The sequence below is a fragment of the Pempheris klunzingeri genome, chromosome 18 (genome assembly GCF_042242105.1).
Source record: "Pempheris klunzingeri isolate RE-2024b chromosome 18, fPemKlu1.hap1, whole genome shotgun sequence".
Classification (NCBI taxonomy): Eukaryota; Metazoa; Chordata; class Actinopteri; order Acropomatiformes; family Pempheridae; genus Pempheris; species Pempheris klunzingeri.
The window spans coordinates 8,397,033-8,537,161 of record NC_092029.1 but is presented as its reverse complement, the minus strand read 5'-3'; the positions used below and the strand labels follow the sequence as shown (position 1 = coordinate 8,537,161).

General features: G+C 40.6%; 6 protein-coding genes across 7 annotated transcripts in view; 5 read left to right on the top strand and 1 right to left on the bottom strand.

Annotated features, from left to right (window-relative positions):
* Positions 1–10,185, top strand: part of LOC139218035 (triadin-like) — a 13,398-nt gene extending 3,213 nt beyond the window's left edge. The window contains exons 2-6 of one of the 2 annotated variants that reach the window (XM_070849571.1): positions 2,447–2,645; positions 4,827–4,868; positions 8,662–8,709; positions 9,103–9,234; positions 9,973–10,185. In XM_070849571.1, the coding sequence (XP_070705672.1) occupies positions 2,459–2,645; positions 4,827–4,868; positions 8,662–8,709; positions 9,103–9,234; positions 9,973–9,995 (432 nt within the window). In that variant the 5' untranslated portion in view covers positions 2,447–2,458 and the 3' untranslated portion in view covers positions 9,996–10,185. Of the gene's footprint in view, positions 1–2,446; positions 2,646–4,826; positions 4,869–8,661; positions 8,710–9,102; positions 9,265–9,972 lie in introns of both variants that reach the window. The other variant, XM_070849570.1, reaches the window with a different exon arrangement.
* A 15,026-nt stretch (positions 10,186–25,211) lies between these two features.
* Positions 25,212–29,764, top strand: LOC139217976 (uncharacterized). Its single transcript, XM_070849492.1, has 9 exons — positions 25,212–25,281; positions 25,393–25,461; positions 25,665–25,786; positions 25,921–25,978; positions 26,113–26,265; positions 27,273–27,344; positions 27,448–27,537; positions 28,042–28,236; positions 28,521–29,764. The coding sequence occupies exons 2-9, from the start codon at positions 25,401–25,403 to the stop codon at positions 28,859–28,861; spliced, it is 1,092 nt and encodes a 363-aa protein (XP_070705593.1). The 5' UTR covers positions 25,212–25,281; positions 25,393–25,400; the 3' UTR covers positions 28,862–29,764.
* A 524-nt stretch (positions 29,765–30,288) lies between these two features.
* Positions 30,289–81,742, top strand: LOC139217913 (A-kinase anchor protein 7-like). Its single transcript, XM_070849414.1, has 11 exons — positions 30,289–30,876; positions 30,959–31,175; positions 32,020–32,178; positions 32,286–32,440; positions 33,454–33,590; positions 34,658–34,818; positions 37,644–37,756; positions 38,475–38,521; positions 39,816–39,916; positions 72,473–72,508; positions 78,561–81,742. The coding sequence occupies exons 1-11, from the start codon at positions 30,700–30,702 to the stop codon at positions 78,779–78,781; spliced, it is 1,524 nt and encodes a 507-aa protein (XP_070705515.1). The 5' UTR covers positions 30,289–30,699; the 3' UTR covers positions 78,782–81,742.
* A 13,127-nt stretch (positions 81,743–94,869) lies between these two features.
* Positions 94,870–111,455, bottom strand: med23 (mediator complex subunit 23). Its single transcript, XM_070849024.1, has 30 exons — positions 111,304–111,455; positions 110,493–110,524; positions 110,205–110,292; positions 109,991–110,115; positions 109,532–109,643; positions 109,226–109,324; positions 109,014–109,115; positions 108,850–108,919; positions 108,377–108,489; positions 108,168–108,263; positions 103,931–104,137; positions 103,434–103,577; positions 103,030–103,175; positions 102,683–102,928; positions 101,855–101,997; positions 100,705–100,879; positions 100,220–100,383; positions 99,989–100,113; positions 99,672–99,877; positions 99,045–99,225; positions 98,790–98,960; positions 98,478–98,694; positions 98,201–98,310; positions 97,902–98,028; positions 97,343–97,508; positions 97,077–97,149; positions 96,779–96,993; positions 96,560–96,680; positions 96,287–96,418; positions 94,870–95,658 (listed from the first exon to the last, which is right to left on the bottom strand). The coding sequence occupies exons 1-30, from the start codon at positions 111,352–111,354 to the stop codon at positions 95,437–95,439; spliced, it is 4,179 nt and encodes a 1,392-aa protein (XP_070705125.1). The 5' UTR covers positions 111,355–111,455; the 3' UTR covers positions 94,870–95,436.
* A 715-nt stretch (positions 111,456–112,170) lies between these two features.
* On the top strand, positions 112,171–117,421 carry il20ra (interleukin 20 receptor, alpha). The gene is made up of 7 exons (XM_070849260.1): positions 112,171–112,298; positions 113,250–113,373; positions 113,769–113,977; positions 114,187–114,362; positions 114,484–114,628; positions 114,950–115,086; positions 115,358–117,421. Exons 1-7 carry the CDS (start codon positions 112,250–112,252, stop codon positions 116,528–116,530), a joined length of 2,013 nt encoding a protein of 670 aa, XP_070705361.1. The 5' UTR covers positions 112,171–112,249; the 3' UTR covers positions 116,531–117,421.
* A 2,762-nt stretch (positions 117,422–120,183) lies between these two features.
* ehd3 (EH-domain containing 3) lies at positions 120,184–134,987 on the top strand. Its single transcript, XM_070849483.1, has 8 exons — positions 120,184–120,723; positions 123,860–124,036; positions 124,757–124,854; positions 129,625–129,766; positions 129,857–129,956; positions 130,343–130,513; positions 131,930–132,094; positions 132,193–134,987. Exons 1-8 carry the CDS (start codon positions 120,497–120,499, stop codon positions 132,718–132,720), a joined length of 1,608 nt encoding a protein of 535 aa, XP_070705584.1. The 5' UTR covers positions 120,184–120,496; the 3' UTR covers positions 132,721–134,987.
* The last annotated feature ends 5,142 nt before the right edge of the window (positions 134,988–140,129 follow it).

Below are 140,129 nucleotides of genomic sequence, written 5' to 3'. Positions count from 1 at the left end.
AGGTTATACCGACCGAGCCGACGTGCTTCTTAGACTTAGACTTTCTTTATTGATCCCCCATAGGGGGAAATTCACATGTTGCAGCAGCAACTGTTGAGTGTTGTAACTCTGCTTTTTGCATCGAGTTACAACACTTGTGGCTGTTCACTGTTGCATTCACTGTTTGGTAGTCTTGCACTCTCAAGTCTGCAGGCGTCATAATAGACTGTAAAATGACCAATTCACTCAAGTGACTGGGTTTAACTTACAAGCAGAGGCGGATATGTTCAGGCGCCTGAAACGCCTTAATTGTGTGTGCCTTGAGGTACATATGATATAATGAGGAGGCAGGGGAACATTGTCACCAATCTACACTCAGCTAATTGACAGTGAACCATTAGAGTCCAAACGGCCACCTAATTGTGTCAGTGAGACTGTTATAATGAATGGTGTTAAATGCTTCAGCTGGACCAGCACAGAGCACACAGGACTCATGGATCTGCATCCTTCAGGGCCTCATTAATAACCTTGAGAAGGGCATATTTCTTCCAGATGAGTCAGTCCTATTTTAATTCAACCCTCCACCACAGTGTAACTATCACTTTATATTTGCAGATAAGCTGTGTGAGAGGCAGGCGGAGAAACTGAAGGAAAAATAAATCATCTCAGGCGTTCATCGCAGCATGCCACATAATGAACACAAACAGCATAACGCAGGCGCGTAATCATGTTATGGCACGCGGCCCCACTGCCATACAATGATGAAAACTTTCTTTAGAGAAGTAATTTGTCTTGTTGAGCAGATTTTTCAGAGTGAGATGGAATTTAATCTCCTCATCGCCTTGGGCGATCTCTGTCTGTCTCTCTCTCCCCGTCTCTCCTGCTCGCTCTCGCTCTCTCTCTACCTCGTTGCTCTCGCCCACTCTTTCACCTCCTATCTGTCATTCTCATCCTCTGATTCACTAACATCCATGGGAATAAACAGCTGCCGTGCGCTTTAATCAAAAGAATTGGTAAGATGAACGCAACAGTGCCTGCTACATGCTGTGCTCATATCAATGACAGATTAAAGTCACACAAATTGGCCTCAGTGATGAATTCATGGTGGGAGGATGTCAATATGATTCCATATGCTTATAATACCAACACACATCATGAGCTGTAACCCTGTGCTGCACTCAACCAAAGGCCTCAAGGCAAACTGGACCTTCCACACCCACAATACTCTGCGGTTTATTTGAAATTTTTGTAACAGGTTTGTTTTCATGCTAATGGTCTCCACAGATGTCCTCATTGTACAGAAATCTGCTACCAAAGCCAGACAATTTGTTGCTGCACCAATGCATCTAGTTTTAATGATTATATTCTAAACCAGAGGCTAACTGAATTGCCCCTTATAAATGTTTATGAATTATTGGAATTTGAATGAGGTTTTAAGAGTACACACTCTCACACACACACCCCACACTTTAAAGATGCTATAATAAATGTTTTATATTAACAAGAGATCAAACAACTATTTGTATGTATAAAAAGTTTTGCTCCTATGGACAAACCCACAGGAAATTATCACCACACTCTGCAGTTACTTTCAGCTCTACAGAGCTTTTTTTTTTTTAAAAAAATGTTCAAATCCTTGTTTGGGGCAACTAAACAGTTTGTTTTGCTCCTGCTGCTGTCATAAGGGTTAAGCAGGCAGCTGTTTTCAGCAAAAAACCCATTGCACTCTACCTGTCCAGCACCAAACAGCAGACAGACACAGTACACCACTAGCAAGTGAACATAGTGGAGCTTTTAGCAGCTAAAGAACCGGATATTTCCCTCAGGAGTTGGTGGGGAAAGACTCCTAAATGTGTAGCTAAGCAACTGCAACTTGTCGTATCAACTTACATAGTGATAATATGCCAATGTTGTGTTTCCACTGCTTGCTTTCACTTCCCCCAAGTGGCCAAAAAAAATCAGTTGCTCCAGGTTTTAAGGGGTATTCCACCAATTTTACACATAAAGCTCAGTTTACTGTCCATTGGGAGTCCTGCCCAGCTTCTAAACACATTTGTGTAATACAAGAGGGTCGAATGAGAAGAGGTTGCCGTTTTTACAGTGGGATTCTTTATGTTTAACAAAAAGCTATAAATATTTCGGCCTCTGCTGCAGCTATTTTTCTCCTGTGAGCCCTTGTGCTTTTAGAGAGTGAACTATTGGATCGCTGGAGTACCACTTTAAACATGCAAATCATCAAACATCAAACCTTCAAAATTACTCAATTCACTTTACTCTAATTTGTTTAAATGAGCTTTTACCAATGTAAGCTAATTGCTAGCTGATTTCAAAGTATACAGTTTTCATCCATCATTCGATAAATGAGCCTCCTCAGCTCTTCTTCCACGATTCTTTTCTTTGCTTTCTTAATTTCCCTCCTTTCCTTTCTGTAATTAACCTCTTTCTCTCCGTTCCTTCCTGTTCTCAGCTTTTTTCACCAATGAGCAGTCAAAGCAACAGCGGGGAGGCGGTCCCTGCGGGTCAGACCAATCAGAGGACTTTTTTGGATGATGTCATTTTGACCTTTACCTCACCAATGGCCTGGTTGCTGGTTGTGGCTCTGATCATTACATGGTCGGGCGTCGCCATTGTCCTCTTTGACCTACTTGACTATAAAACTCTGGCAGGTAACGAGTCATTGTTGATTATTTGTTTTTGTACTTATTTTAATGTTTTAATAGATTTTGACTTTTGATGGTTCTATGTACGAGATTCAGAACCGCTAGTAGTCGCACTAGATCACACTGAATGTCGTATATAGGACCTTTAAGTAAAGCGTTGTTATGAATTTTATCCTTTTTATTATAATTACATCATAAAGTGATTATAATGTGTGTGTGTATTGTGTTATTATACTTTATGACACTTTCCTCCAACTCATTTATACCCATTTATTCACATATCACTTACACATTCATATTTCATCTGAGCATTTTTCAACACCCTTGCAGACATTTTTGAAGCAGACTTCAAAAGTGGACGTGCTCTCATGAAAGGTCATAATTTTCAACATCGTCCATACGTCAAGTGAGGGGACACGCGTCATCTCATTGTCCTTTTCAACTCTTGTTAATGACAACATCAAGTCTCAACATCTGTGCTGGCCTTAACAGTGGTTGTGTTTAAAGCAACACTTGGTGTGTTGTGTCTGTGTTTCCCTTCACTTGACAAACGTATTGAAAATCTTAAGGATTTCACTTTCTCACAGTCACACACTCACTAGACTCTAACATAAATTTGACCAATTTATGTACCAGTGTAATAATACAGCTGTGTACATACTAAGGTCTATCCACTCCCTTTCATTTTCACTCCAGTGTTTGACTCATACACTCGTAGAATGGATTGAAAGGGCACATCCTGATGTTAACATGCACACTAAAAACACAGTCACAGGTGGAAATCTAGTTTAATTTAAAGTATAATGGTTCACTTGTATTTCTTAAAGATTCTATACGTCGGCTGCTGCTACAGCCCTCATACATTTTAATCCCGTCATCTCCAACCAAGATTGTCTTGATCAAATTTCGTTTTCTGTGATTACACTTCACTTACTTCATTGTCATGAGATAACAGAAAATGAATTTCCCTGAGTTCGCCACTATGTCCCTGATTGATTAAAGTAAATGCAGCAGTCAAGATTTTGCCTGCAAACATTTTGAGTTCTGCTTAAGATTGCACACTCACTGGCACTGTGATCAAGCTTTCAAGGCTCTACATGCCTATTAATTTATATCTTGAGATAATGAGAAACATCTGCTTGCAGTGTAACAAGAGAAAAGAAAGAGCAACCAGGCCACACTCAGCCACATGTCGTTTTATTTCTGTAGACATAGAAACTGGGTTGTGAACTAACGCCAAAATCAAAACACTGAACGAAACATCTTAATGTAATTATTAACTTTACATGTGAAGCCTGACACTTTGGTCAGTCTATTAAAGACTACACTAAAGCCAGCAGTTGGTTAGCTTAGCTTAGCATAAGACTGGAAGCAGGGGCAAACAGCTAATTAATTTAGCTGCTGGCTCCAACTTCATATTTGGTGGCGCCATGAAATGCACTCCTCCTACAATCTAATGTGCTGAATCAGTGTTACTTAAATGGCAACATTATCATATGTGGATTGTTTAAAATCGTGTGACAGGATGACAGGTTGTAGTTTCACCTCAGCTCCAAGTAAAAGATAACAATTAAAGTTTTGGAACTACTGAAAAAAAGTTATAGTAAAATTGTGGTAACACTATTTTACATGTCCATAATTGGCATTTTCTAATAATTTCCATAACATTTACACGAGAGAAACTGTATTATTTGGCACTAATTAGAGATAAATAGAGACTGCGTTCAATTGCTCTTTGCACAAATTAATTGTCAGCTTTGTCTACAGGCTAGAAATAATGGATCTGTAAAATAAAGTAAAATTTCCTTGTATGCTCACATAAGCATAATGTTAAAGGATCAGCATGCACTGTAGTGATCTAAACAGAACTGACACACAAAGGTCAAACTACCACTGATCTTTCAACCACACAACAGGAAATCAATCACTTTCACTTTGTCACTGGTGGATTTCAGTGTGCAGTTAATTTACCATGATAATAACCTTTCTATCAATTCTACTCATACGTGCTCCGTATCACGTCCACAACTACTACACATCACCGTGTATTTGGACTATCCTACAGTGGGAGGATAGTCGTGGCTCACTCATCCAAAACACTCATCTTAAAATCCTCTCCTCACTCTCCTCCTTCTGTCACCTCCTCTCCATCCCCATGCTGTCAATCACCTGCCATCCCATCCAAAGAGTACACATCATACTGTGATGACCCCGTGTGTTTACCTACTGGTAAAAACAACAGCAAAAAATACTAATAGTTTGGCTGCATGGCTTGCTTGTACTACAGCGTTGCCTCTGTGACAGACCAGACAAAGTCAAGATAAACGTGATCCCTGTCTGGTACGTGTCCAGTAATTCAAAACATGGTACTGTGTACTCAGACCTTGTGTTTACCACCAGCGGTCAAAAGCTAAACATCAGCTGTGACCCGTGACTAGTTTTCTGCCTTAAGAGGTCACGACATATAATTTGCTGAAGTTTTCAGGTATTTCCCACAGAGACAAGGACAGTTCTTTCCTATTTTGAACTTTTCACTGTAGCGGACTGTACTTTATTTCATTCAAAAAACAAATTAATTGAAGAGTGAACAGAGCTCTGAGAGCCAACAGGCTTCCTAACTTATTGTCCCATTAGCGGCTGTTAGTTAGCAAATGTCTTAGCTCACAGTTCAGTCAATTGAGACGGATTTTGTACCTTTGACTCCTGCCTCATAACTGTGGGTGAAATAAAACTTGGTGGTGCAATAGGTTTTAATTGTATCTGTGACAATTGGATGACCTGAACATTTAATTGACTGTTTTGGGAATGTAGCATGTTAAACTGTTTTGTGTGACTTGACTGAGTCAGGGTTGATTTATCTTTTCAGTGATGTGCAATTCAGTTTTGCAAATGTATTTTGTTGTGACCGCTGACATTGAAAAGTCCGTTCAAGTTGATAGGGCTGAAAATGTAAGTCCCTGAGTGAGACTGTGCCTTTTATCCAAAAAGTTATCGATACAGTTATGAATAAAAGTTTCAAACCTTTCCTCTAAATTGGGGAAATAGTCCTGAGCAGAGGAGGAAATGCACAAGAAAAGCAAGTGCACATAGTTATTTTCCATTTACTGAAGCAAATATTTGCAAGACAAAATGTTGAACAGCATTTTTAATCACAAGGTTTTGCTCCAATTATGACATTTTGATAAAGGCCAGTGTGTATAAATGAAACAGTAACGAGACATTTTTGGATTATAAAGAAGAAATGCAAATCTGTGTGTGTGTGTGCCACATAGTGAGGACCACAACAAGTTTTTAACCGCAGAATGAGGACATGTTTGTGAAGTCAGGACATTGTGGCTGGTCCTCATAACTTTAAGGGACAGTTTTAAGGTTAAGACATGGTTTTGGGGTTGAGGTTAGAATTAGTCTTAGAGTTAATGTAAGGGTTAGGGGTTTTAAACATTCAGTTGTGATGGTTAAGGTTCGGGTAAGGGGCTGAAGAATGCAGTATGTCAATGACAGTCCTCACAAGTACAGAAATACAAGTATGTGTGAGTCTAAATAACACACAGACAAAGTGGCATCAGAAAAGCATCCAGAAAACAGTGAGACACACTTATGCAGACATACTGTATCGAAAAAGGCAAAACAGCATGAAGGATGGAAACGCAAAGAGAAATATGTGAGAACAAGAGAGAAGGTGGTGGAGGAGAGACACAAAAGCAGCTCTGCCAACAGTTTAATCAGTCAAATGATCAATCAGTAATTATTAATGTATGTGATTATTCTTTAAAAGAAAAGCAGAGACAGGTGGAAATTCTACGGGAGAAAGATGGAAGTAGACGGATGGAAACAAGGAAGGAAAAAAGAATCAAACACAGCTCTGTGTCATTTAGTTTTCCTTATCCAGCTCCGTGCCTTCTCCACCTACTTTGTGATCTTTTCATCTAAGAGGTTTTCAGGACCCCATGGGCTGCTTTATTTTATGTCTATGGCACAATGTGTTTTATCATTTTAATGTGTTTGCTAAACCCCACAAACCTGAAAAAAACAAAGGCAGAAACATAAAGAGAGGGCAAGAGGCATGAAAGTAAGACTGAGACACAAAGTAGATTCAAAGAAAGAAGAGAGACGAAGAGAGAGACATGGAATGAATTAAAGAGAGAGGGTAGAAAGGCAAATTGGAAGAGAGACTGAATTAATAAGTGGCCATGAAAGGATGAGATGGAGTTAGCAGGGGGGAAATGCTAGCCTTCTTTTCCCGTTGTCTCGAGTGCCAATCAAAGAAATGTCAGTGCATTAATCAGTTGTTTATGAGGATCCATTATCCGACTCCTCCACACCAGGCGACAAACAGGCAGAAAGCTTCTTCCACCTGGGAGAGAAAAAAATAAAGAGATTAATTAACAAGTAACCAAATATAAAATTTCAAATAATTCTAACAACTTTTTGGAATAATTGATCAGCTGCATTGCCTTAAAATGCCTCCAGTGCCTCATTTGGTACCAAAAGAGCACTTTCGCCAGCTTCATTAGTCGATGAACCCTGACTATTACCTGACTCTTGCAGTGTGTACTTGACACCCGCGGTCACTAATAAGAGCAAATATATGCGCACATATATATGCAAAGAAAAAGAAGAAGTCATCCAAAGAAACAGGAAATAAGAATCAGTTCAATTAGTTAATTTGTTGGTACAAATCTCTAACAGGTTATCTATTTATTAAGGATTTATTACCAAAGTATTTATTAGCGATGTATAGATAAGTCATTAAATATTAATAGGAAGAACTTTGGGGTTGTGAGTTTGTTGAAAAAACTAAAATCCATGCCTGATTAGAGATACATTGTCAACTTAATAAAATCATGAATAAAATTTCTAATAAGCCAACGGTTAGTCAAAAGTGAAAGTCAGTCATTTGTAATTATAAATGTTACAAGTTATTCTATAATTGTTCACTAGTTTTGCAGCTATTTTCCAGAGGGCAGAGGTCAAACTGTCCATTGAATCTGTCTGATTAATTAAAGAGCTGGAGGAGGAAGAACACAAATCTGGCAACCCAAAGCCTGCTGTTATTATGAGCTTATAAGGCATGAGCAGTGATCTATGAAACATTACTGATTGTTTTGATAAGCATTAATAAAGGATTAGAAAGTGATAGCAAAGGAAGGGCTAATTTCAAACCACTGGTGTAGTTTGTGTAGAGAATGAAGGGACAGTGACAAACAATGTCAGCGGTGGAAAAATCTGATCAAACTGTGCTGGGAATGTTGAAACTGTGGTTGTGTTGTTGCTGTTTCTTGCTGTGTTCTCATAATAGACTGTACAAAAGAAGTGGATGTAGCTTCCAGGTTTGAAAAGGCAAGTCAATGCTGAAGTGTCTTAAACCTGCATTCATTTTAAGAGCCAGCAGGGGACGCCTCCACTGGCTCCAAAACATAGTGCAATTATATGGAAGTCTATGACAAAATGACCCTACTTCTCATATGATTCATTACCTCAGTAAGGACTTTTGTTATAAGTTTATAGTCTCAGTGGTTAATTTTAAGTCTTGTTCAACACAGCATGATGTTCTTTTTGTAAATTAAGGTCCCATTTAGATTTAGCAATTGTAAAGCATTGACTAAGCAATCAGAGGTGGTCTTCACAGGATAAACGCCACTTCTGGCTCCAAAAAACTAACATGGTGTCGCTGATAAGGCCAAACTTGAGGCTTCAAAGCGGTTGTTCACAAAGCAACGTCCACTTCTTATATAGTCTGTGGCTTTGATTCAGCACGTCTTCTCCAGCGCTGAGAGATCTGTGTGATGTTATATCTTTTTGGCCAATTCCTTTATGTGGCTGTGAGTGATTGAATACTGGAAATGTGCTGTGCAACAAAGGCCACTTATCATTGTCCTCCTCTGTGACTTTATCTCTGTATGGTTTCTCTCTCTGTTGTCTCTTTGTTCTCGTTGCTCCTCTTCATCCCTTGCTACCTGTATTTTACCCTTCACATCACGGTGTTTTTCATAATACTGTTCCTTGTTTCTCTCCCCATCAGGTCTCCCTCCTCCTCCTGCCATTGCTAAGAGAGTTTTGAAGGCGAGAGGCAAGCAGCCATCATACATATCACATTCCCTCCCTGGCACTAAATTTAAATGTATCTAATATTATACAATACTGCTGTCTCCAGTGACCTGCTGTGACCAAACTGAGACACACAGTATCTGTATAATAAACCATATCTTAGTGTTTGAGCTGCATGGGGTGAAGAAAATAACACCTACACATGCGTTTTATATAAATATATAAATGGTAATGTATATACGTGGCATTTAATACACCACCTATGTTCATTGTCTGTTGAGTTCCTAGTATTTTGTTCCCCTCCTTTGCTTGTTCAAGCTCAGTTTTATTTATTAGACTATCTTAAGTCTAAATATTTCATTATATTTGTTCTGTTCTATTCTATTATTATATTTCTTTGCTCTCTCCTACTTAGGTGGTGTCCGTCCTCTAAGATCAAGCCCTGCCGGAGTCCCTGCAGATGTCACAACTCAGGAGAGCACTGATTGGCTGGAGATGATCTGGTCTTTTGCAGCCAGTTTGGTAGCTCCTGATGATGAGGAGGAAGGTATTCACCAGCTAACTGAAACCCTCACATGTAAGAAAACATCATATCACGCTAATTCAGTATTTAATAACAGATAATTAATAATTCTAACAAATTACTACTATTCAGGACATGATATTTACTTGTGCCAAATCATGAATGAAACATTGCAATAACAATTTATCAACATGTAAATGTGTGGAAAAGCAAAGTACACATCCTGTCTACACGTCCTGCAATGTACGCTCTTCTCATGTAGGCCGTGCAGATAATAGTGATGGTGGAGCTGTCAGAATGCAATCGCTCACTGACTAACAGAGTTATAATGGATATGATGCCCTTTTAACCCACTAAATTGTGGAAATACATTAGGCATGAAATAAACTTACCATCTTATCTTCTTTATTCAATTATCAGAACCAACGGCCCATTAATGATATTGTTAATTAACTGTAGTAAAGAGTTGAACTTGAGCACTCATGTATTTCACAGTACTTCAGTGATACTTAATGGTCTCATTCAGATTGATAGTGAGTGAAGATATTTTAGACACCATTATTATATTTTAAACGTAAGAAGCAGGTGCAAGGCCACACAGAAGATACTTCCTGGTGGCTCACCGGCCTATTTATACCTTTACAGCTAAAAGACATGTCTCCGAGAGAAATAACCAGTATTTTTATTTTTCCTCCCCTCATATTTAAACCTGTAATAAAACTGGGACCGATGAACTTTGTTTTCTCCTCTGCCGTCGTTTAGCTTTCCACTCTGAGGAGCTCTGAAAAAGAGGAGTGTGGAGGGAGGACGAGAAGGGACAAGTATGAAGAGCTGGAGAGAAAAACGAGACGAGTGTTTTATGAAGTGGAGGAAAAGGTGTGGACAAAGAAATGGAGGAGGTTGTACAGTTTATCACAGTTGTGTTTCTGTTTGTCTGTTAACTGGAACTTGATGAATAAAAACTGCAAATTTGAAGCCTTAAATGTGGTTTCCTCTCTGAGTGTGATTAAAACACACACTGTTTCCTGGATTTGCTCTCAAATATTAAATATAGGCGAGGCCATCTGAAAAAAAAATTAAATTAGCAGTGCAATAACAGATTATAATATTCCTCTAAGGTCTTTTCAACAAGATGCCTCCAACATGTACACCTCTATGAAGCCCCAGAACTGACTAAATATAGTAAAAGATTATCAGATGAAAAACGTTAAAACTGTAAATAAATAAATCAGTAAATACATTTGTTAGTGAAACAATTAAAAAGGAAATATAAAGCTATATATTTCTCTTTTTTTTCCTTTATTACCAATTAGTTATTAAAATACATTTAAACTGGATTTAATTTAGTCTTCCTAATTATTTTTCAAAGGCTAGAGACTCCATAAACTAACCACTGACCTTAACAATAATGTTACGATTTATATCAATGTTTCTTTCTGCATTCAAACCATCAAACATGCTTGTTTTTATCACTTTAGGAGGCCTTTGTTGCATCAGTTCATTCACTTGTCCCCTGGAGACTTTCTCTAATATTAGTGAAACTGCAACAACTCCAACCCAAATCACAAATGTATTGTCTTTACACATTATTTAAGACATCATTGTTAGGCACGCCTTTCCATGTCGACCCTTTTTGTAGTAGAAAAACAGTGCCCACCATTAACCAATATGGCAGCCCTTCACTTCCCTTCCTCCCTCTCTCTCTCTCCAGTCTTTCAATCTGTCTGCACAGCAGGTGCTCTGAGTTGGAGATGACCAATGATTAACAAGCTCCTGTGTCGCCACCAGGCAAATGATGAGGTATGGTAACAGTAACAACCTGCCGGGCAGAAAGATGAACAGTTATGCCAGGAGGAAGCCGACATGGAATAGATAAGGATCAACTTCCCTGCAGTGAGCCCCTCCAGTATCAGACTGGGTGAATCCAACTGGGAGCTCGAACAGGAGATGATGATGGGCGAAGAAGAGAAAGCACAACCCTGCAAATTCATAATTCTTCTTGAGATAAAATGTACAGTACGAGGCAAAAGAAAACAGGACTGAAAAAAGGAGGTGAGATAATAAGAAAAATAGACTGAAGGCCTGAGCATGAGATCACTAGCAGGATATATGAATAGCTCATACAGCCTCATTTATATGATCTCAGCTACATGCAACCAGGGCAAAATCAGGCGTTAGAAATACTGAGAAGTCTTCAAATAATGAGAGGTGGAAGTACTGCATTCTGAAACACTACCTGATGAAATATATCATATTTATCATATGAAATATATCAGCCAGCAGCTGTCCATAATGTTGTCAGTCAATCTGAAAAACAAGCTGAGTTTGTCAGTGGCAAAATTAAGTATTAAGTATTACCTTACAGCCATTGTAGCTCGTTTGCAGCCCGCACTTGGCTGCAGGCTGTCACTCTACTGGACCAATTCCAAAGGTTTTTGTACCTGCCAGTCATTTCGAACCAAAAATATGTAAAAATAGGGTCCATATTTAAAAAATACCAGAGTTATCCTTTAAATTGAAATATGAGAGTTAAATATAGATTTTCATATCTATGTTGATAGATAGACACTTCAGACAATTTGCCAGCCAATCGAACACTGTCGCAACACTGGACAATTTAGATTTTCCACAAATTAAGGATGATACAATGAAAATAGTCAAGTGAATTGGAAGCACCTAAAAAATTTAACTGAATGTAATTACAGCACTGGAGTAAATGCACATAGTTACTTTCTACTAATGTACAAAAAATGTAAAAACATGGGTAGCATTTGACAATGTCGACACAGCAGAAAATCAAGAGGAATTGAAAGGTTCAAATCTCTGCCTCCCTTCTAGAGCTCTTCCATGTGAGTGACACAGCAGTCAAACAGCAAAACAGACAGAGACAGTCAAGTTGTCAGGTTGTTTTTCTCTGTACTGTAAATAATGAGGGATGCTAACAGCAATGAACTTTGGAAAAGTTAGGAGTTGAGCTGTCGTCCCTCCAACCAACTCCCTTTCGTGTCATTTCCTAAACAAATATATCTGCATCTGCCTCTTCATTTCTGATAATCGTCATCATTGTCTGCTGCCTCAAATTAAAACATTTGTATAATTTACAAAATGTAAATAGGACACATTAATGTTTAATTAGAATGCTTCGGCTTTCAATCAGTTTTGTGGGAATGTGCTTCTGGCGTAATAAAATTAAAATGAAATTATAATGAAATCATGACTTTATTACAGCTCTAATGGAGCTTTAACCACATTGTAGTGAACAGTGTGGCAGAAAATCTATGTCTGTACAGGGAGTGGATTCTATAAATGACATTATCATCTATACAGAGCAAAATATTTTAATAGAAATCATATCAGGCATGTTTTTTCTTATTCCAGAACATGTTACTTGTCTTATCATAAAATGGCTGACTTACAAAAGGTGAAAGTGACTAATGAAAACAACAGGCTATTTATTTGTATTTTTTGATACAGTTAAAATGGGCAAATAACATGACTGAAAACCTCTTCAAAAAAAACAACAACGCAGATTTTAAGATTGAATCACTTTTACATCATTAAGTTTATTTTTGTCCGTGAGATATTAATGGAAATTACCTTTGGTTTGTTAAAGCAAACCTTTTTACACTGTCTCGTCATGCTTAAAATAAATGGACAGCAAATGAACACACTTTCACTCTGGTGATGGTTTGTTTGAAAGCTGAGCCAGTCGATGATTTAGTAGAATTATGGGTTAAATGATTATTTAGTTTGAATTTAACTGTGTAGTCTGGCATTTCTATGCTGTAAAGATCACTATTCTGTAATTTACCTCGTACCTCTCTCATGTCTGTTCGCTAAAGAAGCTACTGCCAACAGCTGGTTAGTTTAGCAAGCTAATCTTTGGTATTCTAATCTATGGTAATGTATGGTATTGAATAGTTTTGTATAGTTTTTATGACAATCTATGGCATCATGTAATCATAGGCGGCTGAGCAATAGAGCAGGCAGAGCAGCTGCTTGCTACATTTTAATACATTCTAATCAAAATTAGTTATATCTGAATGCTTTATATGGTTATGTATGGTAACGTACAGTAGCGTATGATAATGTACAGTAATGTATGATAATGTACGAGAGCAGCTTTATAGGTGATTATTGAAGGATCTGCATCGTAGGAAAGGACATTTTCAGGTGTTAATTAAATGAAAACTTTCCTGCTATACCTCCCCTTGCCCATCACTAATCATGCTCCCCCACTTTTAACTATAACCAAGCACCTATGTTACAAGGTAAGAAAAATCCATGGATACTTATATTGTTACTAATAGCACTTAGCAAGTGTGATTGCTTGATAGTGGCTGCTTATGCGAAACAAAATTGCTGCGTCAGCTTTTGAATGTTTCTTGCAATAAATTGCAACAAGAATTTCTCAATTTAAAACACAAAGAAACGAGGTTCAGCATTCATTGTTGTGGTTTTCATTTACTCGTATCAAAATGTAAATGATATTCAATTTCATCAACAAGATAATGTGATGGGGTAAGGGTGGTTAATCTTTGAATAATTGACAAAAAAATACAGGCACACACGCACGCACACGCACACGCACATGCACACACACACACACACACACACACACACACCTGCCTTTAGATTCCCGGCAGTAAAAGCGATGAATAATGGATCTTAGTTTTCCCTGGCCTGAGGGAGAAGCTTTTAAACATAATTTGTTGCTTTAATTTATTTACACAACCTGGCAACCTTGGCCCTCAGGCTAGGCGCATTACCCAGAACTGAACCGCACCAGGAGGGTTACAAGCACACATGTATATATACACACACACACACAAAGTGCATGTGACATATACCTGGTGCATCTGCACCAGGTATGACACTTGCATGTCTTTTATGCAAATTTCACCTCAGAGACAATCCGTCTGTTTTACACACTCACAAAGAAACATGTTAGAGTTAAATATTTGATAATGGTGCAGTGATAACAGATGCTACCATCAGTCTGTCTGCATCCCAGAAGTGTAAGGTATCTTTTTTTACTAGTTAATTTCCACTCTTGATGGGTTTCATTTTCAAAAAAAATGTTATCCAACACAACACGACTCATTCGTTTTCATGGAAGCAGTTGACTGAAGTAGATACATGTTGTTGAGTTTCAGGAGTACACACACACACACACACACACACACACACACACACACACACACGCACACTCACACACGCTATAATGACTAAAAATGGACAACATTTGTTAAAATAGAAGGCCAACCTGCCACAAAACACAGAATGATGCCTTATGACAGGATTGTACTTGGCAGGTGACAGAAGAGCGAGTTACAAAACTGTGAAGGAGGCTGTATTAATGATCCAAAAAAGAACAGTACGTCCTCCTCTACTTCTTTTCAGTTGCCAGATTTAGTTCTTAACCCCTCCCCTGTGCCGACAAGATCAGGCAGTGGCAGCTGCTGATGTCAGGTCCAAACTGTTGTTACAGCAGTGTAACATGTGGCAGAGGTTGCCAACTTCTGATGGGCTGTTCAAAGTCAGTTTCAGTTTAAAGTATAAGGAAAACTGTGCGTGTTTAGTTTGAGATTTAAGATTTAGCACTTGCCTCACTTTGTGATATATTATTCATGACTTTTCCATCCACTCATTTACATAAAAGAATAATTTTACATACAGGACATATCATGTAACCCCACAGGTCTCTGGCTCTACTTATGGTTTGATTTGAGACAACAGCCTCTTCTTTACACTCTTTGTAGTCTCACTCTTTCCTATTTTGCACCGCAACTTCTACACAACAATTTCCCTCCGGGGTAAATAAAGTTCTATCTTATCTCATCTCATCCTCTGATATTTCTTTCCCTGGGCATCCTACAAATCCAAAACAGATTTCAGGATCAGCAGTGCCACCGACCTTTGATCACGATCATCCCATGATGAGTTTCGTGTTGCCAAATGTCCAGAGTGTGTTTACAGACAGTGTTTACAGCACTCTGGTTACTCGCCCACGATCCCTCTGAGTAATAATCATAATCACAATAAGCTGTTTACTGTGCATCTATCTTCAGATCTGCATTATTAATAATTCTTGAAATCAGAATATTTGTCAGAGATCAAACACTAAGCACAAAAGCCAACATTAGACTTTGGATTATGAGTTTGCAGGAACCTACACACTGGCCAATGTTACCGTAGCATACTGCTGTTACTGTTATTACTGTCCCACCAGGAATTTGGGGGCTTTTCAAAACTGGATATAGCCACATCCAGGTTATTGCACAAAAATATTAAGGTCGTAAATATGATTCTTGAAAACCAGAATACAATTTTAACATTACTAAAAGTGTGAATGGCCCTTTACCAAGACCTCCCATTATGGTGAAGTTTTTTTTAATGGCATGTGAGGTGAATTAAGGTTGCTCTAATTGCAATTTAAAAGTAGAGGTTATGTAGTAAATTATAAATAACGCTCTTCTCATTTTTTTCTCAATGTGCTACAGCAGCCAGCATTTAAGCAGAACTACTGCAGTGTCGGTTCTAAACGTGACTGCTCAGAACGGGCCGGTTGTTTGTTTGGTCTTTTGTATGTAGGCTTTAATATCTTGCCATTAGTCTGCTGTTTGGGACCAGACTATATCCTGGGACAAATCATTCATTTCAAAAGTTGGATCACTGATGTAATTCTCACTTTCTTCATCTGTTCTGTTCATCTTTCTTCACTCTGTACGAATGTACTGTAGAGAACCACAGAGAGCGAGCTGTACCCAACATTAAACAAACACTGTATAACCTGTGAATTAGTGAGCTTTAGAGGGGCTGACCTTCGGACAGAGTCAGACTAGCTGTTTATGCTAAGCTAAGCTAACCAGCTGCCTGGTCCCAGCTCTATATTTCCAGTACAAACACTAGAGTGGTATCAATGATCTCTTTTAACTCTCTGTTAAAACGCAAATAAGCATATTTCCCAAAATGTCACACTATTTCTTTAACGGGACTGAACTCTTTGATATTTTAAAGGATCCTGACAATGGAGAGGTGATGGGAAGTAACACAGGGGACACTATTATTAAGATGGACAGAACTACTAATGAGTGCATTCATTCAAAATCCAATACTACCATACTTCATACTACATACTCAATTTATTTGTACTGCATACTAAGTGAACATTCAAGTATGCCATTTCCCAGGAGACTGTTCACACTGAAGTATGCTCAAGCAAAACTTCCTCCCTGCATCACATGATTGTATCGATCCCGGCATTACCGGTCTCCACTGAATGAATTTTGTTTATCACAAAATGTAAATCAGCATTACTTCTTCAACTAAATGTAATATTTTACAGTATTAATTTAAGGCAAATTAAAGTTACTAAATATTCTAGTGTAAATATTTATTCTACAGTACATTATGTATGTGAACTTCCACGCTTTTTCCTTTTAACTGTACCTAAACGTCCTTGGTCCCCAGTAGCTCCACATTCATTCACCATCATTCCTGATTATTTTATCCAACCATGACTCTCACCGGCCACAATGTGGTGCTTGAACTATCTGCCTCGCAGTCCACCATCGGACAGTCTGAAGGGCGGGTTTTGTCGGGTCAAGTAAACTCCTGTTGCATATTCTAGTTTACATCCTGGTATGTCTCACATAGACAAAAAATAAACAAAATCAACATACTATGCAGTTGGAATACAGTACATATTTTTCACGTCATACTTGGACTGGTATGCCAGTATCCAATTTTGAACGCAGCCTATGTGTGTGAGAGAGGGTCACATATTTCACCACAGGAAACAACTTTAAAAGTAAAACACAACACTGCATAGGAACACATTGAATATAACTCAGAATTAGCCAAACTAATTATTTCTAAATCCAATAATCTATCAAAGCACAGACAAGCGTAACTGATGCAGTGATTTGACTTAAAGATCCAATATTAAGCAAAATGCACTTTTTAATCTCTTTTGATCATAAATATGTGTCCCTGCTGTACCTACAGGCCGCAAAACTCTGAGTAAAGATCCTCCTCTTTTCTCCTGCGCTATCTTTCAGTAAATGTGTGTGAAAACATGCTGTTTAGATTTAACTTCTCTTCCTTCTCTTCCAGTCACTCAGCAGGCCGACTGAAAACCTCCTGAATCCATGTCAATGTCCACCATTGTTTTTCCTGCCTAAAGCCAGCTCCAGGTAACACAAAGACATCGAAGGCAAGAGTGAAGCAGCAGATTATTTGTATTCTTCTAAAACTGAGCGTTCAGATAGAGGCTGAAAACAGCTGCAGCAGCCACATCTGGCACAAGAAATATAGTGTGTTTTTTGAACATTAAACCATGTAAGCCTGTTCTAGTAGGACCTCAAAATACAACTATGAACTTTAAAATCAGCAGAATGTGAGACCTTTAATCTATTTTATCAGTTTCTGTAGTTCATGCTTTTTTGATTTGAGATTGGCAGTGCTTTGGTAGTACCATATAATCACCAACAATCTTTGTGCTGTATCAATAGATTGGATATCCCTTTTATTCTTATTCAGTCTTTCTAAAAAAGCACAACAACAGCACAGTGCTGTATATTCTATTTTCTAGAAATGGAATAATAAGACAGATATTGTCACTCTATTTAGCATTACATTCACAAACAGATTCAATTGAGCTCCACATAGAACTTGTTGTAGTCCGGTGTTTGTCTGTGAAATGAGAGGGATATTAAATTTGCTAGCAAGGTTTGTCAACCTGAGAGCGCCTTTCTGTCACAGCGGCGCTGAAAGGTAATCTGTTTCTCCATGCTGCTGTCGTGATCAAAGGATTCACACTCCCATGACTATCACACACAACAACCCACACAGACTAGTGCAAAGACACAATGAGGCACACGGATACACCCTGGCACATACGTGTACGCACCACCATACACACCTACAAGGGTGCAAAGGTACACACCGCATTCAAAAACACACAGGCTTACAGTACATGAGCACAAACACTGCGACTTACATTCACACACACAAAGCAGATCTCACTACCGCTTGATGTTGTGTATTTTCTTTAAGAAGCTTGGCTCCTGCTGTGTAGTCAGCAGTCGGAGAATGGACATACGCACACACACACACATAAACACACATTTGAACACACTCACGCACCAATACTCAAAGCAGCTGCACAGCAGAATCCAACAAGAGACTAAATGATCAGTCGATGCTCCCACGCCATTTGAAACTGCAGAGAGAGAGAAATATTATTTTATTTTCCAACATTTTAGATGTTTTTCTAACCATCCCACATTTAATACGTTACCATAAGACATTTAGGGGCAGCCACATAAAAACTCACTCTAATGGTGCTTTTAATTCATTTGACTTGAAATAAATGACAATGTGGCTCATACTGTGGTTCCAATGTGGTTTCAGATATGCAGCTGAAATATCCAGTATTTCTACAAATGCTGGATTTTTGAAGTCGGAAGGATTTTATTCACCAGAGAAGCATCTGAATTTGATCTGAAGGCGGCAGCTAAGCCATAGAAAATATGAGACAAATGCATAAGGTGGATGTATGTCGGTGGTTGTTTCATGGATGTTTTCTTTCTGCACCAGGGCCAATTTTTGTTGTAAAGAAGAACGGCACCACAGTTTGTTGTAGACATGCTGCTGCAGGTTTGCAGTCTACACCATCCACTGTATCAGACCTCCATCCCCCTCCCTCGCAAGGGACTCTACCCAACCCTCCTTTCATGCTTTAGTCATCCCGCCTGGGCTGCAGCAACATCCCTCCTGGCTCGACTCCCAAAGCACTCTTTAGCCCTTACATCCCAAATTCTCCCCCCAACACACACACACACACACATATAAATCCTGCAGTCCCTTCAGTGGCTCCACAAGGCTGTTTGTATCGAATACAAAACTCTGTTGCTCAAACCTCCAGGCCACAGTCTAGTTGCAAACGTCAGCCTGTGATCTGCATTCTGTCGTTAGCTGCCACTTAGCTTTACTCTCCCTGCGGCAGGCTGGTTATCGCTCCCCCTCCCCTCCCCCCTCCTCCTCCATCTCTCTAAAGGTGGAATAACTTCACACTTCACACTCCAGTCAGATCAGCAGAGTCACTCCCTATTTTCCATCATAACCCAAAAACCTGTCTCTTCAATAAATATATCACATCACCTCTGACTTCCATCGCCTTTTTATATATATATATATATATATTTACTTTTCCCCTCGTATTCCTCTCTGCCTTGTATGATGGGACTGTGTTCGGGGTGGTTTATTTGCAAAGGAGAGAAAACTGCACTGACAGGTCAGTCTGAAGTCATTTAACTCTCCATCTTAAAAATGTTCCACTCTGTCCTTTATAGGTGACTTTAATCAAGAGAAAAAACTGTTTCTCTTAACTCATTGTGAGAAAAGGAGTGGGGGAAAGCAAGAGAGAGAGAGAGAGCGAAGGTAATAGGTATGATGAATACTGAACTACAGACTGAACAGTTTGATGTTTCCTGTTACTCCAATCGGGTGCAGAACTAAGTCACTGTCAGCAGGCTTTTACTGTGAAATTTTTCATCACAACTCCAGTGATCTATGTTGCAAATGGAACAAATCTTTTATCTTATGAGATCTCAGTTAAGAAATCAGTTTGTGATCCCTTAATGTTTCCTCTAGTGCCATCATCAGGTCAAACCTTTCATTTCTCCAGTACTTTGGTTTATAATCCGCAAGACTGATGACATTGCCCTCAGCCTCAGCTGCTGTGTATGTTTGGTGCTAGTAAGTAAATGTTTGCACGGCACTATAACATGCTAAAGTGAAATGGTCACAGTGATAACCATTATACCTGATAAAAATTAGGATGTTAGCTCTGTCTTAGTGTGCATGTTAGCATGCTGATGCTAGCGTTTAGCTCAAAGCACACTTTCATTCATTAGTTAGGATCTCAAACAGCCTGTGGTTTGATTTATTCAGATTCAAACCCATTCTATAAACATGGTTAAACATAATTAATAAGTATTGCTGCATTTTGTATTACCCTGTGAATAGATGACAAAAAAATACAGAGTTAGAATGGGCCGCCTCTGTTTTTCTGCTGTTGCCTTATCCCCTTCCCCCTTCAGCCCCAACTCAGTAAGCAAGGGCAGAGGGGGAGGGGGGGCTGTTTAATCAAAAAAAGTGTCACATTAATTCAGACAAATTCAAGCAATCTAGTTTTCTAATAAAGCTGTCATATTTGCATCCGGTGACTTACACTCACCATCGTTTTAGATTAATTCCCGTCACAACCTTTTGATTTATGAATGCATAATAACTGAGGGCAATGTCTGTGACTATGAGCAAGAGTGTGTGTGTGTGTGTGTGTGTGTGTTGTGTGTGTGTGTGTGTGGGTGGGTATGAATGTGTGACTACAAAACCTTGACTTTTAATTTAACATGTTGCTTGAGCTCAGATGAGAGAAAATCACATTTTGCGATAATTGAGCGTGTTAAGAGGGAAAGATCAGACTCCTGGTGTGAAGGAGCGTGAGTTGCATCATTGGGTTAGTGTTTAACAACAGCGTCTCATCTTTCCTTATCTCATTGTCATTTATATCAAAGGACCAAATGCAGAGGAATTTCCTCTTCTGCCCCTGACGTTGTCTTTCTGTATCCATTTCCTGTGTAAAACATCTAAAGATCAACATCAGCTCTTTCCATCATGCATTTTGTCTGTGTGTTATACTGTTGTGTAATATATTTTTTCTTTATTGTTGGCAGCTGTGTCGAAACAATTGCAAGGTAATCTATAATTTACATAACTGTAGAGAATGGCAACGTTATTCATAAAACAAATTTTGATCATCTATTGGGTTTCATTGCAGTAGAATTATAATATCTTCTACATGGATTTTATGCAAAAAATGACAGCAAAACAAACACTATGGCAGCCATGTTTTAATACGTGGCCCACTGTATCCTCTATTCCTTTAATTCCTGTTGTTTTACTCCCTCGCAACTCAATTCCACCTCCCTGAAGGACTATTATAAGGTAAACATTTGTCTTCTCCAATTTGTCATCTCAGTTGCTGTTGCCAAAAGACTGGAGCTGTTGCCTGTATTGAAGGCTGTCACAGAAAAACACCCACACCTGTTACACTATTTGCTTATATACTACTGTTTTCACTTCACGGCTGTTGAGTAAAGTAACTCAAGTGCACACAAGGGGCTCCACAATACATATAATCCTGTTATCATGACTCAATCCAAACTAAACAAGAGGCTGATGCTTCTGATCACGCTGTCGGATTCTAAGCTCATCTACAAACATTTCTGCCAGTGTCAATTTGCTTTGTATTCACCTCTCTGTGACGATGGAGCAGGATGAGGATGTAATATCTATAAACAGTGTCAAACTGGATGTTCTCAGAGCTTCGCTTAAAATGAACTAAGATCGTACTTCTGCTGCCTTTGCTCTGTGAGAACTCTTGGTGCTTTATTTGATGTACGTTTTGAGCAGCACCTCACAAAACTTGTTCATTCATGGGTTTTTTTTTTATCATCTTAGAAGTATTTCTAAAAATTCAATGCTTTTATCTCCTTGATTATAGCAACAATGCTTTCACCAAAAATTTTGGTCATTTGATATATTTTCTTTTTATTATATCTTGCACATCTTCAATTCAGTTTATTTCTTGATTGTTATTTGCTGTCTTGCGCGAAGCAATTTGTAACTTGGGTTTGGAAAACCCTCACTAGTGTTATGTTTGCTTCCATCCTGCCTGCCTGATATTCTGTGCTTATGCTTTTATTGTGAAACGGTCTATGAATTAATATTTTCTCACTTACTCAGCATCAAACGTGTTTGATATAATCTTGATAGCCATAACTGAGACCAGCAAGTGAGACTGAAGCATCTGTTTATGTTAACTGTTGGCTCCATCATTAAATCTGCTGATGCACTGCAGAGTTGGCATGATCTGAAAGTTAGGCTGGAGGCCAAATCAACCCCTGAAAAGTCTCTGTTAAGAATCCTGCATTTGCTGAATCAAGCAATTGGACCTCTGATACCTGATTACCATCTTCTGGCTAAAGTTTGCCACTGCTTGTAAAAATAGTGAAGACCACTGAATCAACAGTTATGAGGGGTGCCAGCTGCTTGTGATGGGGCACCAGCAAACATAAAGTCACACTTTTCACCATTTGTGTGTGATAGAGTGCATTGCCATGTATTCATTCATTAAAGTCAAAAAGGCTAAACATATTTTACTCAGCTGTGCACACTGCAAATAAATAAAGTAATACTAAAGCTGTTATCTGTCTGTTGACATAATTGCTGTTTGTGTTCTGCTCAAAGTTGCCACTGAAGAGGCTTCAAAGGACTTATCTAATATCAAAACCGTCTCAGCTGCTCCTCTTAAGCTGTTGAAGGAGTAGTCACACATTTTCACTGTCTCCAGCAGACTTTACACGCCATTACACAGGGAGCGCAGTGGTACACAGTCAGATCTGCACAAAACTGTCTTTTATTCCACCATCATAGGTGAAGGAGACTAAGCAGAGCCACCGGGAGCTGTCTGGCCCCCCGCAGAAAGGCACACGGCAGTCTGACACAGGAGAGAAAAACACTTCACCCACTGTCAGTGTCTGCCAACGGGGCTCCGAGACAAGACTCAGCTTCCAACACCTGTAGTCAAATGGCTAAAAGACATTGGACACGACAGACAAACACAGGCTTTTGGATTCAAGGTCTCTTTACCTCCCTTTATTTTTCAGCTTTCTACACTGAGGCCGCCTGTAAAAGGAGAACATGAGCTTGTCTGGAGGGAGAATTTCATTCAAACACGAACTGAACGACTGTGTTGTTGGTGTGACGCCCTCTGAGAGGCCCAAAAGTCTCTGGTCGGACTGTAGCTGCATTTACAGCAAGGCAATGTGCTCATTAGCCTGTTCCACATACCAGAAACCTTTCCACTGTATTTATCATCAAAATGCAAATGCATAATTTAATCAGTTAACAGTTGCTTTGCAGATTGAGATTAATAATAGAAAATACAAATACAGATAAATAATGTAACATAAAAGCCTATAATAATAAAAGTATTTTTATATGTCAAGATAAGACTTTGAATTTAAAGTAAATTGATAAGCTTCCCTGCAGTATTTAAAGTAGCTCCACATTTACCATTTTAAACATTAAAGTGATGAACAAATGAATGCATCAATAATTATAATCCAACAAAATAATATATATATATTTTATTCTGAAATAGGCCAAAACATGTACTCTTACTTTTGGTACTTCAAATATATTTTGATGCCAACACTGTTGTATGTCACCTAAAACATTTTTAATGTATGATTTTTACTTCTAATTTCTACACTGTAGTACTACTGTCTTTACTTAAATAAAAGATCTGAATACCACGCATATATAAAGTAAGGCCAGTATAATTAAGTGTTGACTCTGGCCTAGGTGGCCAAAAAATGTTGCTTTTATTTTGTTTTTTTATTTAAACCATAATGATGTTGTACATAACAGCTGCTGGAGTTTAGCTGAGTGTCAGTAATAACCAATCACGTCCTCTCGTCCTGTTTAAACCTCTAAAAGCATAAAGTTTAATGAGCCAAGAGCAGAGTTCAGGCCAACCCTTGAGGAAACTGTCCTTCCTCTGTCCTCTGATTTTTATTTCAGGTAACATCTTGGAAACTGAGGACTGCAGGACTCCTGTGACATCCAAAATATTGATACACCCATGTAGAACAGAGAAGATCATTTTACAAAATGTCAACAAATATGTAACCAAAGAGCACATGACACTGAATAATTTCAGTTCATGAAGACGTTGGAGTGTGGTAATAAAAGCTGTACGGTGCTGCTCTCTGCTGGCTTTACTATACATGAGAACAGGGTCTGTGCTCTATCACGCAGGCTGTGATAGTGGAACACGATGCCACCGTTCAGCTGTGACGGACGGCTGGAAGAATTCATAATGAAAAAGCACAATGAGCAGCAGCCTGGAGGTCAAAACGATTGAACTGAACCAATGAGGAAAAACCTGGTCAGTGCTGGCAGACACCAGCCTATAAAAACTATAAAACTATGGCGTGATTTGAGTGGTGGAATGCAACTAAGTACATTTGAACAAGTACTGTACAAAATTAAGGTACTTTTGCTTGAGTACATTGAGGGAAAAGTTGTACTTTTTACTCTACTACAATTATTTGGCACCTTTAATCACTTGTTACTTTATAATTTCGATTTTTTCATGAAAATATACAAGTAGAGCTGAAACAACTGATTTTCATTATTCTATCTTTATTTAAAATAATTTCGATTTCGATTCAATTCTCAGTATTTTCAGAATTCAAACAAAATCAGTCAGTTAATGGAGAAAATAATGAGCAGATTAATAGCTTCATCTCACCAACTGCAACATATAAAATACCGTATAACACTAAAACAGTCACAATGGTCATTTTTTGTCATTTTTCTGCATTGATTACTTCTACTTTTAACACTTTAGGTTTACTTTTCTGGTTATACCTTTACCTATGTAACATTTTTCAGTGCAGGCATTTTAATTGTATTAATAAAATCAATGAAAATTAATAGTATTTTTTCCAATGTGGTTTGAGAACTAGTTGAGTAAAGGGTCTGTAGACTTCCTCCACCTCTATGTGACTGCGAGTTGCTGAGTAAATGTACAGTACAGTCCCTAAGTTTGACATAAAGGAGAACCATTATAGCTTAAACTGTATTTTTATCAGGTTTTTATCATTTATCCTCATGTCTCATGTTAAAACTGCTAAAAACTTACTTTAACATGCATTTAATGATTAAGAGTATACCTCTCTTTTATTCCTCTAGCTGCAGCCTGTGTGAGTGGGGCGGGATTTGTCAGTCACTCTGCTCCAGCGACCAATCATCGTTTGAAGCGTCATTGACGTCACAATGTGCGGAAATAACCCTTATCTTTAAGTTTCACTTTCTGTTAAACGAGACGTCGAGTGAAAACACCGCCTGGTTTAGCGTAATTTACATTAGTGAAATAATTGACGACTCTCCTGACTCTTCACACCAAATCATTCCTGTCAGTCGGCCAAGGTTTGTTTTTTCGCTTTCATCCCACCATCCTCTCTCTCGTGCATGTGCTGTAACTATACAGAGCATGTACATTAAAATCCATCTGAAAATAAATGTCTTCTTTTTCTGCAGGTGAGATCATGTCGTATTTACCAAACGACATCAGTAACATCAGCTCTGAAGTGTCCCGTGTGCTGAGAGGTGAGTGACCACTTTTTAAAAGTAAAGTTTGACCAACCAGTGTAAATATAAACCATTAACATAGTGTGAGAGTTCAGAGCTCAGATGACTGCTGGGACACCCTGATGCAGGAAGCATGAAATGAACATGAAATGCGGTAAAGTGAATCTATCCTGGGTCTTGCTGTGTCATTACATGACACATTGTATCACATGTTCTTTCAGAGGCACAGCTCCACACTGACTTGGACCTCCGCTCTCTGACTCGGCAAGACCTGAACGAGCTGTTTCCTGGACCTAAAAGGCTCCAACTGAGAAAGACCATCTTTGATAAAATACACAAACAGGTGAGCAAACTAGCTGAAACGTGCAGGTCTGATTTTAGAGAGTTTTAAGGGTTGTGAATGGAGATGAATGAAACGAATAAATACAGCCAAATGCTCCAGTAGAATTATTCTGTAATATGATATTTTTGTTTCAGAAGCAAATTGATGTGCACATGAGAGAACTGAAAGATTTCATCCATGAATCATCCAGAGGTATGTGCAGCTTTCTAGCAGCTACTTTCTCTTTCCCTTTTGACAGCCTCCTTGGCTTGTGTTTCAACATAATAAGCGTGTGTTCTATTATTGTCTTTGTCCCAACACACACAACCCGGATTTTCTCCCTCCAGCTGCTCTAACTAACAACGGGGTCTTGGCTGATAACCTCTACATCCTGAGGGACATGAAGACCCAGATGAATCATATCCACAGTTTCCTTGATACTCACATTGATCATCTGGAACAATTAAGCAAAAACCAGCCAGAGCAGAAATCCGACAAAGGTTATTATGCAGTTTTTGTTTTATTCCAAAATCATTACATCTTAAGTGAATAAGAAATCTCATCATTTGAAGCCAGGGGGAAGAACTACAGTGAAGGGATTTAGGTGTTTAAATCTCTTAATCACAGTACAGCGAGTGCACAAGCTGCCTTTCAGTATCTTTATCTGGACCTTTATTCATATTGTTTATGAATACAAAATAAAATAGAGAGATCAAACCTGAGCATGAACACACATATCACATAACACATATCTGTAATTGAATATAATAAAACAGAATGATAAAGTTAGGTCCACTTACTAGCTTTTTTTGTCCCCAGAGCTTTTGACCGTATCTCACTGCCTTACTCAGCGAACGTAACCCGCTAAAGTGTCACATCAAAACCGATCACTGTGAGAACTTTGAGCTGCCGAGCTCTCACCACAGACCGTCACCAAGCACCTGCCATCATGTGGCCGAGGTCCTGTGCTTTGCTGAAGAAGGCTGTCGGAAACAGTCAAAAGCCCTGGAAAAAGGGAGACAGTGAACCTTGAGTTTATAAAATGTTGTCTCAGACTGTGGCCTCCTGGTTGCAGAGTAAACATCTCTCCACCGTGTACCAGTTTACGATAAGATAAACTTTATTAATCCTGCATCGGGGGAAATGCACTTGTCATAGCAGCTCAAAAGTAAGATGAGTACAAGTAAATAATAAAATATAAAAAAAATATTAAACACATTAATGATATAAATACTCTAGGAACATAAATACAATCTCCATATATACAGATATAAGATAAATAAATTGCGCATGATGAATATGAATAACTAACATGGGGGGTGGATTAATTACGTAGCGATATTTCCATAAATATGTAAATAAATATATATAATATATAAAGTGGTTATAGTGATAAAGTGGCTTCTTTATTCAGGCATATCCTACATACAGTACAGGTGTTAGGATAACCATTGGGATAACAGTTAGGATATGCCATTGTACCCAACAGAATTTTTGTCTGATACAGATAAGTCAGATACAAGTGGTCAAGGAGTGGCCAATACTGTCCAAACTGGGGTCCATCCACAAAGATCTCAAAGTAACGTTCTTCCTCTTTGCACTTTCACATTCTCTTTGAGATTTCATAATAATTCAAAATGAAGGTCTCTTTAAGTGCGTTTGTACCATTTTTTTTGCAACAGACTCATTTTCTGGTGCGGGTACCTCCTACATGGGTCATCAGCTGGTGAACAATAGTGGCCCAACTGTTCCCCTTCCACCCAGAGAGCAAAGTAAGTCTAACCTTCTTCAAACTTCTACGACATGTTCAAAGAGAAATGTTGGAGTAAAGCCTGCCATTGAGGGTGAATGCTGTTTTTCGCAGTTGCAGATTCCTTCACTATCCTGCGTATGACAGTTTGATGCTTAACGGTTAAAAGTTTCTCCAGGAGCGTCTGAGATGCGTCAGCTCTGCAGGCTAATGTGTCAGTGCAGCATCCTAAAGAGAGAATGGCTAACTAATAACCTTCCTTATAGAAATATTGTACTCATATCTATTTCAGTGTGATGATCGTGGGCCTTATGAGACAGATTAAATTAGTTTCAGCTGTGAGTGAGTTTAAGTGTGTCAATGGACTGGCACAATGAACCTGGCTGCAGACGGAGTTTGTAAAAGTATTTTTTTTTTCTGGATTTTTAAGGAAGTTTTCATTTTATATTTTTATTCTACTGTTAGGGTTCACTCAGTCTTTATAAATGTGTAAATCTGTGTCGAACAATAATTTGTCTTTCTGTAGCCATAGTGACGTACCAGACAGCTGTCAAAGGTAAAACCTTCGGTGCTGAACGACAGCTGATGGAAAAAGTGATCAGTTTTGATCAGGATATGGTTCGGTTTGAAGACAGTGACAACGGCCAGATCCTCATTGTCTTCTGCCCCATCAGCTCACGTGTTATATCAGATGTTGAGGCGGCCATGCAGGATGTTAAAGGTAGGAGACAGACTTTTCAGCCTGTTGATATGAAAGTGAAAACTCCACATAATGTGTTGTGTGAGCTTGGAATTACAAAGTTCTGTCTGACTCATACAATTGAATTTATCAATATATCGATGCACTGGTAAGACAGAATCTTTTGGTATTTCTGAATTAAATAAATGTAAACCATTTGCAATCAGAATTTTACTCCAGACTTAAACTGTACAAGTTTTAGTTTTAAGCTGCAATTTTCCATCCTCACTATCTCATACTTCCTCCTGTGTTTTTGGTGTCCACAGATGATAAACCTGTCATTCTGGTATTGATGCACCACTCACGACAGCCCACGAATGTAAAAATATTGTGGCAGCACCCTAAAGTTGTGTTGCTTGTCAGCGTCTTCTACCATGATACAATAAGTGGATTACTCAGATGCGAAGAAAATAATGATGCTGTCTTTAAGATACAAAAAAAATTACGGGAGTACAGCCCTCTGAGAAGTCAAGATACCAGTGGAAATGCCTCGGGTGTGAGTTCTACAGTTGGTTGTACTATTACTACTTCTAATGCAAGTGGAGGTGACAACAGGATTTCCAAAACTGGCAGCAGGCACAATTATTTCAATTGGTCTTGGAGGTAGAGTTGGCAGAGCTGGTGATGGTCTTGATGGTATTATCTCAGTCCACACCACAACTAAAATGATATGTACTGGATTGCTCCAACAGCATAAAGCAGCAAAACTAATGGATTTAGAGTATTTACGGATGAAAGAAAACATGATTTTGTCCTCCTTGTAAAAATTAGATCAGCTACTTGTAGTGGCATAATGATGTCACTATCAATGGTAACTGTGTTAAATAAGCTAAACATGGAGCTCTCTACACATGTCCAATTATTAAATATCTAAAGCTACATCATGTAACTTGTGTCAGACTTTTTAAATAAAATTAAAAAAATGTTTAATTGAGCATTTTAGGTGTGACTGGCCCTCAGACTTTATGAAGAGTGTTGGTTTAAAGTAAGTTCTGATATAACCTTCTAATAATAAGACAATTCCTATAGTCAAATGTCCAGTGTTTAGTTTTCTAGTTGCCACAAACACATCAAGTCAACTGTGATGTGGATTTATCATTTGTGTTGAAAACAAGGAAAGAAGAAATAAGAAGGAAAGCCTCTGTTTTTGTGTACACACAGCTTCGACTTCTTTGCTGTTGTATGTTGTATTTTTTGTTTTGTTGCTAGTGAGCCCAATATTTACGATTTCTTAGCTTCTGGATATATTGTATTGTGCTCTGTATATATACAACTTGAATCTACAATAAGTGATTAAAGAGTGCAAAGGCCACAAAGCTCTGTAAGTAGCCAAAGGATGAGCTTTTGTCTTGGACACACACCAAACAATTCATACACAAATAAAGATTAAAAATAATGATTTGATCTAAAGCATGAATGTGCATTTTTGCTGTAACTTGTTGCACAAAGCTTGTCAGGTGTGATGACTAATATATCTAATACTTTCAATAAAGTGCTGGTATTGGTGTAATCATCGTGTCTGTGGTCCTTTTTTTTCTTATTCTTTTGAAATATATACATTTTTGGAGAAAAAATATCAGAAATATGAACCACTTTGATTCCATCATGAATTTCTCTATAATATTGAACACTAGTGATTAAAGCTTACAAGATTTAAAAATCAGGTGGACTAGGCACAGACCCCTTCACCACACATCATGTGTATCTTATGTCTAAACACTTTTATACACATAGTAGCCTGTAGACCAAAATATATAAGAACAATTCATTATTAAGTCAGAGAATGTTGTTCTGTATGTTTGGCTGCAAAGAACAGCAATGCTAGTTGTTTAACAGACAGCATTTCATATGCAGTAGTAATTTGTGTAAATGAAATTGAAGTCCAACTTAGTGGGTTCAAGTAAATAGACACATTTACTGAAGCTCAATTGAATTCTTAAAATTAATAACTTTCAATATGTCAAACCGTCGGTGCTTTTATTCTGGAAAACCAGGACGGAAGTTCGTCATTGTTTACAAACAGAAGCTGCTTCCTGTCGGCATCCAAGGTGAACGCGTGCTGTGGATCTAAACAATATTTCCCTTAATTTGTTTGCAATTTTTTTCAGTTAAAGACGGACGCCGTCGAGCTTTTTGCATCAACCTCATAATGTCACGATATAAAAATGATATTATGTATTATTTTTGCTAACTAGCTGCACAACTCGAGACAGTTAGCTTTAGCTTGCTAACAGTTAGCTAGCTCAACAGATGTTTGATTCATTTCAACAGGTGTTAACTTCAGGGAGGCAAAGTCTGTCTCATCGGTAACTGTCCCGGACACAGTTGTAGGCTAATATCCCCCCCTCGTTTCGGCTATGTTAGCTATCGTTGGCTCTAACGTCTTAGCTACTAGCCTGCTGATAACGTCAGGCAGCTAAAGTTTGGGACACTTGGTTGTGTGTAATGCAGCTCGGCCGCGTCTTGCGGACCCCAATCAGACTGACGTGTTCAAAAGTTGTTGGTGTGCAGAGACTTTTTGCTGTCACTGAACTATCAGTAGGGAGGCTGCGTCCCATATCGACCAGTAGCTGCCATTACGTCTGCACGATCAAGCCATCTGCACACCGGTTCCAACTCAAGGTAATGACAAAAAAGTCTCGAAAAGAAAGAAAAACTCCCAAGTATGGTTGTGAGCTGAGTGTGTCGTTTCTCTGTGTTATAGGTTCAGTCCTGCCTGTATCAGACAACAGTGTGCGATATGCAGGCAGCCAGTGTCTCATATGGAAAAGAGATCACTGCCTCAGGTGATGAGGAGGAGGAGGAGGAGGGAGGTGAAGATGAGGAGTTGAGGAAGACGTTGACGACTCCAGATGCGCTGCATGCACTCAGCATGGAGGTGCAGCAAGGTGAGACTGGCGCTGGAGCCTCAGCAGTGTCAGGTGAGGACAACATCCAGAGATGCTGACAGGGTTTAACAAAATTTAATTCAGCACCTTTGACTTTGACTTAATCGAAAAAGCACAGGGACATCTGGTGGTTTGCAAAACTTACAGCAGCACTTCAGAACTCGTTCAGAAGCGCTGTAACACCTCTCTGAGTTCAGTAGTTTTAGTCTCATGTATGTGCAATACATGCAAAGTCCAAGTCCAGTCTTATGTGGAAGTGCTGCATTAAATTTAAACGCTAATGTGCAACATGTTACAGAAGAAAAAAGAATAACTGCATTGTCTTACATATGAAGTCAACATATACATATTTTTATTGATACCAAATGTTAATGCACCTTATTGGTGTCGTCTAGACACAGTGCCAGTGTGGACATTTCATGAGTCACAATATTCATTACATTACATGATTACATTTATTATATGATTGCTTGTTTTCAGTTGGAAATCTTCCCATACTTATGATTGTGTCATTTTAGTTTAAATCCCCATATTTCCCATATCAGTTATTCTCCTCACATCATATCCTACTTATATCTGATACATAGTTTAGATGCAAAACCTTTAAAACACCTTCTGAAGGACTTTTGAAACTTCATACATCATCAGTGACGTGGTATTCATCATTTGACACAGGCTCAGACAAAATGCATTGAAACTGTGCACTTGACAGGAGTAAAACAAGCTTTGAAGTTTTGTTATCATTCGTCCATCTCCAGTTTACACAATTTTAAAACTCTAGTACGACACATTCTCATAAAGAAGTGTTACTACATGATCTGCCACACTGTTTCAGTATCATCATCATCATTCATTGTTGTATTTTTTGCCTTACCAGCTCCAGCAGGGTCGAGTGAAAAGAAGGCAAAGAGGAAGATGAGGAGGGAGAAGAGGAAATTGATGAAGAAAAAACTTAAGTCAGCTGATGCTTCGGACAATTTAATGTCAGAACTTCCATTTTCTCTGACCAGCCCTACCACATTTAAAGAGCTAGGATGTGTGTACATTCTTGATATTCATTTTAATGATTAATAATGTTACACCTCCATGATGGTAGGATTTTTTTTTATTTTTATGTAAAGCGTGCTTGCCCTTCCTCTCTAGTCTCCAGCTCAGAGTCAACAGCGAAGAAGAGAAAGAGGAAGAGAGGAGACAGTGGCGGGCGAGTGGACAGTGAAGAGGATGCAGAGAAGAAGAAAAAAAAGAAAGAGAGCCAGCGACCCAACTACTTTGTCTCCATCCCCATCACTAACAAACAGGTAAGGAATAGTTGTACTGTTCTCTTACTTGTGCACTTAAAGGATCATTCTGGAGTTTGTGCACATTGTAGCCTTTTTATTAAAAAAATGCAGACACATCTCTATCAAAATTTTTGCCCTTGCAGTAATTTTCACTCTATCAAATTTATAACTTCATCTAATGCGTTGCTACCAAATTCACTATAATTTTCACAACATTCATGTTTGCTTCTTTGCACTTCAACCAACTGCTCAGAAGTCTCTCCAAAGCAATCTGTGCAACAATATTTGCATCATGATGGGTTTTCTCAAGCACATCTCAAGTCTTTGCAAGTTAATTTCCACACTTAATTATAATAAATAGAAATTATTAGCAGCATGGAAGGTCTAAAAGTCTATAACAAGAATATGCTTTAGGCAGTAGTTGCCATCAGTAACAAGTGGTAAAGATTTGTACAAAATTAGCTAAAATATGTATATATTTTTTGTCTTGTGATCCTTCAAGACAAAAAAGGGGAGTATAATTCCTATTGTTTTTATTTATGCTACAGTGAAAGTGTACTGCTGACTTTCTGTTACCAGTAAATCCTTGTTTTAGCTGCTACCACTTTCTTGTGGGATGCAGAAACAAACTGTAGACAAGACAAGAGAACCTGTTTCAGAAACTGGTTGAATTCTCCTTTTGTGGAGAAGACTTTAATCCACTCTCTCCACATTATTGATGGATATAGTGTGTCAAGCTATAATGAGAGAAAAAAAACAAAACATTCACAATTTGATTTCCCGACGACACTGAATGACAGTGAAATCTTAATACTTAGTGACCGAAATGCTCCTCTGAATGGACATTGATTTACCCTGCGGTCATCATCTATTGACGCCTCATCTGTGCAGCTGAACTCCCCTGCTCATCCATACCAAGCTCGTTCTCGAAAAGAAAGGAGTGATGGTGAAGGACGAGAGAGAACAAGCAGTCACTGTATGTGACAGCAATCTGCCTCATTGTAACTGACTGGTGATTTGTCCAATGACAGATCAGTTCAGCTGTGACCGAGGTCCAAGAGGCTGTGCTTCAGCAGGAGCCCCGATTGGCTAAAGCCATGATCGCTGTCCCAACTCTCCACATCACGCTATTAGTCACTCATCTCGCCAATCAGGAGCAACTTGACCTGTGAGTGGATGCACGTGCCCACATTTTACACCCACATACGAACGAAGGCAGCACACACAGTATATTGATGCACAAGTTGGTCCCTTATTGGCTCAGTGATGTTCACACACACTATCACTCCCCTGAAATGTCAAACATTTTTACAGCAGAGATTTTGACTTATGATGGCAGCAAAATCACGTGTCAGCCGGACAGTTCAAAAGTTCAAATATTCAAAATGTATTCCAATACTGGTGCTGGTGTGTCAATAAAAGTGACAGAGGAAGACCATATATATATTGTAATAATGATTTATCCCTCCCCTAATGTACAGACAGTCATCCATGTCAATGCAGGTGAATACTGATCAGTTTTTTGGCACACATGCACACACACAGACTTTGCAGTGACCCACAGTAATGTCTAATCTGCAATTTAAGACAGAATAAACTCAAATCTCTCTTTTGTCCTGGTTTCTCCATTTTCATTATTGCTAGAATTTATAATATAAACACACGACACTAAAGCTCAAACTCTGAACTTCAATCAAACAGAGTACCTCTCAAATTAGTTTACTGCAACAATCATCTTTTCTCAATCCCATTCAGCGTCTGTGATGCTGCACGTCATCACGACATCAGATAGTCAAAGTGAACAAAACAAAGTGTTGCTGGTGGTTGTTGCAGTAGTGAATGTTCAGACTAAAGTTTGAAGACAGGAATGCAGATGCTGTGATTTTAATTACCAGCATCTCAGGTTAGAGGCTGCTTCTGTCTTATCATTTCCTCTCAGGACTTCCAGAAAAACGGGTTGATAGATTGGTAAATATTTTGGATTTAGATTCCAATAGATGAAACAGTTCCCCTATATTGAATATGTTGTTCAAACAAGTGAAAGCAATGCAGCTGTGGGACGTGCAGCCATATTATGTGATGATCCTTAATCTACATCAAGCAGAAGATTGTGTCATTGGTAATCACTAGATTCTCTCGTTATGTAATATGAGAGGGAGGGAGAGAGAGGATTAAGTTGTGAATTGGCGCTCGTGTCGGTGTGCTGTGCATATTCATGTGTGTATTTTCTTTCAGGGCGGCGGCCGTCCTGGCTCAGGTTGCGCCGTCATTGGCTGAGCTGCTGGGTGGGCGGGATCTAGTGCTGCCCTTCTCTGGGATCTGTCATTTCAGGAAGGAGGTGGTGTTTGTTGGGCTGGCCCCCGGACTACACAGACACACTCTGGACAGTCTGGCAGGTCAGTGACAAACCTTAAGCTTTTCACATTGTCATTTTTTCCTTCTTTCTTCTTTCAGCCTCATCAACACTGATGTCCACCTGCCACTGTAAATATTGAATTTCATTTTTGTTTTCTCATTGCTTCTCGTACTGTGTTCACTAAGGGATTCATTTCATTAGAGGATGTTAATGTGATACAGTAGCTTCTCTTTTGTGTCCCTGTGGACGGACATCTGAACTTGGGGTCAGCTGAGGAGCCCTGCAGCTGATTGGAGGATTTTGTCTTTGTTGAGGACACTTCAACAGAGTGGGTGCTTGCTGTCATGAGGGCTTTGCAATGGAAGGTCACAGATTAGACAGCATTAGGAGATCGTAGGGTATATTCGGGGGGTTGTTATTGGAAAGATGACTAGGCTAAATCTCAGTCATAGGTGGCCTAAGCCTGACTTTTACCCCGTAATAAACTTAAGGGGTAAACAGTAGAGTTCCATAAATAAATATATGTCAACTAGTTCTGCTCACGCCACTGTAAAACGTGCTGAAAGTTGGGTGAGTGTTTATATGCGAGCCCAGTCTTTTTTTATTTATTTTTTTACCTGCCATTGAACCCTGGCCATTTTCACTGATTTAATATTCAGTGCAGTCTCTCTCTCAAACCTTTGTTAGTGGAGTTGGTCAAAAATAAATGTTAGATAGCATCTCAGAGCTGGGTTATAGAAGCATATTATTTGTATTTACATTGGGCAGCCTAGGACACACTCACAGCTTGGGATGGCCAAAAAGGGGGCTAAATGGCTCGCAAAGTACTGTGCTGTCTCTGCTATCAGCCACAGCCGCCATATGTGGCTGAGATGCTGCTGCTTATACCTCTGAGAAATGAGTGCTTTGTTTTGTAATGAGAAGACTTATGCCGCTGGTCCATGATTTCACAAGTGTACTCTACTGCACCGTACCATTTTCCTCCATACGGACATGAATAAATTGTTAAAATATGTGTTTGGATCTGCACACTGTTTTCATACAGGCATCTGGGTTTGTGCATGTGACGTGTCTTCATTTGCCTTTTTCATCTGTGTACTGAGGGGGTTGTATGCAGAAGCATTTGTGTGTATGTTTTTGTGTTGTGCCTTTGGCAACAACATTAAGCCAAGATGTCTAAGAGGATTCTCGCTCCATTGCTCTTGCAACACCAACACACACACACACATGCGCAATGTAAATGAGCTCATGTCTGCTATAGTCCATTTTCAAAAAATTGCAGTGATCTCCAGAACTCCAGATCTTTGTGTGCACTCACACAATTGGAAATAAGGAATTAATGTGTGTGTTTTCCACAAGGTGCTGATTCTTAGGGTCTAGTTCTGGAGGAGTTGCTGGTTTTCATAGATGTACATATGTTTTTTTTTGCGAACATACGGTATTGGAGCAGCATATTTGGAATCTGCTTTAGTGTGGATTTTCTATCTGCTTAGTGTGGCATATTAGAGCTGGTCAAGCTGAGGAAATCTCCAAAAGCCATTTCATCTTGGGGCTTGATATAAATGGAAAATGCAATAAATTAATATTTTAGAGTGAGCGACAAGGGCCCAGGTTCTACATAATGACCTCGGCTATCAGATAAGATTTTTTTATCCGTTGGAATTGCAATAGATGAGGAGGCAGTGGTGATATTTTCATATCAAATGACCATGTAGTATAGTAAAACAGCAAAAACTCAGCAATACCTCTGTATAGTGTTGACACCTACATGACCCCTTAAACAGACAGCAGGACTATATTTGTCTAACACCCTAAATGTTAGATTGTGCGAGCCAAGTTCTTGCTCTCTTCATAAACTAGATGAAACACTCATTGGCATATATGCTTCAAACCAGCAAATAAGTTATGAAAGCATTACAATGAATATAAGGTCCATATACTTCTGTATGAAATAACTTTTATTTGTGAGACATTACCCCACAGTATGCCATTATCTCTTCCTACATAGTTGTATATTTTATCAAATTTATTTTCCTATTGTTCTTAAACAGTGTTATAAGTGTTACTTTGTATTATTAGATTTGTTAAAAATAAAGGACAATTGTGGCTTTGGACTAAAGCATATAAAGAATGTTAGAGTTAATAAAGAATAATAGAGTATAGACATTCATGGCTCAATATTGGTGCCAAAACCAAACTGCTGGAGTCAAGACAAAATCTACTTACAGGAGAGGACTTGAGTTCCTTGTAAGGCCTTGCAAGTGGACCATTTATACGAGTTTTATTTATATCTCTGACATGAAAAGTGAAACAGCAACAACAGAAGATTACAAATAGAAAGTCCATATCGTTACTGTCGGAAAAGTGAAATAAGGATAAGGCAGGAAGCCACTCTCCTGTCCTCTCGTCTGCACCCTGCACCACCGTTATTGATTATATACTAATCTTTCTCTCCCTGTAGAGTTCATCTTCTAAAAATACCTCTGTGGTTTCCCTCTAAACTTCATCAGTTGGCGCGGGTGCGTGTCCTTGCTGGTTTTCTATGTGTTCATGCCTTTGTTTATGTGTGCGTGGTCACGGTTCCCTAGTAAAAAGCTTTAGTCCATCTTTTGGCACAGTATTTCTGCCATCTGTGTCTGCACTATTTGTGTCATCCGTCATGGCTTGTACAAACATCCATTTGGGGATTTGAGAGGTTTCATTTAGGAGGTGGATGTACAGCGTACACATGACCTCTGTCACATCTCTCCTTTCTGTATATGGCAGCATTGTCAGCCGACAGCTTTCCTCATTGGCCTTACATGGAAAATGGTGGCTTATAACATGTTTGGTGTTTTTAAAAGTTTATGTGTGTGTGTGTTGCAGAGTTGTTACGGAGCCGTTTTGTAGAGCAGGGCCTTCTGCATGAAGACGGCCGTGGGTTTGAACCTCACCTCACCATAATGAAGCTGTCCAAAGCTTCGAAGCTACGATCCCAGGTATAAGCACATGGATTTGCACACAGACACACACATTCTAGGTATATGTATATACGCAGTGTGTAGCGATGTTCAGTCTATTAATATACCATGTATGTTAGCCAGTATTGACGTTAAGAACATGATTATTAGTCAACATACCTTTTACTGCCAATATTTGACTGTATTGATAATTGTGGCGTAAATGTTGAGCTATTTTTCTAAAAACAGTTACATGTCCTAAACATAGGTTTGTCTTTCTACTGTAAGGGAAATTCGCTAATCGACTAACCTACAGTTCTTCTTCTTACACGTGAAAATAATTAATTGATTTTCTATTTAAAAGACCAAGCAAGTGGTGATTAAAAATGTTCAACAGTTCAACAAATCATAGTTAATCAACAAAAAGATAAAGTTGCACTGGCACAGCGCGGTTTAGTTTGCTGTGATGGATAATGTCGGCACTGATGCATATGAAATGCATAAAGACATAAATAAGAATGACGAGGACAGAGATGAGCAAGGTTCAGGGTAGGAGAAACAGAGGAAGGTCAGCATCTATCTGTTTTCCTTTGACACCTGATGACTTCTTATCCTGCCTGGCGCCTTCCGGCCACCATTCCTGTCTTACCCCTGTCAGTGTGTCTGAGTGGGATTGTGTGTATGAAGAATGAATGTGCACATCCTAAAGTGTGTGGTAAACATGATGTCAACGGTATTTTTCCTTTGTCTCCCTCAGGGAATAAAGCGTGTGGACCCAGACCTGTACTCCAACTATACAAACAAGTGCGTGCTTTTTATTTTATTTACCAAACAAGCAACCAAGTGCATGATTATTTTTAGGGTAGTGCTCTGCAATAAGTGCAGTAGGACATTGTGTAATGTTTTGTGTCCTTACGACACACTTAGTGTAGATGTAAAGAGGACATTTTTGGCAATACACAGTAACAGGAAAGAAATACTGAACACATACAGTTCTAATTCTTGACAATTCAATGACTCATTGTTTTCTTTTAAAGCTTTGCAGTTTTTAGACAAGGGTGCAATTTGATGTATACTTATACTAATATGGCTAATCTCCATATTAGCCCTTCTTTGTTAATGAAGGTCTTGTTCCAATACAGCTCTTTCTAGACAATCTGTAACACACTCCGCCATGTGTGCTCAACATATTCAATAGTAAGTGCTACACCAAGTGCATGTCTCAAAATCTAAACTCGCTAAGAATTACCCACAAATAAACCCTATATGTGAAAGATGTAAGTCTGCGGATGCAGTGATTCACATACCCTGGCTCTGTCCCAACTAGGAAGGGCATTGAAAGGCTGTAGTCGCAGATCTCTCTATAGTCTTAACAGTTCAAATTGATCCAAACCATCTTATTTCACTGTTTGGCCTTTACTGCCCTCTTGGCACACCGCCTGATACTCTTGAGGTGGAAGGAGGCTGCTCCGCCCTCACTCTCCCTCCGGATGAGTGATATTTTGTCTAACCTGGAGCTTGAAAAATAAAAATCAGATATACACTACAGGGTTTTGAAAAGAAATTTGTTGAAGTGTGGAGATCCCTCCACACAGGTACAGGAATAAACAATGAATAATGTTCCGACCCTCGACACACACACTGGTTTTTGACATTTTAGGCCTGTACATGCTGCTTCTGATTGACCTCTCATAACTCAAATGCCTTCCATTTATCAATTTACCTCACATTGCTACGCGTCTTTTGTTAACTATGGTCTTTCATTGTGTACACATGCATATCATGATTCATTTTCCTCTACAATGTGGAGCACATTTAACATCAGCAGAGGGTGGGGGATGTTGTTTGTGGGGTAGGAATGTTGTTCTTTTTGCACATTTGTGTAAAATGCAATAACAAGAACTAAAAATGAAAGATGAAAACGAACACACTGGCCATGTGTATTGAAACATGGAGCTTAATTTGGATGCCACTTTTAATTTGAGTGATCATTGCTGTGAAGCGTCTGTGACAACTGAAGTTGGCCTTTACTGTCTGCTGGAGGCATCAATACTCTCCTCTCTTTCTCACTTTCACTTTGTCTCACTGAAACGCTCAGGTTTTTTGGAGAGGAGACAGTTGAGCGGGTCGATCTTTGTTCCATGCTGAAAAAGAAGCAACAAGATGGATATTACCACACTGAGACTTCACTACAACTTGGTAAGTACTGCGTTTGTGTATGCTGTGTATATGAGGTCCAGTGTTGAGCCACCAGAGGGCACTTTCTACTCACACACATCACGATGAGTTTCTGATATTAGTTGCTTGTAGCAGCATACTTTGGGAGGAATAAATTACTGCTTTACCAGTGATGTTAAATGAGAGTTATGTCTCCATTCCAGGCTGTTTGTGACTTATCTAAGATTTGTGTGACAAAATAACTTCGGAAAGGTTGCTCATATGGCGAAGATCAGTATAATTACAAAACTGGAAATGCTGCTGGTGTGACTGCGAGGTCAGTTTTTTTTTTTTAAGTATGCTTTGTTTAAAATAACAACAAATAAAACTTAAGGTGCCCAAGCAGCTAAAAGAGAGGCAAACTGACCTCATCAATCACCATGGGGACGCACAAGAGCTCATTTCCATTTTAGACATGTCTGCCCAGTTCTTCCAAAGGCTGGCAGCACTGAATAAAAACAATGCGGTTGAGGTTACAGAAATTGCTTGAAAATGTGAGCAGAGCGTGTTTATTTTCTGATGTGCGCTTCCTGAGGAATAGAGGTGAAACGTGCAGAAGGTGGTTCACCTTTTGTCATTTTGTTGTGGATGTGGTGGATTTATTCTGGTTGTTCTCTGACTGTTGTTGGCAGAAGTACACACTTTCTGGTTGTCTTAGTCTACAGTGGATAACTAAATAGGGGACATGCTCAGTTTAATGGAACTCACTGCACTTTGGTTTAAAATGTGGCACCGATTAGATCAGCATGTTATAAAATGTCATGAACAAATTTTTGTACTGTGCCATCTATGGTGCCATGGCTTGTTATTGAGCAGCTTATGTTACACCGTGCGGCCCTACATGAACCCCAGATGGCACTGTTGAGCACTGTGGGACTTGGGCTGAAGCCAGACAGGCAGTGTTGATGTGCTCCTACTGTGTATCACATGCTGGAGGCTTCTACCAGCATGCCAGGAGCTAACAGAGCATTTAATATGCGCAAGAAAAACTGTCTTTTAGAGAATATTTTAGCAATGTATCAGTTTGATTTGTCCACAGATTAAACTGTTTGTCAGAATCTCATTTTCAGCTTCACTCTTTGTTACACAGTAATGGGAGGCGGCTGTCATCACCTTGTTAAATCAATAATTAAAAAAAAAAATAAGGCATTTCATTTTCTTCAGAAGTTTGGTTGTGGTCTGAATACTTGCCCTTATACAGTACATATTGCTACAAATAAAAAAGTGCAACTATCTTAGCCTATATATCAAAACAGTGAGAGTCTTAGTGTTCCTCCCCTTATTAAACTGTGTGGTTATGTGTCAATATTTATGAGCATTGTTTGTGAACGTCCTTCATCGTCATACGTTTGGCAAATCTATGTGCTGTTTTTAGCTCAGAGAAAGAGCCCAAGCCAGTGGCAACACACGAAGCATCCAGGTTTGTTACGTTTTTGTTAATTAATAAGTGATTCAATGTGTGGTGTGTAAGTGTGTAAATGCAAATGATACACTAAAATTAGAGGATTACTTTACAACTTTGAGTTGGGTGAAAGGCTTGACAAACAGCAATTCTTGTGTGTGTGTTTAGTCTTCATGCTGAAGTGATGCCGGCCAAGTTGCTCATCATGATGCCAGAAGAATGAAATGATTGTCCCGTTAGAGACTCTTTGCTTTGATTATTGATGCCAAGGGCTGCTGCATTGTTTATCTTGTCATAGTTGTTTACCTTTCAAAGACTGCTCATTATTCGCTTCGGTGGCAAGACTCACTTCCAAGACTGACAACAAAACCAAAGTAGTCAGAATTCTTTGAAAGAGATGAACACCATCGACCTGGTGGCCAAGACCATTCAAATAACATCAGATGCTGCCACTCATTAGCTGTTTTTTAATTTAATTTCATTTGTACCATGTATCCATTCTCTCCCACGTCTCTGTTTGGATATGTACCACTTACTTATTTTTAATTCTTATTCATTCTTTATTCACATAAAGGGACAGGACCAACTGTTCCTCCCAAAACTTGTGTGGAGTTTTGTGACTGTTGTAAGCCAAGATCGATCGGTGGTGTGGATGGCAAAGGTGTACATAATGGATAATGTACAGTGAGGCGGTCATTATTGCAAAATGAACTCTGAGGGGTGATTCAAGAGGGTTGTTATAAATTGCAGCTGTCTCCTACATAGAAACAAATGACCGTAGAATGCCGTAACCGACCAATCAGAATCGAGTATTCAACAAAGCCGTGTAATATTGTTTCCAAATGGCAAGTGTCCAGACGAGAGGCTATTATGTCGTTGAAATTCAAAGAGGCATGCAGGGAAAAGACCTGGGTAGGATATAGAGGTTAGAGGGCTCCATGGCTGATTTCAATGGCTGTTCAGTAACAGTTTATAATAAAGTCTGATTAATCTCTGCTGCCATTAAAATAACCTGTAACCTCTAAAATTGCTCACCAGTGGTGTAACATGGTGGACTTAGACTGGAGGCTAAAGAAGTCTCAGAGAGGAGCTTGATTTTGTCTCTTTTTTTGGCAAATGAATTACACTCAAAATGTGACTGAAGGGAGGTAGAGAAAGAAAGTTGTTAACATCATTTTACAAAAAGAGTACAAAAACAGCAATTACACTTTGAAACAACTGAAACGTGAGACCACAGGCTCCACTCTGATATACTGTCAATGTCATTTGATGTCCGCTGACCATGTCCTGACACACTTTTTTTCCTCTTTCCATCTTTCCACATTCTTTGTCTATGGAGTATGCTTAGTTTATTGGATTTCAAGATGGAGTGAAACACTGTGTACGATATTATCGTATGTGCATTTTCACTTTAAATATCAAGATTATTGTCAATCCCAGTATATTGCGGCACCCCTAGTAAATATTTGAGAAAATGGGAACCATGTAATCTATTTAGAATTATCTGTAATGACGAGAAATCAGTGATACTATCTGCCCCAAAAAAGACATTTATTAGGATGTGCATTTCTCCATCTGGATCACTAATAATCACAAATGCATGAATAAATAATCACATTGTTACTATGGCGTTACCAGCATTAATGTAGCTATAAGCACATACAAATGTGCACATATGCACAATATGCATATAATGTGCACATATAATAGATTGACAGGACCTCCCCAAGTCCCACTGTTGAGTACCTGCACTAATTGGTGTGTGTGTGTGTGTGTGTGTGTGTGTGTGTGAGAGAGAGAGAGAGTCAGCATGAGTGGAACTGGAGCTGTCACAATGTTTTGTGGATCACTGGGTTGTCTGCGAGAGACAAAGAGTGACACTATGTGTGTGGGGGAGTGAGAGACATAGCAGGGGGATGTTTACTTCGCACTTGTCATCATCAAAAAGCTTGTGTTTTTGTCAAGTCTTTTTCGCAACCATACATACACATTTAAAATGTGTGAGGGATACAGCTGAGCACTGCATCCAGTTCTCTGATATTATGGTCCACTGTCCACACCACAGTGTTGCAGCACAAAGCTTGCTGTCGGTGAGTGGAGGGAAGGAATTAAGTGTCTGTCTCCCTCAAGCTTATAAGTTCCATGAGCTTTTTAAACTGAGACTATGTACATTTTTAAGGTGAAAGTCAACTTATTACAAATTAATCCGACAGTTTTGCCATTGCAACCTTTTTGGTTTAACCAGTTGTTGATGATATTGTTGTTTCGTTGACGTTACTGAGACAGTTTGCTAGCTGTGACTCTTCACTACTTGTAGATTTAATCACAATGATCACCAGCAGACATGTTTGTCATTTCCTACCTGTGGTCCCATGCCACTCGCTCTCAGTCAGGCAACCTAATGATGACATCTTTTGAAGCACATCACTGAAGAAAATCTTTGGAAATTAGAGGAAATTCAATGAGGTTATCTTGCAGTTGCTTCTTGTAGCCACAGTGGTTGCTGTGCTGAAACAGGTACATAGTCTTGGTTAAAACATACTTCTCTTTTAGCTTTAGTAGCTCTTTAATAGAACAGTGATACTCAAATCACCACCGGGACGTTAATTACAACAAGTAAAACTACAAAGAAGTTTGTGCTTTTTTGAATTGGGTTCCTGATTAAGATTTCTTGGTGTCAGAATGTAGTGACCATCAAAGGAGCTGCCTGCTGGTTGCTGAACCTCCAGTTTTGTCATCATGTCGCAGCTGATGTGAAATTAGAAAATCAGCTCTAAGGAATTGTCGTACAGATGCAGCATGTTAGTAAATTGATGCAGGATAAAAATGAGTCTTGGAGTTGTTACATACGACGTGACACACACACACACATGCACACAGGTACATTGGCCGAAGTGTAGGAGCATGACTTTACTGACATGAGACAAAAGTCTGTATGGAGAGGTGAGGTTAGTTTGATAAACTGTCATAGTTATAGATGTATTTATAGATCATCAACTAATTTAAGAATTACATGAAAAGAACCACTGTTTATATCATGTACTGCACAGGTTAGACACATCAGCCTAAAGTTTATCCTCCTCTACATCCCTGTTCATCGCCGGGTGCCCCTGAGGTTCAGTGAGCTATTTTTTCTGGTGGTACACAGTGGCCTGTGTCTAATAGTGTGTCTATATGTTAATCCCATAATCCACAGTACAACATAATCCACAACAGAGCCTGTGATACAAAACCCAATAGGAGAGGGCGGCGGGGCAGCATTCTGATAGACAATGAGACCACATAGGGCGAAAAGATAAGAAGGGAGTTTTCTGTGAAATGCTTCACATTATTATCAGGGTGCAGTTTTTAGGATGCAAAAACACAGGATTGCAACCTTTTGTTACATGTCTCCTCACTGCTTTTGTGTATATTTCCTCTCTCACTGTTTGATATACAAAAGAAAGAAATTTCATGAAATACTATGTTGCCCTGTCTATGTTAGTTTAGACAATTTTGCAGCTTAGAAGTTTTATTACTCGGAACAAAAGCACTAGGTCTCTTTTCATGGGTTTTCCACACACTGCTCTGATGGAATGCGATGTTAATGTGAGGGAAGAGGTGCCCGTTTGTAAAATAGATTAATAGGTCCCTGCTGTGGTGACAAGCCTCCTCATCCCTTGTCGTGCCACTCCAGAAGATACTTGTTGGAAGGGAAAAACTGAGTGTAATGTCTTGACTCTTTTCAGTTAGAGCCTCCAAAGAGGTTTTCCATGAAAGGCCAATTTGAGTCCATAGTAGAAAGGCCAAAAATAAATGTTGAGAGAGGAATTCCAAAATGTCGTGGCTTGATTTGTTTGTGCTCCTCTGTTCATAAACAAATGTGTCAGTGTGACATTTCCAGTTGGTCTGTAAAGCGGAGATAATACTCTTCCAGTAGACTGGTAGGGTTCACTCCTGTCATGGACTGTTATTATATTCAGTATAACACACTCACCCACAGCTTTGCACACAGAAACACATCTATACTGACATAAATACATGCCCACAGGTAGAAATACGCAGCACTCAAACAGCATTCACTCATGGACAGATGAAGGTAGTTTGTTGCTTTGCGACCTTTTGGTATTTTATTAAGATAGGGTCGTTCGCTTCTGTGCAAAGTCTGCTGCTTGGATTTTTCCTATAAAACCAGTCTTTGGCAGTACTCATTTTCCAGTCGCCAGACATGACGAATGAGTGCCAGATGAGGAAATGTGCTAATTTGAATGTAAGTGGGCTAATTTTTCCCAGAGAAATGTTGAATCGGGAAACTGCAACATTTGAAACACCAATATTGAAGAATTAAAGGTTGTTTAACAATATTATGAGATTATTGTGGCCTTAAATATAAAATGTTGTGCAAAACTCACACTGTCAGTTTGTTCTGAACAAATATGGGCTTGAAATATAAACAGTAATATTGATGTCAAAATACTGTCAGTGCATTTTGAAGGCATGTTGCTTCCTAATTTGAACTATGTACATGGGTGGTTTTGTATGGTGGACTTTTTTCACCTTCTATATTACAGAGAACACCAAGTCTTATTGCTAATTATTGTTATATGAAGATATTTTTACTGTAAACTGCAGAAACAGCAGAAAGTACAACAGCTTTTTGGATGCATGAGGACAAAAACCAAAAAACAGTCAGCCTGAAGTATAAATATATATTGCATTGGATTGCATTAAGGCGTCCCTCATGAAAAGATTGGCACATCACCAGTGGCTCTGTTTCTAATGCTTAATTACATTAAATGGGCTCTAAAACTCCCTCATCCCTCTTCCTTTCCCTCCCTCTTACCCTCTCCTCTCTAATTCACTAGAGTGAGTGGGCATCTGAATTTCTAATTCATTAGCGGGAGCATGGGAGTGTGGGGCCTTTGTTGTAGCATTGCATGCATTCATCTCATACCACAAAAACATTAAATTTTCACAGCTTTAAAAGCACTGTAGAGCATAATAAAACAACTGCAGAAAGTGCTTTTTGAGGAGAAGAAACACTAATGGTAATCCAACAGCTATATATTCTAGATATATAGCTAGATATTCTTAATGAATTTTCTTTTTCGTTTTGGAGAAAGGTTTGATTTAAATGTGCACTACAGCCTTAAGAACTGCTACCAGTGGTATTGGTGGGCCGGACATAGGTTGTCCTGCTTATACCAAATTCACATCTTATATTTTGTGACATTAATGTCTTGAAAAAGATGAAAAAGGGTTTATTTGACAACATCTGTAAGATGTTACAGAACACTGACAAGATAAGATATAGTAGTGATGTTGGTGGTGTTCCCAGACGAATTGTGAAGCTGGTCCCTGGCACACAACAACATGAAAGATAGCAAGCTGTGGCTGGTCTGGTTCAACTTGATGTGTCATGGCCAAGGCACTACTGAATCTGACACAGTGGCCATGCTGAAAGACACAAATGTCGACCAAGACTACCAATGGCATCTGTAGGGTCCTAAAGACGTATTGGTAGCAACAAGGCCCTGCTAGTGCTTTTCATATAATGATAAAGCAAGAACAGAAAAGTGCACGTATAGGACATCTAAATACACACTGAGTGCAGGTAACAGTAAGCACCTGGTAATAGTCAATGTTAAGAGGATAGAAGAAGGGCGGGAGTCCGATTAAGCAGACAAGAGAAGAAAAGAATGTGGGGGACAAAGGGCGGAAATAAGGTGGGCTAGAGGAGAAGGAGAAAATAAAGCTGCAGTGACTGAGCAGATAGGGGAATAGAAGGACAAATGAGGGTGATCGAAAGAGGATAGAGCAAGGAATAAGTGAGATTAACCCAGAATGATAAACGGCTATGACAAGAAAAAGGAGAGACAGAGGAAAGGAGAATAAGCTTGCAGAACCAGTAGAATTAAATAGATAGCATGGATGAGAAGAGCTGATAGGCTGGCCAGACCGACGGCGAGAGGAAATTGACAGTCTGAGTGAAGGTGACATTAAACAGACGAGCTAATTCAAGTTGGATATTAAAGGAGGGACCAAGGAGGCCAACGGGGGTCAAGCAAAGACGGAGTCAAGCGACATGATGGAAAGAAAGGGAGAGGAATGATAATACGATAATACGAGTACGGCTACAAATGGAGGAAGACAGGAAAAGGGTTTAGAAAGGGAGAATTGTCCCTCAGGTTTTCTGTGCCGAAACCCACTAAAAGACGGTTCTCCTCCAGTTATCCAGGAGACGCACTGCAACTTTGAAAAGCAGCCAGTTGAATTAGGAAACTTGATCTGTTGGCAAATAAGATTAAGAGGCCATGTAAGTAATGCAAACAGTCTCAAGATGTCATACAAATAAAAACCTAACAGAACATAACAGAAAAATACCACAGCTATAAACTCTGTGATTGATTCGGTGAAGCTTTAACAACCAGAACAGTCTGGATGAGCAAATAAGAATCCCACACAGCCACATTCATCCCAGTAACTAACTGAATGCTTGCTGGAAGTGTAATTGAACGCTGACAGAGCATGCATGCGTGTGAAAAATGCAGCTTTACGTTTGCACAGTGTAACACAATAAGCTGGCGACCAGCATCACAAGACGTCTAGTTTTCACTGTGAGAGATATGTGTTCATTTCATTTCATTTATGTTTTTCCACCCAAATCTACAGCTAATATTACAATACGAGCAGTGTTCTAGCTGTCCACGGAATTTAATGGTAGACACTTAGGCTAATTCACAATTAGTACAACTCACCCGTTGTGCTCCAGGAAATGCCAACAATGGAGCCACCGCACCGTGTACTACTATGTTTGTTTATGAAGCCCAGTTGGAGATATGCAATGCATGTGAATAATTGTGTTCTTTGTCTCTCGGATTAAGAATCCTACAATTTCTGTGATGAAAAATCCCACCAAATGGCAGGCTTCCACTCACGGTGACACCCAGAGAGACGCAGTAATCTTTACGGAAAATGTGTCAGACTGTTGTCACCTGCTCAGCGGTGAGCGTTTGAACTAGGAAATAAAAATCCAAGAGGGAAAGTAAAGGAACAGCAAGGGAGAAAATAAGCAGTGTTTATCACTAGCTTCAACACACATCACACATCAAATCAGAATGGCTGTCTGTGTGTGGTTGTAGGGGCATGCCTTGGCTTGATTTGTATACATGTGAAGTACTGAAATATATGACCAGTTCTTGATACCTAAATTAAATAAATATCAAATGTAGCAAGAGTAGAAAGTGACTGCTGGCCATGTAGTACTGTGTGGCTACACCTGCATACTAATACCAGTGTCATATCTGAAAAAGATTCTAGTAGATGTGCTAAAATGGCAGGCATGTCACACACAGGCTTAACATTACTCATAACTTACACACAAATCACGTTGTGTGCATTCCTTCTTATTCTTTAGTGGCTACACATGTTTGCCTGTCTGTAGTTAATTATTACTTTTACCGTTACTTTTAAGTATTATGATAAACAGTAAACCATATCAGACCGAAGTCTCTGTTATCTGCAGCATGCAGTTGTCTTGTTCTCAGTGTGCATAACCTGTCTTGTGACTAAGTAGTGAGGCACCGTGAGTCGACCTTCAGCTAAACAAAGTCAACACTGTTGCACTGTTTTCTTCAGCCTCTCACTCTGCATTGTTAAAGCCTTTCATGAAAGTGTATTTAATGTTCTTACAAACATGGACAGCGTGTAACCGATGGTTCTACTGCATTGATTCGTCCCTGAACTGTTTTACTGTTGAACTTGGGTTTGGATAATAACAATAACCTGATTAGAGCTAAAAAGCACAAATATTTATATATCTGTGTGTAAGCACGGGTGATGTGTTCATGTACACATATGGGAACAGTATAGCTGACGCTCAATAGTAATTTGGCCTCGTCAATGACAACACTTAAGCCCCACAAATAGCAGTCATCACAGCTGCATGTTCGTGTGTGCGTGTGTGTGTGTGTGTGTGTGTGTGTGTGTGTGTGTGTGTGTGTGTGTGTGTGTGTGTGTGTGTGTGTGTGTGTGTGTGTGAAGGAGCGAATGTTCGTGTGTGAAGTGGCAGCTGTGAGCTGAATACTGCTGTTGGAGACAGAGCTTCACTGTGTACTCGCACAGCTGAGCTCAGTGCATAACGCAGTACAATGTGTGTATTTCCATTTAACACTCACATCCCCTTAAGCCTCGTTTGTAATCCCCCATCAGCTCTGTGGAGTAGAGATGTGTTTTTAACTAGACCCCGTCTTCAGGATTGTGCATGCAAAGCTTCCGAGAAGCATCCCTGCAACTGGTGGAGATTCATTGTTTTACTCAAGGGCTCATCAGCAGAGCTGCTGAAGGGGGCTGTCGAGAGGTCTTGATCCAGGGCCTTCTGGTTCAGAAGCAGAGTCTCTTAGCACCTTTTCTACCCGCATCATCATCATTTCATACAGCGCATTTTATCAATTGCAACCAAGAAAAAATATGCTGACCAGGATGTTTAACTGTCGGAAAAATAATGGTGACATCTCAGTGATACCAATTGATCAGCAATGACCTAATATCCCACAATTTATTTCTCTGACCCGTCCAAATGAGTTTTTAGGTTATATGTGCGCGTGTGTGGAATTAGGATGTAGTCCAGTCTCAGCCTTGTGCAGTCATGACCAGCTTGCACAAGTGAATTGACCACTAAGTTGCTGTTTGTTGCAGGTCCCAGGTTAGCATGCAGAGCTGGGCGATGGCCTTGAGTTGTCATACCGATCGGGATGTAACAAGTCTCTTTTCTGTGCACCTAGTCTACAGTATCGCTACATTAAAATGAGCAAAGCCAAGAAAGTGCATACTTGTCACAACATTTTGGAATAACAAACATTTTCTATTTTACTCTTTCACATTAAGATATACTCATTTAACTCAATGCAAACTCTAATTTCTTTCATGCTAAGGAACTTCAAAAAATGCGATGGTCCGCTTTGACTCATCTCAACTCCATTTCACCAATAGAAGGATAATGGATGAAGCAAAACATTTTTTTGTTTTTCCCTGTAAGAGTAGAAGAGTGGAGCTCTCAATCAGCTCTGACAGCACACGCTGCCAGACTTCACCAAGCCCCAACTGTGAGCGGTTGTTTGAAGTCATTACATCAGAGTGCCGCGCTGAGCTGAGAGAGAGCAGGAAAGTCTGTGTTTTTAGGCACCACATCATATATTACATCAAAATTACTCAGCTACTCTCACTATGCAAATATCTCAACGGTTGGAGCAGGCAGCAGCAGGCTTAAGCATCAACTTGAGGTATGGTAATACACAAAACAGTGATGAGATTAAGAAACTGATCAGGACGTGTATGGCTGCACTAAAACGCAGAATTACTCTGTATCTGCCAGGTACCTTTATACAACCTTTATTCTGATCCTGCTGTTAGGTTTGGGAATCCTTTATTTTAGGATGTCAAAGGCAAGACTATATTTAGCAAAGGATGGGCTATCAACAGGTAATGGAAAAAAAGCAATAGAAAAAAACAAAATCAAATTGCTGTTTTTCAGAAACGCTGCAACTAACAATAGTTACCATTAGTGATTAATCAGTTTGTGTAAGAAAATACCGCAGAAATCTTCAAATTCCTTATTTTGTCTGTACAAACGTTCAGTTCCTAAAGATATCCACTATGGAGTTAAAATGATATAAAAACAAAGAAAAGCAGCACATATTTGTCATTGTAGCTTGACAAATGATAAACGATGAATTAAGTGTTGGTGAAGAATTTTCTTTACAACTGTTCCACTATTAAATATAACCACTACAGATATATCAACACTGCATTTTCTCAAGGGAAATTGTCAGTAGTATGGACTTTGACAGCACAAGTCAAAAACCCCATGTGGTTAGAGGAGCATTGCTCATTATGCAAGTGAGTAAATAGAAACGCGAGCTCAGTCGAGGCTGGTGGATTTAAAGAAATAACAGCCTGAACCGGCCCGACACCATCAGGTCAGACTCAGTTAGCTTCAGGATGTAAATACCGCACTGGTGCTTCTATTATTCATTACATTTGCAGCTTTTTTTGAATGACTTCAGCACACAAGGTAACATGAAAATACTGAATATTAATGTAAAACTGCTGACAGTCTCCTCATGTGTTCCCATATTCCATTGCCCCTGAACTTGGGATATCTGTCTTAATCCATAATTCATTCTTAACCTTGAAACTGTCCTATTTTGACAACAAATTGTATTTTTTATTTTCATTAAATGTATATTTTTTTCTTTGGGAATATTCGGCTGCTACAAAATACCATTACAGGTCTCATAAAGGACATGGATAACATGCAGTAGCAGGCAGCAGCAGTTGGGTATTCAACAGCGATTATCGCCGATATGGTGACGAGGAGAGGTGGAGCCTGAAACCCCCCTCCCCCTCCACACACACACACACACACACACACACACACACACACATACACTGTAGTGTCTGCCGTCTCCCAGTATACGCTGCTCCCTTTTCCTCTTCCACACACTTGCTACACTCGTAAGCATGCCCACTCTGTCTCTGTCTTGAATGCACATTTACTTAAGCACACGTCCGCACAACACACCCCTCCTCCCCTGTCCTTTTTCAGCTGCACACACACACACACACGCACTTTCTATCTTTGCATATCCCTCCTCCACTTTCTCCACCACACACACATGAACACATATTACACTCTTGTTGTGTTTTTGTCTCCTACACACACTTCACCTCTCCCATTCTCTCTTTCTCCCACCCTCTCCCAATCTCTCTCTGTCTCTCTCTCTCTCTCTCGCTCTCTCTCTCTCTCATACACACACGCTCACACCCCTCCTCCCCGTGTCAGTGCAAAGTAGAGCGAGAGCAAGGAGCCACTCGTTCATTTTTTTCATCGTCTGCTGACTTGCTCGGTCTTCTCCGGGCTGAACGGAGGGAAAAGGAGGGTTTTTTTTGTTACCTCCATCCTCACCAGGTCTGTTAGTCGTTCGAGGGGTGGGGGGGGAGAGAGTGACACAGAAGGGGAGACAGGGAGATAAAGGAGTCGGAGAGACAGGGGAAGAAACAGGACCCTCACTCCATCTGTCTGTCTCAGAGCAAGGGGAAGAGGAAAAAGAAGGGTAACATCAGGGAGAGGGGAACGGGAGGAGAGAGGAGGAGGCGCCATGGGACAACTGTGCTGCTTCCCATTCTCCCAAGCGGAGGAGAAAATCAGTAAGTGTCTCCTGCTCCGGTCTTCATGCGTGGGTGTGAGTCGTTGGAGAAACCAATTGGATTGATATACTCAGTGGTGCTGTCTATTTGGAGTGAATGCATGTAGTCCAGGAATATACTGTACACTCTGCATGTGTGTGTGTCGCTTTGTGTCAGCAGTCCGTGTGTGTGTGCACACAGTTACATCCATGATCGTCTGTGACCTACAGATGGGAATGGAGTATTTGTTTGAGGGTGACCATGCAGTCCCCTTTGTGTGCAATCTACTGTTGTATGCGTGTATGTATTTGTAGAGAAACTGTAATTTTCCAGCTGTATAATTCATCTCTCTTTGCTTGATGGCTCTGCCTGGCTTATGATTTATGAACCTCTGCAATAAGATGAAATAGTTGCCTTGTAAAGGGTTACTGATAAGTCTGCTTACAGTCTCTTACTGCAAATATAAACGTCATTTATAACTCAGCACTAAACTTTAAGTATGTTCTCAAGCTTCGTACTGATTAGATCTCACCAGGCAATAAGAACCGCACTGTGTTTACCTTCAGTGTTTCTCACCAAAACACACAGTGTGTATCCTTGAAGTCTAACCCTGTTGAATGCATTTCCTTCCTCATAAAACCTGAGCAAAGCCATTCATTTAAACATTTCAACCACTTACATACGTTTGCTAGCTTGAAGTTTTCTTCTTCACTGGCTTTTTCAATGCATCGCTACGTTTCTCTGAGCGTTACCGGCGCCAGTCGTCGATCGGTACAGCAGCGTGACACTGACACTGACAGCAGGTTGTGAATTGCCTGCACACCCCCGTGTGCATGATTCAATAAAAAAAAAACAGGTATTCACTTGTAAAATCGTCACTCCCTAGCGCTACTAGTGGTGACACCACAGGGCACCGTTAAATCAGAGGTCTGGTTTAAAAATCATTAATGGAGATTTGAACAAGAGAAGTTGCTTTTTGTAGTTTTGTCCATGTTAATGCAGTGTGAGTGTCCAATTATCAGTATGATAAAGTAGTAATTTCATCATTTGTCGTCATTATAATTGCGTATTTTGTGAATGTTTGGAGAGCTGCTTCCACTTTATTACCATAATCACACACTGGTCTGAAAGCTTTAAGATCCCACCCATGGACATGTTATAGCACTTTTTTTCCCCCCCACAAAAACATTAAATTACTGTTGATAAAATAATGTAAACTTACATCTAGTCTGTGTCATTCAAAACCAACATTTACGATTATGTAAATATTGTTAATTTCTACTACGGGACATAAGATGTGTCCTACTTCACTGAGAAGTCCATTCCTAGTGTCTGAATGCTGGAAGCTTGAAGTTTTCATATTCAACATTTATGGCTTCCAAACAATGTCACAAAATCCTGATTATACGAACATGTCTGAAAGTGGGCACAGAGAAAATTAAGCAGGTGAATGTGAAAGTGCGTTCTAGTTTCAGGCTCTGCTCATACCTCATTTTGCACAGTGAAACTCAAACATTACAGTCAAGTGACAATAAGCAAACACATTTTTGAGTGGAGTGGGACTTTAAAATAACTTTTAAATGACTCCTCATGGGTTAAGCTCATACCACTGTCTCTTTGTACATGACCATGTGGCACAGATTAGCCAGACATCGCCACATCTCTACAACCACAACCTCTTCAACCTGGACGACTGTTGTTTGAGCGCTGATGTTATCTAACGCGGTGTTACACAACATTTGCGGTCAGTTAAGTGAAAATTAAAATGGTTAAATAATATGAATAATAAATAAATAAAAGACCAAAGTAAAGGCTCAAGTTTTCCACAAGATGACAGCGATAGTGGAAACTGGCTGCTTTGCTTCAGCTCACATTAAATGAAATGAGCCCTAGAGGATAATTACTGATGCAGCTCGCGGTTTGATTACAGCTTTAAAGCTCCCCCCCCCCCCTCCAATTGTTCTGTAGAAGGGTAAATTGGGTTTTTGGTGCTAGTACATGTTGATGGAGTAGAACTAGTCCTACTACTCTGTTATTACTTACTTACTCCTCTGATATTATCAGAAAAAAAGACTAGATGATTGTCTTCACATCCATAAGTGTAAATTGGAACAATTTACTAGAATATTATCCTATTATTACAGTATCAGTCTGACATGTTGACTGCTACTGCTGTTTTTTAACAGTGTGGATTAGCTGTGGTGAAAAGAAAAGATTCAGAAGTCCTGAAGTCCTTCCTGTAGTGTTTGGTGGAGTGAATTATTTTTTTGTTTGTCCCAGTTTTCATTCTAACACAAGATGTTGATCTTATTTAGATAATTAAACCAACTTCCAAAACACATTTCTTTCTTGAACTGAACAAACTACGACTGGTGTAGTTTTCTGATCATTTGGCTGTTAATCTAAGGCGGAAAACTGCAGTATCTTCATTCACTGCTGCTAACCAGTTAGTTGGATTAATGATTAAACAGTAATGCAAAGTAATAAAGTGATTCAATGTGTTTTTGACCCACTCTGTGTGTATGCTGATCATCCTGTCATAAACACACAGTGCGTGTGTGTGAGTGCACATGCGCTCTTCTGTACACACATTACTCTGTGCACTCTCTTCCTGCTCCTTTCTGGTTCTCTTCCTCCCTCCTGTGTTCTACCCGATGTGTCCCTCTCACTCTCCCTCCCCGCTTGCAGCTGCATTGCTATAAACAGTCGAGCCACTGTGCCCTACTTCTGAGTGGAGAGAGATGGAAGGAGAAGGGGGAAAGAGTGATGCAGGGAATGAAGACTAATGAGGGGAAAAGTAGGGAATGGGCTTAAAGAAAAATGCTGATATTGAGACAAAGGAGGAGAAGAGAAGAGCAGAGGGAGGCAGACAAAGAGGGGGAGTGTGTGTGTGGAGGTCAGATGCTACCCCTGTGATGTGGTGACTGTCACCCTCGTGAGCACAGCAAGACACGTGTGTGTGTGTGTGTGCGTGTGTGTTTGTTTGTGCTAATTCATCCATGACCAATATGACAAGGTGTTACAGTGGTGTTTGCTGAAGCTGCAGGTGAAAAACATGCACACACAAAACCTCACAACCAAGAGCCTGATATGCACACACACACACACAGATACAAACAGAAATGCCCACAGAATGAATATCTTTGTATTTAACTGATATTTTAAGAAATATAGACAATCATGGCATTAATTATCCAGCTGTGTGATGTACAACCTACATTTCTGGCATTACCAAATATTATATTATGATTCTTATTTATTCTATCCTCTTCTAATTGTTATCTCAGTCTACAGATAAACGTCTAAATGTCTCGCCGGGAGACAGTTTTTGGAAAATGTTACAGAATATCAAAAACTGAATAATTAGTTTTAGGATGGCTCTGGAATCTTGGAGTAAATTCAGGTAGTGGAAGGGTGGGAGGTGATGTGCTTCATGGGTAGGGCTGCAGCTAGCGATTATTATTGTGTGTCGATTATTTTGACATTTTTGCTTGATTAAACAGCTGTAACTATTAAGCTATTTTAAAGATTACTGCTGATTGACTGACTAACAGTTCAGGAGTTCTTCGGGAAAAGCACAACACACTTTATAAATCACCACATGGGGTGTGATCTGCTCCAGAATCTTATCAGTCTCCACCAAGTTGCACTGAAATGTGTGATTATTTAGGTTTCCTAGAGACAAACAATGTCACAAATAGGACTAGATGCATTGTAATTATACTGCTTCATCAAAAGGCTGTTTAAACAGTCACTGATGTGTACTGTAAGGAACAGTTGTCTTTTCACTCCCTCACTGCTGCTCTTCACGAGGTCGTCTTATGCCACGTCTCTTTCATTGTTAAACTCCTCATATTGCCACAGTCAGCAGGTTCACAGTTGACTTGAACAGATTTCAAAATTTTGCTTTGAAGCAGTTATCAATTTGTGCTAATGCGCGATAGTGGGCCATATTGCTCTGTGTGATCTTTTTAAACGAGTGTACAAACAAACAGCACCACTCCTATCGTTGGTTTGGTTTGTACTTAACCTTTTATTCATACTTCCATCATGGTGTATTTTTTCCCTTCTAATAACAGTCAGATAAAGGAAGCTACTGCATGAGCTATTCACCTGCATTAACAGTGTAGCAACAGAACAAAAATGACCTTGGTCTGACGCAAAATATGGTTTCCTTTTTAGCTGTCGAGATTTGCACGATCATAGTATCACAAAATAAAAATGGTCAAAAATGTTGTTTGTATTTGCAAGAGGCTCACAAATACAAACAGAAGGGAGAGATTGATGCACAAAGAAAGGGAGTGCTGGTGAAGGCAGCAGAGACCACATGTGAGGAAGAGGGGGAGAAAGATGAGAACAGAATGGAGGAGGAGTAGGAAGAGACGAGGAGGGAGCAGAGCGAGGGGATGAGATGCATGCAGCACGGCTTAAAGCATCCTTTTTTCTTCCCATTCAATCCTCTCTGCCAAGTTTTCATCTTTCATTCCGGCTTCCCTCTGTTAATTGTTTCTTCTTCCGTTACCATACGGTCTCTTTTTCTAAGAAATATGGCAACACTGAAATATTCATGTCCTTTATCCCTGCCATTCAATTCCAGAGGTCTGCATATGTCCGTATGAATGTGTGTCTGACAGCCGACTACAGCTCAGTGAGCTGGGTCACCGAGCAGAAAAAGCCAAACCTGAATACTGACCGACCGTTTTTTGCCTCAAGTTATGTCCTGATACAGAAGATGGAGGCACAGCTGGGTTTAAATTACACCACACAGTCCCTTATCCCCCTTGGCCAGGCTGCAGGTCATAGTATTACGCATGCAAGACAAATGGAAAAAGCTCTGTGTATGCTTTTTTTAATGTACAATCAATAGGAGACTCCTTCATTGCTTTGTCTCCCAACTCTTCGATTGTGCCAAGGTCTGGCTGGATCACAGCCAGTGTCTTTGTTTGGCCGGACACTGTTCGAGCTAGACAAGTTACAGAATGAGGCCAGACACAGCCAGCACCTTTCATAAAGATGTCCAGCACATAATAAATCTGCAGTAGGTTGCATTTATGTATTTAAATAGGACAGAAATCTAAGACAAGGAGTGGACACAAGAGAGTGGGCGATATTAAAAGTGAGAAGCATGTGATTCCTTGTCTTGCTTTGGTTTTCTGAAATGATTCAGAAATGAAAACCTGCTGAACCCTGCAGAATCCTCACCATATCATATTTGGTCACAGCGGGGCTGTGCTGAGCTGATAAAGCCAAGTCATGGCCTGTTATGCTTTTGTTGGTGAACTGACAGACCAGGCTGTGATCCTTTGTGCCGTGGCACCAGGCTACAAGACCAAAAGATGTCAAATCAAAGCAACGTGTGTGTTTTAGCCTATTGTTCTTTCACACTAGAAAGGCCGCGCTGCTCATTTGATGTATGGTCAAGTCACGTTCACAGGCAACACATCAGTCCAGCTGCTACAGCTTTAATGTCAACATCCACTTTCAGATCTCTGATCCAAATGTTAACATGTCCTGTGCCACATTTTTTTTAACCTTCAATTAAAAGAACCAATCCTAGCTGCATGGCTCTAGTAATGGAAATCCTGGTCCATCAGTCCACCACTTTGGTCCAGACTGAAATACCTCAACATGTATTTGACGGGTTGCATTGAAATTTTGAATGGCCATTCATTGTCCCCAGAGGATGACCTCTAATGACTTTGGTGATCCCCTGCCTTCGTACATGCTTTACATCATTGCTCTCTTTAAGATGAATTGTAATCTCTTTGGTGATTCTCTGACTTTTCATCAAGTGCAACCATCAGGTCAAAGTTCGATTTGTCTTGATTTGGTTTATGCCAAACTAATGACTTGTCTGTCCTGTGTGCTTAGTGCTTGTTAGCAAATGTTAGCGTGCTTACACACTTAACAAAGATGACATGGTAAATATTACACCTGCTAAACATCAGCGTGTTATCATTGTCATTGTGAGCATGTTAGCATTCAGCTCAAAGCTCCGCTGTGGCTAAGTGTAGCTTCACTGTGCAGCTAGCATGGCTGTAGACTCTTAGTTTGGCAAATAGATACAAAAATATATCACACTTTGCACTTCATTCGAGGAATTATCGGACTGCACAAGTATGCATTATGTTTTTCATATCCCCTTAGAGGAAATCACATTCATTAGATAATTATTTGTCACTTCCTTATTCTCTTCTTCTTTCTTCTTCTTGCATGTAACAGTGCACTCTTTCCCAAAGTGATGGGTGCTTCATGTGTGTCTGTTTCAACCAATTTTCATTGCCAAATCAGTTTCTGTCAATATTATATGAAGGCATAGTGTGAGGTTGCACATCACCATCTTATGCTATTTCAGCCTCGGGCCCTCCTTCAGTCTTTATCATCATATCACATTGAAGGCACGAGTGTGAAAATAGGACTTGGATGGTGTTCACTGTCTCATTGGAGGAATTCTTCAGCCACGAAATTGTCTATCAGCTTACTGGTGGAGAGAAACAGACCCACACACTTCCCATTGTTCTGGCACATGGGAGAGATTGTTGGGAATGTGATTATTTTCTGCTGTTATAGGATTAAACAAAAATTAGGCCACACTTAAAGAGATGTTATAGAAATACGAGTCCATTACAAAGCTGCAGAACTTTACAGTGTGTATATATCTGTTTTCCTGGTCTCCGTGAGGTTCATTTCTTTGGTCATGTAATGAATGGTTTATTCATAGTAATTCATAAACAGCTTATCCTATTAAAGTCCGTAACCTGAATATAAGATATCTAGAATACAGTCTGAATAATTGTGGGAATATAAATGTGTTGAACTGACTGCAGTCAGTACAGTATCTGAGAGAGTCTCTGGTATTTCCTCAGGAAACCACTCCACCACCGTTACTCTTTACCCCACAGCTCCGCAGCCTCTATATACCCCCACTGTCCTCATCTTTTACTTCCTTTTCAAGGTCTGCTCTTCCCCGTTCCTCCTCAACCCTCCCTCTCTGTCCTCAAGTGCGCCCTCTTCCTTATTTTTTTGCCTTTTCATGTTCCATCAAATTTTTCTGCCTCAAACCTCCATTAAATAGGTCTTCATGTTGCACAAATACACCCCCATCTTCCTCACATCACATACTATACTGTAGTCTTCCTCCTCCTCTTTGTCCCCCTGTTCTCATTGCTCTCTGTTGTGCTTTATCTGCATCCTCCTACCAGACACGACCCATTAATATTCTGCCTAAACCCCTGCTAGAGCTTTCAGGAAATCAGTTCATTCGGAGTAAGAAGAAATTAGTCATAGCAGCAGATTATTAGCCTGGATGCAAACATAATCAGTTAGGCTGCTGTATCCAGTGAATTTATTTCAAGTTTTTAATGGGATTATTATGGGTCCTTTTGATGCTGCATGTAGATGTGAAGTGTTTGTGTATGGTTAGCATCAACAGATAAGCTACCCTCAGCTGAAAGTGAATATTATAAAGTGCTCCCTCCATCACGGAAAGTACAAAGTGTTGAAAGCGGATGGCTAAGAATTTTGGCAGACTTCAGCAGAACGTCAGCACTGATCCAACCTGGAAGTGGACTCTGTTAGTTATTTGGAGGGAAGGGTTGCTAAAGAACCAGATGAATAAGTGTGTAAGGGAGGTTCAAGTGTTGAAAGGTTCTTACATGGCACAAACTAAATCACAGCAGAACGGTTCCCAGGAGAAGAGAGCAGAGCCAAGTGATGCTGAGAATGAGAAAAAAAAAAAAAAGAAAGCAGACACACAGTAGTTGTCACTTGACACGGCACAGACTCATAGCTCGCTGTCAGGAAATTATTTCTGTAAAATAAGAACTGTATTTTTGCTGTTAGTTCGTACCATTAATTTCCCAACACACAAGATAAACTCCCAGAGACAGAGATCTCAGTTCAAAGTTTTACTTGCAACAAGCAAGGAGTACAGGCAAAGATCTACATCTGCACTGAGCAGTCTCAGTGTCTTTCAAGCATATATAACATGTATAAGCAAAAGTTCCTCCTCTCAGCAGTCCTCCGCCGCACCCTGCTCCCTCTCCTCCTTGCAGGGGTGGTTGGTGGGAAACGCAGGTACGCTGACTTCTCTCCGTTCAAGGCCTTCTCGAACTCTTCTTTATCTCAAGAATGCAAGCACAGTCTGATACATCCTACGCCAACACACATCTCTTTGATCTGTGTAAAGGTCACAGCAACCATTACACAGTCCAGCATCAGGCTAAAACTTCATGATAATAAAGCATAAATGTACTAACATAAAAATGTATTAGCATAAGCGTGTCTGCACATTTTCTACTTCCTAACATTCCCTCCTGTTTAACATGAATTTTAGCCGTAGCATAATAAGTCACTTTCTCACATCAGTATAATACTTCTTCTCTCGATTTTCAGTATTAACGTCACATTGAACTTAAAATGCATAGTCAAATTGGAATCTGAAATGGTAGAAAAACAGGAGAGACATGAGTAACAACAAAACAAAGATATGTACATTACAGAATAGTGTATGCAGAATTAAAATTCAGAACAGTCATGAGGATCAGACATGGGAGGTGCAGTGGGGACTGGTTCGTATTTAGCTGCAGGAGACATAAAAAACAATTGTGTGGAAACCTGGGTTGCGACCAAACGCAGCATCATATCTCTCAGGCAGGGCAGAATGCAGGATGTGAATAAACAGAAGAGCAATAATACTACGAGAACAGGCGTCAGAATTTTAAGGAGCACTTGTTGCCAGGGGCCAGAAGTCAGCCAAGCCAGGAAGTCACCTTTTGCCACATGATCCCCATCAATCGCATCACGCAGAGCAGTCAGATTTGCAATTGCCTGGTGTATCATACCTCCGTCTGCGTCATTAGCTGGAATAAAAGAACAACATGACGCGCCCACAATAGTGCAGACACCGCCCGCTGACGCTGTCAGCTGATCTAACACTAGGCGGTCCTGCAACGCCATCAGTCTCAGCGCCTGCAGCTCTTCACGCACTCCAGTCCAAACCTTGAGTGACAGATTAGCAAAAGACCCCAACCTGTAGTCCAATGTTTCTACCCGCAGCATCACCTTACCAACACCAAGCCATGGGAAAAGTGATAAAACGACCTTCTGGCCGTCAGACCACAGTTTATGGTCAGGTGGGACGTCAGTTCCCCAAACAGAATCATGTTTCTGAAAGGAACGTCGAGAACGTCGAGTACTGGTCAGGACAGTCGAGACGTCAGAGGCCACAATGAAGGAGTGGTCAGAGGGAATGACAGCCGCACAGCGGCCAGACCAGCCAGGCGGCAGGCTGAGGAAAGCATTGGTACCGCACATCCAAACCACAGCTGACCACGGATAAGTACCCATTGTGTCTGGAACGGTGAAGTAAGGTTTACATGTAGTTCCTGGCGGGGCCTCGGAGGATTTGAACGTGCCATTAGAGTGCATCGTACAAGGGACATAGGTGGCGCTGCAATGAAATTTAGACACTGACCCCATGTAGGTTCGTCCTGCACTTAGGAATGTAACATGATTCTCATAACAGACAAATTTACTCTGGGATGGTATATGTAGGGGGCCATAGACAGGTTTGTTTCCCGTACCATTAATTCTTAACAAGCCATTATAATTTATTGTATGCACATCAACAGGGAAGGACAGTTTCCAGTTGACAGATTGATTTAAGGGTCTCGGATTAGGAGCAGAGGGTAGGATATGGGGAAACAACACACTGTCATTCACAAGAGGACGCGGAATGACATGTGGATTTTTTACTGCCAGTGGCATTCTAGTGCAAACGTAGCAGTTGGCCAGATTCTTGCTCCTGGCAACATACGAGGCATATCTGTACCACAGATTGACTTGGAACGAGTTATTGTATTGGTCAAAAGTAAACTGAGTCTGCAGGGAAGAAGCAAAGTTCCTTTTGTATCTGTTTACAGGGAATTCCAGTGTCAGCAAGGGAAACATAACTGTGGCTAAAACCAGGAGGACAAACAGCTTCATTTTGATGAAATCAACTATTATTGACATAAGTGGCACTAATTTCGGATGTCCACCAGGGAGTGTTTAGACACCTGTTGGTTCGTTTACAGACGTTGAGAGAAGTTACTCACTGTAAGGGCTGTAGGTATTGAAATTTTTATTATTATTATTATTGATGTTATTGTTGAGCTTGCCTGATTTCCCTATCTTCTTACAAGAATCAAACTTTAACTAACTGACCTCAACTAGTCTTCGTCGGCGTTCCGGGCTCACCAGGGGTCCCCCCGGGGTTACCGCACAGGAAAAAAATAAAGTGGTGCTGTCTTTCCAACACCCGCAGGCTTTCTCAACCAGGCATGCTCTCTCCTTTTTTTTTTTTTTTTTTTTTTTAGTCAAACAAGCACTACTTTAGTTTTCAGTAATTTCCTGATTAATGTCTGGGAAGTGCTGAATTTTACAGTGTGTGATGTGAATCCAGGAAGGTCTCTCTGCAATCTTAACTGCCGTAGGAGTAGATATGATTACCTGGAATGGTCCAAGCCAGCGTTCCTCCCTCCACACACGTCTCTGAATATTCTTCACAAAAATCCAGTCCCCAGGTTTTAGTTGTGGTTTTGGCTGGTCCTCAGTTCCTGGAGATACAACAGGGAGACGGAGAGTTTTAATGTTTTCCTTTGTTTGCAGAGTTTTTAGCATGTGTTCAACCAGTGTCACATTTTCAGACTTATTATCAGATAATTGGGAGAACTCAGGAAGAGTAAATGGTCTATTAAAAACACATTCAAATGCAGTTAATCCAGTTGATCTGACAGTTGTGTTTATTGCTAGTCTAATTATATCTAAACAATACAGCCAATCTTTTCCTGTGTCTGCCATACATTTAGACAGGTGTTGCTTTATTGTCCCATTCATTCTTTCTACAAGGCCTGCACTTTGTGGATGATAAGCTGTATGATGTTTTACATTTATTCCAAATCTACTCATTGCTTCATGTACTGGCTTTCCAGTGAAATGTGTTCCATTATCACTACAGATTATCCGCGGAATACCAAAACGTGGGATGATGGCTTTGGTGAGAATATTTGCAGTGGTCTTGGCATCTGCAGATTTCACAGGGAATATTTCAGTCCATTTTGAGAACTGATCAATGATTACTAAACAATATTTGAAACCCTGACATGGAGATAATTCAATGTAATCCATGTTCAAGACCTCAAAGGGTGCGTGTGGAACAGGAAATGAGCCTAGTCTCGTTCTCATGGCTCCTTGAGCATTGTATTTCGAACATATCAGACATTGTTTCACTATTTTATCAGCAATTTTTACAAAGTTTGGAGCATGGAATACTGAATTAACTTTGAAACACATCCCTCCTGTCGACACGTGAGCCAACGAGTGGGTCACGTGTGCAGCCCAGGAGTAGAGCGAGGAAGGAAGGCAAATTCTGCCATCAGAGGACACAATAAGTCCATCAGAGCGCTGTGAATAAGGTGGTTTCTGCCAGAGGGGGTATTTCAGATCTGCTCTTTGGCGTGAGAGAATGATGGAAATATCTACAGAATGCGGGATAGTTTCGGAAAAATTAAGAGGGGTGGCCAATTCACCACGCGCACAGGCTTGAGCTGCTATGTCAGCTAAGGCATTACCAAGAGAAACAAGATCACGTGCACCGGTGTGCGCAGGACAATGAACAATTGCTAGTTTCGCCGGAAGTAACAGAGCATCGCAGAGCTCTTTTAATAAATGTGCATGTTTCACAGGAGTGCCTGAAGCAGTTCTAAAACCACGGAGGTGCCACTGAGCCGTGTATATGTGAGCAGCATTGTGAACGTATTTACTGTCAGTGTAAATAGTTACAGAGAGACCAGCAGCCCATTTGCAGGCCGCAGTCATAGCACATAACTCAGCGGACTGTGCAGAGCAAGAATTGGGCAAAGTTTCAATAAGAATTGGATCCTGAACTGCTGTAACAGCGTAAGCTGTGTGTGTGATGCCATATTCATCTTTAAGAGAGGAACCGTCAGTAAACAGCCACAACGAATGAGGAAGTGGCTGTGACTGCAAGTCGGGACGGGGCAAATAGGTGGACAGTGAGGTTTCTAGACAGTTATGTGGCTCACCGTCTGAAGCAATAGGCAAGAGAGTTGCTGGGTTTAAAGTGGTACAGCGCTCAATAGTGAGATTAGGTTGAGATAGCAGCACAGCCATACAGGAGAGGTGGCGCGCGGGTGAAAGGAAAGATATTTTATTTTGAGTCAGGAGGAGGGATACAGCATGAGGGACACGTAGGGTAAGCGGATGAAACAAAACAACGTCTGCTGAGGCTTGAACAGCCATAGAAGCCGCAACTACAGCTTGCACGCACGGAGGGAGGCCTTGACCTACAGCGTCAAGTTTTTGTGAGTAGTAGGCTATAGGGCGGAGCTGATTACCGAAACTTTGAAGTAGAACTGATACCATAAAGCCATCCTTAGAGCCAACTGTTTGAACAAACGGTTTGGAATAATCTGGCAGGCAAATATGTGTAGTCTGTGACAGGGCTAATTTTAGGTCTGTAAACGATGTTTCTGTAGCAGAAGTCCATGCAACAGGGGAAGAAGGAGTTCCTTCACCCGTCAACATAGAATACAGTGGACCAGAAAGCACAGCATAATTAGGAATCCATTGTCTACAGTAATTAGCACTGCCCAGAAATGACATCAGAGCCTTACGTGTGGTTGGTTTGGGAATTTCGAGGAGAGCTGTAATACGCGAAGGGAGCAGCTGTCTGCCTTTTTTACTGAGAAGGTGTCCAAGGAATTTAACTTCTTGTAACACAAATTGGAGTTTTGGCCTTGAACATCTATGACCATTTTCCGCAAGGAAACAAAGTAGAGCGATCGAGTCTGTACGACATGCAGACTCAGTTTTAGATGCCAAAAGAACGTCATCTACATAAAGTAGAAGCTGGCTACCACAAGGTGGAGTAAATTTGGATAGGTTAGAGGACATGTGATGAGAAAATATGGCTGGTGAATCAACAAATCCCTGTGGCAAGCGGTTAAAGGTGTAACCTTTACCTTTAAATGTGAATGCAAACCAGAACTGGGAACATGGGCTCACAGGAATAGAGAAGAAGGCATTAGCTAGATCCACAACTGTAAAGAACTTAGATTTTGGTCACAAATTATTGAGCAGGGTATGTGGATCAGGAACTGTAGGAGCCCTAGTGATAACTGCTCTGTTTACTGCCTGTAGGTCCTGTACCATGCGCCATCCCATACTTGGGGGTGCTTTAGGTACAGGGAAAAGTGGAGTGTTAACTGGTGAGTCGTTACATTCTCTAATTACCCCAGAGGATAGGAGAGATTCAACTATTGGAGTTATGCCTGCTTCTGCTTCAGGTTTGAGTTGGTATTGACGAACATAGGGACGTTGGTCAGATTTGGGAAAAATAACTACAGGTTCAACTCCTTTCATTAGACCCACAGAAGCTGGGCCTGTGGACCACAGGTGCTCTGGCACCTGGTCCAAAGATCAGTCAGTCTGATAAAAGAAATCAGTCTCTATATCGCTGTCGTGGTCATGGAGCACACCTTCTGCTGAGAAGGTTGCTACCATTTGTGTCTGATACAGTCCAGAGGCTGCTGAATGTAACACATCAGGGTGGTCAGTCAGAGGGATCCAGTCGGTCTGTTCTGATCCCTCCTTAGCCATAAAGGCATTTTCTGTCCAGAAACCAGTCTGTGGGCAGGTCAGTGAGACGTGTGGAAACACGCCTTGAAACAAATCTCTAGCACACTGTGGGAGACTTAACAGTCCACAGCTGTGACCATGCTCATTAAAGAGCAAATGAGTGATGTTTAGCGTTAAGCAGCCACACCTTTTTAGCTTTGGCAGGTATGTGTCATGCTCAGGAAAGAAATCATGTACATACTTCATGGTCACATGTAGCTGTTCCGGGCGGCGTAATTTAGTTTTGGGGCTCAGGACTTGGGACTGTTTGTAAGTGGAATAGTTAACCACATAATCTCCACGACCTTGTGATTCATCCAGGTCGAGGGAGTAGTAATAGAATGGCATCGGCCTTTCTAATTCATTATAAAAGGCATTAAATGCATATCTGATGGGCTGATATGAATCTTCATGAGGACCTACAGCAATATTAAGGGCAAACATGATGTCACGACCTAGGAGGTTCACAGGACAGTTAGGAGCATAGACCAATGGTTGTGTGATTGTTAGTCCAGTCACTGAGTCAGTCACAACAGTTGGAATTGTCAGGTGTGATCTGTCAAGCTCCCCGTTAGCGCTTCTAATTGAGATAGCGTCACCAGACAGCTTTACCTTTGGAGGGAGGTTATTTAGACAGGAGCGTGTAGCTCCAGAGTCGCAAAGAAACTCTACATCACTGCCTGCTACAGTCAAAGTGATCAGAGGTGAACTAGTTTGACTGCAGTATGCATTGAATACCTCCAGTGGTGGTTCAGGGTCATGTCTTTGTCGTCTGTGAGTCATTGCTTCCTCCAACAGTCTAGTCTGTTCATCCAGGGTCGCCTGATCTGTTGGGGAAATGTCACTATCGGCTAGTCATGTCGACTTATATTGATTTGGATAGTAATTTTTAGGATGGTTACTGCGTCCGCGGAAAGGTCGATGTTCATAGTCATTTCCATGTCTCTGCTCTTTCCTTTTACGTGGACAGTCTCTGGCAAAATGTCCAGGCTGACCACAGTCATAACACACCTCTTCCTGTCTTACATTCTGTTGACCATAATTGTCACCTGCCTGATCCCATCTACGTGGTCCTCCACTACCTCTTCCTCGGCCTCTGCCTCTACCTCTGTCTCCCTGGCTGTGATAAGGCCCTCTCTGTTCAGGACCACGGTAAAAGACTTCTTCAGAGCCCAGGAAAACCTGAATAGGCTGCTGTTTTGTCTTTTCTTCCTTTGCCTTTTGTTGTTGACCATGAACACGGATTGCATGACGCAAATGATTGCAGAAAACATCCTCTTCACACGTGGGGAGTTCAATGCATGTGGTTTCAATGGTTTGTTTCACTTGTGGGTGTACTGTATTCATGATAGCATTTTTGTAGAGCTGCAGTCTGGCAGGGTTACCTGCAGCCAGACCACTGTTGTGTGTGAAAGATTGATTAAATCTGTGTAGCCAATCTTCGCATGATTCGTCTGATTTCATTTTACAGTCAGTGATTGCCCCCCAATCTTGTCTGGGTGTGAATGTCTGTCTACAGCGGGTGAGGAAGTCGGCCCACTGTTGTCTGAACTCATTAGTTTCTTGTGCTAGGGGGTCGTCATTAGGGTCTCTATCAGTCAGTGGTCCCTGCACTCGGTGAAGCTGTCCACCGAATGCACGGCGACAGATCCTAAGAATTTCAGTGGGAGTCAGAGTCATTGAGGCACGTAGTCCCTCCATTTCCCCGATCCATCCCTCAACATCTTTTCTTGGGTCTGGGAGAGCAGCGTTTAGCGCTTCGAAGTCTCCTGGGTACATTGACCTGTACACCTGCATGGTTGGTTCTGCGCCATTTTGGCCAGCGAGTGGATTTGGAACTGTTATCAAGGGATATTCGTCCTCAGGACCTGCTGAAAGGTCTTGAACATTTTTCAACACTGCTTTTTGTCTGCGAGTGTTAGCTGCTGGAGGGCCTCTCTGTTGGAGATCCTCCTTTTCCTGTAGATCCAAAGCCTCTAATTGTTTTCTAAGGGCCTTGATATCTACATAGGGTGGAGGCTGGAGCTGTTGGCCACCAGCTCCAACTCCACCCTCAGCGCCCTGTGGCTGCTGTTGTTGATGTTGCATTTGCTGATTTAACTGCTGTTGTTGCTGAACGTTTGCTGCTGCGCGGCGTCTGTTAACTGCCGTTACAGCACCTGCAGCCTCTGCATCTAAATCTTCAAGGTCACGTGCAGATTTCTGTGCAAGGGTAGTTAAGTCTTTCAACACTTTTTCAGATTTCTGCTGCTGTTGTGCATCTGTTCTCTTTTTAACATCCATAGAAGCAGTGGAAGCCCACATCATGGCACACTGAACTTCAGGATGACTATCACCTTTCTTCTTATGTTTATCTTTCAATTTAACGAGGAGCGCATCACATTTAGGTTTATCCAGTGTTCCATCGAATGGAGCGTTAGGATCTTTTATCCATGGTTTATAATATTTACAGGCTTGTGCACCGTATTCACTTTCCATACGGTTACGGTCATGATCCTGTTTACGTTCCAATTTGGATTTCTTATTTTTCCCGTTTGAGTTCCCCATTACAACTGTCCCATGTTGAGTTCACTGGCACGAGAGAAGAGGAGGTTATTGATCTGGCCTTCTACACCGCAGACACGGTGCGAGATCAATTTTACGGATTGAAACCAACCTCAGGCAACAGCCGTCAGCCCTCTTCTCACCAGTATAGAAGTCAACACAAGATAAAACAACAAACTGTAACTCCGATACCACCTATTGTGGCTTCAAACCTCAAGGAATTACCACATTCACTCTCACATTTACTCACAAATGTATGTATGTGTGCAGGCCTTTGTTGTATTCTTAGAACACAAATCACATATTAGGAGGTTAATTCCCCTGTCCAACTTGATAGGTTGGAGTACCTGATAGGAATCAACACAATTTTAGGAGGTTAATTCCCCTGTCCAACTTAAGATGTTGGAGTACCTGATAGGAATTAACACAATTACCAGGAGGTTGTTCCCCTGTCCAACTTGATAGGTTGGAGTACCTGATAGGAATCAACCCAATTTAGTAATTCCCCTGTCCAACTTAAGGTTGGAGTACCTGATAGGAATTAAACCCAATTTAGTAATTCCCCTGTCCAACTTAAGATGTTGGAGTACCTGATAGGAATTAACACAATTTAGTAATTCCCCTGTCCAACCTGAGGTTGGAGTACCTGATAGGAATTAACACAATTAACCTGGTAGATTCTCCCAAAATTCTCCTAATCAGCGCTTTCTTGTCCCGACGTCACTGCGTCTGCCAGACTCACAAACTATTTTATGGGACTCAAACCCTTCTAGGAATTTCAACCTCTTTTGCGCTGTAACTGCAGTATCAAATCTTCCATGTGCTGTGTCTTTATGCGTCTCTGTACTCACCAACGAAGTGGATGTGCGTCACCGGGCACCCTCAGAGAGCCCTGTCAGCCGTCGTGGTCCCAGAAAAGGATGACCAATACAGACCGTAGTCTGACCATGCATGGATTTTGTCCTCTCAGGCGTCCAGGGCTTCCTCAGGCGTCCAGATATTGCACATCCGGCTCGAAGGACCAATTATGTCAGGAAATTATTTCTGTAAAATAAGAACTGTATTTTTGCTGTTAGTTCGTACCATTAATTTCCCAACACACAAGATAAACTCCCAGAGACAGAGATCTCAGTTCAAAGTTTTACTTGCAACAAGCAAGGAGTACAGGCAAAGATCTACATCTGCACTGAGCAGTCTCAGTGTCTTTCAAGCATATATAACATGTATAAGCAAAAGTTCCTCCTCTCAGCAGTCCTCCGCCGCACCCTGCTCCCTCTCCTCCTTGCAGGGGTGGTTGGTGGGAAACGCAGGTACGCTGACTTCTCTCCGTTCAAGGCCTTCTCGAACTCTTCTTTATCTCAAGAATGCAAGCACAGTCTGATACATCCTACGCCAACACACATCTCTTTGATCTGTGTAAAGGTCACAGCAACCATTACACAGTCCAGCATCAGGCTAAAACTTCATGATAATAAAGCATAAATGTACTAACATAAAAATGTATTAGCATAAGCGTGTCTGCACATTTTCTACTTCCTAACACTCGCTGACAGAACCGTCAGAATCCCAAACACGGCATCTGTACACCAGCAACCTTTCAACCTTTTTGTGCGTCTGAGTGACTTCAAAACCGGGACACATTAGAGACAAAGACAGAGGAAGCAAAGGTGTGGAAGAGAAACAAAGTGGAAGGAGAAAATAACACGTCTCCAGCCAAGCTAGCAGCTCTGCTGCCTTAAATGTCAATGCCAGAAAGCTAACAAGCTCACAATAACATAAAATTTGGACATAATGAACTGTGGTAAAAAAGATTTTTGTTCTTCGTTAAAAGGCTTTAACGAATGATGAAGACTTTTGAAGACACCATGGATTCTGACAAATTGTGATGAATTATTATTTTTCCACTATTTTGACATTTCATAGACAAAACAGTAGAGAAAATAAAGGTCAGATCAAGCAGTAAGAACAGTTGTCATTAGTTGCAGCCCTAGTTGACATAGTTCAGTCCGGCCCAAAGTGTTGGACCAACCAATAGACCGAGAGCCACACCACTAGCATTGCTATAAAAGCCAGAGCAGTGAAAACACAACCAATTCTTGTTGGACAGAGGACAACATATCCTGGACTAATCTTATTTCCACTAGAGGTTTAACCAGAATCTACTAATTGGCTTGGTTTGCACCATATGGGCTTCAGCAAGAGGCTTAGTTTGGCTGTATATGAATGAACATCACAGTTTAAGAGACTGGGCTTAAAGTAATGCATACTGATAAAGTCAGAAATACATATAATAATTCTGCAACTTTAATCTCTCTTTATAATTCATTGAAATCTCAGACTTCCCTAACCGCTCATGAATTTTATTGCTTAGGGGTGCTTTTTTTAATGCTTTTTCTTTATGTTAAATATACAGCCATAGCTTTAATAGGGGAAAGCGTATCATTCCACAGAGAGACCCCAAAAGTGATCGATGTGAAAACAGGGGTTGACAGACCACTCAATAAATAAGGGAAAGTCTGAGAGAGAAAGGCAGCAAGGCAAAGAAGACAGCGAGTCAGATCCAGAAAATGAGACAAAAAGGCTGAGAGAGAAGAAAAAGTCAAACAGATGTGAAAGCAGAGGATACGTGGAGACGAGAGAGAGTGAAACCTGCCAAGAAAAAAACCCTGATGATGGAAGTCAGTACAACCTCCTGTGTTGTTAAAAGTTGAAGTGCCTGTCTGGTTCTCATCCCGTCACCATGACAACGCTGCCAGCAAAAAAAGGGTAGAGAGAGCGAGTGTGTGTGTTTAGGAAAAGTAAAGACAGAATGAGGCAGAGAAGAGGTTGCAGATAGTGAAACAGAAATGAGAAGGGAGCATAAATGACGAGGATGCAGATATAAGCTTTGAGACATTGTGAGTCCACTGCGTGAGAAAGTGTGTGTGAGATACTGTCGAACACGTGAGTTTGTGTGATTGAGAAGATTCATTGTGTCTATCAGCCTTGCTGCTGTGGAATCAGTCTTTCCACAGAGAGAAAGGCTTATCTGTGTCTCTGTTCGTGTGTATGTGTGTGAGAGAGAGAGAAACAGGTACAGAGGGCAGCTTTACTGCCATCATAAAGGACTTCATTTTGTCAGGACAAGATTGAATAGGCAAATAAAAACTCTTTCTCACAAACACGCACCCCTGTAAAACACACAGACACAGAACAGACCTTGGACAAGAAAGTGGAGCTGGTTTATACAGGGTCAAAATTACAAGCTCATATTTTCTGGATATTCATAACGACAGCAGGAATAAGAGAGAGGAGACAAAATGAGGGATTTAGTCCTCATATGTCATTAATCTTCCCATCGTAAAACCATCCAACAGTTCATTTTGTAAAGCGATGCCTCATTTAAAACACATTCAGTTTTGCATTTTATGAAGTTCTTTTTACAACGTACAGACTTGTGTAATAAATGATGCTCTGTGGTCTGGTGGTGTTGCCGTGCTCCAGTCTTGCAGCTTTTTGCAGTGGATAACAATACTTCTTCAGAATATTTGTGCATCCATTTTAGACCTCTTGTAGCCCAGAGGTCTAAGCCTAATCTTTAAAATCACCAATGCCTGGCACCAGAAGTATCTCCCTTGTGTTAACAGACAAAGAGGCTTTTATGCCTATACTGCTCCATGAGTGTGTGAAATCCACGAGTTTTGTTTTTTTTTTTAATCTTTTTTTTCATCTGTATTGAATAATTAATGTTTGTGTTTGTGTTGCAGATTTGGCTCAGAATCCACTCCATGCCAAACGCTCAAGTATGTGTCTCGTCTCATAAATAATATGTCTACAATCATAGATTTATTGAATACAAATTAAAACCTAATCTACATTTGATACCAGGCTAAAATTTTAGTCCCAAATGTAATCCCTTAGAAAAATCAAATTGGGGGATAATTAATAATGCGATTGCTTTCAGCAACATCTGGGTTACCGTGATTATATTGGTGACAAAAGATCACATAATGTAAATGCTCCAGAGATCTTCTGGAGCATACATGTATTTAATCACTGTTGTATTTTATCCCTGACGTTATGACAAATCAGCAGTTTTTACTCATTGCCTTAATCTCACAGCTGATGTGTGACTCTACCATATTTTATAAAATGCCTACATTAATAATCATGTTTCTGATTTTGAAAAAATCATTTCTCACCCATAATCGTTTCACATCCCTTCATCAGTTTACATTTATTGACTTGAATGATCCAAATACGCAGTCTTTTCTGGTTTAAGGAGGCAGGACGGGAAATGATTAAGGAGACTGTTTATCAACTGTGTTGCCTGCATTCGTTTCTGTGTGTTAGCAAGCATCCCCCCACTTTAAGCGTTCTTCTGTGGCTGATCAAATACAAGGATTTTCTTACAGGGATAAATACAGTATCACATTGCTTCTACATTAAGAAGAAACTGCACCCATGAGCTTATGTCTGCAGCCCTAAAGGTTTTGGATGCAGCAGCGTTACTTGCCTTTGACTTGTATTGGTACTTGCATACAGAGATTTTATTGCAGACATTCCTCTGTTGATGCAGTAATGACTTACTCCACCACACAGTGACTTGTGTGTAAATAAAGTATAAATCATGCAAACGGGGTTGAGACCGTTAGCAACTGTTTGACATGTAATGGGTTCTACATATGCACATACTGCTGGCTCTCATCTTTATGGAAGTTTCCATTGCTTCTGTCAGACACTTTAGTTTGTGGTGTGGACAAATGGATGTTCTGTGGTACTGTTTGAATAATCAAATCTGTGTTAACGACAGTGTGTTTATTTTGCAATGTAAGCTACATATATTGAAAGCATACAGAACAAGGAGACTGCACCACAATTTAACCAGCAAACAACTTGATGTTTGTTTTGAATATTTCCTGTTGTGGACCTTCAAATTGCCACTCACTGGAAAGCAGTTAAAGCAGCATCAAAATCATCTTCCCCAGATTAAAGAAAATTGTTCTGTGTGATCAGCAGCAGGTCACGGCTGTTGGATACACAGACCAGGAGACAATCATAAATAACTTCATCTTCGACTTCAGTTTATTTAAAGTGCACATCACCCAAAGAGTCTCTGTACACTTTACATGTCAGTAAAAATCAACAACAGAAAAGAAAACACAGGATATGACATGTAAAAGTAAACACGCACGCACACTTAGGTAATAATGTTGATATAACAACAAGATTGAGGTTAGTCAGTTAGTCAGAGGTCATACAGTTAGCATACTTGTCAATGAGGAAAAACAGCAAATAATTTGGTTATCCAGTTATCGTAGAAATCGTTGTGATCAGAAAAAAGACGTGTTTTCAGCCTGGAGTCGAAAATATCAGTAGAGCTTGCATCCCGAATGTTCAGTGGTAGATTGTTCCAGAGATGTGGAACTCTGTGGGCAAAGGCTCGACCACCAAAAGAATTTTCATTACAAATAGCACTTTGTGTCATATACTTGATGTGTGGCTCAAATGTAAGAGGGGGATTGAATACTATTCCTAGATTTTTAACAACAAGCAACACTTGTTTTGTGTTGGTTGATAGTGATGGACTATCTAGGGGAGGTTTGTAATTGGTTTGTTTTGTTTTGTAATTATTGTTTAGTGTTTCTGGGTCAAGATTGGGGCTTTTTAATAAGCAACGGGAACGATACTAGATCTGAGAATTTATTGATGATATAGAGAAGACGGTTTCCTATCACAGTGAACAGATCTTTTGTGAGGTTGCCAGGCATGGGATCCAGAACACATGTGGTTGGTTTGGAGAAAGGGATCGTTTGGGAGACTTAGAGAGTCTGGATCAGGCTGAAGAAGGTGACTGATTGATTGATGATCAATATGAGAGGGAAGGAGAGGAGACACGGCCTCATCAGTAATATCATTCTTGATTAGCTCAATCTTTCAGTGAAATAGTTGTCCGAAACCTCAGCTATAAAGCTGGAAACCGGCCAGGGCGGGGTTCTTTTGGTGAATTCACCCATGGTGTTGAATAAAAATCGGGGGTTATGTCTGTTGTTATAAAACAGATCACAGTAATAATTTGATTTAGCTTTCCAGAGGGCATATTTCTGTTTTTTGATGTGTTTCTGTTGGTTGATTTCCAGGCCTGGTGGAAAACATCTAATGATGTGTTGTGCCATTTATTTTTTTCAAAATTTCAGCATAACTGTGAGTGAACAGAATCACTGGGGTAGTTGGGAGAGGAGCCATTTTCTAACCTGAAGACTGACTACAGAACATCCAGAGTTATTCATGCTATCCAAAGGGCCTGGCTAATTATTCCGTTTTGTGAGAGCATCAGGGATGATTGTAAAGCTGCTCTGGCTGATGTATTTATATAATGTTGTTGATCTGGGTAGTGGTGTATAGGCGGTGCCATATGGAATATGAGAGGTTGGCAGCCAATAACTTAATACCAGGTAGACTAGGGTGAAGTCCAACAGGTCGAAAAAGTTCACATCAGTTTTCCACCAAATTCAGCTTACAGACAGAACTTTCTTTTTTTACTGTAAGTCATCCAAACATCGCATAAGGCTCAACACTATTTCGTCCTTAAAAGTCATCATGTCAGTACTGAAATTGGGAAACTAGCTTTTAAATATTATGCTCCGCAGAAGCGGAACAGTCTGTAGATGTTTGAAAGACTATGTTGTATATGTACTATACAACTATGTTGTATATAGTACTATAATCAGGTTGTCCTTGTAAAAGAGAGCTTGCTAAAGGTTGAATAAATAAAAAGCAGAGAATTAAATCACATTAGTCAAGAAAAGCGGCAATAACTGTAGCCGGTGGCCAATGGCGGCGAGAGAAAGATTTGTTTTCCAGAGGACAACAGAGCATCTATTAGAGGCTTAAATAACGTGCTCCAAGCAGTCTGTACAACAAACATTTTTCAAATTTTAAGAGGCAGCATTTGGAAAAGTGAGCTAACTGACTATTCCTGCTAGATACTGGATTATGATGTGGAAGAATTTTAGATCAAGACATTCAAGAGATCAAGAGAAGTCATGGGTTTGATGTTACACATGTTAATATCAGATGTAAATGGAAAAATACAACTGTGATCCGATTGTGCTGGAAGTGCCACTCTCACTTGACGCAGCTTCATTAAGAATGGCCAACTTCCTGGGAGCTCCATATAATAGTGTCTACTGAGAAAGGTAGATGTAGAATAAATTTAGCTGCAGACCAGACAGCGACCAGAGGTGTGAGTCACTCAAAACGTCAGGCAGGCCGCAGGTAATCAGAAAGCAGGTCTTCTCAGAAAGCAAAACATGAGTTAAATGTACTACAGCAGAACACCATGTTGGGTTTGAATCGGTTTAGCAAAAAGAAAGTGAAGCTGATGTGAGCTTATGGTGACCATAATTGGGTGAGAGGAGTAAGTACACATGCCGGCTGCTATGACGAATGCTGCCCTCTGTTTGGCATGCTGTTAGCAGGCTGAATATTGGTCATACATAATACAATTCCATGGATACATAATGCATATGTCAACAGTGCAAGCTGGTTGTGATGATGAAATGCTGGGGTGACATGCATGTGACAGTGACTGTAATTTATTCCATTGGCCTTTATTGTAGATCTCGTCGATTCAGATCCCTGCCGAGCATTTACACAACATAAACTGATATCCAACGGGGGTTTACCTTGTACTTGTTAGCTGTGTCATGCACATTACATAGTAGGTGAGTTTCACCAATGTTATTACATAAACAAAGGACACACCAAAACTGAACTGCGCCTCAGCATATGTTATAGTTTAAGAAACAATTTCCCAAAAAGTCAAGTTTAAGAGAAAAGCGAGTTTTCTCTTGAAGAAAGTTGAAGGTCACATTCAGCGTTAATCACCAAAAACACACCGAGCATTATTCACCAATTTGTGTTTTCATGCATTGATTCATTTCCTGGAGTACAAACAATCAAAACTGGGTCCCAGTCATACAAAATATTGCTCCAAAGCACCCCTTAAAAGTCAAAAGCTCCACATGGCACCTTTTAAAGGAAGAATAACATACAAAAGAAAAAAAAATAAACAGAGTAAACAGGTTGGTTAGGTGGTTAAGTAAATAACTCCAGAATAGAAAAACATATACAACACTATGCATGTGACCTCAACAAACCTCATTCACTGTCTCTCTCCTACAGTGAGCCTCTTTCTATAATGAATAATAGAGCATCACTCTGCTTTCAAATATAGACAGACCTGTGGGCCCCGTGGGACTGTGTGATACAGAAGAGTAGCTTAGGGATTTTACTCTTGGCCTTGGTCATCAAATGTTGAGATGGTTATGGTGTGTTTTTGAACCACTGCAGTAATCTGTGTGTGTGTGTGTGTATGTGTGTGTGTGTGTGTGTGTGTGTGTGTGTGAGAGAGAGAGAGAGGGAGAGAGAGGATGGTTGAGTGATTCTCTATTACTCTCTCTCTGAATGGCATATTGCAGGCTGTCCATCTTACAGCGTCTAACGGTCTTTCTACATGAGTTATCGACTTTCTGCCCTTCTTACTTTATGTCTAACTTGCTTTATGTCTGTCTGACTCCTCTACTATTGCGCATTTAGTCTGCCATTTTGTCTGTAGCAAAAGCAAAACCAAGAGTGTTGTAAACAGATTCTCTCCTTAAATTAATTCTCTTTTCAAACACTCCAGGAGGTCGATTGAATTCAAATTGCACGTATGGAAGAGCTGAGAGGTGTTTGTTTACCTCATCTGTTATTATCAACTTGAACTGTCACGTCTCGTATATTGTTGTCACATCCAGTCTATTGTTGCTGGAATAAGTCTGTGATAAGTGAATGTGTATGATCATTTATTATCGTCACATTAGAAGTCATTTTCTGTTTTCATTTGGAAGATACTGGAATAAGAATTAAATCAGCCGTGGTGTCACAATGAAAGACGCACAAACTCCACTGGAGGCTTAGAGGTGCAATCAAATTCACTGTGAAGTTTATGGCTGTAAATGTCACTGTTGATAAGATTTGGAATTTGTCATTCCTGTCTCATAAAGTGGCGTAGATCTCCAGCTGGTTACATGGTGGGAAATACAGTTTGATGATGGGTTTCAAATTTTATATTGTTTTATTATTGGAAATGACTTTTCTATTGAAAATACACTCATCAATTGAGTTTGTGGTATTACAGTGTTTGCTAATAAACTCAAGCAGTTATAGTTCCAGAAACTTCATTAAACAATATGTGACTTAAACCAAAAATAAATACATTTACTCAGGTAGGTAGAATACTACATGTAGATAATTTCTCATCATATTACTTCATTTAAAGCTGCACTAATCAATATTTGTATATTAACAATGGGAAAAATAACTGTGTAATGGGAAAGCTGTCGCTTGTAGTAATGAACCTAAAAAAAATGTTCACCCAATTTTGAGGTTTCCCTCAGTACCAAAGCGTGTTTTAGTGTCTTTCAGCTTATTGTTTTGGTTTTATGGCTGCTTTTTTTATTCGTTCTCGCTGCTCCCATCAGTCCTGCTTTCAGCTGCAGCAGGTAGCTGTTTTGTACAGAAAAGCTCTCATAAACCAACAGCACACTATGTGTGCAGCACCAAACGGCAGACAGACACAGGTAGCTGTGTGACTAGCTGGTGAACACGGTGGCGCTTTTAGCAGCTTAAGAGCTGCATATATCCCCAGGATTTGGTGGAGACCAAAACAGACCAAAAATTGAAGAACAAAAACACAAAATCAGTGTAATAAGCACATTTTGCTTCCATGTGTGTTATGTTTGTGAGTGATTATGTGTTGTTATGATTGAATATGCTTTTTTATGCTTTTGTTTCGCACGTTCTACCCAGGTGGGCGTCGTCGGTCTGAGCCTGACGAGGCGGAACTCCTGAGAGTCAGCAAGCGATTGGTCGAGGATGCTGTCAATCGCGCCTTGCAACAGTACAAACAGGAAACACTTCAAAATGGGGGCGGGCCTAATGCCACGGCAGTGCAGCCCCCTGGAAACACTGAGGAAAGTGCAACAAAGACAGACACTACAGCTAACTCCACCACAGACAACAGGAAGTGACATAATCGGACTGAGGTACAGAGACTGAAAACCCAGCCAGCCGGAAAACATCAGCCAGGCCTGGCTAACCAAGGAGAAGAGTCAGTAAGCCCTGGGCACAAAGCCTGAACCAGCCAACCAGTCAGCCCAGTTTGCTGACCAGTTAACCCAGCTAGCCAACCACCACCACTAGCCCGTCATGCTAGCGGCCTGCCCACCTCACCTAGCTTGACACAGTGCTAGCTAAATAGTTAATGTAGCTTGAGTTCAGTGCTCGGTGACTGTCCCAACAGGCCAGTCATCTAAGCCTGTTAGTTAACTCACTAACCCTGGTGTCCTACATCTAACAGCAAGGACATCGTCCCTCAATCCTCACTCAGCTGTGGGTGGAAAAACACACACAGGAAGCACTCCTCTAGAGGCACACATGCACATGTGCAGTTCACTTACAAACTGCCCATTTAGAATAAGAAAAATCATGTTTTGTAGACAGTTTGATTTAGCATCACCTGAAAAATGGGGACTCAATCTCCCTATAAAAAAACTACTTTCTGTATTTTACTTTCCTTTTAGCTTACATTTCTCTTTAAGTCAGCCCTGCCTTCACTGACAAAAGATTCTCACCGATTTGCTCACCTTTGTGGCTGAAGAGGACATGAACGGAGCTGGTCTGACTGACGAAGTCTGAGTTGTGACTGAATTCTTCAAACTCAAGTGTGACAGACAGCTTGTTGGACTCTGACGCATTCATTCTATTTCACGAAATGGATCATCTTTATACTTCCAGCATTTAATTTCACTTTTTACATAAGATTTCTGTCTGCATAAAAAGCTGTATTTTTGTTATCTTTATTTCATTTTTAAAAGTTGTTTACAGTTAGCGATCGGGCCCCAGCTATGCTTTAAGTATTAATATATTACTGTCGTATTAACCAAGTGTGAGACAATCATTAATTTAAGATGAATTCAGTTATAAGCTCTGAAACTAAGTGATACCAGCTTTTCAAAACCCCAAAACGGACCCTTCTGTTGGGTCCACAAACACTATGGGAGCATACAGACTGGTATCCCTTCTATCTCATTAATTCATAGCACGAACTTTACAAAAGATGTCAGGTGAGTTGGAGATACTTCATTGGGACGGTAAAATTAAGCTACCACTGAAACACACTAACTGTTGCCAAGACAGCATTTTTACACCATTAATGCCAAAATCTTTGACTTGCTTGTCTTAATGAAAACTAATTTTTATGTGACAGGCTTTTATTATTATTATTATTATTATTATCATTATTATTACTATTGGACACAGGCATTCATTTGACTCCGCTTCCTGCCTGATCGTATATAAATGTTATGTTTTGTTCACATGCTATGTTGGATTTTTTATTTTTTCTGTGCAATGAATTTGAAGCGGCAGCAGAGTGCGGACATGATTTATTTTGTCATTTAAATCCATTCATAAATTGTTTGGGTTAAAGTCAGACTGAAGCCCGGCTGTTTGAGGTCCAGTGTTTCATGGGAGTATTTATGGTGAACTGAGGAGCTTTTATTCTGCAGTACCGCACACAGAAGAGCATTTTATTCAGACGCTGATGCTGATGTCGGGCAGGTTAACTCAGACAATCGCTGTTGTCGGCTGAAAACCCTCCGGCCCTTAATGTCGGTGTCTTCCATCCAATTTTCTGTTAAACTTGAAAATTAAATAGGCCTTTTCGTGCTCCGCATTTGACCCCGCAGCTCTCTTCAGAAACACATCACGGGCGCTGATGTGAAACTGAGGGAGATTGTCTGAATTTCTTTTAAACTTGACTTCCTGGAGATGAGGTTTTCAGCGGACAGCAAGATGATGATTATAGCCGTGATGAAGGCATACTCATAGAATTTGTTATTTGATCCTTTATAATTATTAGTTCTAACGCTTTGCTGTTGCAGCTGGCTTACCTGCTGAAAATGAAAAGAGATTTGATTTTGAAAAGAAAAAGAGAGCTTTCAGTTTGCATTCAAAGGTGACAAAAGCACAAAATTGTGAATTTTGTTTTCAATTGTCTTTGGTTTCACTTTTTAAAGAGCAGGTAAATGTACACATGCTGTTAAATCAAATCACCTCCGTTCAAAGTGGCCTTAAGTCACTAAAACAAGTTGATGTAGTTTTTTTTTCTGTTTATCTGTAAGTACCTAAGGTGACGATGTTTAGGTAACATTTTAACCGATGTGGGGGATGGGTAGCCATGGCCCATTTTGTTTGCGAGATTTGCCAAAGTCTCTTTAATGTCAACCTGTGGCTAAAGAATTGGACTGTTGAGTTCAATGTTAAAGTCGTTGAGTTAAATGAAACACAATTTATGTTATTAATTCTATGTTTCTGTGTTCGTTAACTCAGAGAAACTGGGGTTGGATTTTGAGCCACATGAGGTTTATTTCCCTCTGGTGCGGACAGGTGTGAGCTGGCAAATGTGCTCTCATACCTGTGAAATCCACTTAAGTCCTGTCACTGTGGGTTCATTGAAACGTCAATAACAAAGCTGAATGCTGTCTTAAGGTGGACTTTGAACGCTTTTGTTTTGATCTTTTACTGTCACCGAATCCTTAATCTCCTTAAAATCCCCTTTAATAACACAAGTTGTCCTGTTGGCATGTATGGTTAGTCTGTTCATCTGTCTCTACGAGGATGTGTGTGTTTCTGTGGCTCTGTGTTTGTGCGTGTGTGTGTGACTGTCAGATGTTTGATCAGTGGTTCCCCAGAGAAATTCTCGTCTCTAACAATCACGGTAACTCTGTGAGCTGTGTGTGTGTGTGTGTGTGTGTGTGTGTGTGTGTGTGTGTGTGTGCGTGCGTGTGTGTGTGTGTGTGAATGTACAAATTTGTCTTTCCATGTGTCCGTGTGTATGTCGGACAGCGTGCGTGCGTTGTTTGTACTGTGTTGTATATATTGTTCTGCCATATTTGAACAATAAAACAGGATATGAGATTCACAACCAATATCCTTCTCTTCTTCTCCTCATTTCAGTCTGGCGTAGGTCCACATGTAGGTCCACAGAGGTTACCGACTGTATGTTCACATCAAGACAGAAACCATTTCAAGGCTGCCAGCTATTGCTAAAGGACTGTGCTGCCTCCATAAGTCTTCTTCGTCTGTAAGTGCTATTGTGGATTCTTGTGGAAGCATCTGCCTCCTAAATGTCATATTCATTTTGGGGGAAACAGCAGGCAGGAAGTTCACCAGGCAGTTTTTGAAAAACAAGTTACTGTCCTCAAAAATTAAGTTTTTTTTATGAGCAAATCTTTGATGGATCCTAACATCTACCAGAATGTGCTGTACTGAAATGCCAGAGGCGGCGCACACTCTGGATTCCCCATTTTGTAGCAAAACTCCTCAATATAAAAAACATAAGTCTAATTTAATCACTCCTCCTGTTAAAAGTAACGCTTGCGTTCTTTTTCGTCCTTTACAGCTTCTTTGAATTATTGCCAAATGGAGTAAAATGAATCATGTGGTCATTAAAACCAATGTTTACCAGCATACAGTATATGCAGGCTCTCCTCAGTGTTATTTTGCCTAGTTTTACCTCCTTTCAAGACTGTGCTTGATTGGCATCTGCCGCTCACTGGTTAGTGCAAACACACACTTCCTTCCATGTTTACCCTTTTTAATGTGAAATATCTGCAGGAAGTCAGGTCCTTTAATTACAAGGAGAAAAAAAAAACAGATGTGAAGGATTTGTCAAGCGTATTTTCCCTGTAGCGTAATTGGCTTCACAGGAATCCTAAAACAAGGTCAGCGACACGTGAAGCTCCTGACACACAGCATCATTGCTGAAAGGATGGGAGTTAATGGTGTCCTCTGTGGGCAATGTTATGACTCCTGATGGCCAGCAGGAGGCAGATAGGTGGACTCTAGTGAGTGATATAAGAGGGACAGTGTTTTTTGGTCCATGAGCTGTTTCACACCTTTTTTTAAAAAAAAAAGACGACAGACAAGGGGACAGAAATGATGCAGAGTTTCTATAATCACCTTCCTCTTCCTTCTGCTGACACTGAAGAGGCCCATGGAGTGAAGGCAGCCTCATCATACCGGTTGTACTAGCGGCACTCGGACTGAGTGATGTTCTTATGTAAGGTAGGTAAACATACAGCACATGTATGTAAATGAAGAGCACAGCGTTGCTGTTTTTGTATCTTCCTTCCTAATATCAGTATCTTTAAATAAATGAGGAAAAAGTCTGTGTGAAACGGGGTCATCAGGGTGTTACCAACGCGAAACCCTGCAATCTCTCTTCACAGCTTCCCTCGTAATGTGAGAATCTGTTGAATCACAGAGTAATGCTGCATAGCTGATACTGTGATTTAGTCATCGGCTGACCTGTATGTGATATAGTGCCGTGATGGGTGCAGATTGAGTGTGATTCATCAGAACTTGCAGAGAATTAACGGCCTGCCAACTGTGACTGTCAAAAGCATGGTGATTTAACTACAGACTAGGAAGGATAGAGGGCAAATATGTAATCACCTGTCCACCCCGATCGAAATGATCTGAGGATTGATGTTTGTCCTCTTGGAATTTGCACTCCAGCCGTCGCCCATTTACAGCCCTCTCTGAGTCACGTCTCAGTTGGCAGACGTTTGATCTCAAACATAAAAAAATGGCGTCAGATTTCATGTCAAACACAAGTTCCACTCATGGTTTCTCCGCTTTTAATATTCTGGCATCAGCATGTAGGAAAATCTGAGAGTAGAATGTAGATTTATCACCTTTTCTAGGGAGGTTTTGCTTTCAATAGTTTGTCTTTTGTCTGTCGGGCAGAGTTCAGAAGGCTGTCAGATCTTTGGGCAGGAAACAGTTGATTATGATATTGATATCCTATTGATATCCTGATCTGGGGAATTTAATCTATTACATGATTTTAATCTCATCAGTAGGAGATTAACAGAGACAGGAGACCATATCCCGTTTTCAGGGCTCATAAATGAATCTGTAAGTCACATTTTTGTCGCACAATGTGCCTTCTGTGTTGCCTGTTTCATGGCTGACACTGCAGCTGCTTTGCTGTAAAATATGAATTCATCCCCACAGACAACAATCAGAACGTCCTGTGCGGGTGCGTGGCCCTCGTACCTGCTGTGTCTCATCATAAATGGAGATCACTAACATGACGTGCTGAATATTAATGAAGCCCGCGGTTGGACCACATATGTTTCCTCCTCAGACAGAATACTGAATTTTAACACTAAAGTATTCATTAAAGCAGAATACCTCAGGTGTTTGCTGCCCATTTAATCCCGACTACTTTGTCATGAGCTGGATTCACTGAGCAGAATGAAGTTCTTAGTGTGAGAAAATCATCTCAAAATGAGGAGCTAAAGGTGCACTGCACTCATTTGAAACATGAAATTTCTCACTCTTCAGCCTTGTGAAAACAGTTGTATGAATAGATGATGTCATCAGTTGAAGCAGGAAGATGCTATTGAGTTGCATTGTGGGAAGTGTAGGATGCAGGGTTTTGTGTTGATTGTGGTCCATATTTTAATTTGCAAACAATCTGATGTTGAGTGAGAAGACCTTATTTCTATTCTAGTGTTTACTTTTATCATGTTAGTTCGCCCTGAGAAGGAGACGCACTGCTCATTTGAGGGAAAGAATACATGACATGCTCACATGTGGCTTGCTGTCAAAATCCAGACCGACTAATGTGATTATTTTAAACGTTTTAGCATTTTTTTTAGAGTAAAAAGAAAGTAACAAAACTTGGCTAGTGTCTGTATACAGCCATGTGTGAGTGTGTGTACGCTCTGAAGCCCACAGGGCTGTTCTCTGCTTTTTCTCTGAAAGACAAAATATCCTCGTCATTTTTTTCATTCCTTTTTACCCTCTTTTCTCTTGCTATTTTAGTCTCAGCTCATGGCACCATCTGCCTTACCGAACACACGTATTTGTGAGAATATGTGCGCGTGGCTGAGGAAAAAAAAGAGCACGAGTGTGTTTGAAGAAGTCAGTCACTAAGTAGTCTCTATATTCTGTATGTGAGTGTCCGGCAGGTTTGCTTTTCACCTCATGGATCTCACTTTTGCCCCCTATAGTGGACGTGCCACTGTAACAATGATAACATTTGAGAATAGAAATCTCTCTCAATACGGCCGTGGGCTAAAAGCAATAAAGCAATTACAGCAATAATGATTTGAAGAAATTTGAGAGAGAGAGTGTGACAGAGAGAGTGTGTGAGAGAGAGAGAGATTCTTTGTGGTGAGGAGTTTGGGCTGCGAGGTGACTCAAACATGACTGGAATATGAACAAGCTGAACCCCCCCACCACCACCACCACCACCACCTCTCTGCTCACCCACATACAGACACACAGAATCCATTAGGAAGAATGATGCTCTCTCTCTGTGTTACTATTACAGCCAGTGGAAACCCACATTATTTTCAACTGTTTAGCTTCTCGGCTGATATAACACAACAATTAGAGTGCTACAAAAATATCTGGAGTTACGCAGCACTGACAGCCATTTATCAGAGTAATTAGGGTTTCTCACTCGGGGAATGTTTATTAAAATGCGGTGTTTTAACACTAAAGTAAACACTAATGGAGGGAAAAAATATCTGTGTTTTTCCTGCCCAAGTACTCTGTAGTGTAACCAAAGTTACATTTACTCAGTTGAGGTAACTTCGGTGTGCTGCTACTTTTCTTACCTTCATTTCAGAGGAAAATATTGCATTTTTTCATTTATTTATTAGCTACATCTACTTGTTAGTTTGTAGGTTATTAGCTCACATTAGCTCAATGACTGGAAGCAGGAAGAAACAGTTTTCAGTGGAGCTTAAATCTGCCTACCAGCACTCTTAAATGTAACTAATTAGCAGGTCATATCTCATTTGTTTATGCCATTCTCCAAACAGAAATGTAAAAACAACAAAATCGCTGGAGGACAGATTTTGTCACCTTCAGACAGGGTAGCTATGTTGACCTGCCTCCAGGCTTTAAAACCGAGCTAAACAGCTGCTGCCTTTAGCTACATATGTAGTGTACAGACATGCAAGCGGTATCTTGATTTAATTTAAATCTCGAATAAAAGTAAACTAGTGGGTCACCTAAAACGTCAAACACATAAACTAAAAAGTGCGATAAATAAAAAAAATACCTTAAAGTGTTTAAGCTAGATGAAATAAACTCCACCTCCACCAGCACATTTTGCAGTTACCGTAACATTTCTGTGCTTTTACTTAACAGCTAACACATTTTTTTACATCGTTGTATCCTATTACCTGTTACTACACGTGGAGCATTTGGCCTCACAGCCTACAGCTGTGCCACACTTCTCTACTACCTCACAAACTGCGCAGCGTTGCACACAATGAACTGACAACCTGTGATAACACTTTCTGAATGACCTCCGTAATTAACATTTTCTGTTAATTTGCCGTGATAAACACCTGCTGTTAGCTGGGTCCAATACACAAGCACTGACTAATGGTTTGTGCTTTAAGTAATGTTTGGGGGGAAAAATCCATATTTTCTGAGGTCCCTGGCTCTGTTTATCACAGCAGAGGTGGTTTGGGGCTTGTGATATTCTTGGGAGTATAAGTTATTAAACTGTAATTTATCACCCAGGAGGCACATAACCGTTTGAGATCCTGAGCACATCACAGTTTAATTTCAGTTTGGTGATGACGTTGGTGGTGCAGTTTCCTGTCAATACAGCTCTGTAATCAGCTCATCTTCCATCACAGACTCGGTGTGTACCAACACAACGGTGCAATACACACCGGCAGTCCATTATGCATACACACACAACAAATTAAATATAAAAAAAAAGCACATCAGTGGGTCAAAGTGCCCAGATGTAGGTATTGTTAGGGAGCGTTCATTTTAGTGAATTGAATTCCCAGCCAGCAGTGGGAGAAAGCTGTTTGTGTGGATCTTTTTGTCTGAACTGCTGTTTTAAACTGTGACAGATGTCATACAGCCGTTTAACACTGGAGGAGGTTTTGACTTAAAGTTTTTAAGCTTTTTTTTTTTATCCGTCTGAAGAAAGTCTCTGCAAGGCTGCAGGGTCATGGCAGTGCATTTGAGTGAACTGTTTGTGTGCGAGCCAAGAAATGTGCGATGGCTATTTGTTTCTCTGTGGATAACTAAATATCGATTTTTCTAGTGTTATGGTTTTTCTGTATACGTTCACATGACATTTAGAGGCAGTTTCATGCAGTAGATTTTCTTTCTGTCTTTTCTTTCTCAGCAGGATATTAGACAGTAGGATCCCGCCTACAGCCATGCCAATATCAAAACACATTTTGTTAGATTGCGCCGATAAGCTTCCCCGACTATTTACATCTACAGTCCTTCAGAGTTTCATTGTAACAAACCTCAGGCAGCCACGACCAAAGATTTTACAGTTCAACTAGCAGCCTGTAGTCAACTAGTCGTCACACGTTATTTGACTTTTTGAAAATATATTATATATTTTTGGTGCGTCAGAAAATGGTTTGAGTTTCAGAGCTGAGGAAGAATGCTGCAGGTAACAATCTTAACACTGTGTGACATTACAGAGAAATACAAAACCATAATATTGAGTGTACAGTGTTTTAGGTTATTGGGCCAAACAACAAAGTTGGTGTTAGTTACGATTCTCTACTTTACTTAACTTAACATAACATCGAGTAACTAGATTAGTGTCTACCCTGCAACTAGCTAACTCTTTTCTAACCCTTTGCACTGTGTTACACATGAATTGCCCGTAACAATTTCAAATATACAGCCCGAGCCTCTGAGTCACACTGACTATAAATAATAGAGTAAAATCAGGCAATCAAGTAAGATGACAAAATAAAGTGAACAACTGACATCTGTGCCCGAGTTATACAAACCACAGTAATTATACATTCACTGTAAGAATATTTGCTCAGTTAAGTATAGTTTGAATAATTGGGTTAACTGAGGTTTCTCCTTGAGCCACAGGAGCAAATTAAAGAACCATAATGAAGGATTGTGTTTTAGCCCATTAATTATAAATCGAGTACACTTAACATCACTCAATTGATTTTCTACCTTCAGGGCAGCCTTGGTTTTAGTTCATGTCAGTACTAAATTAAGATCAACTTGCAGACACTTGAAACTTAAAAAGATATATTCCATCTGAGTGAACATACATGCCCTTAGTTTCGGTGAAAAAATGAACAGAAGGACTTTTGTAAACACGTGGTCGGCAGCAATGTTAAGTATAAGTGATATAAAATAAACTGGCTGAGAAACTGACTGACACTAGTGTGTTCGGAGTGTGGGAGTTACCATGAAAGTTGCACTTTGACTTGCACAAAGGGGAAGCAGAGGATTTATTGATGGTTCACCTTGGCGTCATGTCTTCTGTCAGATTACAGACAGCCTCATCTTTGTCCTGAGATTTATGGTGGCTGTGTAAATAACAGCTGCAATTCACACTGCAGGGAAGTGACACCAGCTAATTGCTCTGTGACCACTCTATGTGTGTGTGTGTGTGTGTAGGTGTATGTGTGTGTGTGTGTCGTTACTGACCAGGCAAGTCTGAGTGTGTATGTGTGTAAATTAGCACCAGAAAAGCTGGCATGAAAGATTGGATCTGAAATAATAATCCTTCCTTGCTCTGCTTTGCCTCAAGTTACATAAAAAAAAAGTTGGATTCATAAAAGCTGCTGAAAGATTTTGTCCCTGTTAGTGAGAAGACACACACTTGCAAATGTACCCAAACATTCCTGCCCACACACACACACACACACACACACACACACACACATCAAGTATCAGCAAATATCAGCTGTCTAACTGTAGTAGAAACTTCCAGTGGTCAGAGAAGAGCTGCACTGAGGCTCCAACAGACCCAAACCTGTTCTGAACACACAAACACACCCAGTGTTTTAGGTTATTGGGCAGCCAAACCACAAAGTTGATGTTAGTTATGCTTCTCTACTTAACTTAACATCCAGTAACTAGTACGTCTGCCATGCAACTAGCTAACCCTTTTCTAGCCTGGCACTGTGTTACACATGATTTGCCCTTAAACGAATGCACACAGTCTGAGTCCACCATTGTGTCTTGTCTCCTTTTACACACGTGCAATTGCCATCTTGTCTGCCATCTTTGTCCCAGCCAGCACGAGTTCCACCATTTTGTCTTTATCTTTCGAGCTAATTATTAATCAGAGTTCCCTATCCGCATTTCCCCTAATTTCCTGTCCATAAAAAAAATATCCATAAATGACGAACGCAATTTCTTACCCTATCAGCTAGCATTGCTGCCCTCTCATAGAAACAATGTTTTCAGTGATTTATTTGGCTGCACTGGAAACAGATAAATGAGTTGCCTCCTCTGTTGGATTGATGGTGTTTGCAGCCCTCAAATCATTTCAAGGTTAACCTGCTAACTCTCTTGCTCTTGCTGCCGTTACCGCCAGTAACCACAAGTGTTGCCATCAACCGGGACGAAAATCCACTTAAAAGGACTAAAAAAAAGATTAGAAATGAAAGCAGAGTTATTGTGTTATTGAAAGCAAAGGAAACTTTAATGCACTTTAATGTACCACTCAGGCTGTGGAATATACTGGAGCTTCGTTTACGACCAGAGATTGGCTCAGCACCAATGAAGAACAGAACGGGTGTTTTTTTTTATCTACATGTCTGTCTTTGTCTTTTCCCAATGTACATTCTTATCTAATCACCATTTCTTCAAAGCAATGTTGCCAATTTCCATGATTCAAAATGTTCACTTTGTCCTTAGGCAACTTTCAACCTAATAACTCACCTAGCAACAGACTAAGGAGGTGGGTGTTGTTTTCTGCTGTCTTAATCATCAGTGATGAGGATGAAGATCTTGCCTGTTCTCCTCATCGTCACATTACAGACCACCATCTGGCCACACATGTGCTGCTAAACAGGTGGGACTCCTTCAAAGTGAATTCAAAATGGCTCACACTCACAGAAATTAGTCACCAGCACTAAGCACAGAAAATAAAACACTTTTAGTCCACTTTTAGCGTCTGCTCAGTGGAGTGTGTGCATGTTCACATGGAAATGTGTAGTGTGATGATTAAGGCACCGGTCGCTGCATCAGTCCAGCTCAAAAATAAGGCGTTCGCTTTGTTCTTGAATCTCTGTTCTACTGTATTCATCCTTCACATTTGTAATTGGGAACATTTGATTCAAAATGTGGCATCAGTCCACTGATAAGTGCACAAAGTTATTCTGCGTGTATAAAGGATTTAAAGGTTTGGGAAAACAGTAGCTCTAATCAGCCAGAGACACGCTGCCAGCAATCAGCGATCTGCAGAGCACAGCGCAGTTTCAGCAAGAATACAAATTTCCATTTGCATGGAAATGATAGATTTCTCTTGCTTCTTTGCACAGTCAAAAACAGTGAAATGGAATCTATAATTGTGCTGTAGACGTTATTAAACTGGAGACCAAAATGTGACACCACGCTTTAGTTTTTTTTGCATTTAGTGAAACATTAAAGGCCCTGAAAATGTTCTTTTTCTGAAAATCCCACGTTAAACTATTAATAAATAGTAAAACAGTAAAATTACAGTAAAAATGAAGTTACTTTGTCATTTTTTTGTTTTGTTTTTAAGTTTTAATGGGCTTTAATGTTACAAACAAAAATAAAAGAGGGGTTTAGATCTATGTTTAAATCTCTTCTCTGTTCCTTTATTAGTTTCTGCAGTTACTTTCAATCACCGTCATTGCTTAATTTATCTTTCTAAGATGTACTGATGACCATCAGCGAACGTGTAGGACTCCTGGGAAAAACATTCTCCTCTAAGTAACATAATTCAAAAAAATCACTAAAAATGGCTGTGGCTTCATTTAGCAATGGGGGCTCTCTAATCTACACATTTGTCAGATTTTGTGTATAGAAACGCATTTATTATCAAATAATGTATTTCGATTGTTCTCTTTGAGAGGTCAATATCAATACATTTGTGTGACTTGACTGCAATCAAACAACCTGATGCTGCTCTCCTTGTCCTTGCCCGTCTTGTCTCTGTCCTCCACAGTAATGCTAATTACTGTGCAGTTAACGACAATTATGCCACTAATTGCTTCCTCCCTGGCACTGCTATACTGCATTCTTCAAACACACACGCACACACGCACACACGCACACACGCACACACGCACACACACACACACACACACACACACACACACACACACACACACACACACACACACACACACACGCGCGCCTGTCTGCTTGAATTTAAGATGCATCTTGTCTTGGCCTGATTTCTGCTCTGATTCGAGTGCGTCTCCAGCGTGGACCAGGTGTGCTGTTTCACAGTTCAGGGAAGACAAAAATCAACAGTGAACAGAGAGAACACCACCTTCCGCTGTCACCTTTGTTAATCTGTCACTCCCCTACGCTTTAATCCCCTTTCCCCTCTCACCTGTTCCTCCCTCATCACTCTCCCCCCCCGTCTCTCTGCTCCTCGTCAGAGAAATAAGATCGTCAGACGAGATTCAGAGTGATGAGGTTGGGAGAGCATCTCTCACACACACACACACACACACACACACACACACACACATACTTTAAGTCAGTGAGGCAGGCAAACGCCAGGGACAAACTAGCCCCCCCCCCCTCTCCGATGCACCCAGTTACCGTAGCAACTCCAGATGAGGAAATGGAGTGCTCCGTGTCTGTGTTTGTGCATGTGTGTTTGGCTCAGAGCTTCCCATTTAGCAATAATTGAATGTGAAGGAAGAAGGGAGGAAATACTTTAGTGTGCAAACTGTTTGGGACCGTGGTGTCGAGTTCTCAAGGCTGCGTGTGCATGTGTGTGTGTGTGTGTGTGTGTGGCTTTTTGTGTCTCTTTGAGGGGGAAATAAACAAAAAGGACAAAGCCACCGTCTCTTTATCCAGGGAAATCTTGACTTTAACTTTGGCATAAAGCCAGCTGGGTAAGTGTGTGAAATCAAGCTTTTTAAGGGAAAAACATTTTCTAAAACTAGCAGGAAGATGAATATTCTTGATCATCTTATTAGGAAAGTGATGGCCTACATATATGACCAATTGCTTATTGCTGAAACAAAAGTAAACATTAAATGTAACTGGAAGGACAAATTTCATCATGCATGATTGTGTAATGCTAAAACAAAACAGAAAAATTATGTGAAACACAAGACAATTAATAAATTAGCAATACATATAAACCTATTGCTCCTGAAATATGTAAATATGATGATTCATTTTTCTGCAGAGCTCCAGAGGTGCCTAAAAAAATGGGTCTTGCTTAGTCATGTCGTGCACCACCTGTCTCAGTCCTGCATATCTGGCTCTATGTGCATCCACCTGCTTTGACGACGTGGTATGATTAACTACTACACATATTTCCTTATGAGAGACCATCCAGTGTGTTGTGAGAAATCTAGATGAGTGTGTGAGAGAATCGTCTCCTCTTGGTGTGTGTTTAGGTTGTGAGTGGGAAGCAATAATCTTTTACTGAGGCAGACAGAGCTCATTCAACTCACCGAGCATTTTCTCTGTGAACTGTGAATGCAGCTCAGTATTTCCCCCCCTTGTATGATTCTTTTTTGCTTTGTGATGATGGATATAGAATTAGGTTTTGTCCATCTTTCGTATGTGTTCATGCAGTATATTATTTTATATGTATACATACATGAATATGCAAAAAATAAAGCAGTTCTGGGACCGAAATTTGAGAAAAACTGATTTGAGACCCCACAGTCGACACAAGATGACGCACCGGTCCATCTACAGCTCATAAGCCTTATATACCGCCACGCTATATATAAACCTGGGCTTCCCACGCAAACGCTAGCAGAGCTGAAACAGAAACGCACATATGTAGCGACAGCTTTACTCAACCATGCAGCAGTGTGAAACTCCCTGTGAGTCCACATCCACGTCCTACAGGCCTACAGTGTTGCCACATTACATTTATGGCCAGAGTTTAATGGGTAAGCCACGGGCCCAGCAGCACACAAGATGACCTACATCTCTGACGGGCCTATAGAGGGATCATGTGATGACTCACGCATACACACACACACACACACACACACACGTGCACACACACACGCAGAAAAGAAGAATGGGATTAAACGCCCAGAGTGCATCGCATTAATTGTGATGTAATTAAGTCACAGTTGACCTAGTACACATCAAACTTTAATGAAGGGGAGTGATGATATCAATCTTAATGTTCGGAGAGCTAAAATCTGTATTTCTCAACATGAAAAGCCACAGGCGAGGACGACAGGGAGTGGGCTCTGCACTGTCATCATGGAAATCATAGGAGATGTTCGGGCCTCTAATGCACTTAAGTAACAGAGCTTGCATAATGTTCATGTAATTCAGTTACAGCTGACCTGGTGAAGATGTAATGTGATTGAGGGCGGATGAGTAGGAATGATTGATTATCGGTCTTAACTTAATTGTTTTTCTTCTACACTGGAGTTTCATCAGGATTCAAATACTTTGCTTGAGGGGAATAAGAGCAGCCGATGAAAGGCTCAGAGAGAGACTTCAGACGTAATCTTCCCAGCAAGACGTGACGATGAAGGGAGGAGGGGAGGAGGGGAGAGCGTCGCCCCTCAAGGAACCTAATAGACTTTCATTCTGGAGTGTAAAGGCTTGATGTTGCCTCGTCAGAGAACACAAGACCTTCACCGCCTTTTGTCTACGCCTTCATGACTGATGGTGTCAAAACAACTTAAACCTGCAATGGCCACATGCAACACAACACAGACATGCACTATATTACCTCCTGGTGAACTTGTTAACAGTTATGGAGTTAAATTATCATGATTTTGGAGCCGTGTCCAAGTCAGTTTTTTGTCTCTAACAAATCCTGAGGGAAATGCTACACTATTTAGCTGCTAAATTCTCCATTGTGCTGAGCAGGAAGTGTACAGTAGGTTTTTGACGTTGAATCTTTATCAGCTAATGATGGAACAACAGCAGATGATGGAGATGTGATACCAGATTTTATCTTTCTACAGCTTTTCTGCATTAGATGAGACAGTACAGTGTCTTTTCTATTTGGATTTAACCCTTATTAACATGAAGTATATTTAAAGGTCTGTATTTTTAGCCATACAAGCAGCGTGGCTTGAGGGATTCATTTAGCGCTATCATCAAGTCAAAACTGCCAAATTTAATTTCTACAATACAACAAATGAATGACTTCCTCAACAGCCTCCAGTGCACTTTGTGTGTACTGATTAGCAAATGCTAGCATGCTAACCCACTAAATTGCTGAACATTGCAAACAACCTGCTAACAGGCTAACATGGTGTTAGCATTGCCATTGTGAGCATGTTGGTATTAGCACTTAGCTGAAGTTTTCTTCACTTTATCCACAACATCTGACATTCACACGGGTTTTGGAAAAATAACCAGTTTGAGTCAGTAAATACTGACTGCAAGGCACCATCAATGCCCCACCATTCCCCAGCTTGCTGTAACACCCAAAGGCACCACTTCAATTTCAATTTAATTACTGATCCAACAAATACACCCCTAGGATTTGGAATAAAGTCCTTATCTTACCATTAGTTTCTCTGCCTAATTGTCAAATGGCAAAAATCCCAGATTCAACCCACGGCCAAAATCTTGAGTGTTTTTGGCTTAAAGCCGTGCTTTTCACCAGATTCACCAATGTCTGTTGTGATGTTTTAAAGACATCCCTCTGGCAGAAAGACAGGGAAGCAATAGGGTCTCTAACCCTCTCTCTGTGCTCCAGTAATAACAGGTACACTACACCTGTGAAGAGGAGCTTGACTGAAGGGCACTGTAAACGCAGAGCGCCCCCTAATGGTGACTACTATGTTGTTATGTTATATTCTGTATGACAGAGCAATTTCACGCAGTGTTTAAAGGTCATAACCTGCCGGAGTGTGACTCACCTGAAGAAGAGGTGTTTTTCCAGAATGTGAGGGATGAAGGTTAGCTCTGCTGACAGAGACAGTGTGGTATTCACTCCCTCCCCAACAGCAGGCTAAACTTATCATGAGTCAGGGGCAACGCAAACAAAATGGCATTTGGAAAGACATAATGAGCCATGGAAAGACAACCTTGTTAAAAAAAAATAGTCATCAATACTCAGATTACCAAAAACCTTTTTTTTAATGAAGTAATAATAATATACAGTATAAAAACTGATTACAAAGAGAAAAATAAAAAAGATGCTGTGATAGCAACAACAAATGCTACAGTATGTGTGTGTCCCTCCTGCATGCAGCAGATACTGAGAGCTGCATGTTACTGTGCAGTTTGTTAATGGAGACGTCTGTTCTGATAACTCACTACGTTTGATTCTTCACTTCAGAGATACTTTCTGAATGCATGAGTACCTCTGACTCCTGTCAAAGTGATACATTTTGAGAGCTTCCTACATAGGGAAATCAGTCTGGATTTTTCCCTTTGTGGCAAGCAGAGATTTTGGAGGCGGGAAACTTTTATGCATTTATGAACAAGACTCAGGCTCAGGACTCAGCTGTCCAAGGTTCTTGTTTCTAAAAGTACAATAAACATTTTTAATCCTCCCTTTGAGCAAAATCCAAGTCAAAAAGAACAACTGGTGGCAAAAAAATGTTAAAGCAAGTCAAAATATTTCGGTCTGTGGTGTGTTTATGTGTGCGAAAGTCCCCTGTCATGATGGTGTGTTTGTGTTTACCTAGGCCACCTACATCGGTGTGTGAGTGTGCTGTGTGGAGGAGGGCGAGGCGGCGGCGGAGGATGATGAGAGCGAGGACGTCGGGGGCTGGGGGGTGGAGGAGGAGGAGGAGGTGGAGGAAGTGGAGGCGGCAGCTGCGGCTGACGACGAGGTCTCTATCTTGCTGCTGTGGGTGATGAAGCGCAGTCGCAGCTTCATGGCCGGGCGTAGAGTCATGATGATTTTCTCCACCTGGGTGACAAGAGAGTAAAAGTTATAGGAAAAACAAGAAAATGCAACATGCATAATTTAGTTTTGGGTTTGAACTGACCTGTACAGTTGATTATCTGAAGCGGAAGTATAATTATGCTACAGTGTAATTACCAGGTGAATTTTTATGTGAAGGTTTATGTTACATCAGTTGTTTTGAATCACAGCACCCACAATACAACACATATAGCTTGGATAAATACTCTCCGTGTTCAGTGGCAGCTTTGTCTGTTAAACTAATTACTTGAAGAGTCAATGTAAGCACACTTGTCTAAGCCTCAAGCACAGAGAGGAGCTACATTTTCATCCTCTAATTAACTCTGGTGTCAGGTCTGGACACTGGTGGGGAGTTGTCTTGCTGCGCAGGAGGTGACAGCTTCAAACTAAAAATGGAAACCGAAGACACCAAAATTGCCTCCCGAGGAGGTGCGACTTCACAGATGTCGTCTTACTTAAAGTGCGGGTGACTCCTTTTGTCTCCATTTTGAGTTTTACATCTATCTATCATTTGTTATTTTGTTGTAGTGTCTTGTTACCGTCTGCTGTAGTTTACAAAACGCTTAAAAATGCTCTTTATGGTTAATTTTGATACAAAAAGACACATTCTCACCTGCTCCTTCACGCTGTCTCCAGTGTACATGTATTTGATGTGATAGAGGAAGTCACAGATTGGGTCCATGTAGCTGAGATGTTGGCACTGTTGGTCCACCGCCTGGAGCATCTCATAGAAGGCCACGCCAATCTGAAATACACAAACACAAGAACATAGTATAAAAAAAGTGAGCATAAAACTAAACAAATAAAAAATTTAAGATAAAGGGAACATCATAGAGCAGAATTGTTGCACTTCTCAAACAATCTGTTGTCAAACATTTGTGTGCACCTCCAACATGCATCGTGTCCTCTCCTGCTGGAAGCGCTGCAGGAACGGCCCCACCAGGTGATACACGTAGAGTAACTGGAACTCTGTTTGGACAACTGGTTTCAGCGTCTCCGACAGGAATCTACACACACACACACACACATTTGTGTAAATAATATGTGGGCTAAAAAGCGTAAGGAATAAAAGGAATGAGAGAAGAGAATAATAAGACTTCCTTACTTGGGAATCAGAGATAGCTGTCCAATGGAGGAGTGATGCCACACAGCGTGCGCTAATGCTAGCACATAACTGCAGTTCATTTCGCTGTAGCTCTGGTGGCAGGCTGTGAAGTCCAGCAAGGCGAAGGGATAACCTGCCCATTCCGTCTCTGATGTCAGTGCGGGAGAGCTGATCACAGACACGATGCGGTCGTGGAGAACGATCCAGTACGGCTCCTGGAGGAGGGGAGACGGAGGTGGTCATGGTGAAACTCGATGTGACTTCATCAAATAGTAAAGGAGGTGAATGTTTCTCTTACAGGAAGTGCAGTTATCACAAGTCCAATGGCGTTCATCCAGGCTGTGATGTTCTCTCTGGGAACCAGAGGTTGGCTGAAAGGTGAAAGTGAAAGTGGTCTGACTCATCAATAATTCACATCAAGCTCCATCATCAGTGCACACACCCAAAAACACTACCTACTACTACTACCAACATGCTCAAGTGGATCTTTATCATAACAAAAAAAACAGGCTTTTCTAGATCAATGAGTGCTATTAGCTGTCCAACAGTGTTTGTCTATTGTACCTCTTCAGCACAACATTAAGCAGAGCGTTGCCGACATCTTTTCCTGGCACAGCCAAAGCCATTAGCTCCACACAGGTGACGTGCAGGGCGTGGGCCGCAGGGTTGGGGAACTCATTGAACCTCCAGTCACAGTTGGGGAAGGGACCAGGTGACTTTCCAGCCATGGGTGAGAGAGAGTTAGGGAGGGTAAAGGTCACTGGAGGAGGAAACGTGTTCCCATTTTAACTATGTGCTTTTATGAAGAGCATCCATCTTTTCAATAACTGTTGTAATGGCTTAGATCAAACTACAGATGTAAAAGTAATTACTATGTGCCTTTCCTTTATTAGTCCCACAACAGGGAAATTTACAATGTCACAGCAGACACGAAAAAAAAAAGAAACAATATAGTGTACAAGTGGGAGCAAAGGGGCATTAAGTGGGACTAGAAGTATCAGCCGTATGGTAAATAATTCAGGCTCCCAACAGGCCTGTGACTTTTTATTCGCCAGAATCAGGGTAAGTTAGAGAGAGCAGTGAGAGATCCATCTACCACCAGGTGGAGATTAATGAAGGATATTGTCCACCAAGCGTCCAATCAGCTTGCAGTAGTAGGTGTCATCAGGGATCCACACATTGTCCTCTCTGGGGTTCATTCCAAACTTCAGATAGGTTTCACTAAGGCACCAGCCTGGGGTGCGGTTGTCCTACAAAAGAAATTACACTTTTTATAGACGCATATATAAAAAGAGAGACCAACAAGGGACAACTGCATGCAAAGTGTTTGGTGTTAATAAATAATATATCCTCTAATTTGTTATTTAATGAGATACTGTCTGGGCTGTGTGTTTCTGTCCTCCTCCATCCCCCTCTGCCTACCTTCAGTGAAGACATGATGGCGTGCACCAGTTTTCTCTTCAGATTGGTCCTGTCTCTCAGATGTCGTTCGTAGTAGTGAAGTGTGTTGTACAGGTAGGTGACTGGGCGGTCTGCACACAAACACAGCAGCAAACACACACACAAAGGTTCACACAAAGGTTCAGGAGCTCCTCTTCCCCTTATCATCCATCTAATTTATTGGCATCTTTTCCCATTCTAAACCCACTCCCTCTTTCATCCAGAGAGTCCTCTTACATTTTAAGACAACATTACTGACCGTGGAACTTGTACAGCCCTCCCAGGTGGTCCAGCAGTGTTTCCAGAGACTTTGAGACAGGGAGAAGCTCCAGGAAGCGGTGGATGACGATGTCAAAGACAGGCAGGAAGCGCAGGCACACGTTGCCAAAGTAGATGGGCAGGTACTGTGGCTGGAGCTGCATGGGAGGGTTGACTTGGTCTGCAAGTCCCTCAAAGTAAAGCTTCTCTGGGTATTTCTGGTAAAGGAACAACAAACATTAAAATCAACAGAATACTAGATTCCTCTCTTCATTTCATTGTTTTTCACAAACATGTTTCATTGCTTGTGTACCTTATGGTAGCTCATGTGCTTGTTGTGCCAGTCACTCTGCAGCCAGTGCTCAGGGGCGTTCTCCTTGACAAAATCATTGACTCGGTTCCTGAAGTCATTGGGCTTAAGCAGCAGCAGCTGGATTATGAAGTAACAGACCTGCGCCTCGTTTCCCTCATGGCTACGCATCGCCTGGATGAAGAGCAGAAGAGAAGTGAGACACATAGTCCTTGTCGTACGGTAGATATATTTCTCTGCATGCAAGTTTCTCCGCACCAGACACAGGATGAGTCTATCCAGGGTGACTATGTTGTATTTCCAGACCATGTCGTTGAGTATTTCGATGCATTTGTTGAGCTGCTGTCCGCCGGCTGATGTTGAGAACTCGTAGACAAGGAAGTCTGCAAATGTACGCACGTGAGCCACCAGTGCGCGAGCACCAATACGCTCCAAGACCCTGAGGGACACAAAATCAGGCAACAGTTAGCTCATCAACCACAGAAACACTGAATTCTCTCGCTGAATCAATTAGCTCCAGATGTTGTTTAGAGACTTGGAAACCCACCCTCCCTTCCCCACTCCTCTCAGGCTAATTAAGTGTAAAATTTAAAATGCCAGAACATCAGTGGCGAGACGCATCATTAACACGTGCTTCATCAAAATACACTCAGTGGTGTCAGAATGTAACATGGGGTATAATAAAAAGGTGGTGTGTAAACAAACTCGAATTGGAACTGTGTCATGTATTTTTAATTCATTTAAGTCAATCCATGGATCTCAGTTTTTAATTAGAGACAGTTTTAGACACTTTATTATATTTGATACTTGAGTGTACATAATAAAGACACGTTTCTGTGGATTCTGTAGAGATGTATCAGTAAAAACCAAATAATGTCGCCAAACCTGAATCCTATCTGGTTGATGTGGTCTGTCTCCAGCAGCATCTTCCACAGCAGACAGAGGAAGAGTGGGGGTGAGCCCTGCATGGAGAAGTGGGTAATGATGTCATTCTCATTGGCCATGGACTTCCACTTCCTGTACTCCTCTTCCACGTTCTTCTTCAGGTTGAATCGAGACTCCTGAGGCACGTTGTTCTGTTTGAAGAACGCCTACGAGGAGGAGAAAGAGAGAGAGGTGGGAGTCATTATGACAGGACTAATGCATCTAATTTGAGATCAAACAAAACCGCAGTTTAAATTTGAATTTGATTCATAGTGCACCTGTAGTGGAGCTGGGAAGCAGGACAGTGTGTGTGAGGCCCAGTTATGAGGCGTGAAGTTCATGATGGTCTGGAGAATGTCTTTACACCAAGTCCCATGGATGGAGTCAGACCCTGTGAAAAAATCTACACACAGAAACAAAGCAACAAACAAACGAGAGAATAAGAGAGAGAACAACTAAGACCTCAAGAAAAGAAAGATCTTGAGAGGCAAATCCAGAGGGAGTGCTACCTGTGACGTGTGTAGCTCTGGCCAGGGTGAGGATCAAGGCTCGGTTCAGCTCTTCAGACTCCGCCGACAGAACCGTCTTTGGGTCGTTGAGGAAGCGGGTGAACTGGGGCTGCACCTCTGAACTCCCCAAGGCTGTGATCAACCGCAGAGCTGTGCTCTCGACACTGCAGAGGGAGACAGAAAGACAGCGAGAGAGACCATTAGCGCTCTGATTGTTATGTTTGTGTTTTTTAATTACCCTCAGTGGAGGTGAATAATAAAAACAAGTAAATAATGTGAAGCTTATATTGTTTAGCGTATCTAGATTATGACACCCTGGAGTGTAGCTTCAGCTGCAAACACTGCAGTATGCTTACTTCTACAATCTTAAGTGCTTTGAAGTTTGATTTGAGTTTTAGTGATAACAACAGTGATAGTTACAGCATCAGTAATCTTGTTGTCAGTGCATTGAGCATGCAGTATGTGAATGTGTGTGCCCATGTTACCACAGATGCAGCTGATTCTGGTTGGTCTGGGGAACAGCAGCCAGACTGTGCAGATGACTCAGTAGCTGGACTCTGTAGTGCGGCTGGATGTGGTGCATCCTGTAGCTGAACATCTCCAGCAGTGTGTGAAGGATTCCCCATGCGTGAGACTTAAACACGTTAGGCAGCAACTGGCCTGAACAGACAGACGGAGTCGCAACATTCAGCATGTGGCTGCTGGCCCACAGAGACAAACTATACACAGAAATGTTCAGAGCCAGCCTGCTAAAAGAATGTAAGCAGTTATGAGTGAATACAAATTGGACTAGGACGTGCTGGAGGAGTTTAGACACTCTTACATATTCAGAAAATGTACAAGATCAAGATGGATTTAGGTTTTTTTGTTTTGCTTTTCCCCCAACCTCATTATCATAAGAGACAATTATGCAAAAATTAAAAGTATCACTGAGGTTAAACTGCTGTCTCCTTGAATGTTACTGAAATAAGGACCTTGAAGTGAATTAATAAGTGTGATTAATTAAATATGCACACATTGTTGCTTATCCAGCAGAGTTCACTGGGAAAACAAAGATGAATTAATCAAGGTCAGCTAAAGTCATTACAATTTGAATTGGAAGCACGTACAATATGTATATTGTTATTAGTTGAGCTTTTAATAAATAACACTTCAGGGTTTTTGATTTTCTTTTCTGTTTAAAGTGAAGCTAAGCTCCTTTTTGTAAAGTCTCTCTCACCGATTTGAGCCCACTGGCTGAGCACTATTTTGTTGCTGGAACTTGGCTTTAGAGATGCCTCAGAGAATATGGTTTTATATTTATCTCACTGACTGGTACGTATCTCTTAGCCAGCTTTACACTTCTTCAAGCCATGAAGCCTAACTATACAGTGCATAAATAAGATATTGTAGTAATCATATCTTTTCCTTTCCTCTCCTCACACTGCCTGATAATCTGTGCTCCTGTGTGTGAGATGTGTGTTTCTGAGTGTATCTGCATGAGTGTGACACTGTGACAGTTGAAAATTATTCCTCAGGAACATAATGTGTGATACTGAAATGAGGTATACAAATGACACATTGTGCTTTCTGCTTCTGACCTACTTTTCAAAACACTAGCCGTTTTCAGTTAATTAAAATGTTTCAGTAACTCACTGATGAACCCTTTGATGCCCAGTGACTCGATCTCCATATAGACCAGCAGTCTGCTGTATGTTTCTACCAGTGCAGGGGCCAGGGCAATGCTGGATTTGGCATGGGCCAACTTTATTACCCTCGTGGCGATACTGTGGATCAGACTAAAGGCAGGAAGAAAGACAGGGACAGAGAGAGAGGGAGTAAGAGACAACTGAATGCATTTTCTGAGTAGCTCTCCGAGTTAGAGGTTGATTGATTTTTAAAGGGCAATATAATAATGACAGTTTGGAGCAGGAAAAAGCCAATAGCGGATTAATCGGCCAATATCACCATCATCCCACCCCCCCCCAACCCCAAGTCCACGCCAACGGTAAGGCACATCCTGCCACACAAATGGTAAATTCCATGATTTGGCCGGTGTGCTGCAGTCTGTTACCAGGTATGGACAGCCTGGGGGTCGGGCAGTTTGCTGGTGGGATTAAATTGTTGGAGGGTAAAACTATAAATGATGGACTTTTGGCTTGATGCCGAGGGTTAGCAAGGTAGACTATCATGGACTGCGCCTCTTCTTCTCTCCATGCAAAATGGTGATGTACATCACTGCATGTCCAATGGAGGCTGTGCAGCCATCAGACACTAATGGAGCTAAGGTCCGCCCATAACTATCGTTTTTAAATTGTTCTACTGGAGCCAATTATTTGGCTAAACAGATTAATTAATCAACCTCTACTCTGTATTATTCATTGTCTATCCTTCTTAAAATCATCTATGTGTCGTTTTTTAAACAAAGCTCCTAATTTTGCTCTTTTCCATAAATTCATCTGTACATCGTTTGCCCTCCCATACCTCATCTTCGCATGCACTGTCAGTGAATCCAGCAGGTTCATGGGCAGCGGGGTGACAGATCCTGACGCCATACAGTTGGTGCCGGGTAGGTTGATCCTCATGGATACGTTTCCATAGATGGTCTCTACCAGCACGCCCATTGGCAGAGTGAAACACTCAGAGTTGGTACTGTAGGCGTTACACAGCAGGGCGATCTTGTAGTCGGACATGCCCAGAGTCTTGTTACGTAGCGACTGCTGGAGAAACCTACCAGACAGGAGGGAGGGAAGCAGATAAATCAAACTATTAACTGGGGAAAGTATTTTGATGTGCAGTTATTGAGGGTTTAGTTTTATAACGGTACGTACTCATGGTGTAGTTTCAGAGAGTGGGGTATGGGTATCTGTAGTTTGGAGTTGTCGTTCTGAGCTTTGCGGTTCAAGTGGATCCAGATGCAGGTCATGGCAAAAGAGTGAGTTGACTGGGGCTTGTTAATGTCTGGAACTGGAATACACTGCAGTGGGAGAGAAAACACAGATAAATCTGGTGGTACTATTTATAAAGTTGTTACTTTTAGAGCAAATAACAATCACCAGTATTACCACTTCTACTCCTACCAACGCTTCTACCACTGCTACTGCTGCCAATGAAAACACTTTAGAAAAGTTTGAAGCGAGATACACAGTGCAAAATAAAAGAAATAATAAATAACTAGTACTAGATACTAACAATGATCGCAGTAAATCAAAATTATTTCTTGACATGTGTGTACCTCTTTTTCTGGGTAAAGCAGGTCAAAGAGCTTCATGACGGGCAGGAAATCAGCTAAGGCGTTCTTCTGAATGCTTCCTGATATGAACTGCAGCAAGACCCACATCAGGTGGTCTCTCCCTTTAATGAGACCTCTACCTGCAAGCTGGAGAGAGAGAGAGAGAGAGACCTTCTCAACGACATGGGTCACGTCAGTAATACTAGTACTTTTGTATTTGACTCGTGAATTTTGTTTCATTTAGTTTTTAATTACATTTCCCAGACCAGAGAGCTGGTATTAACCTACTCCTTTTGGCAGAGGGTTGTACATGTATCTTAATGGATTCCAACTATTTGTTTTTGACAAGTATGTTACTGCCAAAGTCTGATATATTGCATTTTATAAATATATTTAGGAAATATTCCTATAGTCAATAAACCAAATCAAATTAGAACCAAAAATCCAATGATCCATTATTAGGATTATTACTCCATATTCTGCTCTCTCCCTCCTCTTACCTTTTGATGTAATGAGAGCACCATGTGTGGGAAGCTTGCAAACTGAAACAACACAAAGAAGATGAGCTGGGAGGAGAGGTGCTGCCACAGCAACTGGCTTGTTCCTCCGATATCGGCGTCAAAATGCTCCTCGGTCTCGGAGCGCTCCATGGCGTACACCACGAGGTCCACCAGCTGCTCCTCTAGCACTGGGCAGCGTTGCTTATGCTGACAGGGGAGGAGGGGAGTGTTAAAGGAGAAAGAAAATAGTGGGCAGGAGAGAGAGGAAGTTAAACAGAGAAAGGGAGGAAAAGACAGAGGGAAAGAAAGGGAGAAGACAGACAGACAGAGGGAGGGAGACAATGAGGGGAGATCATCATTAAAATACTTTATATACACTTTTATGTTAGTAGATCCTCCAATAAAAACTGACATATAAACTCATTCCCATCCCTTGCATGCAGGACGACTTCTCCTTCCTGCCTCTGTCAGCTGGGTAAACCTTCCTGTGGCCTCTTTTCCACATTTACCTTTGTCCACAAATGTTGTGGTCATTTTCCTGCGATATTATTATGTAGGAATGGATGCTGAACTCTAAAGTTCAGCAGAAGTCTTGTGCCAGTATTGTGAGTTTTCCTGGAGTGATCATATCATGAGATAAAAATAAGTTTCCATGCAGAACTGCATGATATGTGAATACCATTGTGGTGTCTACACAAGCAATGTGGAGACTACCATATGTAAAAGGGATTTTTGATGACAGACAGGAGAGGAGAGGGAACGTAATCGAGACTTCAGAGAAAATCAGACTTGGTAGGGAAGGCAGGTTAATAAGATCATGTGGATGACTGTGTTGACATGGCAGATTTGAAAATACTAATACTGTCATTTTCCTACTAACCCAGCGTGGGAAACTTAACTTCACTCACTGGTGACAGAGCAGGAGGAGTCTGGATCCCTGCAATAGCTACACCTGAGGGGCTTTATAGAGCCCTTTTTACACAACATAGCAAGGAACAAAACAGCACAGCACAGCACAGAGCAGAACGACATGGCACGGAACAGCACAGCACTTAACATCAAACCAAACCAAACAGTGCAACGCGTTCCTGCATGCAGACTTCCAGGTTTGGGAAGGTGAGGTGATTGAGAAGAAGAAGAGGAGCTGTGAGACTGACCGTCACTTCTCTTCCTCTGCAAAACCAAACGCACACACACACAAACTCGGAGAGAGAGAGAGAGAAAGAGAAAGAGAGGAAAGTAAAAGAAAGAGAGAAAAATAAAGAAAAAGAGAAAGAAAGAGAGAAGTATCCACAGGGACATCTTCTGTCTACAGTACAAAGAAATCAGCCCAGTGGTGTACCCAGTTTCATACCAAACCTAGAAACGGTAAAACCATACCACTGGCTTGGTTAGAAACATACCTACCAAGAACTCAACCAAAGGAAAACTGATGTGTATCTAGAGCGAATACATTTTAAGGTTATCTTTACTGAACTGCAGAAAACAAACAAAAAGCTCAAGTCCCAGAAAACCTGAAAACATACCAAGTGTCAAACTATTTTCTAAAGGGATGACTTGACCATTGTGGCTTGAAAAGTCGCTTTCAGTGGTTGTTTCTGTAGAATAAAGATTTTATCCAACTCAATTATATGAGGGGCTGAGAACAGCAGGGCATCTTAAATATCTTAAACTGAAGACAAATTTACATCCTCCTAAATCATTTTGATCTTTTAGCGATTCACATATTAAGATCCCCTTCAAAATAAATGGGCACAGAAGTTGTTGCTTGTAGTTCCTTACACACCGCAGCTCAGTGCCATTCATGAATAATGTGAAACTGAGACGTAAAGGTTACAAACTGGAGGAAAACGAACAGGAAGTCATCAACCACCCCCATCATCAACCAATGAAAAACACACAACACAGGTCACTCAGTCAGTCAGACAGCCAATCAGAATCACTCATCAGCCGACCTGGGCAAAACACTGATCACAAAAGAAAAACAAAAAATAAGCATGAGGAGCATTTGGCTTCGTAGTCCACACTTTGCCATGTCTTCTATTTCTGAAGTTGCCTGTGCAAACGCAACTTAAATTTGCGAGCTATAATTATAAAAAAATATACTCCATCTCTGCCCAGGAGTGACTACAGGATGCTCTTTGGAGAGCTTTAAAAGGAGTGAAAAGTGAAGTAAGCAGAGCATGAACAAGAAAAAATACAAGCAACTAATTTAAGACACCATGATAATTTTGCAAATGCAATTAATTGACTGGATGGCACAAGCTGCACAGGAATAAAGTTCATTAATGTACTGCAGCATCAAAATGACAAAAGCTAGATTAGACTGAGAGGAGAAGACATGACAATTAAGATCCACCAACTCACAACGCCTACCTAAAATTAAATTAATTGATAATAATTAATTTGCCTGAAGACTTTCTGATAAACGAGTACAGCTGGTCTTCCAGTGATTACTGCCTGGTTATTATAGTGTGCCTTGAAACTGCAAAGCACAATAAACTATATTACTGTATGAGTCCCTTATTTAGTCAAAGTGGAGTAGTTTTGCCCAGGTCAGCACAACAGAAAGCAGCATAAGGTCAGACATGAGAGGACCTCGCTAACAACAGGCATGGACCAGACTACATTCATTCATGCAGTGCGGCAGGACCTGAAATGTCAACAGCAGGGTTAAAAGCAGAAATACTTAATGTCAGCTTGTTATCTGGAACCACAGCCTGGATATAATGACTGGGACTAAACACTTCTTCTGATGACAAAAACTGCAGTCCAGAGAATTTTAAACTGCCACTGTCAGTGTCCAAGTGTCCGACATTAAGGACAACCAAGGGATGTATAGAAATTCAGTATTGATCCCAATATGGCAAATATTCATAAGAATATAGTAATATTAGAATATACAGTAAAAGGTGTATTAAACATTAATGTAAGAGGCTATTTTAATGTTGCAAAAACATTACTAATTATATATTTTACATTAACAAAGCTGACTTACTACTCATTTCTATGAGCATTAGTTGTGACTACTTAGTAATAAATTCTATTTTTGCTCTGTATCCAATACATAGATACTGAATATTAGCAGAAAATATTGGCCATCGGTGGCTTGAATCAAGTTAGGTAGCGTGTCAAACAAATTCATGTTACTGTACAATTTACTTGCACAACATCCTATTAATTGAACAAATCATCCATGGTTGGCAGCCTGTCAGTTAATCAATCAACCTGCTGATGACTGTCACTCATACTTTGATACTACCCGCCCTGTTTTTATTTGGCCACGTCTGTCTCTTTCTACTGAGCATATCTCTATGAAGCCCTGCTGTGACCATCTCAAGCTCTGTAGCATTTCTCTTTACTCCATGTCAAGTTTTCTTTTGTTTTTTTGTTTTGTCCAGTTTCCCATTTGTATGTGACATCAGCGTGCCTAAGAAGCTAAGCGTCCAATGGGCTGGTTAGTTGGCAGGTCAGGTGACCAGGAAGAGGAACAACGACATACCTGGGCAATGTTCAGAGTCTAGAGAGCGCATGGCAGAGAGACAGACAAACACAACACACAACCAGAGGACAAAAGAGAGAGAAACAAAGAAAGAAGGAGAAAGGAACAGAGAGGGGAAAAAAGGAGAGACAGAGAGAGAGAAAGTGGTGACTAAGGAGCTACGTTGTTCACTGTCCGTTCAGCACAGTTAGCATCAACTCAGCCACTTCAAACAGACAAACTGGATTCTGGGTTATTTGTCCAAAATCACTGTTGATTTTTGCTTCTGTTAGCAACAGACTGTCTGGACTGGTCAAAATGTGCCTATGGTGCTCAGTGAGCTGGCCTGAGTGGAAACTGTATGAACCCAACAGGGAAAACTAACATCAGTGCATTATGGGACAGGCTCACAGCATTGGCTTGCTTTACATATGGTTTTATATAGCTGTCTTATCAGGGGAATGAGGAAGGAGAGGGGTGTCAAAAGAGAAAAAAGGTGGGGAAAAGAAACACAAAATAAAAAAAAAGAAAGGGGTATGAGGAAAAGAATCTGGTAAAGATAAACAAAACAAACAGAAAGAGAAGAAGAGAAAGAGAGAACAGCAAGAGTAGGTAAGGGCAAGAAGGGAGCAGAGAGAGTGAGGTGGCAAAAATTAAAAAGAAAGGGGAGTCAATAAAGAGAGTCAACGGGACAGGAGGGGTCAAGGGCCTGGTGCAGAAGCAAAGAAGCAAAAGTGGACGAAGAGGCTGAAATACCTGTTTGTTGAGTCCTAACATGTTGCACACCATTTCTCTTGAATATGGCTGTTCTAACACATAGCGCAGCAAGCCCGTCTGTGGCTCAAACAAGTCCTGCATCCAAAAAAACATACAATTAATTACTCATTGTGTGTGTGTGTGTGTGTGTGTGTGTGTGTGTGTGTGTGTGTACATGCTTGTGTTGTATATATTTGTTGGTATGTTACCTTGTCAAATGGCAACATGCCTCTCAGAGGGAAGCGAAGAGTAGTGGGGTCTAATTTCCAGGAATTACAGATGGCCCCGCTGTTATTCACAACTGGTAACAAGCTGCACCGACCTGCGTACACACACATTGATGCACAAAATGATCAAACAGGTACACTGCACATAGTTGCATTACTTCGCACAACAACTAGAAGTCATAAATCTGTGGTCTGCAATGTGGGATGCATGTATGTGTTAATTATTATCTAATTTGTGTGTCTTCAAGGTTGTATATTCATATATCTGCTGTTTTTTCCCTTTAGATTACATTTTAGTTTCAAAAATGAATGGACTTCATTAAAGCTTTGGCAACGCATGAAGATGAGAAACAGTTGGCCAAAAATGAGAGCCCCTCAGACCAACAAAACTCTGAGAACTTGATATCTTCTTGATCAATATTTTCTTAGTGTGGGTGTGTTTATGTTTCTCTTACCACAGATTGAGTTGATCCTGGCTGTGGGTCTGAAACTGTCCACAAAGTATGATATCAAACTGCCTAGAAGCTGAAGATGGATAAGGGAGGGAATAAAAACAGAAAAATTAGTTAGATATGAATGAATAGCTGCGCACATACACACACTAGAAACTCAAACTTACCCAGTGTGACAGTTGTCCTTCTGGATAAAGTTTTCTGATTTCTGTGATGGCAAAGTAAGCTGGCAGGAGGCAGGCGTTTCTGTCCAGGATATACTCTACCACCTGGAATACACACGTGATTAAATAAAAAATGGCAGTGATTCATTTTGTATGCTAAGATTCAAGTACTTATCAAGCACTTTCAAGGTACATAAAGGTGGACAGAAAAATACCTCTCTGGCAGCCAGAAGCTGTAGGACTATTGCTGAGCTGACAGTGGTAGGAATGGTTTGAATTTTATCCAGTACAGCTTTCAACAGGTCTCGAACACCCTGAAACACGCAAAAATATTTTTGAATAACAGAAGTACTAACCAGGGCTCCTGCCTTGGACACATGAGCACTGACAACCAAAAACCAGGTTGATGCCAATAATTAAACAAATACTGAACATATTAAAATAGAATATAAATATAATGCATAGACTACAAGGGGCTTCTTGTATGTGTGTGTGTGTGTGTGTGTGAGAGAGAGAGAGACCTTGTAGTCCACCCCTCCAATGATCTTGCGAATCAGTTTGAAAGTTAACGCCCACAGCTGTGTCCTCTCCCATTCCAAACTGTCTGAACTTATCAGAGCCACACACACCATCCTTCAGACACACAAAGAGATTCATTGGATGGATGATTAAGACAAATAACAGGCATAATAGACAAGAAAGGTCAGCACACAACAACAACAACAGATTAACAGATTTCCTGCAGATACATTTTAATGAGACTTCATGTATCATATGAATGAAAACTGACACTTTAAATTGTGGACCTATTGTACACCATGAGGATGATTAATCTGTTCTCATTATATATTTAGGCAAGACCTGATAGTGATATTGTGGCCATTAACTGGATAATATTAGACTCTGTCAAGCCCCAGAGTGTAAATTAATGCATACTGTATTTCTGTAGGTCTTTGTAAAGTAGGCGTGCACAAGTGTACCTGGGGGGTAACAAACTGGTCTCCACAGCCATTGCTAGACAGTCGTAGAGGAAGGAAATCCTTTTGGGGCTGTGCTGGCTGTGTATAAACCGCACTATCCACTGTACACACTGTTCGTGAGACTCCTGCAGAAAAACATGAAGGCAGATGAAACATCAAGCTAACAATTCATCATCTTGATCGCCAGTGTGTGTCTGTCTGTGTGTTTAGAGACCTGTGGTAGTGTTCCCCAGTACTGTCTGAAGGCTCCGAGGCAACTGATCAGTTTGGTTCTCTCATCCTCTGGAGTGTCCATAAACATCCTAAAACACAACTGATATTTCAGCCTGTAGCAATTCATTTTACACAGTACATTTTATTATGTTATTCATAATATGTGTAAATCAAATCAAAGATTACAACTTCTATAACTAGTCAGATGTGTTTTAAGTGGATAATAACATGGCAACAGGAGTGTGTGTGTGTGTGTGTGTGTGTGTGTGTGTGTTTGGAGTCATCTTACCCAGCAAAGGCCTCTTCTATCATCTCCGTTTTCTAAGGACAGGAAGAGAAAAATAAAGCTGTGAAAAGATTATCTGGGAAGACGTAAAATGCTTTATATTTTTTTAATCTCTCTTCTGTGTCATCAAATAGCCTTGTACTTCTTTCCTAATAAAGGTAATCCCAATGACCGGCTCATCTGCATCAGTACACACAGAGGGAAGATGTGCAGATGCATGGCAAAAATATATATGTTATTCAAACATTGATGTAGGGGGATCCTACTTCTTCATTTACTGCCCTCTCCCCTTTTTCAGTGCTTCAAAAAATAAATAAAAAAGCAATCTTAACTATTAAAAGCCTTGATATTAAATTATGTGCACGGGTGGGTGGACATTATAACAGTCAGTGAATATAACAACAAATTGTTTAAAAATGAAAACTTTTAAAATGTAGCATTACTACTATTAACATGCCGTGAGCTACACTGTAAATAAGAATACTCAAGTCTGCGCATTGCAAAAAGTGAAATGAACAGTATTTGTATTCAAATCATTCATTTCAAAAACATGTATCTTAGACACAACGCAGGAAGCCCAAAACCTTCCACTGATTTGTAATGTTAACGTGAAAACATTATGTGTTAGTTGTATATCTTTAGTTATCTATAACGTGAGTGTACTTAATAACAAACCCTTTCTATCTATGTGGGAACTATTCATTCGCAAAACCACAGCAGGTTCATGAGTGCTCTTTTAATGGTAAAGGCTAACGTTGTCTGACATGCTAACTAATGTTAGCCTTAAAAGCCAGTGAATAAAAATGCAAATTACCACAACATCCTCAAAGATGCTCTGGAGCTGCGTTTCCATCGAGAGTGCCATGTTTGTATAAAAAAAAAAAGTCAGTTTATTTGCCAAACATCACACAAATGGATCAGGTTACTCCTCTCAGTGGAGCAGACAATGCTACCAATAAGCTACATGCTAACAGGCACCGGAAGGAGCAGCTGCGCAACTACAAAAACACTCCGGAGATAAATTGGAGACACGAGCTGTAAAGTTCCGCTTCATTTTTATCATCGTTATGTAGAACTGCTATACATATTTTTTATTATAAAGTATGATAATTATAAATTGATTTACAGTTTTCAAAGATATGTACAATGTATTTATTTAGAAATCTGACCTCTGTTATAATACAGGTTGTGTTTGATTTGGAGATAATGACACATGCTATCCACTGGATGGCACTATGGAGAGCGTTAATGACACAGTTTATGGTTAATAAAATCACTATTTGATCTTTTCCCGGTGCTTTGTAAAGTGTGGGCTACACTTTTTTTATGAATGGATGATGGATTTTTGATGGCTTTTCGGTTTCAGTGAGCAGTGTTGTTCTTCACCCCCCACCCCCCACCCCGAAACACACACACCCCGCCCCACACATACATACATACACACACACACATACATACACCTGTGCAGGTGTAATGTTCACAACCAAGTCAGATCACATTCCTTCCTCATACACGGAAGCCTGGCTCTGTAGTTGTTGTTCTTGCCAGTAAATCATTGAGGTTTTACCGGTTGGCGGAGACTGACATCCTAACCCTCGCACTTGGTCGAGACTTCGTATTTGAACATGTGTCTGTCTTCAGGCGCTTTTTGTTAATCGTGTACAGAGACGTCGCGCTGCTGTCAGGTGTGCCGGTGCAGAGCTGCTGGAAGCTTCACAATGTTGGTTTTACTTGTGAAAACATGATCACTCCAAACAAAGATGAGGATTGTGATAGTTTTTCTGAACCTGGTGGCTCTGCACTGTACAGGTATTTTTGCATTTAACTTACACTAAGAGTATTGTGCTTTTTTTCGTTTTTCGTATTTGTCTGTATTTACTGTCTTAAGTCTTCGTGTTAGACCTATTGCCACCTCTACAAGCAGCAGCCATGCTTATATTAGACTGTTTTATTTGGCTGCTGTTTAGACTATCTGGTTTCCATGAACAATTGATTCCACAGAAACCGCCTGTGTGTGTTAGTGTGTGTGTGGTCAAAGAGATTAGATTAATCATTGGCAACTCTGAATGCATTCACTGCTTACTGAAGTCATGAAGTCATTGATTGTTTTGAGTCTCAGAGCAGATTTGATTTAATATTTACTCTGTTTCTGTTTGTCCACTTAGTTTTCTGATGTGTTTTGTAGGATGTATGTGTACATTTGCTTCATCATTGTGACCAGCAATGGAAACTAATGTGCAAATACTATTAACAAACAAACTGATTATTGCTGTTGTTGCTATATACATGGCACAATAATAAAAACTTAATTTAGTATAAGTATTATTAATTTATACATAGAGTATAATTATAATACTCTGTCAAATAGAAGTTCAATTAATCATAGATTCAGATGTCTGTAATCTGCCGACTTGGTTCTCAGGATGTTTTTTTTGCTTTTGTATAACATGTCATGTGTACATAAACTTAAATTCTTATGCATTTGTTATGTTTGATTGTGTTTTATGAGCGGCCCATAGTATCACAGCACAACAATGTGATTTATTTACTAGCACTTTTGTGGTACCATAAATACAAAGTGAAGTTTAAAGGTCAGTCAACCTCTTTGTGAGATGGAGAACTGTTGAAAAATCTGCTCTACAAGTGTTGTTGCATGACATTAATGAGTGACAGGTAGAACTTCTAATGACAAACATGAGTCTGTATTAAATGTGGGTCTTATCTTTCTCACTCTCAACCTTTTACTCTCTCTCCCCTCAGTCTCCCCCTCTCCTCCCAGCCCAGCCAATGTCATCCTGTGGTCGGTGAATCTGAGGAATCTACTGCAATGGGTCCCAGGAAATGGAACTCCAGAGGACACACACTTTACAGTGCAGTACGCCATGTAAGTAAAGATTTTAGATCTGTTTTTTTCTTTTTAGCTGAATGAATAAAACATTGTTTTCTTTTTTTAGCTGAGGTGGCCCTGAGAACAAAGTCACTGGCTTTGGTTCATTGGTCATACTGTAAGTATGATGGCCTTTACCTGATTAAAGCTGAAGTTAATTTCTGATGGCATTTAATCAAGAAGTCTCAAAGGAATTTCCAGACAAAAACAGGCCGTGAAAGGAGAAGGGGACAGAAACAAAAGCAAAATGTAACTAGATCTGCTTACGCAACCTGAAGTCTCTTGCTTAAGGGAGAATTGAACAAGGAGAGGGGTGTTTTTTTTCCGAGCGCACTCCGCCCGGTCTTATTGCTCCAGCTCTGATCTGTGTGGGCCTGCGTTGTCTTTCCCAGCTACGGGGACAGTGTTGAGGGCAACAGAGGAAGACGGGTGCACTGGAGGGCGGTGCGGCAGTGCACAGAAATAGTGCGGACCTGGTGTGATCTGAGCAATGAGACGTGGGACCTGGAGCAGGGATACCATGCCAGGGTTCGTGCTGTGAGCAGGAGGGCGTCCTCCAAATGGGCCCTGACACGGAGGAGATTCGACCCAAAGTCAGACAGTGAGTTAAAGGGACATTCAGTCTAAAAATCTGAGCTGAGACATGAACATTGGCAGACACACATGGGTGGGCGGGACAAAGAGACACCTGAGATGTCACTACTTTTAATCTTCAGAAAATACACCATCACTTTGCTTAATATGAAGTTTTTGGTAACTTAAAATAATGCAAATCTTTCAAAATATAAATAATTTTGTCTATGTCTATAGCTGCTTTTGGCCCTCCACTGGTTTCTGTGGACGTGAATGGCAACAACGCCATCATCAGTCTGAAGGGACCAATGAGATATCTGCCTAACAACCACACCCCAGCAGTTTCCATGGCTACACTCTATCCCCATATGTTTTACAACCTCTCCATTCACATTCCTCGTCGTGGCGAGATGGTGAGTAAAAATACATGAGGGTCCTAGCTTGTCCCACCCTCCTGGCACAGACAGACTGATAAATCAAGCCCACCTGAAGGTCTCTCATAGCACTGTCTAATCTGTGTGTGTGTGTTTGTAGGGCCATTTACTGCTGCCCAACAGCCCGTACAAATATCGCCTGATGGCGTACGATACTGAGTACTGCTTCTCTGCAAAGGCAAGATTCCTCTACATACCCATCCAATGCCAATCCTCAGCATGGTACTGCATAACCACACCACCAGGTAAAACCGCATTGCCTGTGAGTGTGTGTGTGTGTGTGTGTGAATATTTTCCTCCCTGTTGGACGAGTAGAAAGGAATGTGACTAAACCTGACAGAGGAGTGAAAGAGAGATACATTTTTGTGACTGAGACATCTTTTATTTTTTGCGTGCATTTTCAAACTGTCAATCAAGAAAAATACTCCAGTTTTTAGCTCTCTAACACGCATTACAGTGAATTCTGATAAGGCCTGCTGTTCACATAGGTACATAAAGTATAAGTAATATTAACGCACGTTTGTATTTACTTGTGTGACACATTCCCGATTCCCGTCTCCCTCCAGACCCTGTGATTGGCCAGCTGCAGAGGATGGTTGTGGGTATTGTTGTTCCATCTGTGTGCCTGGGTGTGTTAGTGGTGGTTGGCTACCTTCTCTATCACTACCTGACTGGGAAAGGACAGAAGAGCCCATATATACTGGTAATTCAATCACACGTATACACACTTCTACACACACTAGCAACTGAAGTACTTTTTTTCTATTTTTTTTGTCCTGCCAGTTTACTTGCCACAGTTGTGACAACAGCATGTGTAAAGAGTTCTGTTTAGTGTCTATTTGAAGAGTAAATACTGCAGTTTTGACAATTACATGTCATCTCCAAATATCAGTAATGTAATGTTTATTTAGAAGATGTTTCAAAAGTTAAAGGTCAATCTTTTAATGCCACATTCCTTCTCCTTCAACCTCCAGAGCCCACCTTCTTTTCATATGTCCCCTCTGACATTTCCCCCTGAGAATCTCAAGCCCATCATCATCACCTTCATCAAACCGTCAGATATCGAAATCATCACATCAGGCCCAGAATTCTCCAAGCGGCAGATTGCAGATCCCCCACCAGGATACAGCTCCCAGAGGCCTGAAATATTCCCACAGCCTGAGGAACCCTGGGATGATTTGTCCATTGACTATGGGTTTGTTGGCGTAGCTCCTGAAATCAATGACAGAGGAGAAGAAGAGAGAAGAGAAGAAAGGGAGAGGAGGCATGACGGAAGAGAAGATGGCAACAGTCTGAGAGGTGAACACAAGAAAGATGCAGCGAGAGGCAGTCACAAGGTGAAAGAGTGGAGAGTCGAGGACGGTCGCTCAGCTGGAGTTTACGCTCCTCAGGCAAAGTCCGACGCCCAGACAGAGATGAGCACACTTATTATACAGGCGCACGCATTTTCACAGCTAAATTCAGTTTTACCCACTCGAACTCAGGCACCATTGCTGTCTTTTCAGGGAGCAACTAAGGGAGAGGTGGATAGAGAAATTGGCCTCTTCCCCAATCCATTAAATTTACAGACAAATCAGGGGGGAGGAATGGGGGGAGAGATGGATGGAATGGTTAGAGTAAGAACAGATGGATGGATGGATGGAGGTGTGGAGGAAGGGAGTGATGGTGAGAGAGCACCGCTTCTTTTTGCTTATGCCTCTCAGAACGTCAGAGCCATACCTACCTCCCATGATGACCAATCAGATTTCTTATCAGATGACTATGGTGTTCTGAGACTGGCTACAGCACATCAAATAAAGGAAGATGGTGAGGAAGAGGAGGAGGAGGAGGGAACTATTTGCATTAATTGGAATCCCGAAACTAGGAAACTCGTGTTGCCAGAGGTGGCGATGGAGGTCAACAAAGAGGGAGGGCTGAATGGTTCAATGGAGGGAGAGAAAGGGAGGGAGAACAGGGTGGGAGGAGAGGAGGAGGAGGAGGAGGCGTATGTGACGAACGGCGAGCTGAGGTTGGAAAATGTGTTTGTCAGACAAGCGTCTGAGGAAGAGGCAGAGGCGCAGGGAGAGATGGAGAGAGGTGGGGAAATATCGTGGGAGGTGGACGATGTTTTGACCAAATGGAACTTGGTAATCTCGATGGATCGGTAGATGATATTCATCCACATATTTACCCCGTAATTACAAAAAATACTCTTCCTCTGCATTTATACTCTACACTTACATTTAGAAAAATCCTCACATATTAATCAGTTCTATTTAAAATGTGCTTGATTCGTAAGAGCATTTGGTGAGAGTGTTGCTGCTTATAATTATTATCATGATTTACAGTGGTTTAACTGATTAACAAAGCTAATCAATGTGTCAATATGAAGTCATCAAACTGTGATCAGCTCTGAAGGAAATAATCTTGCCAAGGGACAAGTCAGTGTATCAGTGATCACTGATCAGGAATCAGTGTATTTTGTATTCATTTCTGCTTGATATGAAGTCGGAGCTCTTGATAACCTGTAGCAGTATTCTTCCTGATTTAAACGATGCACACCATCATCGCCACCGCATCCCGATCCCGAACCCAACAAAGCACTAGTTACAAAAAGCCCCTACAGAAGATTTACTTTGGTGTTTACTGTAAATATTCCACGAGTGTACATATCCGTGTTTACTCAGTAATGTTGTCTGGCAGTAGCAGCTGTGGGTACTTTTGGCTTTAGTTTAGTTCCTGCTTTAGTTCCAGATTAAGCACTCGCACTGTTCTTGTTGAGACACTTATTAGTATTTAAGTACTTGTTTGCTGGTGGTAAATTAATCATTCTGTAATTAGTTCTTTATGTTTTCTCAGTAAGTGCAACATCGTTTTTTAATACTAATCCACCACTGCTGAATATATTATTAGGAAATACTGAAGATGCATATCTTTGTGACTGTGCTTGTATATGATGAAGGCAAAACAAAAGCACTTAACTGTTTATTCTGTTTCTACACAATCCAGAGATTTTATACATAATGAAGCTGCCTGACTTGCAGTATGTGTCAATATTACCTGTGAATTTTTAATAAAAGTCAATATACTTATTTTGCAATCATCATTCTCTTGTTAAACCTGGGAGGAAATCCTTTCTAAGTCTCTTAATTTGTTGTTCTGCCTGCATGAAGTCTGTACAAAGTGTTATATGAAGGAAGCTTTGATGATACATTTTGTCCACTCAACATTTACCAGCATTGCGCTTTCTCATGGTCTCACTTGGGAATTTCTGGCAGTACAATCTCTTCCTGTTTACCGGTAACCTGCATGTATGCAAATCCACAGTAAAAGGGGAATTATGAAACGTTACACGTGCATTTTACAGTTTCAGTCTGATGACAAGATTGACGCTGTGAATGACTATCTGATATCTTTGTCAGGATTTTGTGTGTTGCAAGACAGAATTATTGTTTATTCAAAATAAGTTATTGGCTATGATTTAACACTAATGGTCACTCAGTCTATCATTTCCTTTTTTCAGTAGAGGTTTATTCGAGCTCTTAACTCCATATTGTCTGTAGATCTGCTGGGTTGGGCCTGCTGGCTGCTCCAGAGTCCGAGTTCAGATCAAAGGGTGATTTAGCATTTACTTTAGAGCAGTCTTCCAGTTAGTGTTCAATCTGGTGACACAGTTTCTGTTTTTAAAATGTGTCATAAGACACATTTTTACAGGTCCGTCCACTAGTGTTATGTTTACATAACAAGCCGCCTAAGTTATTTAAGTGTAGGTGTAGTGTAAGTGTAAGTGTAGGTAATTAGAACCATACAAATAACATTATTGTCATTATTATCAGAATTAGAAATAGTAGTAGCATTTAGGTAATGTGTGCATGGCCGATTCTTGTCCTGTCCTGTGCTGCCACCTGCCTCTACAGACATTCACAGGAGTTTTCACAAGTGAACAGAGACATCTGCTGGTCAAATAGCAAACACTCATTGTGAAATTCTCTTTGGTTTAACTGCCATATCCATCAACACTATAAAAACATATTTTTTATAGAATTTATAGAGTTTATTTGTAACCATATAAAATTTATCTTCGGCTGTTTTGGTTCTCAAACTGAACACCACCAGTGATCTTTGCATTACATCTCCAGAAGAATAAGTCAAACATTTCCTCCCATGTCACTACGGCACACACGGTATTCATCATTCTAACACTGAACTACAGCGTAGACACTAGTTATGTATGAAGGCAATACCACAATGAAAATATTTTATCACTTTATTACACGTTAAAGTCATCTACATTGAAAATCTGACTTAAGTAAAAGTTAACTTGTACACTCACAGTCTACTTATCAAAAGTAAAGCTACTTGTTATGCAGAAAAATGACTCCTGTATATAAGTATATGTAAGTTTAAGTGACATTTTACTGCTGTAGCAGATTTAGGTTAAGTTAATGCTGCCTATACTTACATACTGTTGGGTGGTTAATCCATACGTATAATATTTATTAAGTCATGTTTTGTATGTAAAACCAGAAACTGGTAAATATGTGGAAGAAAAGCTTTATTGAGTCATGGCCTGGTGCAAATGTCCAACAGAGGTTTTTGTTAGTATGCACTCATATTTTACATGTTAAGTATTTTTTGTACTTAAGTGTTTCTTCAATGCTGGACTCTCCATGATAAAAAAATAAAAATAAAAGACAAAAACTGATGACTACGGCTGTCAAATGTAGTAAGGCTAGAGTAAAGAGAACAATAGTTGCTCCTGTTGTTAAATTTAGTAAATTTCAAGTTTAAAAGTTGCACAAAATAGGAATACTCATCAAAAGAAATACAAGTAAATGTAAGCTTAGCTAGTTTCCATCAGTGACCAGGGACAAAAGTAAAGTATATTAACTTAATAAGAGGGATAAAGCTGAAAATGTGTTTACCTTTAGGTGGCGCGCTGCTCTCCAACAGCGGCTCCACCGTCTCTCCTCGGCCGTCATGGCGTCGACCTGCCCGGCTTCAGCTCCGCATCACTGGGCGGGACCGCGGAGGGACGGGCCGCCAGCCGTTGGGCACTTCCGCCGGGCTCGGGTTTCCTTCGACTCGGCATTTAAATCGAGCCGCAGGACATCAGCTGCTGCTACACTCAGCGCCGGGCAGTGGCAGAAAATAACCCGTAGAGCTAGCAAACAGAGCCGGTCGTGTTTTTGACGGGAAAAGGGGGAAGGAGATAAGCGTCGGCCCGGAGGAGGTTTGGGGCCGTTTGGTGAGGAGGAGAAGCGGGAGCCGGTGAACAATAACGGCGGCAGCTCCCTGACAGCAGCTCGGTGCATCATTTTCGGGATTTCCTCCGCCAGCTCCTGGACGGAAAAGTGAACAGCGGTAACGTGATGTTGTGCATGAGCAGCAGGATTTAGGCTTTCCCCCGCTGTGTTTGTGCGCTGAAATAGATTGGTAAACAAAAATAAAGTCATTGAATGCAGCGCGTTGTTTTTTGTTTGGCCCAGGAGCGTGAAGTGGCCTGAGGGGACCGATGGACCTGAGGGGACCGATGGACTCCATGATTAGACTGCAGGGTCAGGTTTAAATTCACATTAAAACGTACAGTAATTAAATTTTTATGCTTTTAGCTGATAGACAGAATTTTAGTATTCTTAGTCTCAGTTTATCATTAATAACCCATCAGTCAGCACCCATTTAGAGGAGCAGGACAGACTGACTTTAACTATTATTCTATATATATGTTTTCCCAAAATACTTTTTGCTCAGATATTTTAAATTTTTTTTGAGAATATTTCCAGTTAAATATAACCTGGAAAAAACAGCATTATAGATTATTTTTAATGTGTGTATCGCTAACCATTTTTGTTTAGATTTGTTGGACAACCATAATTTATTTGTTTTTTCTATTAGGTTAGATCTTCATTTTTTAGCTCTTTGAGTTTTAATTTGGAGCTGCTCTTGTTTATGTGAGGAAATCGCTCTCTTAAGCTTGACCTTAAGATAAGAATCTAACCCCCCCAAGGACATCACAAATTTGTAGATCGTCAGGACAGTCAGTCAAGAGCATAATAAGCTGACACAAGTGTCCAGCTTTGATCAGTCACACCTATCGGAGACTTTACTAGTTAAACAGCAAGAGAGCAGCGATCATGTTCAGCTGGCTTGGAACCGACGACAGGAGGAAGAAGGAGCCGGAAGTCTTTCAGACCGTCAGTGATGGACTTAAGAAGCTCTACAAAACCAAACTCCTGCCGCTGGAGGAGAGCTACAAGTTCCACGAGTTCCACTCTCCGGCTCTGGAGGATGCAGACTTTGACAACAAGCCCATGGTCTTACTGGTGGGACAGTACTCCACTGGCAAGACGAGCTTCATACGGTGAGAGAAAGAAAAACAGCACATACACACATATGAAGAGTTTCAAATAGAAAGGAGAATCACACACAGAAACACATGAGGCAGATGCCACCGGGAAGATGCTGACACACCCAGAATTACTTCATCCTCTCACTCAAGAGAAGCACTGAGCCAAACACACTTGGCACAAAATCCAGTTGCAATGGGACAGAAAAGAATCCAAAAAACATAAAGATCAATATGAAAAGGAGAAGAATAACAAAAAGATCAGCCATCACACACACAGAAACACTCACAGCCTTACTGCCAGGAGCCACACCTCTGCAGGCTTTACTGAATCCCTTAAAAAGTTTATATGATGGCCAACATAACACACACACACACACACACACACACACACACACACACACACACACACACACACACAAACTTAGCACATATGGAGGCAGCACTGCCTGACAAGTGTGTGTATGTCATTTAAAGTCAATGTGGAGAAGGATGCCGAATACATGCCGAACTTTACATACATTCAGATTTGTGTCTAATTACTCTTTTGTCACAGTAACGTCGTTACAATTAAAATAATGTTGTATATTCAGGGGTCTGTCAGAGCTTATGACCTGGAGTATCTCTGGTATTGGTATGTGTGTGTGACAGCGGGAGATATTAGCAACTGGGTGTTGGACCTCTTTTGAACTACAGGGCAACTACTAACGACTTGCCCCCCCCCCCCCCCCCCCCACACACACACACACACACACACACACACACACACACACACACACACACACACACACACACACACACACACACACACACACACACACACACACACACACACACACACACACACACACACACACTTGCTTGCAGAGCATACCAGGTCATTAGTGGAGTGAGCCTTTGAAAGCCAGAGAGAGGATGCTGTTAGCGACTTCCTGCTTTAAGACAGGACAGTGCTGACATCCCAGATCTCTCTTCTTCCTCTTCTGACATCCCGCTCTTGCTCTCTCTCTCTCACTCTTTCTTTTTTTTTCACTCTTTCACAACACCCACCGGTCAGCAGCCTGGCCCCATGCCTCCGACACTGTACAGTAACAGTAAGATGCAGAATGTACAAACTGCTGAGTAACCCTCGGTCAGAGCTGCTGCACTCGCAGCATCGCTTTCATTTCATGCTGCAGGGGCTCAGACTGTGGATGTGGGAGCAGTGCAGGTCTTTTTCAAAACGGTACAAGGAAAAGTCCCGATAATGATGTTCATTTACACCATATTTAACTTGATTTGAATTAGAAAAGTCATCAGATGTAAAAATATCTGTTTGGCAGCTAAGATGGATGCAGAGATGGTGGAGGGTGATGCAGTCTCTCTTCTTTGGCTGTTGTTCAGAGGTCAGAAATCTGATCCTGTCTTCATTTTAGTGCTGATAATTATTGATTTTCCAGTTTTGTCCCAAATTTTTCCTTTCTGAGCTATTCAAAGAGCAAATTGTCACCAGAGTGCAAGTTTCCCTCAAACTGACACCTGACTGGTATGATGTGAGCTGGTTTGTGTCTATGAATTGCTCACACACACACACACACACACACAGAGCGCAGTTTGTATATGATATCAAACTTACAACCTGCTAGATGCACATGGTCGAGCATATGCATTGCACAACCTTCCCACAGATGGGAGGACTCACACTACACAGACACGTGTGCAGAGAGATGGCTCTACCAGGCACTGCTGGCTCCTCTGACAAGGTGTGTGTGTGTGTGTGTGTGTGTGGGGAGGATGTATAAGGGACTCGTCCTTACATCTGGTAGCAGTTAAAATTCATACACATCCCGCACTCACACTTGAAATTTATGGCCTGTTTAGCTGTAAATCTTTTGCCTAAATCTCTTTTTTACGGCCTGCCCTCACATTGTTGGGATAGTGAAACTCAACAGAAACACACTAATCTTCCTTTGTAGCATGCGTGGTGTCTCCTCCTTTCACGCCTTAAACATATGAGTTGTAAGTCAGCTGTGTTGCCATTGCAGCAGTTACAGATGAGGTCCATCAGTTGTGCGTTGAAGCTGACATATTTGATTCTTCTTGACAGCACCAATAGAGCTCAACCAAACTCTTCCACAGGTTTGTCTTCTAAGTCCAGACTGAATGTTCTCTCCGTGGTCAGGACTTCAAGAATGCCTCATTTAGAAACTCCTAAACTAGTTTTGACATGTGTTTAGGGTCGTTGTCCTTTAGGAACACTTAATTCACTCCAAGATTTACAGCTGTGGCTCATGGTTGCACTGAAGAATGTTGATTTAATCGTTCTCCTCCATTATTATGTCCACTTTGTGCAATTTCAGCTGCACGTGAGTCCCAGAGTGTCGTGCTGTCATCGCTACTGCAGACAGTGGTCACCAAGCTCATTGGGGTTGAATAACTCACAACCTCCCCTACAAACAGATTTTTGGTCATTTAACTCAATTTTTGGAAAAATACCTCCATTTAAGTCTCAATTAACCATAAGAATCTCACTCAGAAAGCGTTGTCTTCCTCCACCAGGTTAGCAACAATCCTAAATCATACTTAATGCTGCAGCAGCAGTGGCTCCTTTCGTCCAGCCTGTTATAAGGCAAAATTCCCCCAATCTTTGCTCCAGCAGCTTCTAATTCAAGGCAGACCTGTTTTCTGTATTTTTGAGTTTCTATTTACCATCCAGACCAATTTCCTTTCAGCGTAATCGCTTTAAAAAGGCCTTGCAGCACTTGTTTCAAATGAGAGGCTGCAGATGTACCACACATCTGCCTACAGCTGACCGTTGGGATTCAGTCAGCTCATAGGAGTGATACAACTGATATGAGGCCTTTACAAATCCCTCAAGCAGTTTTTGGAAGTAGTAGGAATATATATGCATTCTCTGTTATGAATTCTCAATACATTTACAGCAACAAATACTGATGTAATACTTGTGATGTGGCCTTAAAGTATGCTAGTTGCACAACACCCTCTACGCTATTGTTCATTGTCTAAGGTAACATCATCATTATGACAGGATTATTCCAGTCATAGAAGCATTCATGTATGGTTGATTTATTCTTACAGGGCATATAGTTGATCAAAAACATCTGATCTCTTGCCTTATTTTGTTTAACGCTATGTCATATCTCACCTACAGCTACCTGTTGGAGCAGGACTTTCCTGGGATGCGGATCGGCCCCGAACCCACCACAGATTCCTTCATCGCGGTGATGCACGGCGAAACAGAGGGAGTCATCCCCGGCAATGCTTTGGTGGTTGACCCCAAGAAGCCCTTCAGAAAGCTGAATGCATTTGGAAATGCATTCCTCAACAGGTAAACGCGCACACACTTACACACTTAGACAAAGTGGTGGATGAAATGCACTGATTGCAGACACCGTCGGATAACTTTGGGGGTGTGTGTGCTGAAAATACAAAGTGGCGCACCAAGGTGAAGCATGTGAACGTAGAGGGGAAAGAGTGGGGAAGAAAGAGGGAGTGAAAGCACTAGTGAGAATCCACACCACAGCTCTACATTCCTGTGTGATTGAATTTCCCTCTGCTCACTGGTCAGGCTTTTCTCTTTTAATGGCTGTCTGTGTTAGAGAGAGAAAGCGAAAGAGGGAGAGAGAGAGAGAGACAGCCAGTCATCTTTGCAGAGTCATCCTTGTGGAAAAGGAAAAGTGCCAAAAAGTCTTTACTCTTGCTCTTGTGGTAGTGTCCTTGCTGTGAGGGCCCACCACTGCTGAAAGGAGACAGAAGAAACGCTGGCTGTCAGTGGGGATAAGAGGGGTTCACAGTGAGGACGACTGCTAACCTGTTAGTATTTATACAGCTGGAGATGGAGAGGGAGAGGGAGAGGGAGAGGGAGAGGGAGAGGGAGAGGGAGAGGGAGAGGGAGAGGAGAAGAGAGGAAGAGGGTCTGATGTTGGACAGTGTTTGTTGTTAAAAGGTTTTACACTTCTGTCCAGTTTCTTTTAACTCTCCTATTCTGTCCTTGTTTGTGTGTGTGTGTGTTTGTGTGTCTATGTGTGTGTATTTTTACACATTCTAGGTTTGTGTGTGCCCAGCTGCCTAACCCAGTGCTGGAAAGCATCAGTGTGATTGACACACCAGGGATTCTGTCAGGAGAGAAACAGAGAATTAGTCGAGGTGAGAAACACACTCGTGACGCTCACACTTTTATCCTCTTCTGTTTATGTTAGTGTGCGTGTGTGTGTGTGCCTGTGTGTGTGTGTTTGTGCCTGTGTGTGTTTGTGCCTGTGTGTGTTTGTGCCTGTGTGTGTTTATGAGTCAGTGTTCGTTCACTGGACCCATTCAGCTGCAGCCCTCTAGTCCCACTGAACTCTGAACTACAATGTCAGCATTTCCTTTGGATGTGTGTGTTTATTTTAGCTTTTAGCTATCAGGAGGATTATGCTTCATTCATTTCAAAGAACAGGAAGCAGCGACATAAAGATGAGCTTTCAATGTGCTCTCTCGCACACACACGCATGCACACAGCATACTCAGTATTTAAAAACATGAAACACACAGTGTTCATTTGGCTTCTTCATGCATTAAGCTGTTATGGTCAACAAATAGAGCTGCATATTTAAGAGGGCTTGCAGTTTAGTCAAAGTAGTTAAATATGCTTCAGCTTTGGCTCGGAAAGAAAGTTCAGTATTACAGTAACAACCTTCATACTGTGGTAGTACCGCCATATGTAACAACCATTTCTGAACAGAAACAGAAAATGCATTCCAGAGAGCCATAAAACCAGATTTTCCTTTGTTTACACGTCATTCTTTAGTGAGTTTTATAGTGGTGAGACTACAACGTACTTAACATAGTGGCTGTGCTGATGAAAACAAGACACAAAATGTTAGCATGTTAACCCTAACTCCCCAGCATCACTGGGGACGTGATGCATTAATCATGTTAATGTTGGTAACCAAGACACGAATTTTATGAAATGATGGTAAAAAAAGATGCCAGTAGATGTGCATTTATTGCACTAAGAGAGGGAATACAGATGTTTTATAACTTATATTTATAATTATTGCCTATATTTATTTATACTATATGTTCTTTTACGTCTGGGAATTTCCTGTAAATGAAGATTTGAAAAATATAATAAGCAGGCACATGGCCATTTCATTTGGTAATAGCATTTCCTTTTGATTCATCACATCTATTTACACAAAATCTCATGTATGTCAATTGCATGTTGCTGCTTGTTTATCCATCTGTTGCTTTTCCCTTGACGCACAGCTCATGGGAATTTCCTCAAACTGAACGTTGTTTGCGAGTAAAACGCCCTTTCAGTCCACAATCGAATGACAAAAGGATCAAATAAAGCTACGTGATTCTTAATTATTCTTCCTGTCAGTAACAGTGGACCGATCCCAGCCGTGGTGTTGAACTGAATGCAGAGTGAAGAGAAGTTTAGGTGTGAAAGGTTTCCTCCCAGCTTTCTTACAGTTTGATATGTGGCTGGCATTCCCAAAGCTAAATGCTGGCATTGCCATACCGACCACTAACGTTAACAAAAGAGCTCAGCTAATTAAAGGCCGCTATAATTTAGTCTTTCCACACAGTCACTCACTGCCTCTTTATCCATCCATGTTTGAATTCCTTTCTTTGTTTTTCTCCCTCTGTCCATTATCTCTTTTTTGTTTGTTCTTTATTAAAACAACCAGTGTTAATGTTGCTCTGTTATATGTTTAATGTGTTAACGTTACACTGTTTAATGTTTTCTTATGCAGAGTAAGGCCCACATGGATTCTTCCTGTTGTATCAAAACTCTGTTGACATTTGTAATACTGACTGTCATCACAGTACATTTACAGTAGCATCAGTTTCACAGAGATTAGTTGTGGGCATGATATGCACACACCTACATCACCACTGCCATTTTTCATGATAATGTAATGATTTCCTAATGATGTGATAATGTTATTTTTCCACATTTGTCTTCTATCCCCCTCCCCCGCTTTAGGCAGTGTTTCCCCTGTGTCTCCAAAAAGTTGTGCAGGGACTATATTATGAAATTCAGAGTGCTGATGTGATAAAATATATGAGTAAACGTGAGGTTTCAAAGGCAAAATAAGAACAAGAAGCATGTTGTGGTCATTGAGTTCAGCACATTACTTCATAACAGGGTTGGGTCTGGATTAATGTTTGTCACGAGAAGGTTGATCTCTGCAGCTTTTCTGTTGAGGGACGAGAGAGAGAGAGTGAGTGCTCTGTTAGGCCCAGCAGAATTTCAGATTTTGTTTACAATCGGAAGTAATTTAATTGAAACAGATGCACATCGGCTCTGCTCTACTTTCTGTTTCTCCAAGTGTCCACTGAACATGTTGTCAAACCAAACCCTGCTGACCCGACTATTGTCTGTTAGGTATAAAAAAATTCAGGCTAACCTCTACTGAGTCGGCACAGCTGTGTTGTCTCTGGGGACCGTGTGTGTGTTTTTGTGTGTGTGTGTGTGTGTGTTCATTTTCATTTTTTTTAATTCACCTCCACCCATTTGTTTATTGACTGTCACATATAAGTTGCATATCTGTATGTTGTGTGTCTCATTCTTTGCTTATTACTTTTCTTTCACTATGTTTTATCATTATCTGAATTTATTTGTGTGTCTGTGTCTGTCTGTGTCTGTGTCTGTGCCTGTGTCTGTGCGTCCAGATGAGGAGTTGTCAGGCTATAGCTGCCTACATAGATGTCCTTATGGAGGTATTGTAGATAATAAACCTGGGCATCAACCAGCTGCACAAAGGCTAATTAAAGCGATACTTTGAAGAATTTATGGACCGTTAAATGCTCTTCACCAGAGTCTTGTCACATGGTTTGGAGGAAAACAGCCTTGGGTTTACTGGGTATTTTAGTCAGATTAATTACATGGACAAACAGCAAAAGTGTCTGCTTCCTGCAGGTTTTTGCAGAGCAAAACATTAAATTTTACTTACATTAAATTACTTTCCAAATGCCGTGAAGTTTAGATTCATTAACCCCAGAGGGAAAGAACTAATGGATGTATTTTAATAACATTTTTTTTGGATAAAGGTGTTTTCCAGAGGAGGAATCCTTTCGGCCATGAACGTTTTTCTGCCACCATCACCAAAATCTATATAATTTGTAAACCAGAATAATGTGATGGACCAACTGAAAAGAATATTCTTAGTATGTTCATGCTCCCCATAATATGAGTCCTCCCCAGTTTTGTTACCCCATTAATCCAGTGCCATCCCAGGCCAAAATATTAGTTACATTAGTTATTAGTTACATGAAACTGATGTATCTCGACATAAACTTATTGTTGGTATTCTAGACCCCTGCAAAAATAAACGTTAATTGTATATTTGCAGTCCTCTGACTACCACCACTGTAGGACAGACTTATTTTTTGCTCTACAGATGGTAAAATTGTCAGAAACTTGCAGGTTGCACAATGCAATAGTGGAGTTTTACACTTAAAATGTTTTTCTTTCCCCACACCATGTGAAAAGGGCTTTGTGTGAAGAATAATCCACTAAAATTCAAAATGTCAAGGTATCTTTTGCTATCTTAACTCTCCATAGCAGCAGCAGCAGCAGCAGTGTGCCCTCTGTCTCTTCTCAGCTGTGCTCATACAGAACAGAAAGACACAGCTAAAACCAATTTCTTGCTAAACTTTGCTCGCATCCCAGTGATGAATGATTGGATATTCATTCATTTGTTGTGAAAGATCACATGGTTTTTATAATGTTTGGTAAAGGAGCTTTACCATTAACATTTCACATTAGAGAAGTTTTGTTTAACAAATAACCCTTGTTGAAATCATTCACCTTGAAAATGAACTATTCCTCTACTGCGAGGAACAGCAGTGTAGCTGTAGTAGCAAAAGCAGCAGTTCAGTGAGGATGTAAAACGCTATGTCTGTATAGTGGAGTTGACCCCCTGTAAGCATGGAAGGTAGACCAGTGTGAGCTGGACTGAGGTAAATTCAAAGCGATAATACTATATGCAAGACTTGTAGATTATAAATGATAAGATTACTTTGTAATCTGAAGTGAGAAAAAAGCTCAAACACAGCTGTTCACAAAATCCATGTAAATGAAACTCAGTGTATTAACATAAAGCTGCCACCTACTACCAACTGTCCTGTAAACTCAGCTGTAACAGGTTCACCACTCACTCTACATCTCGTATGCGTCCTTCAGTGTTGGTTGGAAATTTCAGCTCACTAATCCTTCGTTCTGTCCTTTGTTCTTTGTTCTTATCTCATTTACTGTGGAATTTCTCCAGGTAAGAGTCAGTTTCGTCCTTGAGTGAGAAAGTCAAAGGAGGCAGTGATGTACTACTGCTGACAGACCTAATAGTGGAGTTTTTTACTCATGCATTATCAAGGAATTTATGGAGGCATTAACCCATTCATTCACTCACCCATGATTACATTACAAAGTCCATGATTACATAGCACCTCTATAGCAAATAAGACAATAAGTGCGGCAGTAAAATACCAATGTTTTACAGTCCACATGTTTATGCTGTTTTTGCTTTTTTCCCCATCATTATTTAGTTTTAAAACCTTGGCAGCACTGCCTCCATCTGTAAACAGACATTCTTTTCTCTCAGCATGTTGTAATATGGGCGTCCTTCTTATTGCTTCCTCTATGACCGGAGGCCTTTGTAATGGTTTTCTCTTGGGAATATTGCAACATCACAATTGGGGTTAATGGCTGATGGATTATAGATATTGTTGATCATTGTCATTATAGCTCAGCGGATTGACCTGCACTTAAAAGTAGGATGAACTGTTTCAGTAATGTTCACCACGATTTAAACGCCTGTCTTTAGTGCTATTTCTACACAATTAACCATTTATTTTTCTTACATTGTCTTTTTATCGAAACCCTCCTGTCCTACATCTGGAATCTCAATGTCCTCATTCTTGTCTCAGGCTATGACTTTGCGGCTGTCTTGGAGTGGTTTGCAGAGCGAGTGGACAGGATCATATTACTGTTTGATGCCCACAAACTGGACATTTCTGATGAGTTTTCAGAAGTGATAAAAGCCCTGAAGAACCATGAAGACAAGATCAGGTACTGTAGAGCTGCTTCACTTACACACCTATCCAATTCTAGACAAAAGAGACACAAGGGTCACTGTCATGTGTTGTTTTTTTTCTCAAGGGTTGTGCTCAACAAGGCTGACCAGATAGAGACCCAGCAGCTGATGAGAGTGTACGGTGCCCTGATGTGGTCGCTGGGGAAAATAGTCAACACTCCTGAGGTACAGTACACAAGAAATGTAAAAAACCAGTCTGAAGTTGAGGTTGAAAGATCTCCATCATCTTTTCTAATATTTGTTGCCAGAAGATCCAAGTTTGCGCAGAAAGTCAGAGACTGGGTAAAACTGAGATAGGCAGAGTGTGTGGTAATCACCTTGGAAATTACTGAATTGCTTGTGGAAAAGTTTGTTTTTGTTTGAGTTGGTGTCTCATTGTAATCTAAAGGCCCATTAATTGCTCATGTTAGCCAATCAAAGGGGTTGCTCGTTCGTTGCCCTAAATTGCCAAAAATGTAATGCTATTAGCTGGATTGTGCCCTTTATGTGTTCTCTTACGTTATTTTGGTCCCACCCACAGCTGATTTTCTGACCGTCTCCCTCTCCGACAGGTGATCCGTGTCTACATTGGTTCCTTCTGGTCCCACCCTCTGTTGATCCCTGATAACCGGAAGCTGTTTGAAGCTGAGGAGCAAGACTTATTCAAGGACATTCAGTCTTTACCGAGAAACGCAGCACTTAGAAAACTCAACGACCTGATCAAGAGGGCCAGACTAGCGAAGGTAAGGTACAAGTGGAAGACATGGACGTACCCACTCGGCTGTAGTTTACAGGAGCAAGAGGTGATTCATTATGTGGGAATCCATCTGTCCGTAGAATTATTTTCTATAGTGGTGGTTGTAAAAAGGAAAAAAAAAACATTGAACAGAACTCTGGACATGTAAAACCTAAGACGATATGGCTCTAGCCATTATTTGACAGTGGCATGTTAAGATTTTAGCACAGGTGTGAGTGCTTCCTATTGATTCTTCCCATCACTCACTCGCTTTCCCAGCTCCGTCCAGCTGTTAACCTTGACAGAAAAAGCTTGTTGCTTTCACAGACCCAATATAACCAGACAAATGAGGCTATTCTCTTCTGAGTGAATTGTTTCCTGTTTCCTCTCCGGACGGGAAGTCAGGTATGAGAGGCCACCACTGTCAGTGCCTGTTGCAGTTCGAGGAAGCACAGAGGATGTGCCTCACACTCAAACACAGACAGATTTATCAAACTGAGAGTTGAGCGAAGTTTTCCTCTTTGACAGTAGATACGGTGCGTTTGTGTGTGTGTGTGTGCGTTTGTGTGTCCGTGTCCATGTGTGTGTGTGTTATGATGAGCTTCAAGGACACTCAGGGAAACACACATGTGCATATCACCACAGCAACATAACAAATATGGGTTTTCCCATTACTTTTGCCGTGTTTAGTTTGTGTTGAATATTAAAAACAAATGTCAACAAAGGTATTCTGAGAGATTTACTGTATGACTGATCTGGTTAAAGGAGTATTAAGTGTCCCCAGACTCAAGGGTTGCAACAGTCTGCTGCTTATGATGTTGTATTTGAGCCATTTATCAAAAGCTAACATCCAACCAAAAGAAATGAATAATGTGAGAATCATAGCAATGAAGGCTGGATAATGATAAACACAAAGAAAATGCAAGTATTGGCCAACTTTATTTAACAAATTGGCCAACAATTACACATTTTATTTGATTTTCTTTATAACTTCTTCATTGTTGAAGAATTTCTGTTCTTTATTACTTTAGAAGATGTTTAACACAGTTGCATGTTGTGCACAGCTGAGTTTTGATACTAGTTATGGGATTTATTCCACCATATAATTTACTTCTCTATGTAGAGTAAAGCTTTCAGTGGTGGGGTCCGCCATTCTCATGTTGGATGCAAATGGCATGCACGTGATCAAGGCATTCACAGGAAATGTACCAGCATTTTAAACATATTTACTGCAGTTCAAGCAAAGCTACATCGATATATGTAAACAGATACATGTGTACACCACCAGTAAGCACAGCTGTCCCCAAATCAACCAGAACTGAAATCTGAAGGATTATAAATTTAAATACTATAAAGAGGTTGACTTGGTGTCCTAGTAAATTTTCTGTCATGTACATGAGCATCTTTTACCCTCACAATGCAGGTCCATGCATACATCATCAGCTCACTGAAGAAAGAGATGCCCTCTGTGTTTGGGAAGGAGAACAAAAAGAAAGAGCTGATCGCCAGCCTGGGAGATATTTACAAACGCATAGAAAGAGAGCATCAGATATCACCTGGAGATTTTCCTAATCTGAAGAAGATGCAGGTAAAGCAAAAGAATTTAGATATATAGATAGAGGTTTAGATGGGTGAGACCTACAATTGTGATGTGTTGTTTTTTGTTTTCTGGATTATCTCTTCCAGGAGCAACTCCAAGCTCAGGATCTCAACAAATTCCAGCCTCTGAAACCCAAACTCCTGGAGGCAGTGGATGACATGCTGGCCAGTGACATCGCTCGCTTAATGGTCCTGGTCCGCCAAGAAGAAACCCAGCGACCCAACCCAGTTGTAAAGGGCGGTGCATTTGATGGCACTTTGGACGGCCCATTTGGCCACGGGTACGGCGAAGGAGCCGGCGAAGGCATCGACGAGGCAGAGTGGGTCGTTGCGCGTGACAAACCCGCATATGATGAGATTTTCTACACGTTGTCCCCTGTCAACGGCAAGGTGACGGGAGCCAACGCCAAGAAGGAGATGGTGAAGTCAAAACTGCCCAATACAGTGCTGGGAAAGATCTGGAAGCTGGCAGACATCGATAAGGATGGGATGCTTGATGACGAGGAGTTTGCGTTGGCCAATCACCTGATAAAAGTGAAACTGGAGGGACATGAACTACCATCAGACCTGCCTGCACACCTGGTGCCTCCTTCCAAGAGGAAAATACCAGAGTAAATGTAAGAATACACCCCCAAAACCTGTAAGTATACCCACCCTCACCCCCCCTCCACCAAGAAAAAAAAATCCCAATTAAAATAGGAATATTTCTGTAGCATTATAGCAATGAAACTACAAATGAAAAATATTTGAACAAAATCAGACTCCATTTCCAACTTTTGATCCTGCTCTGTTGCTGCCATCCCCACACCTGCAGTCTTTCCTTCCCTTCAAGAGGCAAATATTAGAGCAAAATAGTCTGTTACATTCAAATAAAAATTAAGTTAATGAATGCTTAACGACTGAACGCTACTTTTCTGCAGTGATGAAATGGCTTTTACCAGGGTAGAAAAGCTGAATCTTGATGAGTGCTCCAATTGCAGTCTTAAGCCCAGTGTCCTGTATTTAAGGATGAGATATTGGGAGTTGCTGGGTAGAACAAGTGTTAGAGATCTTAGAACAGCTGACATTGTAATTAGTAAAGAGAAAAAAAACATAAAAGTCTAATAGAAGAAACACTGGAATACAGCAAAATGTGAGTTGATCCAATCTACTGGAAGACGATGGGAGGGATCCTACAATGTGAAGACAAAAAGGAAGAGAGGAAAGAAGATTTTGTTGTGAGGATTATCTTTGGGAGAAGGAAGACTGGGATATGAAATGCAAATAAACAGCTCATCCCCATTAAAACGTGATCTATAACAATAAGTATTATTGCATTATTATCTGTTCTTATCTCAATACAATAAACTCATGTTTGACTGCAGTATTCCATGCAACACTTAAACATTTCACAGGTCTTGTATTTGTCTCCTGGCACCGCTGAGTATTCTGGCTTTTGTTTCATGGTGAAATATTATTATGAACAGCTATAAAGACTTTCAGGCAAGCAGCTTGAGAATTTATACAAATGCATACAAACATGTAGAAGCACACACACAGAAAATCAACACCATACTGGTTACATAAGGTTTATAAGCAGAGAAGAAAGTCTGTAACACCTCCAACTATCAATAAAAAAATAAAATGGCCATCTTTTTTTTTTTTTAATTAAATGTGATATGCAGATTTGTGTGTGTGGAGTTTGTGGCATCACCATCGATCACTGTAGCATCTGGATTGACCTACTGTAATGGGAAACAAGCAGGGGAGAAACCAAGGATGATGAATTTCACGTAGCTCTAAATACTGTTAACATGTCTGGAAAACTGTGACTATAATATGAAACTATGTAAAGGGTATTGTTTGGACACATGAGTGTGCTGACATTCTCAGTATAAATGTATTGTAAGGACTTTGAATGTTGAATGTTCACTGTTCTGTGTGGGCAAATCCTGACTATTGTATGTATGCATATGACCACATGTACCCGTGTCATTATTTGTAACATATATGTATTAAGTCTTAAGCATTTCACAGGCTGCTGGGTAATGAGTATCCCGGTGTGTTTTTAATTGAGAACTAATGAATCAGTCATTGCTCGTCTCCTGGCAGACATCCAATCTAACCTAAACTGGCTTATATTGTGATGATAACAACACAAACTGACACATTTGTGAAATGTTTTTTCGAATTAAAATTTTGCTTTCCATTTCATGTGTTTAACTTGTATACATGTAATAAATGTAATCCCTCTTTACAAGTGATTTACTGTAGCGATATGCCAGTATGTAAGTATGTATGTGTATATATACAACAAGTCACGACCATGTTTGTGGTTTGTTATAAGTGAGAGATATTAATCATAAGATAAAACTAAATTAACAAAATTTGGGTTCACAAAGGAGAAAAGAAAATGTTCATTGATGTGCTTTATGAGTGAGGCAGTATTCTCCCAGATTGAGCTACTGAATTGACTTGAGCTCAAATATTTCCACTTTACGGCCCTCCCCGTGCGTCGCTGTGCTGTTACTGTGAATCTACTGTACATATTAAGACTCTTTGCATTCCATGAACACAGATTGGGGAATCATCTGCATCATCTATGCATCACTAGCTCACATTTCATGAATGAGCCAGGTCAGATCGACAGGAAAAAAATTAAAAAAGGAATTCTTGTTAAATGTGGATACTCTGCAAAACAAAGTCCTTCAGATTCAAACATTGTTTTCATACCCCGATGGATTGCAACATGAAGTCCTGTGTACTGGTGAATACACTAAGTGGAAACACTGGCGTTGCTGTATTTTCTGTTTTAAGATGGTTATGCATTGCAAAATCTGTACTTTACTGCTTTTCTGTCATAAACAACAATCCAAAAGTGTAATAAAAATTCATTTACTCAATTTATATACCAACAGGTATATAATCTCAAGATTTTTATTTTGAGTTTGTCTTTTCTACTCAAATACGATTTTATTCTGTTCGACAAACTACACAATGAGGGAAAGAAAAATTTGATTATATCGTAAGTTATTTTAATGAAATTAGAGTAAATTCAGATCAGAAGCCTAAACAGTCTGTCTGAAATAGTGCAAGTCATGAGATTCACATTAGACAGCTAAACTGGTATTAGTAATGAAGGGAGCAAATATATGTAAAGGATGGATTTAGGTCATGTTTTTCCTCCTAAAAGCCACACATGATTGGTTTAATACTGACTATAAACTGTGTGCATAAAGAGGAGCATAATCATGCATCTCTAAATAAAACTAAAAACAAGCCACAAAAACTATTAGATTTAATAGGAAATCTTTCAGATTTTTGTGTATCAATGAGACAAACTCAAGAGATTCTATGAATCACAAAAACATGTTGTGTTTAGCTCTAACTGATGAAAAATAGGGTGGAAAGTGCTGTGTAGTAAGGAAGAAATATGATCATTTTTCATTCCATTTCTCAAGGGGTTCATTCTTATCATGGATTCAGTTTAGGTAGGTTTTCTATGGATGTTACAGTATTACGTACAGTATGAATGTGTTATGAGGAGCAGATTTCCACATTATTGTCAAGATCACTGACAATGACCGTAACGAGACATGAACTAAAAATGACAATAGTGTGAAATGTTAGCTTGGTATTATCTAGGGACTTGTATATGTTTTTGTGTGTGTGTGTGTGCATGCGTGCGTGGCAGGAAGTCAAAGCATCCCCTCGGACTGTGACTCAAAGACCCCTTAAACATATACACATGCAGGGAAGAAGATGCAGCACTCTCTCTTCTCACACAGGAAGTTCTGTTCTGTCCACCATTTCCTGTCCATCCCACCATGCCCCTGACACACACACACACACACACACACACACACATCCTCCATCATATCTTAAAGTGAATGTTTTCGATGTATGCTGAGCAGTCTTGCAAGAGTCAACTTTAGTTTTTTATTAGTTTTATTTCTCTTAAAGGCCACAGAAAGCAGTCAGGGGTTCAGACATAAGTAACTTTTAGGGATTTAGCAACAAGATAGTCTTTAATTTTTGTCAGATTTTGTACAGGCAGCTATGTTTGGATACATTTGTTATTGTGTATGAGCACTGTTGGACAGTGTTCAGGAACTATCCCTGGATCATAAATCAGACAAAACAAACTGAAATTAAATTAATAATTAGTAAAATAAATAAATAAATAAATAGGACAACTATTTTAAGTGGAGTGTTTTAGTATTTCCTGGAAAATGTAGAAAAATGAGAAGCAACGATGGAGAGAGACCGGAAACAGTCTCAAGAGAAAGAGACAGACAGAGAGAGGGAAAAGAATGTGGAGTCCGAGACAGCTGAAGCACGTTTGTCTCTGCTTTTGGTTGGTATCTTATCTATTCAGGGGGAAACACAGTATATCTTGAACTGGTTTGTCAGTGATAATAAATGTGTGACACTGTCAACAGTGATATATGAACGTGTGTGTGTGTTTGCGTGCAGTGAATGTGTGTGATGGATGTGTGTGTTTGTCTGGAGGAGAGGCGCACATGAGGAAGCTATACATCAGGATTAACCGTATACACCCAGACACACAAGGGAACTGATATCTGAGAACACTGGGTGGGGATGCTGCTCTTAAACACACACCCAAACACGCACATGTTACTAAACACAAGCTAACATCATCCTTCAGCCACAGGTTAAGAAAGATTAAAAAATATATATTAATCTTGACTCAAAGTCCACTTATTCTTGTTTGGAGCTTTCGACTGCACGTCACACTGAAGAGAGTGTTTAGAACATGAAATGTGTTAGAGAAAGCATTGGGAACTATATAAAATATAATTATGTCAGAGATCATTTATTATCAGAGTTACTCATAAAATAATTGATCATATCTGATCAAAGGTGCTGTGTGCAGGATTTCTGGGGATCTATTAACTTGTCAGTAGTGTATAATCACCTGTTTTTGTTGTTTTTTTTGCTCTCTATAGATTACATTGCTCCTCTTCCATGGAGTCTGCCATGTTAGATCGTCATATTTACACAGTATCCCAGAACAGACAAACAAGGGCCTTTCGTGTTTTTACGTTGGAGTAGCAGCTTGAATTTGGTGGCATTAAAGACGAAGACGAAGACAGAAGAGGATTGTCATTATGTGTTGTGAATAATGGAGCATCATGGTTTTGTAATGTTGCACAGTATCGCTAGATGCTACAGAATTCTACACACTGGTTTTGTTAAGTGCTCATTAAAGTTACATGATTCTGTTTCTTTTGATGCATTCATTGGAAATGCTGTACATGATATGCTCACTACACATATCATTACATCCTTTAGTAGAACACAGCTTCTTCATGTGATGTAGAGGCCGGTTGATGCCTAACTAGCACATGCACACTTATACACTTAAAACTTGAATTGTATTGTTTCAATTTATGTTTCTTTTTAAAATGAAAATGGTGTTATGTCTCGCCATGGTTGTTTCCACCTCTGCTGCTCCCTTCCCTGGTGTATATATTGTCTGCGTTCTCCAGCCCTTGGCCAGATCGTCTTGTACCAAACTTTGTGTCGAGTGTTCCAGCATCCTCAGTCAGTGTTAGTGACAGTATCTTATTGTGAAAGTTTTGAGTCTAGTCAGGTGTGTGTCTATTAATAAGTATTTTCTGTGCCGCTGGTTGTAACAATTTGAACTTTGTGCAGTAAAGTCTTGACTTCTGAACCCTTGACTTTAAAGGTCAATGTATAGAGTTTTCCTTTGTTTTTAAATGAAAATTTTTAAATTGCATATGTCTCGATTTTTTTCCGTTCATTTCTAAAGCACGTGCCACTTCTGCAACAGTTATCGTTGTCACTTATTGTCTTTTCAGCTGCCAGCGATGAGCTTCAGCAGCACATTACTGTGGAAAGTTCACACTGTCCCGCCACGTCCATCCCCACTGTGCAGGCACCTCGACCAACAGATACGTGGACATAATCTCTCACCAGCCTTCCATCAGTAAACACTGCCAATTACACGTAGCCAAACCAAGGAGGTTCCTCTGCCGTGCAGGAGTCACCCCGGCTCAAACCAAAGCAGTTGAGTACACTGACACATCCACTTGTGACTCTCTGTGAGTCACAACTCATCGCTGCTTCGATGAGTGTGTGTCTGTGCGCGTGTGCGTGTGCTTGAGGGTGGAGTGGTCACAAGGTCGGCCGAGTGGTGACACCCTACTGTTAATTGGCCCCTGTCTCCGTGGTGACAGAAAGTGTGAGAGCCTGGCATGATAACAAAACAACATACATGGGAGGGTTTTGTCTTATTGCTGAAAGTATTTTATTTAAGCAAAGAGAATAAGATACAAGTGTAAATCAAGTACTAATTACAAAGTACTACCAGAAACTATGAATGATGAGAAATGCACAACTCTGAGTGAAAATGAAAAGCTGTTTGAGATCGGATCCTGGTCCAAACAATCAAAAATAAAGACAAAGAAGGACGTTTCACATGCTGTCTCGACTGGTGTCGGGTCAACTGTCTCTGCCGTCTTTACATCCTGTGACTGAAGGAAACAACCAGTGTGTAAAGTGCCTGTAAAAGTAACCCCTGAATCCTGGTGGCCATTCCTTGAACCCCTTCCTGGCTAAAACAGAGGCCATGGATGAGGTCAACATCCTCTGACAACACACGCACACAAACATTCGCTATGCATTACTTCATTTACTTGAATGGTACAGTGTGTGTCCATTACAAGTTGTTCCTTTCCCAGAAATCTCTTGTGACTTTCGAGGCTCTTGACACACAGGTCTGACCTTTGACCTCAGAAATAACAAGCATCATTGTTCGGAAGCCAGGAAACATTTCAGAAACATACTACCTTTAGACCAAGAGTAAATTTAACCAAACTGTTAGGATGCTACGTCAGGTTGTTGGGGTGGACAGGGAGCATCTCAAAATAACTCCTCATCATACGCTGCTGTCAGTCCTTATTGTTAATAGTTTGTTATTGTCTTGATCACTTATTTTAGTTGTTCTAAAGTCTCCTGTGTACATGGAGATATCTCTGGGAAAGAAAACAACAGTGTAGTTTTTATACAGTACGATAAGACAACATATCACGCTGTTGTGATCTGATATTTCCTCTAATGTTTTGCAGTTTCCACCCAAATGAACTGACAGTTGACCTTCAGGATGTTGCTGTGTGAGAATTTAGATAAAATGTCAAGCTACGTTTTTTTTTCATCCTTTATTTTTTTTTTCCACCTCAGATATTGTACTTTCTCATAAAGCAATTTTTGACACTCCTCACTGCAGTGGTCAGTAGCTGATGGTGACTTTAATAATGTTTAAATTTACTTAAACAAAACAGAATTTAGGAAAAGTATTTTGAATTCAGTGACTTTCCTGCAGCAGATTTTACCTGTGCATGTGTTTGTGTGTGTGTGTTCATGTATTACTAACATAGTGGGGACCAACGCCTGAGACCACACTCACAGTATGTCTTGTGGGAACATTTTACTGGGCCCCACCAGGAGAACAACATTTTTCTAAACTATATTGTTGTCACTGATTAAACAAAAATGGTAAAAACATTTGTTCATTTGTTTGGGGAAGGTTATGGTCAGGGTCACAGTTAGGTTAGTAGGCTTTAGTTACAGTATACGTTGTGTCAGTGACAACTATAGAGACTCATGGTGTGTGTGTGTGTGTGTGTGTGTGTGTGTGTGTGTATGCGATGCATGCATTTGAGAGGAAGTGCGTGTGTGCAACATGCAGGAACAGAGTTTTCATCATTGTTATGTAAGAGTTGTCTAAATGAGGGATTCTCTGATACGTTATCAAGGAACATTATGTTTTTCGGGGCGAGCAGGCACCAGACTGGCTCAGCTGTCGACAGTAGAACTCATTTATTCAGGAGTGGAAGGAAACTAACCCTCATTATTAATCCTATTGAATTTGATTATTATGAGTACATTGAGTTCCGTGTACTATTTTGAGTACATTTTAAAATTCAAACTCATCTACAGGCAAGAATTGCACTATTGCCTAAAGTCCTTGCTGTGACACATTTTTACTTTAAAAGTTT

Excerpts from the sequence above, each read along its gene's own strand:
- ehd3 (XM_070849483.1), top strand. The coding sequence starts at position 120,497 with ATGTTCAGCTGGCTTGGAACCGACGACAGGAGGAAGAAGGAGCCGGAA. Across the intron at positions 124,855-129,624 it reads GAAACAGAGAATTAGTCGAG|GCTATGACTTTGCGGCTGTC; the intron begins GTGAGAAACACA and ends TTCTTGTCTCAG. Across the intron at positions 130,514-131,929 it reads AGAGGGCCAGACTAGCGAAG|GTCCATGCATACATCATCAG; the intron begins GTAAGGTACAAG and ends CTCACAATGCAG.
- il20ra (XM_070849260.1), top strand. The coding sequence starts at position 112,250 with ATGAGGATTGTGATAGTTTTTCTGAACCTGGTGGCTCTGCACTGTACA. Across the intron at positions 112,299-113,249 it reads GGTGGCTCTGCACTGTACAG|TCTCCCCCTCTCCTCCCAGC; the intron begins GTATTTTTGCAT and ends CTCTCCCCTCAG. Across the intron at positions 113,374-113,768 it reads TTTACAGTGCAGTACGCCAT|CTACGGGGACAGTGTTGAGG; the intron begins GTAAGTAAAGAT and ends TGTCTTTCCCAG.
- LOC139217976 (XM_070849492.1), top strand. The coding sequence starts at position 25,401 with ATGTCGTATTTACCAAACGACATCAGTAACATCAGCTCTGAAGTGTCC. Across the intron at positions 26,266-27,272 it reads AGAGCAGAAATCCGACAAAG|ATAAGTCAGATACAAGTGGT; the intron begins GTTATTATGCAG and ends TGTCTGATACAG. Across the intron at positions 27,345-27,447 it reads CCATCCACAAAGATCTCAAA|ACTCATTTTCTGGTGCGGGT; the intron begins GTAACGTTCTTC and ends TTTTTGCAACAG.
- LOC139217913 (XM_070849414.1), top strand. The coding sequence starts at position 30,700 with ATGCAGCTCGGCCGCGTCTTGCGGACCCCAATCAGACTGACGTGTTCA. Across the intron at positions 34,819-37,643 it reads CACTCTGGACAGTCTGGCAG|AGTTGTTACGGAGCCGTTTT; the intron begins GTCAGTGACAAA and ends TGTGTGTTGCAG. Across the intron at positions 37,757-38,474 it reads CTTCGAAGCTACGATCCCAG|GGAATAAAGCGTGTGGACCC; the intron begins GTATAAGCACAT and ends TGTCTCCCTCAG.
- med23 (XM_070849024.1), bottom strand. The coding sequence starts at position 111,354 with ATGGCACTCTCGATGGAAACGCAGCTCCAGAGCATCTTTGAGGATGTT. Across the intron at positions 108,264-108,376 it reads GCATGTTGCCATTTGACAAG|GACTTGTTTGAGCCACAGAC; the intron begins GTAACATACCAA and ends TTTTGGATGCAG. Across the intron at positions 100,384-100,704 it reads CAGAATCAGCTGCATCTGTG|TGTCGAGAGCACAGCTCTGC; the intron begins GTAACATGGGCA and ends CTCCCTCTGCAG.